General features: G+C 45.4%; 8 protein-coding genes and 1 long non-coding RNA gene across 9 annotated transcripts; 3 read left to right on the top strand and 6 right to left on the bottom strand.

Annotated features, from left to right (window-relative positions):
- Nucleotides 1–9101: 9101 nt before the first annotated feature.
- LOC111072780 (homeobox protein B-H2) lies at nt 9102–30987 on the bottom strand. The gene is made up of 4 exons (XM_041592680.1): nt 29731–30987; nt 16828–17555; nt 10376–10736; nt 9102–10303 (listed from the first exon to the last, which is right to left on the bottom strand). The coding sequence occupies exons 1-4, from the start codon at nt 30329–30331 to the stop codon at nt 9597–9599; spliced, it is 2397 nt and encodes a 798-aa protein (XP_041448614.1). The 5' UTR covers nt 30332–30987; the 3' UTR covers nt 9102–9596.
- Nucleotides 30988–57843: 26856 nt separating this feature from the next.
- LOC111072768 lies at nt 57844–58506 on the top strand. The gene is made up of 3 exons (XR_005967691.1): nt 57844–58124; nt 58179–58433; nt 58493–58506. It is a non-coding gene; the product is annotated as an uncharacterized LOC111072768 (long non-coding RNA).
- Nucleotides 58507–78493: 19987 nt separating this feature from the next.
- LOC111072777 (segmentation protein paired) lies at nt 78494–126172 on the top strand. Its single transcript, XM_041592744.1, is given in 7 exon segments — nt 78494–79599; nt 79602–79698; nt 87484–87534; nt 96379–96599; nt 123308–123482; nt 125108–125750; nt 125818–126172. Coding segments are annotated over 7 exon segments (2082 nt in total). The 5' UTR covers nt 78494–79059.
- LOC111072776 (RNA polymerase II degradation factor 1-like) lies at nt 101579–102890 on the bottom strand. The gene is made up of 3 exons (XM_022364831.2): nt 102724–102890; nt 102498–102665; nt 101579–102127 (listed from the first exon to the last, which is right to left on the bottom strand). Exons 1-3 carry the CDS (start codon nt 102795–102797, stop codon nt 101704–101706), a joined length of 666 nt encoding a protein of 221 aa, XP_022220523.2. The 5' UTR covers nt 102798–102890; the 3' UTR covers nt 101579–101703.
- A 275-nt stretch (nt 126173–126447) lies between the features above and the next one.
- LOC111072775 lies at nt 126448–127820 on the bottom strand. The gene is made up of 2 exons (XM_022364830.2): nt 126899–127820; nt 126448–126826 (listed from the first exon to the last, which is right to left on the bottom strand). The coding sequence occupies exon 1, from the start codon at nt 127731–127733 to the stop codon at nt 126918–126920; it is 816 nt and encodes a 271-aa protein (XP_022220522.2). The 5' UTR covers nt 127734–127820; the 3' UTR covers nt 126448–126826; nt 126899–126917.
- Nucleotides 127821–127952: 132 nt separating this feature from the next.
- On the bottom strand, nt 127953–129057 carry LOC111072773. The gene is made up of 2 exons (XM_041592705.1): nt 128904–129057; nt 127953–128836 (listed from the first exon to the last, which is right to left on the bottom strand). Exons 1-2 carry the CDS (start codon nt 129029–129031, stop codon nt 128305–128307), a joined length of 660 nt encoding a protein of 219 aa, XP_041448639.1. The 5' UTR covers nt 129032–129057; the 3' UTR covers nt 127953–128304.
- Nucleotides 129058–130099: 1042 nt separating this feature from the next.
- LOC111072772 (N-chimaerin) lies at nt 130100–132434 on the bottom strand. The gene is made up of 4 exons (XM_022364827.2): nt 132170–132434; nt 130942–132087; nt 130766–130871; nt 130100–130685 (listed from the first exon to the last, which is right to left on the bottom strand). Exons 1-4 carry the CDS (start codon nt 132264–132266, stop codon nt 130526–130528), a joined length of 1509 nt encoding a protein of 502 aa, XP_022220519.2. The 5' UTR covers nt 132267–132434; the 3' UTR covers nt 130100–130525.
- Nucleotides 132435–132680: 246 nt separating this feature from the next.
- LOC111072766 (myosin-2 essential light chain) lies at nt 132681–135779 on the bottom strand. Its single transcript, XM_022364823.2, has 3 exons — nt 135673–135779; nt 135529–135556; nt 132681–134026 (listed from the first exon to the last, which is right to left on the bottom strand). Exons 1-3 carry the CDS (start codon nt 135673–135675, stop codon nt 133614–133616), a joined length of 444 nt encoding a protein of 147 aa, XP_022220515.1. The 5' UTR covers nt 135676–135779; the 3' UTR covers nt 132681–133613.
- A 1071-nt stretch (nt 135780–136850) lies between these two features.
- LOC111072771 (ribonucleases P/MRP protein subunit POP1) lies at nt 136851–139604 on the top strand. Its single transcript, XM_022364825.2, has 2 exons — nt 136851–138464; nt 138528–139604. The coding sequence occupies exons 1-2, from the start codon at nt 136868–136870 to the stop codon at nt 139415–139417; spliced, it is 2487 nt and encodes an 828-aa protein (XP_022220517.2). The 5' UTR covers nt 136851–136867; the 3' UTR covers nt 139418–139604.
- The last annotated feature ends 4016 nt before the right edge of the window (nt 139605–143620 follow it).

Raw genomic sequence — 143620 nt, 5'->3', positions numbered from 1 at the left:
TGCCTGCCTGCCTGCCTGCCTGGCTGCCTCTGGGCCCTGGACTATGGGGGTACCATCACATATGCATATACCACGTACGTGTTTTATAGAAAATGAGTGTTTCTTTGCCCTCATTCCACTCTGCTCTGTCTGTTTCTCTGTTTGGGTATCTTCTTCTGTTGTCCCGTGGCACCTGTCTTCATTAGTTTGCTCTCCTTCGTGGCCCTCGATAAGCAATCAATAGAGGGAAACGCGCAGAGAGCTCAGTGTCTGTGTCTGAGTCTGAGTCTGTCTACAGGTGCAAATGTGTGGCTGGCTGTCTGGCTGGCTGACTGGCTTGCTCCAATTTGTAGCCAGTCGCTGCCTTTGGGCTGTATACATAATTGCCATTGCTTTTGCATATTGATTAGGCCTAATCCGAGGGCACTTGTCGTAGCTTCAGGTCCATCTATAGTTCCATTTTCATCTTCAGCTGCTGGCTGGCACGCAATGGCACGAGGAAGAGTAAAAGGCTTCAACTTGGACCACTTGCCAGGCAGATCCAATCGCAGTTGGTAGGGGAAAATGCTGCAGATGCAATTGAAATTTAAGAGAAATTAAAGAAAGTATTTTGGAATATTTGGAAAGCAAAAACTTTAGTGAACTTTGCCACATTAAAGTGAAAAGTGAAAAGTCTGATGAACTGTGGACTTCTATATAATTCACGATCCTTTTCCAGTGCCATTTCCATTTCTGGTTTCGTAAAACTTTCTAAAAATTTTAGAAAGAAATGCTCTCGTGCGAGTATCCCGCGATTCCGATCTGTTCCCATCGGGGCTATGGCAAAGAGGTTCCATCATTTGCTCATTAGATATCTCGCTCTCTCCCTCTGTGTGTGTGTGTGGCTCAGGCGCAGGCTCAGGACGTCTCTGGCTGTCTCTGGCTCTCTGGTAATTTTCTCTCAGTTCTGGTTCTCGATACCTGCCTGGAGTGCTAATCCTGAGGCAGGATTCCTTCGCTGTATCCGTGTGTCGAATGCGAACCAGTTTTCCGCTTCGCTGCAACTGACGCATAAATTGCGGCATATCCCGTTCCTGCCTCAGTCTAAAACAGGACATGCCGCACACACTGTCTCTCTCCCTCGCTCCCTCGCTCCCTCCATCTTTCAGAGTTTTTCTTTGCCCAATTTCCAGTTGGTTTTCCTTCCACTTCCAACATTTGCTCGGGCCAAGTGGCCAAGGGAATGGCTATTCAAATTGTTTGCCCTGGCAATATGGCACGGTGATTTTTCATTTCTTGGGCAACAGGATCTAGGAATCATAGTCGTAATCGGCATAGGGATGGGAATAGGAATAAGAATGGGAATGGGCATAGGGATAGGGATACGACATGATCATAGATCAGTTTTATGGCGGTCTTTGGCAGCCGCTCCTCCAGCACCTGTTCCCCAATGCAGGTGCTGCTGCTCCTTCGCCTTGGCCTTTTCAAGGGCATTTTCCTCCTGACATTTACATAAGTGGCGCGTGGCCCCAGAAGCAACCTGCTGCCGCTGCTGCTGCTGCTTCTGCTGTTCTTAGATCCTCGTAAAGTGGATAGCTCCGGGATCCTACCGCATGACAATGGTAAGTGGAGATCCCCCGTTCGGCATCGGCATCTTCCTATCGCTGTGTTCGTCTGTCGTCATCTCATCGACCCTCATCAAATGCGTCGATTTTAATGTTTCCTTTCGAATTTTTCACGCTGCATTTTCCGGTGCTGCTGCTGTTCGGTTCTGTTTCCTTCTGCTGACCAGCGGGCAACCGGCAACCGGCAAGGGTTGTAAATGACCGCCTGCCAGGCCATGTAGATTTTCCCCGTTTTTCTTTCGGGGCAAGTTCAATATTTTCCCAAGACGCAGACGGCACGCGCTTTTCCTGGTCAGTGGGCTGGTCAGCCATTGTTCCAACCCTTTGACAACTGTGTTGTGACAGCGGACAGCAAACAACGGACAACGGCCAGCAAACAATGAACAGCGGAGACAGCCCACAACGGGCAGCAGCTTTATGCTAATGCCTGGACCTTGATTCCGCCCAACAATTGAAGCATCAATCATGATCCAAACCGCGATATGACAGCCAGGGAAACCGAGTGAGTCTGGGCGATTACTTTCACATATTTATTGCAAGAAATAGAAAAGAAAGAAAATAATTAATCCATTGTTGGTGCGCGCATTTAAGTCGGGATAAAGTTGTGCCAAAAATAAAGACTCAATAAATAGCTTTACGTCTCCATAGTTTGCCTTACCTTTGGGTTCTTCTACTTCTGTCTTATTTAAAGCGGACTAAAGGTATTATAGGTGCATGAAAAGCTTTCACATTTAAACCAAAAATTTGTTCAGCAGAATCTGATCATTGTTTTCAATTAAAGAATCGCAAAAAGCCGGCATGGAAATATGTAATGAGTGGAGCCAGGACATGCCTCTTAAATCTTAGACTATAATAAGTATTATATACACGAATCCCACTTATACATAGGAATACGTATGTATCTCATAAGTAAGTATGAGTAAGTCCCTGTAGGTAGAGAAGACGTCGCATCAAGTTGAAGGAACCTTTTCTGGGTATTGTTGAACCACCATCGTTCTGGTCGTCCCAGGTGACGATGCCCCATGTGCCAAGGACACGGCCACCAGTCCACCATACCCATCCACAATACCAGTTCCAGTGGCGACTGATCTATCAAGAGCGTTTGACAACTGCTTCGAGGGTTGAGATTCCCGTACATGTCCTGTTCCCGAATCACTCAGTTTTGTGCCCAAAAACAAAACAAAAACAACAACAACAAATGTGTTTGCATCGTGCCAGTTTTGGTCGCATTCGTATTCGTATCCTTTCATTTGCATTTAACCCTTTTCCCTTGATGGCCGCCGCGGGGTTTCCACTCGGTCGTCACCAGCCAGAGACTCTACTACTCTACTACTTCTCGGAGAAGTCGTGATTCCCAACCTCCTTCTCCTTCTCCTTCTCCTCAACCTTATCCTTCCCCTCATCCGATCCGCTCCTCTTTGCCGGTCTCTTACTTGATTTTAATTTGATTTTTTCCTCTTCGGTTTCTAATATTTCGCTTGACATTTTTCGTAGTTTTATTAAGAAAATTGTTTTTTTTTTTTGTATTCTGTCGTTTTTGGGTCCTGCTTCTTCAATTAAATATGCAAATGTCCCGGATGATGCTGCAGAAATGCCACCAAGAAGCGTTTCTTGTGTGATATATTTCAAAGTGGGACACTTGAAGTTGCGCTTAATTAACTAATTGCCTGCACGGCGTTAAGAGGACCGGTAACTTGCTTCGGGTTTTGTTTGGTAAGCGAATGGGTCATAGCTGCTATGACTGGATCTGGGACAGGCATTGGCATTGGGCATCCTTGCAGCTGGAAGTCGCAATCAGTCGAGGCAACAGCCACATGTAATTCTTGCTCGATTAAGTTTTAGAGCTCAAGCTAAAACGTGAAATTATTCAAGGGGATTTTCTTTGACTAGGAAATACTTCAAAATGAATTAGAAAAGGTTGGAACTGTATAAGTATCAGGCCTGAAGTGGAACATATGTTGAGCAGATAATCAACAGAAGAATCAAGTACATTGATTAAGATTTGACTAAGACTGAAATTGGTAGGATCAAGGTGGAAAAATGCAGGAAACTTGGGATCGTGTAAGAAGCTTTGTCTTGGTTTATCTGGTGCCAAATAATGGTCCGACTCCGTACGTAATTCTCTGACGTTCTTATGCCTCTCTAAAAAATTAAGAAACCAACTGTCAGTGGATAGCTATGCAAAATGAGAGACTGAAGCATTCTAGCTATATTTATATTCCAGTTCTATAAAATGCGTCTCAGGAATATAGAAGTTGGCGCATCCCAGAAATATTAAACAAAGAATTGTTCTTATATTTTCATATTGGAGATCAATGGTAGATCAATTCGTTAGATACATTTTTTCATATATAATAAATAGTTTTGGATTTTGCTGTAAGATGTAAATAATTCAAAGATGATTTTAAAGATAATTTTGAATATGTGCAGACATCAAAGATATCCCCAATGATTGTTGGATTGGCTCTGTGCCATTTTATGGGGAGCTGTACAATTACCCATATATAGTAACGTATGTATAGGAATGCATTGCATACACATCCACACCACGTATTGTTTTTGTAATATAACAAAAAAAAAGAGAACAAAATCGAAGCATGAAATTGAAAGTTTCCAAGCCACTGAGCCGATTTTCCCGATTCAATCAGAGAACAAGGAAAAAAATAATAAGGAGGAAGGCAGGAAATTAAAGGAAAGGAATATAATTGGAAAAAAAAAAAAACGTAAACTAAATAATTACGAGGCCTGCCAGCCAGTCAGCCAACAACAAAAACAGAACAACACTGAAATCACTATAATAAGGAAACGGACAAATCCTTGACACCCATGGCAAAAGGACACCCCATGCTTACACCACACATACATACATGCGCCTGGCCGTGGCGTGAGTCCTTGGTCTTGGGTCCGAGAGAAAACGAAATGAAATCGAAATCCCAAAAAATGAAATGTAATTGCAGTTGCAACAACAGAAGAATAAAAAAAGAAAAAAAAAAGAAAACTAGACCAGGACCTTGGTGTTTTTTTGAGCGCTGAGGGGTGAGCATGCCCCTGCCCGCGATGTGGCAGTGGCAGGAGCATAGCCTACCCCTTGCCTTTCGGAATGCCCCTTGGGAAAGTCTTTAGCTGGCTGTAGCTGCAGTGAGCTCTGGCGCTGCTTTCTTTGCTTGATTAGATTTGATTTGTGTGTTTGTGGCATTTCACTTTCGCCATTCCCATTCCCACTCCCAATCCCATTCCTTGCCATACCGATGCCCATTTCCGTATCCCATTCCAGATCTTATTCCCTTTCTTTTCAGTTCATGCTTCTGCGAGCCACATTTAATTTCTAAATTATCGACACGACCATGGCAATGGGCGTGGATTGGATTCCGAATTGGTATCGAGATCGGTTGCAGGATCCGGGATCCGTGTGCGAATTGGGCGGGTAAAAACGAGGCCCCCCCTTTGCGTGTTGCTGTTTTTGTTTTGGTTAATCAAATTATATAGAGCTTTACAGGAAAAGCAATAGCAACGACATCGGAATCAATGTCGGGAGCAGCAGCAGGAGCAGAAGCTTCAGCAGCAGCACTCCAGTTTCTCCGATAAGAAAAGGAAAAAGAGGAAAAACAGAAAAACAGAACATTGTACTCTGGAAGCATCTGCTAATGAGGCAATTTAAATGCTAATACTTTGCCCAACAAAATATCAAATTATAATCCAAATCTCCCCGCCCCGATGGGTGTGCGCCCTGCCACTGTCACTGCCGCTGCCGCTGCCAGAGGGGTTGGCTTTATAATTATGGAATATGAATTTAAATATGAATTTGAATTGTGAATTAGCCGGGAATTGGCTTTCGGCTTTTATGATTCAAATCGAAGCACTAATACAATTCGCAAAATGAGCGACAGTAAAAAGGATGATCGGAAAACTCTAGGTATATGCCACATCATCTCCAACGATCGCATCTCCCATCTCTAACGCTTTGAAAGTCCGTTAAGTTTGGTTTATTTATGTTTTCTATGTTTTTTTTTGGTGGATTGTTTGCTGATAAACGAGAACAGAGAAGCGCACAGACCTAAGCAAACAAAAGCTGCAGAGCCACCATATACACATGCATATTTACATATGTGTATGTATATAACACCACCGTCACAGCAGCACCACCACTAAGCTGCTGGACCTGCTGGCCGCAGGATGACCGCACTGTGAGCGCGTGCTTGAGGTCAAAAAGGACACAGGCACGCATCTGCAGCTGACTTTCCCAAAAAAGGCAAACAAAGAAAAACAGAACTCTCTGTTTACCATTTAACATTTTCCGCCTGTCTGTCTGTTTTTTTAATAAATTAAACAAATAGAGGAAAACGCGCTTTCATATTTTTGTCATCTGTTTGCTTTTCAATAATTTCCAAAACGACGGCGGCGGCGCGCACGCTCCCATAGCCACCGAGTAGCCCCAGAGATGACAAACGATGTCGCTAAGCCGCGACAATATCAGGCTATTAGGGTAATAATTTGTGGGATTAGGAGTGGAAGTTGGATCTGGACTTGGACTCGGACTGGCACTCGCACTCGCACCTAGAGCTACCCCCAGGAGTACATAGCAGAATGGAGGTAGACTGCATTCATCGAAAGTTGCATTTCCGTTGGTCGCAGCGGGCGCTGCTATGGGTCCTTGGCCCCTTGGTGCGAACTACTTGCTTTTGCGGTTTTGGGAAATTATTTCGAATTATGACATATTAAGATTTATATTTCAGCGCAAGGAGGGAAGGAGAGTGAGAGCTTGCCAAAATGTGTGAGCGCGCACAGGAGGCGGCCGCAAAACCCGCGACGCAGCGCAACGCAACGCAAAGAGTCCTTGGGTTCCGTTCCCGCTCGGGTTTCATCCTTCTGCTTTCACAATGGGCGCTCTGCCGACTTACAGCTGTTCCTTGGAGGGACCTCGACCTCGACATCGACCTCGACTCGTGTATCATCCAGCGAGGCCGAAGCCATTATTATTTCATATTTTGATTTATTGTTTTGCTTATTGTTTTGCAATACATTCACAGCAGATTTTTTGGCAAATGCCGTTGCCGCTGCCGCTGCCATTGCCATTGCCATCGCCTTGTCCTCATCCTTTTGTTCCACTGTTGGCTCCGACTTTGCGGTCTGCCTCCAGCTTTGCGATTTTCGCCCAGCAATTTATGTAAATTTTTCCCAACTGAAATTTCGTTCTATGTCTGTGGCCGGTACGAGTGCTCCTCGAGCATGATGGTTGCTTTGGAGAAGGAGCGATCTCTTTGGGTATCCTGTCCTCCTAGGAAAAGAGTTTCACAGCTTGTAGTGTACGAAAACTCTCTATAATTTGTATACAAGTCAAGGATGAAAAATAAAACGTTTACCTAAAATTAACATGTTTATTTAGAGTTGAAGTTTTATAGGCTCAGAAATATTTGGATTTAGTCCTTAATCATCAGGAAACCCTTCGAAAGCTGATCGCTAAACCTACCAGTTAACTTTTACTGAGTTGTTTATTGGCTTGGCTTATTGGCTTATTGCAAGATGGGCTGACAACTAGACATATCTAGTTATGCTAGCCAAATATATACATTAAATACACATGTTTATTTATATTTAAGCGCCTTTAATGTCTGGTCAAATTGTCTTGCTAAAATTGAATAGAAAATAAAACTATTCTACTCTACGTACTCATGACTTGCTGCCTCACTTTCCTCCATTAAAAAATGCTCGAAACTAAAATAATAAATTCGTAATATGTATGTATGAGTAATATACTATAATTAATGAACAAAAAAGTGAAATGTGCCTCTAAACAATTGACACCGAGAGTCTAGAAATTAGATTCGACGACTGCTCAGCTTCCTTTGGAGGCATTTTATTCTCCCCTTTACTGTACTTTGGCACGCCTAAATGTCGTGAGAATGACAGGTGACGCGTGGCGAGTGCAGGGGTATAAATTGTATGCGGAAATGAGAGAAAGAACCTTGGTCTATATTATAAAAGTCTAATAAAGCCGGATTTGAACTCTACGCATTCATTGGATGGGTCGCCAGCACCTCAGCGAGTTATGCCACGCCGACCTCTTATTGGTGCTGCAAACAGCTCCCAGTACTTCGTAGGGAACCGGAATGGCACAAGTTCGATTGCCACTGAGGATAGACATTAAAACTGTGAATGATTTTTACCCTTTTATTTCCAGTTTTTCTGCTTTCTTTGTTTTAAAATAGTTATACGCATCAATTAAATACATTTTTAATAATTACTCAAACGAGAATAATATATGGAAAGCTGCATTTGAACGATCGGCCGAAAAGTGCCACCATCGCCATCTGGTGGTCGCTTTCGTAGGACTGTCAGCCCTCGTTTCTACTGTTATACGCGCTCCATGTAACATAGCATGTAAGTATTGAAAAACATATGTACACATATTTGTTACTGTAAAAGTCATGTAAAATTATGCAGTGGCGCCGCCTCTTGCACCCTAGGAGAAGCTGCTGTTAGTGGAACTCATCGAAATATTTACATTTGACATCGCTAGATGGCGCTTGTAGCGATTTTTATGTATACTAGAGATGGACATGGGCCGTGATTTTGTTCGTGCCATACAACTCTAGCTTGTGCGTGTTTCGTGCGAAACCAGAGGCAAAGAACATTATGAAAAGATGTTTCAATAATAATTCAATTATTATAATCTTGTAGCAGAAAGAAGGAGTCCTTAAGCTCATCGAGAATAGATGCCAATGAGGACGCCTTTTGAAGCCATATCCAAATTTCGAGTAATTCTAGATCCGATGCGGTATGGATGACAAGTAGTCCCATATGTCCGGCTAATAAATGTATTCAAATCACGCAATATATTTGCATGAAATCAATTCATTAGACCCAACCAACCAAAAACGCCATCGACTATTTTTCATATCATCCAATTTATTTCATCTAACTCTCATATATTCGTAAGTATGTATTGTATGTTGTGAATTTGTTTTGTTTTGTTTTGCTTTGTTTTTTTCGTTCAATAATTACACAATTTGCAGTTTAATTATGCGGTTTTTCTTTTCTTTTGGCTTCACAAAATGTCCAATAAAGTGTCTGGATTACGAGTATGCAAAGAAACAAGTAAGAACATAAAGAAGGGTTCTCAAGCTGGAGTAGGAGTGGCTGGAGTTCAGCGTTTAATTGTTGCATGGATTGCCTTTCAGATCGGAGACAGGACTCGTATGTACAGAATGTCCCAGAATGCTCGTGGATCTTAAATGTGCACACAACTAAAGACTATAGAACACATGTAGATCTCTCTTTGAGCTCTCATTCTAATACATAGTTTACTCATATCCGTCCAGCTACGTATTCTATAATCTTTGATACAAACGACACGAAGAATATGGAGCCAGGGCTAAAGGTAGATCTGGCCGGGGTGTTATTTGGGGATTCGCATCCGCCGATTAAAAGTGGAATCTTGCTGGATGAGGAGGACTGCGTATGTACAATTTTTACAGGAAGGATGCATTACAAAAAAAAAAATTATATTTTTAACTTAATTTTCGAAGAAAAAAAATTGATCTTAAACGATAAAAAGCCTTGTTCAGAATCGATAACTAAATTAAATCACATTTAGCGTATTTTAGAAATTTTGCAAATCGTAGCATCTGGCGTGCCTCCGCTCCGAATGGGTTCCGGGTCGGTTCGGTTCGGTTCGTTCTTCTCCAATAATTTAATACTTAAATATTTACATTCTCGAAAAAAAAGGACAAAAAAAATTCCATTGAATATGGTACTATTTAGTATCTATGCATTTACGATCGTACGATCGTACGATTTACTCGTATTTATGGGTAATGGGTGCTTAGGTCTTAGGTCTATGAAAAAAAATGTTTTTGTTCCGTTTTTATTTACGTTTAAGTTTATGAATAATGCCATTAGATTATGCTTAGAAAAGGGTTCATTGCCACGCCCGGAGGCATACCTCCGGGGCGTTCCCATTGCGCTTCGTTGTTCGTTGTTTGAGAATTAGAACAACACATCGATGTACATGTTTCATCTGGCGGAGCCGCCCGCGGCCTGCTCCTGCTTGACCTTCAGCAGGAGCTGCTCGTGCATGTGCACCTCGTCATCGTGGTCGTCACAGATGTCGATCTCGCCATCGCCATCGCAATCGGCATCCCCGTCCGCGTCGCCAGCGACCTCCATATCGCCATCGATCTCCGGGTCGCAATCCTTGTCCATCTCCTCGTCCTCGTCCGGATCCTCCTCTGACTCGGCAACGGTCACGGCCGCGGAGGCAGCGGCTGCGGCGGCCGCGTTCCTGGCATTGGCAGCGGCTGCCACAGCAGCAGCAGCGGCGGCAGCAGCCACTGCTGCCTCAGCATAGCCTGCGGGGCCGTGGTGGTGCATGTGCATGGCGTGCTGCACCGCCTGCTGTTGCTGGCGCTCCCGTTCGCGCTCCCTCTCCCTTTCCCGCTCGGCCAGTTGCTGCTGCTGTTGCTGGTGGTGCTGCTGCTGCTGCTGTTGCAGCTGCTGCAGGTGGTGCAGGTGCTGCTGCTGGTTGTAAGGGTGGTGCTGGTGCTGGCCCCCGGTGCCCGCTCCCGACGCTCCGGCCGGCTGTGCGTGATGCGGCTGGGAGTGGGCGTGCGCGTGGTGGTGCTGCTGGGCCATGCCCGCGTGCATGGCAGCGGCAGCAGCGGCGGCGGCGGCTGCCTCTCCACCATGGTGGTGGTGGTGATGGTGATGATGGGCGGCAGCGGCTGCGGCGGCCGCCGCATTGGCAGCCGCGATGTGGGCCTGGGCCTGAGCGTGGGCGTGGGCATGGTGCTTGCTCGGCTTGCCCGTGGCGGGCGGCGGGGCGTCGAAGAGGAGCCGCGAGATGGAGAAGCTGGAGATGGGTGAGTTGTGGGTGCTGCCAGCCGAGTAGCTGGTGTTGGTGTCGTCCGAAGTGGGCGTCTCCCGGTCGCTCTCGTCGCTCTTTAGCAGCTCGGCGGCCTCCAGCGACTTCTTGTGCATCCCAAGCAGCCAGGGGGCGACCGACTCGTCCTCCTTCGCCGACTTGATGATTGTCTCCGGCAGCGGAAGCGAGTGGCGCACCATCGCCCCATATAGGCCGTACTCGGCCATCTTTGTGCTGTGGCCCCAGCACTTCTCCGTCTTGCGCCACTTGGCCCGCCGGTTCTGGTACCAAACCTGCAACACAAGAGGGGAAACATGGATCAGCTGAAGGTTACTCTCTGGGTTATAGGCTGTAGGTTGTAGGGGGAATAATGGGGGATAATGCAACTCAATATGCAATTAAAAATGCACACATCCCGCCTCTGTCTGGGGGAATGGAGTGGAACTGGACCCAGAAGTGGGTCAAAGGGATTGAATACGGGGGCCAAAACCGAAAAGTGCGTGGGAATGTGTGTGTGTGTGTGTGGAAAGCAGCTATAATCCTCCCATTCTGGCTGACTCCACGTAGCTCAACAAATACGTACAACTGCCCCGAAATACGAATCCAGGGGTGCGTGGATGCATTTTAACATATTTTTTTAATTAAACCCCCAAATAATGATGGGATGGGATCTTAACATTTTTGGTGGGGTTTCGATTTCAAATGATTTCGAATGAAATGCGTTGAGAAATAAATGCAGCAAATAAATCTGGCGGACTCAGTGAGGACTGTCTTTATCTTTAGGGATCTTCGGAAAAGTCACTTAAAACTTAAAATGCAAATGTATGCAAGTATATCCTGCCCTTCAACTCGTTTCCATCTTTCGAACTAAAATCAACGTAATACCAACCGTTTAAGGCCCTTGAATTGATTCCAAACTGTTTTCGCCTTGGCCTATTATTCTCCATCAGATTATCAGACACACTGTAAGGCTATGCCTTGGGATTATCCCTTCCACTGTTGGTACAGTCTGCACAAAAAGTGGTAGCAAACAGAGAGAGCGAAAGAGAGAGAGAGAGCGCGCGCGAATCGTGACAGGGTCACGACAAGGACAAAAGGCGTACGATTAGGGCGGCGGCACACGACACGACCAGCAAAAGCGACCAAAAACTAATTAAATTAACGGTAGAACGAAAACTGGGTGGAGTTGGCATGTCTGCTGAGGATGAGGCTGTGCCCGAGCAGACAGCACTTGTCACGCATCCGTCTTGCCCCCTGCGCATCCCATTTTCGAGTACTTATTAGTGGCACAAGACAAGCCAAGCAAAAATGTTGCCAGCCGTGGCCGTGGCCGTGTGCGGCAACATTAAACGGTCAATTTTCAATTTCACAGACAACTTGCACGGAAAGTGGGCTGTCCTTGTCTCCTTGTTTCCTTGTCGTCTCCCATCCTCCCGGGGGACAACTTAATCTGCTGTTGTGAAAAGTTCAACATCATTTTGGGCTCTGCTTTTCCCAGGGTTGTCCTGTGCCACTGCCACTGCCAGTGCTCTTGCTGCTGCTCCTGCTGCTGCTGCAACATGTGCCGCAATTCTCCAGGGACCATCAAACTGTGGAAATCACTTTAAATTTGTGCGCCACGCGGCCTCGTCCTCGTCTCCGTCTCCGTCTCCACGCACCACTTGGTGTGATGTCAACATTTGCATTTACAGTTGTTTGCCTTGTTTATTGTTGCACTACGCAACAACAGCAACAGCAACAAAAAGCAAAGCAAAAACATGGCAAATTAAATCTGCTTGAGTTGACAACACTTAACACCCGCCACTTGCCCAGGGTGTGGGCACACTGCGAAAGAGAGAGACAGCGACAATCACACTGGCTGCAGTGTTATCTATTTGAGAGAGGGAGAGCGAGTCGGCGAGTCAGCGAGAGTGGGGGGCAGGCAGGGTAGCGGTAGCGGTAGACTCAATCAGTGTTGCTAATGCGTTGATAAATGACTTTTTAAAATGTGCCTAGTTCTGAGAGTTTGCTACTATTATGTATACCCTTTCAGAGGATGTCTCACTGCTGATGTAGATGATTTAGAGGCAAGGAAATTGGAGGCTTAGGCCATATATGTAAACCTTTCCTTCTATTTGTAGTTATGATTCCAGGGGGCGGGGATAGACGAAAAACCTGCTCAAAACCTGCGACACGGCGCTCTCTGTGCTCTGTGCAGCAGAGAGTGCGAGAAAGAGTGGGGAGAAAAATGCAAATAGCAATTTGTTAAATGCTTTTGTTTCCAGCCATAACCTCTTTTGTTTAAATGTTAATTACATAATTATGCATAATCATTTTTAATTCCATTTTTTTGTATCCACCTTCTTTGTGTATGCGCGTTAATATTAACAGCTCATTAAAAGCGCAGGAGAAACAGGAGAGCGGAGCGCAAAAGTGTATAATTAATGCAGCAACAGAATTATGCAAAACAAAAATACAACAACAAAAAAAACTATGATGCGAACAATTTGTTACATGGAGCGATTGCGTCGGTTCCTACCTAGATACATACAGACGAGTATAACAGGCATGTAATATCCACGAGGAAAACATTTATGAAACATTTGTGCTGAGAGGAACTTTTGAAGCGGGAATCTTAGCGGAGATAGTCAGCATTTTGGTTCATTACTACTAAACCCCATTGATCTATGTATAATTGCGCCTTATTTTTATTAACATTTGCCACACAAATTGTAGAATATTCTCATCGAGTGTAAAATGGAGTAAGATCCATTGTTCTATGCCAATGTTTCCTTTGCAATTAAGTGCTGCAAAATTATGCCATCAATGAATTCCATTCCGGCACCACTTGATGTGTTTGCTGATAATTTTTGAAGTATAATTTGCACTGGGAGAACGAAAAGCAACTCACGGAGAAGCGGAATGAATTTTTAACCGAGAGCTGGTTGCTCCTGGTGCTGCTGCTGCCTTATGGGGTACGTACGATATGCATCTTATGACCACGGCAAGAACTTAAGCTTAGGACTCGATGGCAATGGTGCTCGAGGGTCTAGCAGTATTTTGCAAACTCTCTCAAGTGCAAGTGCAGCGATTTCCTTTGGCAGTTTCTTTTGTGCTTTTGCAGAATGTGGCAGTTTTTGTGCAACTTTTTTCGGCAAATTGGAACAATCGGAACATGCGGTGGAGTGCAATTGGAATTGTGCATTTAATGCATTTGCACCAACAAAAAACCAACAAAAAAAAAATCACTTTTCATTGTCTTAATTCGATTGTTTTATGCACAAAGAGAGCCTTCGAGCACCCCAAGCTGCAAGCTGCAATCAGCAATCAGCAGGTTGTCCTCACAGCTCAGTCCTGAAATAGACAGGCGAATGCTTTTTTTGCGGTTCGGTTATGTTCCCTTTTCCACCGCCTTTTCAATGCATTGTACCTCATTCGCTTACTCTCTACGACTCTCTACTTTAATGAAAGGACATAAGCAATACCCCTGAAGAGATATTTCTCTTCAGGAAACTGTGTTCAGAATTGGTTTAGACATGTAGATATATATAAATGTGCACTATATGAAGTTATCTTTAAGATAGGGTACATTCTGTAGCTACTCAGAATTATTATACCCGCTGTAACGGGGTAATGCGGACACCATCTGCGCACAAAGCACAGCCAGGGAGTAGCAGGCAAAGCCAATTGCACAATTCGCAAAAAACAATGCAACAAAGTGGGAGCTTCTAGCTTTGTCCTTGTTGCACACGCCAAACTCTCGCACAGGCGACATATTGGTCAGCATCGATCACTCGTCCCGCATCTTTTATGCTAAATATTCGGCGGACTCTCTTTGGGCATCGTGTGTATTGTGTTAGTTCCGTTTGGAAGCCAATTTGTGTCAGTGGTTTGCCTTGGGGCCGGCCACGCCACGCCACGCCACTCGAAACGTTTCGCTAGCGACGCGTTTGTCGCCTGGCCGTGTCGTTGACTTTTGACAGTGGCAACATTTTTGGTGAACCGCTTTCCAAGCAGCCACAACGAGAGAGAGAGATGAAGAGAACAAGCTTTGGTATTTGGCCTGTGTGCGAGAGCAGGAGAGCCGAAAACATGTTTTGCCAGCCATGTTTCTTTCTCTTTTTCTTCTTTGTGGCTGGTCTGGAGCAAAAAGAAGCAGAGCAGAGCAGGGACGACTGGGCCAAAATGGGGAGAGAATGCACAACACACACAACACACACACAATGAACGACGAAACGCACACACAAAATGGAATGCAATTAAAAACGGCAGGCAAAAAAACACACGCAGAAAACAATCAGCGGGTGCACAGCGAAGAAGGGGTAAGGTGGGAGGAGAAGCAAAAGCAGCGCGAGAGAGCGAAAGAGAGCAAACTTTTAATGGTGGCTTCGATTTGCCGTTGCGTTGCCGTTGTTGTTCTTGTCTCAACGAATTTGCATGGCTGCCGACGACAGGCACAGCCACAGCCTCCTCCTCCTCCTCCCTCGAGCATCATCTTTGTCCTCGGCCTCTTATCGTGCTGCTAATGATTGCCTCGCCACGGCACCAACAGAGACCCCAGACGGACCGCCCGCCCCCCCTGCACACCCATTGCTCTCTCTCCGATTCACGAGCGGCTTTTTTCAAGCTGTGAGCCGACTGCGCTGTTGCGCCATATTTGCACTTAATTGAAGTGTGTGTGTGTGTGTGTGTGTGTGTGAGAGAGAAAGATAGTGTGTGTGTGAGAGGAGAGTGAGAGTGAGTGCTTTTGAATTATTTTGTTTTGCGTTTTACTGCTTCTACTTCTTCTTCTTGTTTTACTTTTCACTTTTCAGCCAATTGTGTTTGTTAATTTGATTTCTGCACATTAACACACACACACACACAGATACACGCCAGATGCACTCACATAAACACAGGCCATAACCAAATCCCTGTGCAAGCGCCATCTTGCGGCTTCTCAAGTGCATATTGAAATAGCGGGAGTTATGCAAAAACCTGAGAGGGAGGCAGATCAAAATGGTAGATGTACGAAGGGGAAACCCTCTATTTATTGGAATTGAAGAGTAATCGTATTGCATGAACGATTAATCGTATTGCAATCGCTCTCAAGAGAGAGAGGGGGAAGGCCGAAGATTTGCGAATCTAAGTGGCTGTTCTTGCTTCTTGCTTCTCCAATTGAAAGACTCTTTTCTGCGTACATCTCTTTGAGTGTTTCTACTTCTATTCTCACTTCGCCCTTTCAGTGTTTCTGCTTCTATTTCTATTATTACGAGTTCGTATGCTTCTGTTTCTCTTCAATTCAATTATTCACATCATTTCATCATTATGGACACGATTTTTTTGTACTTCTTTCTCCGAATAATTCACAATATAAGCTAATTTTTTTGGTCTTTCCAAGTATAGAATTGGATAGATCTTAAATAAGATCAGCCTTCAATCAATAGGATCGAGTTTAAGCACCTTGTTCGATCTTGAAGCGATTAGATCGAGGGATATGGGTACAATAGGGACCGACCACTTAGCAGATGCATTTCCCCTAAAAGATGCGAAATTCGTTTAAAAATATCTTCGAAGTGAAGTTTTTTCAACCCGAATGGGATCCTACATCTCCCAGCATGAAGGTATGTGTCATTTTGTGTTGAATTCTGATTTGACTGAAGGCCATGCTCTTCCTACTATTATTTAGTTCGGACTCGGGCTGGCTGGTTTCTCTTTGACTGTCGACTGTCGATCGCCTTTGTTTTAGCCCCGTCCCGTCCCGCCATCCAATTTGCAATTGTTATGCTCTCGTCTCGTGCTCTTCGCATTTTTTGGAGTGTCGGCGAGTGCCGCTTGCCACGTTTTCTTACTTCATTTCCCATTTGTGCTTTCGTATTTTTGTTGTTTCTGTTGCAATTGCAATTGTGTGCACTCGTAATTATGTAATCAGCGGAGGCCTCATTATGGCAGCCCCACGAGTGCGGCAACACTTGCCAAGTGGCAGGTCCCATTCTCACACCGCATCCCACACTCCCAGGTGCGGTGCCCGTGCTCTCCCTCCGTGCTGCCACAAATCGAAGCTTTCATTGAATCTTTACGATGGCGCACCCATAAAAGTTCTCCCCCCGTCAAACGGTTATAAATCCTCTCAGCCAACAGGGGCCCATTAAAGTCAGAGAATCCACAATCAGACGACGGACTGCAAGGCTACGTGACTCCAGAGGGAAGCCAGCCCCCACCCGACTGCAGAGCTTGATTTAACGTTAGGGGGGTGCTATACTATACCCATCAAAGGCCTTCTAGGGACCATGGGCGTCCACTATTGAGTGGGAGGGGAGATGTTGCAGGTTGAGCTTTAAATGGTCCCGAATAGCCACAGATCAAATGCTGGGTACTACTTATACGAGTCTATGTATTTATATCTGTTGGGTTTCCGCCTCTTACCTGTATGCGATCCTCGGCGAGGCCCGTTTTCATGGAGAGCAGCTCGCGGGCACTCACATCCGGATAGTGGGCCTCCTTGAAGGCCTTCTCCAGCTCCTCCAGCTGGCTGCTGGTGAAGATGGTCCGACCGTGTCGGCGTTTGTTCTTCTTTTTGCCACCGGGCCCGGTACCGCCGGGTCCCACCAGCACATCGCCGCCATGGCCGGCCAGGAGACTGTTGGGATTGCCGCCAGCTCCTCCGGCCGCGCCCAGGAAGGCGGCTGCCTCTGCATGATGGGCGGCATGGGCATGCAAGTGGGGGTGGCCGTGGTGGGCGGCATGGGCGTGGTGTGCATGGTGGGCGGCAGCCGCAGCGGCGGCATGATGATGGGCCGCAGCAGCAGCGGCTGCCGCATGCTGATGGGCAGCCAGGGCGGCATGATGGTGGCCGCCACTGGCGGGCGAGGAACGACTGGCGGAGGCTGCCACTGCAGCCGAGGCAGAGGCGCTGGCCAGGGTCGATCCAGAGCCACCTGATCCGGCGGAGCTACCACGGGCGGCCTCCCCACCAGGTCCATTGCTGCTGGGAGGTGAGCCCAGATGCCCGTTGCTGTTGCTACCACTGCCGTTGCCGTTGCCCGGGGCGGCGCCTGATCCTGCACTGCCTCCGGCCTTGCTGGGCGACTGCTCATCTCCGCTGGCGTTGGCCAGGCTGCTGGCGTACTCCTGACCACGTGCGGCCGCTTGTTCTGCAGAGAGAGACGACAGAGAGAGAGGGAAGAGGGAAGGGATTAGTTGAGTGGCATTCCTGGCGCTTGCTCTACATATGTCGTTGTCGTTGTCGATGTTGAGGCATGTCTGTCCCTGCCACAAATCCCATTTCCATTTCCCTTTGAGCGGAGGACAATGGCAATGCCGCCGCAGACCCAGAACTCAGGACCCAGGACACAGCACCCAGGAGACATTCGAGCCGAATCCTTCTGCACTCCCAATGATTCCCTGATTTTTCGCACACGATAACCGTGTCAGGCGGCAGCTGAAAAATTGTTCCATGCCCCGACGACCGACTCTCATTCAACATTCGTGCAGATTTTGACAAGTTGCCTGGATTTTTTATTCAAATGTCAGCCAGCGAAGGGTTAAGCGCATGTCGTCCTCCTCTCCTCTCCTCTCCTCTCCACTCCACTCCACCTTCTGCTTTGATGGCATTCCCAGAAAAATGGAATTGGAAATGGGAAAGAACAGCCACACAGCCAAATATTTTCTTTTGGCAGGCAGGAAAGGAAAATGACAAGGAGGAGACGCATACGGAGACGGTGAAAGGAGGTTTCGGCTTCGGCTCCGGCTTTGTTTTGACAATTAGGGTGTTAGGGTGTTAAGTGGTTTAGCCCTTTTTTTTCTACCCCCGTCTCAAATTAAACGGGAATCGGCTTAGGCGTGTCGCAAAGGGCGTTCTATTGTGATCCCCGGCCGCACAATGTCCCCCCCGATCCATAATGATGATGATGATGATGATGACGATTGTGCGCGTCTCACTTTTCTTTGCATGGCCAAAAACGGTTTCCGGCCACACACTTATCGGGCTGACCAAATTATCTATGATTATCCTTGCCAGTTGTTCGGTTAATGGGCTGGTAGGAAGTCCCTTAAGCAGCATCGATCTCTTATAGAGCTAGAGGAAGTCTTTTTAATAGAGCATGGATTTTGGTTTCAATTGAGGAATATTAAGGGACTGCACATATTTTATTTAATAATAAATAGCACATTCTTTTGATAGGACTCTTATGTAGGTCCACTCTTACACGTATCATTCGTGTAAGGAACTAAGGAATACTTCTTGGTTTTGGATCTAATACCCCTGTTTCACTAGTGCATCGGATTTGCTGAACAAATAATTACCCACTACAGATCCTACATTTAGAGGCAACCTTCTTCCCAATTCCCATAATTGTGAGTCCCTGCAGCTATGTGCTCTTTAAAAACTTATTGGCCAATAATGAAATCGATCTATCGTCTGGTTTGAATGCTCTCTTGAACATTTACAGTTTATACCAGTGAAACTGTTCAACTTTCCATTAAATTAGGCAACCAGCAATGAACAGAACAGACCGAACCACCTCCTAGTAAACACTCATATTTGCATGCATACAGAAATATTCCTTCTATGGTATATTTTTGTGTGTGTGTGTGTGTGTGTGCTGTTATTGCCTGGCCACTTTGGCGGCATAATTAGACACACATCAATTAACAATTAGCCGGGGAGTGGGGAGCGACAGCTGACCACTGTCCACTGTCCATCCCCATCTCCCAACGCACGAGCCCTGCCCTGGCTAAAATGCTTTAAAAGCACTGCCAAAGCATGCTTATAAATAGCAATAATGATGAACAACAAATTGTATATACATATAGCAGATACTTTCTATAGAGGCGAGCGAGTGGTTAGCCACTTTGGCCAGCTATCGATGTCGTCTCTCCCATCCATCCATCGTCTCCCGCTCAGCGTTCGACTCGGTTCATCAACTAATTTGATTTGCGGCATGGAGGAGGTCGGTTCGGTCCGGTCCGGTCCGGTCCGGTCCGCTACGGTCGCAGGGTCAGTCAATCTGGGCGGTGCGATGCGGTGCCTGGCAGTTGCTTGATTCTCTGTCATGCGATATGTTGTGGCCAGCAGCAGCCTCCGCCTTCGCCTTCGTTTTCGCCCCTCTGCATTCGGCTTTGCCTTTTGCATTTTCCCTTTTCCATATCCATTTTCAGCCAGTTTTCCCCCAGCTCGTTTTCCGCCTAAATTAATTTGATATGTATTGTACATACATAGTTCTGCTTTGGCCCGGGGTACTGTCTGGTCCTCAAGTGAAATAAATACGTGCATTGGCCTGTCCGTGTCCTGCTTTGTGTCCTGCCTTTGTCCTCTCCTGGCTGGCTGGCTGGCTGGCTGGCTGGGCTGGCGGGACTGTCTGGGGTACACGGGGCCACTTCGATGGCTCTTTTGTTCATTGCTTAATTGTTCAATTAAGCAATATTTTGATCGAATGGCTTTTGTTTTGTGCGGCATTCCATGAATTTCATTAACCGCCAATCGAAGCGGTCACGATAATAATATGCCAATTTATTGCCGGGCTAATGGGTCAGGTCTCTGTGGCTCTACCTCGAAGTTTTAAAAACTATTTCGATATAGCTATCGATTAGTATGCATAGATCGATACCTCTCGATAGTTGTATATTCTTAATTTCCAAACAAAAAAGACTTTACTTGCTCTATTCCATTTTTCCATTTCCATCGAGAGTGACTGATTTATAGAGGTTCTGTTCTGCTGCAGACTCTCCTCTGTGATAAATGGCAGAACCCCTCCCCCCGCCCACCACCCATTCTTTGCATAAATTCCCATTCCGATTCCCCACTCCATCCAGAGACGAAATGTAAAATTACCAATAAACTCAAATTGAAATTGCCAGACATATTAATAAAAGCCCACCGCCAACCACTTGGCTCTGGATCTGTGTGTGCGTGTCCTGGCAGGGGGGAGAGGTAGTGGGAGAGGGAGGTGGGTTGTTCTAGCATTGCGTAGAGATGGGCGATTTGTGGATGAGAATGGGCCACTGGGGTGCCACCAGCACTAGACCGATGAAGCGTACGCGAGGCTGGAGGCCCCTCCCCCCCGTAGGCAGCCAACAGCCCAGCCAGAGAGCCCTCCCCTTGCTATCTACGATTTCATCTCTCTTCCTTTTTTATTTTCCTCTTAATTTTATTTTCGCTGAATACCTTGAGGGGGTGGTGGTGGTTGCTGGTGGTAGTGCCACTGGCTGTGGCTGTGGCAGTGCCAGGAATGGCGCTGGCAAAAAGAAGAACATTTCTGTTGACAGGAAATACACTCGAAATTGGCAATTTTGCATTTACGTTAATAATACTCGAGCGTATTTACTACTTACGCTAACACCGTGAAGGGCGGGAGGATCTGTGCGGCTGTGGGGTTTGGTTGTCTAGGCAAAATGGGGCCACATGATGGTTGGTGTTGGGGTTGGGGTAGGGGGGTGGGGTTTCTATGGGTGGTCCTGGCAACTTTTTGCCAAATGAAAAGCGTATTTATTTGCGCCAAGGCAAGGCAACATTCTGCCCCTGAGTTGGCAGCTCTCCCAGCTACTGTGTGAGGGGAAGGGAAGGGAAGGTAAGGGGTGGGGTGGGGTGGGGCATGGGGTGGATTGTGTCTGGCGCGGGTGGGAGCTAAGTATAGCCGAGCCAATATGACGCGCAATTATTTGTAATGGAGACGTAAATAAGTTGAAGAAGCAAAGTGGCAAAAGAAAAATGGCAAGAGGCAAGCGGCAGGGCAGGCAGGCAGGCAGCGTACCTCCTGAGTGGGTGGCTCGGGTGTGGGGTGTCCTCAGATGATGGGATGGAATGGGATGGGTGGGTGGTGGCTAAGTTGTTAGTTGTTATACAATCCACAGAACCTTTTCAGTCTTGAGTTGTTCTTCTTCGTCTTTTTATTTTTCTTTCGTGTTGTTGTTGTTTTTGTTTTTGTTTGGGGGTTGCTTTTCGGGATATGTCTCCCAAATTGTGGGTGGTGGTTGTGCCTGCCCGTGCTGGGGCGGTGCTGGGTGAGAGCGGGAGAGTGAGTGAGTGAGGGAGGGGACGCCCCGCAGTTAGCTCGTTAACTCGATTTGCGCTCGCATTTCCCTTTGTTGCTGCTCTTGTTCCCTGGCTGCTGCTCCCTGGTTCCACATTGAAATAAATACGAAAAGGCGGGGAGCAGTCCCGTTGTTTTTCCAAAATGGCTGACATCCGCTGCCCCCCCTCGTGTGGGTGTGGGTGTGGGTGTGTGTGTGTGGGTGAGCGGGACAGATAGAAAGTTTTTGGGAAAAATTAAAAAAAAAAAACAAGAGGCGCATTTTCTTCTTTTTGGCAGCTTTAAAACGTTTTTTGCTGGGGATATATTTACGACTTGCAGCTAAAGAGAATAGTGGAGTTGATTTGTTGTTGCAGGTAGGACTAATACAGTGGGTTATAGCAGTGTATGAACACAATATGCAGAGATATTTGAATCTACTATGACAACTGCAGCCTGATCCTTCCTGGGTATATCTAGCAGCCGTAAATGTAGTAGCAGCAGCAGCAGCACCCAAAGCAACAATCAGACAATGACAACTGTACTCGAAGGAGAGAAAGAGAGAGAGAGAGAGAGAGGCCTTGGGCTTTCCTTTGCCCTTCCGGACGGGGACGGGGTGCTGCGGGGTTTTGTGTTACGCTTATTTTCCAATTTCACTTTTTGTTATCTGAAGATTTTCCTACCATTGATTTTCTCAGCTGTGCTTAAATTTGCTTATTCGCCAGCTCCACTCCCCTGGCCCTCCCCTCCCCTCACACTCAAGCACTTGACTCATTGTTGCTGCCACTGGCACTGCCTCATCCACTGGGACTGCCACTGGGACTGGGACTGGGACTGTAGTTGTAGTCGCTGTGTTGTAAAAAAGCTAAAAGCAAAACGACTCTGCTGTGTGTTGTATTTCCATTTTGAAGCTGAATTTCCTATGATTTTTCAGAGGGTATTACGCATTCAGCAAGATGTTTGCAACTTTCGATGTAAAAATTGATTTTTAATAAGCTCAAATCACATTCCAAAAACTCCAAAAATAGGAAAGATCGGTACAAAAATGAAATCATGTATATTTGTCCTAGAGATAATCTAAACATTGCCGTCTAATGGGATTACAGACTTTATTCGAAAGAATATATTCAATATCAGCCATAGAAACGATTAGTTTTTGTTCCATTTCATTTCATTTAATTTTGGAATTTTAAATTCAAATCGAATGTGGCTGCAATATGGAAACGATGAATATTTAAAGTGTATCAAAATCGTTGGTTCTCGGTGTAAGATTTAGCTCTCTCTTGTTTGTTGGTATCTTTGTTATTTTCGTTGTTATACGATGTTTCTTCGAGCCATTCAACCATTTTGCTGGGGATTTCTGCAATTGTGAGCAGAAGAGAAGCACAGGGGAAGAGCAGGAGTGGCAGCCAGCCAGCCAGGCAGACAGAGAGAGAAAGAGATAGCGGAGAGAGAGTGCAGTGAAGCTTAAATGAAATAATTGGGTAGTTAGTGCGATTTTGTTGTTGTCGAAAGGCCCTTTTTGCACGAAACGTTTCACTCCCTCACTCTCTCTCTCTCTCTCTATGGCGTCTTCCGCCTCTAATTTATTTATATGCCCTGCACTCAAGTGAGAGGTGCCTTGCTACCTTCTCCCGTTTCGCGTGCTGCTGCTGCTGCTGTTGCTTTTTCTCTATAATTAGACATTATTTCGCGTTCAATTGCGTTTTGTAGTTGCCCGGCGGGGCTGTGGAGCTGTGGGGCTTTGTGGCTGTGAGCAGCACCTAGGTGGCTATTAGCTAATGAAATTTAGCCAACGATGGGGGGCTCCTCGATTATGCTCACGCGATGTGGGCGATAATTGAGTGCAAGTGCTATCGATTTCTACTCAAAATCGTCGATTCATTATACATACATTTCGGCGTAGGGGCAATTACATTTACATATGCTTTGGATATTTTACAGCATAAATTGTACATGCATACATAAGTACATATATATGTATATCTTTATATGGCTTATCTGTACATGGTATATATGACATCGATTTATGTTATCGCTTTTGTATCGATTTCGGGCTTATATTTTCTTTAATCTTATTTATATTCATTTTATTTCATTTATCGAATGGCCATCAATAACTGCTGCTTCTTCTTGTCCCTGCCGCCACTGAATTATCGATAACATTCTCTGTGTGGGTCGTCTGCTGTCCAGGAATGCCACTAAAGGCTTCCTCCCTTCTCCTGGAACCCCCCAAACACACACACACACACAACGAATCAGAAACCAAGCGAAATGGTATGTTTTACTTTTGTAAAATTCATTGGGCCATAAAACGGTACTCCCCCACAGTCCCCTAAAAGCACACACCCAACCCACACCCAACTCGTATGCCATGGCGCCTCTCGAATGGACAGCCGGTCGGTCGGTCGGTCGGCGTTCCATTTAAATGGGCAACTAACTCGTAACCAGAAAACGGTTGCAACCTACAACCCTTTTGTGGTCTGTCCATTTCGGTTGGCAGCAACGTTTTACAACACTGTAAATGCTGTGCGGAAATAGCGGTAAATATAAAAAGGGGACACACAGAGACTCAGAGAGAGAGAGCGAGAGAGAGAGAGATAGAGAGAGAGATAGTCATGTGTATGTGTGTGCTCAAATATTTATTAACCCATCAACACATGCGGAAGTTTTCGTTTTTCCGGCCGTTTCGTTACACTTACATACACAGAGACACGACACTCATCGCACGTTTAACACCCGAAAAACTTCAGAGCCACCCACCCTCCGCCCAACAGCACCTCCTCTTCCTTCATCCTTGGGCTGTGTGTGTGAGTGTGTGTGTGTTTGTGTGTTTTTTTGGTGGTAACAAATTCGTGTAGCGTTGCAAATTGCTGTCAACAGGGAAATTAATAAAAAGTCAAACGCCTTTTAGAGGCAACAAACCCACACCCACACCCAGACCCACACTCACACTCACACCACTTCTTCCTGTGGAATGGTAGGGCACTGGTATGGGGGGCTTAGCGTTAAGATCGGCAAATAAAACAGGACTCTTAGCCGGGACTATACGCGTACTCGTCGCAGGATGTGGGGTGTGTGGGACAAGGTCTAAATTTTGGGTTCTTTGCGTGCCCATAAAATGGATTAACACGTTTAATATTCAATTTGGGCACGCAGCCCCCCTTTGCAGTGCAGAATGAGTGTTTGCGAGTGCAAAATGAGTGCGAGTAGTGAGTCTGTGAGTGCAGAATGAGTGTGTGTGTGTGTGTGTGTCTGTGTGTGTGTGAGTGCATGCCCTGAGTGGCGCCCGGGGGGACAGTTACGCTACCAGCGCCTAGACGAGAATTCTCTCTGCTTTGCTTCGATTCGCTCGTGATTCGATTAATGGCAAATTTTGAGTGGCAAAATTTTGTTGTCAGGGTTGTTGTCAATTGCATTGGGGGAAATGAAATGGAAATTCGCAACATTTCCGCCTCCCCCGGCACACAGCACACAAAACACACACACACAGATTGGCATTGCCGCATTGAGTAGCCGCTAAATGATGATTCACTAAGTGAATGCATTTGCAAAGGCCAACGAGGATGCAACGAGGAAATGAGATAACGAGAATTGTCATTATGGATAGCTGAGCAGCTCAGTTGAGCAACTGAGGGAAGGGATTCATTGGCCTGGCTGTTGAGCAGCTCGTTCTTTGCATTCTTTGCCATTTACTGAGTCTCTTTATTGAATATGTACTGTAGAACTACAGTACAGCCTTAGATTCTAATGAATCCATTAACCCATCCCATCCCATCCATCCATTCACAGCATCGTTATTGCCCTGCTCTTTCCGTGGCTTTTCTTTTGGGAATTTTCCTGAAAGCAAAGCTGTTGTCCATCATGTCGTCGCGCTGTCCAATGCACTTTTCCCGTTTTCTGTGTTTGCCCTGCGGCTTAACTGCAAATTCATGCAGAAAATGTTCAAGATGGGGATTGGGGCCTCTGGAGGGGAGCTTGAGGAGGAGCTTGAGTCGCATTAACTGGCGAACAAAGCCACTTAATGGTCCAAGGGCTAGGAGTGGGCTGGGGGACGGTCTATGGACTATGGCAGTGCGTCCGAAGCCCTGACTAGCCTTGTGGTCTGTGGCTCTCTGGTCCTCTGCCCACGGAATCAACAGGGAAAAAAAGGGAGAGAGAGAGCAGGCAGGCAGGCAGGAAAATCTGTGCAAGTTGTTTACACGCCGCGCACTCGAGTGCTTCCTAGAAAATGACGAAGACCACGGCGACTATTGCACTGCGAGTGCAACTGCAGTCTGCAGTCTGAGGTCTGAAGTCTGAAGTCTGAAGTGGCTGAATGCATTTTGTGGATGATCATGCAGCCAGCAGTCGGGCCAAGGCAATTGGTGGGCCAAGGCAGCTGCTGGTAAAAGTCTCACAGCTCGTAGCTCCTTTCAATGCCTGCCACTTGTTGTCATCAATTTCTGTGTGCTGGTTACCTCTTCTTCTCGCTGCTGTTTATCCAGACTCCAGACTCTAGACTTCCATCTCTCCATCTCTCCAACTCCATCTCCATCTCCCAGATGCACAGCTAGAGCCAGAGGCAGGTTGAATGCCACTTGCTGCTTCGGCTGCACTTCGTTGGAAATGTACAATATGTATATATTTTGGGAAAATTATCTACCATTTTCATTTAGCTGTTACTTCTGTATTTGTTTTCGTTTCGTTTCGGTTGTTTGCCTTTCGGAGGAGAGTTTTCGTTTTCGTTTTTATTTTCCTGAAAACTGAACTTGTAGTTTTCCAATTAAAAAATTATTATGAAAATAATGGGCCTGGGGATCTCGTTCTCATTCTCTCCCCATGACACTCTCTCTCGCTCTGTCTCCCTCTCTCTCTGTGTATCTCTGTGTGAGGATTGTGATCGTGTTTTGGGTTGTTCTTTTCCGCTCTTTTGGCCTACTCATTGTCACATAATTAACACTTGATATAGCAATTTGTCGGGCTGCAATTTGCTTTCCACTTTGGTTTCATTTCCCTCAATTTTTTTCGGCTTTTTGTGGGTTTTCGGTTTTTGGGAAAATGTGCGAAAAACTATCGAATTACCTTTTGTCTGGCAACAAAACAAGGGAGCCCCCCAGGAACACACCAGAGAGGCAGGAAATGTGCACGGGAATTATTTCGGAAGTGCGGCGGCGGCCCCCATACCACAATAATATCGCAAATATCTTGGTTCTTCTCTCTAGATCCCTATCGCTGCTGCTGCTTCTGCTGCTGCTGCTGCTGCACTTTTTAGAGGTTTCTATTTTCATTTTTTGGCTTCGAAAATTGGTGCGATTGATTTTCAGTCAGAGGACACGCGTGTGGCAGTGTCAGGGGATTGGGGATTTGGGACAGGATTAAGAATAGAAAGAATATATCTTTAAGCAGATCTTTGCATTAGTGTGTCATCTGAATATATTCATACACATTTGTGATTCCCCTACAATCATTTGAATGTTCCCAAGCAATTATCAGATTTATTTAGTTAATTTGATCAACTTTTGAGTGTATTGCAGCCAAGGCACTGCTCTCCCAATTAGAGCCAACAATTTGTGGGCAATTATTTGCCATTAAGTCAAATCCACTGGCACTTCGGTTTGCCTATGACTCAGGGCCCGGGCACGGAACAATGGCCCAGAAGTGAGGCGCTGAACAGCGAGCTAAAGACGGGAGAGGCCCACTTCGTTGGCCACTTCGAAATGCGTGGAAATGTGTGTCGAAAAAAAACATAGTTTGTGGGCATTACATAAACACCAATAAAAGAGCAGCACCGCAGCACATGACAGCGATACGAAGCGAGGGATACATGTGTATCCCAAAGGATCTGCACACTTGCATGACTTTTGAGTAAATATTTATTAGAAGGAGAAACGAAGTGCTAGAGCAGCAGGCAGCAGTCGCCACTCCTCGATGGCCACTCAAATTAAGGATAACAACGTGCAAAAGCAGCATCAGCACAGGAGCTGACACAGGCATCCCGGCAAAGTAGCAATTTTCCCCGGAGTCAACAAAAAGGAATAGAAAAGAAATTGAAAGGATGCTGAGGCTACTGCTACTGCTACTGCTGCTGCGGTTAACCACTCGAGTCGATTTATTTTGTACACAATTTGCCTCGAAAACTAACGCCCCGTGTCCTGTGTCCTGTTGCCTGGTTCTGGTCCTGGTCCTGGCCAGAAGAAACCAGAAAAGGACGTTGTCGTCCGTCTGTTGCCTTTTTTACAGCTCAACCAGGACAAAAGGGGCCCCGAGGCCCTCCAACTGTTGTTGTGCAAACAATGTGCGAGCGGACGCTGACACGGACGGACCCTCGGCAAATAGTAGACCAGGATGGGCATGGGCATGGGCATGGGCATGACTAACAAGAACTAGACGGAAGAATAAGAATAACGCCAGTGCCAGCAGAAGAATAAGAACAGGAATAAGAGCCAGCAGACAAAAAAAAAAATGCAGAAGTGGCTGGAAAAACAGCTCCCGGAAAGGTCAACAGTGGAAAGCAGGCACAGAAACCACACAACGGAACAACAAATAAACTGATGTAAAGTGTGAAAATTTAACAAATTAAGTGCGTGTAACTCTCAGATACATTTGTATCTCGTATCTCGTTCTTCGCACCTTTGGCCCCGGTAGGTGAGAAGGCCTACCTTCTCGAGGGTGTGAGAGTGGGATGGTTAGACAAACACGAACTTACACGGTACACACCGTCCCGGCCAGAAAGGGATGGCGATGAAAATTCTGGCCAGGGGCGTGGCCATCTGCCCCATGACGCGGCACAAAGAGGGCGAGGGGAAAGCAAAAACTAGATCTACACCAAGGTAGATCTTGCCACGGAACAAGATGGATAATGTGTGGTCTATTAGATTAGATGAGATCTCTCTAGCGAGATCTTAGCATCTTGTGAGAATATATTGGTCGATAAAGAGATGATAAAAAATACTAGAATATTTCTATAAAGCTATAATAGCACATCCTATACTATATGATAGCATCCCAGAACAAGCAAACAAGATTTCACCACGTTTCAGTTCTTCAAAAGATTCCAAATTCGAAAATCTGCTAAAACAAAAAAAATACAATGAAAAACGAATACAAAAAAAAAAAACCTGGTAATCAGAGTTTAATTTTTATAGCACCAATTGGAATTTGTATGGCAAATCGCAAACGGGATGATCTAATCAGAACTAAATTATACTTTAATTCAATTTCACAAAAGAAAATTAATATTAGGGGTAGAAATTGAAAAGATTCGTTTATGACGCAACGTCAGAATTATTAACTTTTTTTTGAAACAGTTTAAGGGATAACCCCGCAGGTTTTATTATACCAAATTTGAGCAAAAAAGAAGGATAATATCTACATGGAATTAAGATACATATATTGTACATATTTATGAGGATTGTGTACATGTGAGGGATAGTTTACAAGTGCCTCCTATAAACATTATTATAAGCCAAAAAGAAGAAAATACGAAGATTCGTGTGTTGAAATGTTCAAAAACGTTCATTTAAGAGAGATATTCTCAAGGAAAATTAAACACACTCAAATATTAAAAAATATATCCATAAGTTTCAAGTTTCAAAGTTTCCTTTTCAATTCATTATCAATAAAAACAAGCTGAACTGCAGTCTAAGATGTTATTCTTATTTGGAAATTGACTCCAAGAAAATTTCAGTTTTTCACTACAACCAAAAATATTCCAATATTGAGCCCATGGGAGGAACTGACATTCATGGACGTGTGCTATAATATTGCCTGCCCCATGGCTATCGCATTTCAATGGTTGCTGCACGATCCCTATCCCCTATACCGAGGCGGAGGAGTGTTCTTGTGCTCGTCGCTAATTTAAATGGAAATTATGCGCTTAATTAGCGATACACTCACACGGATACGAGGGGGGATACGAGGCATGGAATTGTGGCATGGATTGAAGTGTGTGCGAGATTTCACACTTTGCTGACATGGAGCTCCTTCTCCTCCCTCTGCCTATCCATCACCCTCTGTGTGTGTGTGTGTGTGTGTGTGTGTGTCTGTGTGTGTTATTAATAAGCTTTGTTGAGCGTTGCCACTCGTGCTTAATTTACCGTTCCATTGTTTCAATGCTCGGCCCTGCCTGCCAACCCCTTTTTACGCTTTGAGCTTATTAGTCCATGGGCCTACGCGACGACACAGGAGGGCAGTCGCTCGTCCGTCTGTCCGGATTGACACTTGGCTGCACCCGTTCAAAGTGCCCAGGGAGGACTCTGATGCAACAGCATGGTGCAGATTGTACATGTGTATGGGTTGCCCGGTAATTAGCCGTGCAACAGATCTCAGACTCACTCACCTGCGAATTGGGCTCCAAAATGCTGCTGGAAGTGGCCTCGGAACTCGTGCGGCGTACTGAAGCCGGGCGGCAGGAAGCCTCGCAGATAGGCCGCCGCCGCCAGGGTGGTCATGTGGTGGTGGTGGGCCGCAGCCGCATTGGAGGGATCCGCGGCGGCAGCATAGCCAGCGGCCGCGTAAAAGTTGGCCGGATTGAACACCGGCAGCTGGCAGTGGGCGGCGGCAGCGGCTGCTGCGGCCGCAGCGGCCGATAGTCGTGTCACGTCTGGGGAGAGGGAGCGCGAATCCCGCACGGCCGCCTCCTGGGAGATCTGTTGCTGTTGCAGTTGTTGCTGTTGCAGCTGTTGCTGCTGCTGCTGCAGTCCGGAGGCGCCTGAGGCGGCGCTGGCTGGTGTGTTGGCATTGCGGGGCGGCGGTGTGGCGGCCGGCGATAGTGGCGCCTCTGTGGAGCTGGGCGTGGCTGCAGCGGCGGCCACCTGCTGATGCTGCTGCTGCTGTTGTTGTTGTTGCTGCTGCTGCTGCTGCTGGTAGGCGGCTGCTCCAACGCCAAGGCCTAGGATCTCCTGGATGGCAAAGGGGGTACGCATTTTGGTGGCCTGCATTTTGCCGACGGCTTTTCTCTTTGTCTCTCTTTTTGGTCACACTCTTTCGGCAACTGTTCTGGAGAGGGGCAGAGAAGGGTCTTATTGCACTCGCAGAACGGTCATTGCCGGCACAGTTAAAGTTACAGTTAGGACACAATAAAAAACAATATTTGCATGTATGTATGTATGTACGATCACGCGAACGAACGTTCGAATCCAACGTTTGATGATAAAAACAACACGCACGGGAGATATCGAATCGAATCGAATGGTAAGGTAAAACTGTTTAAACGATGGACTGGACGATGGGGTTTCACTCTTTAGCTTTTGATTCGGCTCGGGCCAAAGGCAACGCTTAACTGTAAGTAAACTGTAAACGCCTCTACGCTGTTACTCTACGCTGCCTGCGTCCGTGTCGTGTCTCTTTGGTTCTTTGCTGCTTGTTGTTTTTGTGTGTGTGAGAGATGAGCCGTTCGTTGCGAACAGCGTGCGAAAACGAACTGAAACCATAGCGAGCGCTGCACGCGAGCAAAAGCGTCGTCGCTGTCGCTCTGCCGCTGTCACTGCCCGCGCCGGCTGCGACGCCAACGCATGGAGTGGGATATTTCCGTTCCGTTTGTTGCTTGCCGTTTGCCGTCGCTTGGTGGTTGCTCAGCTCAGATGCGTCGCGACGACACGACACCTTGGCGCAGCTTCAACTGTCAACTGTGGCGCTGCTGCTGCTGCTTCTGCTGCTGCGGCTGCTGCGCTGCTACCAGCGCTCTGCTCTGGCTACGCCATCTTTGCGCGCGAACGGGATGGCACTACTGCGACAGGCTAGCCATCCCTCGCACACTCACTGCACTTCCCATGGCAGGGGCAAACGCTGAACTTCCAGGGGCGGCCATCCCACTCGCACACACGGCAAACAGCTCTGGGCCTCTCGCTCGCCACTGGAAGGCCGCTCACCGACACTATACGTGTGTGTCCTCCTGTACGTGTACAGTAATTATACAGAGACTGCCCTGCGTACTTTTTCGACTGCGTTTCGGTTTCAGTTTGTTTTGCGCCCGCCGCCAATTTGGCTGGCCGCTGCGCTACCCTCTGTCTATATGTGTGTGCCTCTGTGTGTGTGTGTGTGTGTGTGTGCATGTGTGCGAATGATGGGACTTACGTGCTTGCTCTTTGGCCCAATATTTCCTTTATTTTTTGTTGGTTGTAAATTTGCTCCAAATGGATTTTCACTTGTGTTCAATAATAGCCACACAAAAACGAATCTAAACTATGGCATTTCATGGCTTGCATTTCCATGGGAAAACGTCCGAAAATACCCATCGATTACTGCCATCCAAGATATATTAATTGCCTGGATTTACATATATTATTTGGTATAATCTCTTGGGGAAACTTAAGTTATTTCCATGGCGAAATACTTCTCAAAGGGGAAGCAAAGCTTAAACTGAACTTTCAATTGGAATTTGGAATTGGAATTTAATGGAAATTGCTTGGTTCTCTTTCTCTTTTGGCACTCTCAATGTTGTTCCTTCCAGGAGGCGGCGACAGGTCTCTCGCTCCTTAACGTTTTGGGTCCGTCCGTCTCCAAATTGCAAGCATTGTTCAGGCCAAAGTTGGTCATGTTAATTAAGCTTTCCCTTTGCTTTCCCTCTTTCCCTCTCTCTCTGTCTGTCTCTCTCTCTTTCTCCATCCTGTCTGATTGCGGGGGCTTATCGATTAGCTGCCTCTCCATCTCTCCCATTTGACTGCATTTTCACACCCATTAATTAGTCGCATTGCATAACAATTGCATAATCAATATGCCATTTCAATTAGCACACTTGTCTCGAGAATTACCGCCCCCAAAAGCCCCCCCCACATCTGCACAGGCACATTCATTTAGAGTGAAGCTTCTGCTGGTCGGATATCTATTTCACAGAGCCAGCCTATTAATATGTATAATAATCGTATAACAACGTTATTGCAACAGGCACTTGCATCCATTTCCAATCAAAACCAACACTGAGAAATCGCTAGGATTTCAGGCATAGGCAGCGATTTCATTGTACATCGAAAGCATTTCCAAAAGAGTTTATATAGGGTAGACATTTGACCTTCACAAATTCCGCGGAGAGCATTTCCTATAAATATACCATTTGAATGTGTAGAGAAATTATTTTCGGAATATGAGTTCCCCTACATAATAATGGAATTTACTTAATTTACAAAGGATACTCGTATATACTTCCCCTTCCCATAACCATATTAAACACCTACTGATGGATTTGTTGTACTTTACTTTGCTTTCATCTTTACTCTCCACTCTCCAGACGCCGACAACACATTAAAACTGACAATTTTCAATGATTTCCATCACCATGACTTATTTTCCCGCTTTGTACTCTCTACAGCCAGTCTCAAGTGGCTTCGTGCCTCGCCCCACCCCACACTGGTTGCCGCAGCCACAGATGAAATAAATCTAATTGACAAAAGAACATGGGAGTAAGGGACAGGAAGTTGGCGATAGTAGAGGGAGACACAATAGTTGGGGGCACAATCAGGAGCATATGTGGCAGGACGCATTCCCACTGGGCATCCTTTGGAGTAGATGTAAGAAAGCAATTTATAAATATTCAAAAAACTTTACACAGCTGAAAAGATTTGCATAAAATGTATGAACTGAAAATGCTACAGCAGAGAAGGATCTTTCAGAAATTTCCATTAAAATAAAAAAAAACTGTCTTTGATTTGAGGATGTGCCTCCCAACTTCCACTTTAAAAGTTAATCTTAATTAAGAACTTATGAGTCCTGCAGGAACTTTTACACGGATTCCAATCTTGAATGAATTATGACAGCCGTAGAAATTTTATTTTCAATCTACCAAAATCGGAGACTATCTACGGATAAACTTTCAAGAAAATGATTAATATTCAGGGCCCAGAGAGAGGAGTGTATTTCCTTGCAGAATGGAAAGATTTTATAGGTATTCTAATACGATTCTTGCCACCTAATTGGTTCCCTCATGGACTGCCTTCGTTGGGACAATCGGTTGTCGTGCCACTGCCACTGTGGTAGTGCCACAGCGTGGCATTTCTTTGCGCTGCCATGTCCTGCCCCATTCGACTGTGGTTCGATAAAAGGAGTTTCCGTTTCGCATTGTCCTCAAGGACCGCCGCATTATTTCATATTTATAATGTAATCTGCACTTCATCCTCAAAGAGACGTCGCATAAATCACACACACAAATGGAGGCGTGCCATTGCCAGTGCCAGTGCCAGTGCCAGGGTCCGTGAGTGGGTGAGTGGGCGACTATTTGGATTCCATATGGAAGGCGTCCACTTCATAGGCTAAAAGCCTTCACTTGCCTCCCATCTCTGCGGCATTGCGCTGCCTTTTTGTTTGATGTTCGACGGCCACTTGAGATGCATTTGGCAGAACTTTGCATTGTGCAATCGTATTCGCATTTCCCATTTGGTTGGGAGTCGGAATCCCTTCCTGGGACACGACTACAGCCACATCCACATACACAGCCATGCAAATTGGAATTTCATTTCGATTTGTTATTGGTTGATTGATCCTTTGATCCAAATGGGCCCCTGCTTTATTGCGTCCTGTGCCCACCTCTCAGCCAGCGTCTTGCAGCCATAGAAAGCAACTCATTAGGCTAAAAGCCTTCCATTCCAGTCAAATCTGTGGCCAACTAATTAACCATCGCTGTTGCTGTTGCTGTTGCAGTTGGAGAAGGAACATCTGGCAGCTGTTCGATTGCTTCGTTTCGTTTTGTTTTTGCTCACTTTGGGGGTAATCCCCAGGGGGCATTGCATTTGCCACTGGCATTTGCCATTGTCTCTGGCTGCATATTAGCCAGGTTCCCGAATGGGCCACCACCTGGCCATTGTTATTGCTTAGCCACAGGAACACAGGAACACAGCAACGGAGAGAAGAGAGAGAGGGAGAGGGAGCCAGCCCCCATGGCAGTTCACCGCCATTGTCCTTCCGGCATTAGCCGGGGAGTCCTACCATTTAACTAATGACACACAACGACCGCAATTGAGCTTCACACTCCACATGACTTCTTTGCGATTGAGTGGAGTTGTTCGAGAAGCTTCTTCTGCATAGAGGCTTGGGGCGATTTCATGCCATACGGAGAGAGAGTGAGAGTGAGATCTGTAGATCTGGTGTCCCGCTGTCCTTTGGCTGAAGAAATGTAAGCGGTAAGTTTCAGGGCATTCGATTGAGAGACTTTCGAGCTATGGAATCGTAAGTGCCTTGAACAAAATATGCTCCTTGGGCGCGATGGGACAGCGCATTCCGTCTAACATCAAAACTCATTGTAAAATATATAAAAGTTCTCTCTATAAAACAGTAAAATTTACACTTTTCCATTTAACTTAATATTTCTTACGCATTTCTAAAGGAAAGCTGCTTAAACTGTACCCTGAGGGCCAGCAGCAAGGGGAATTCTCCTCCGGCTGAAGATGATAATATATTGAGGAAACTTTCGACTTAATCATCGATTTCCTGTTTGGTTAATCAGACTAGAGGAGTGTTTTAATCCGAACATTTAACTAAGTAATTGATTGAGGGCTAAGAAAAAAATTAAACCATTTTGATGGAGCTATAAGAAAAACCGAATCTGCCCATGCATGTGCATGCATGTGAATTCGCCATCAAAATAGAGACTGTACCCAATTGCAGCTCTTGCTCCTCTTGCTACACACACACACACATCCCCATTGCATTGTTGCAACGTGTTCCCGAGTTCCTTATCCTGGCAGACACACTCCCAATGGTCGGATGGGCGATGGCGACGTCGCTTTAAGCCACTTGGAAATCGTTAATTTCATAATTACATGTTTCATGCACACGCTCTGTGCCCCGGACTCCAAAATGGGGAACAGCGCGGTGGCAAGTCCGGGCTGGAGGGCTCAAGCGGCGGGTGGGTATGTGTATGTGCGTGTGTGTGTGAGTGGCACATAAGTGGCAGCCAGCCAGAAAGCCAACACCATTTTGGCCATAATTTAGTTTTGCCCGTCCATTAGCAGGCCAGGCCAGGCCGGGGCATGGCACGGCACGGCACGGCAGGAGAGGTTGCTGAAGCGGGGGGCGGCCCTTTGTTGCAATGCCACTCGGCGAGAAATCAGCACCAGGCTGGGCTGGTGTGGGGGAAGTGGCCTCGAAGGAGCGGCAGTGGCACAAACGCGAAAGAGAAGCCGAAGAAGAAGGACGAGTGGATAATTATTAATAATTATCGCATTGACGTGTTTTCGTTTTCAGTTTTTTCTTCTCTTTATTTTTATTTTTTTTTTGTTGTTTCTTCGCTTTTTGAGGGTGTGCACACATACACCCCCCCCCGCACCATCGCCCCCCCGCTCCACTCCTCTCCTCATGCGAGTGTGTGCAAGTGGTTTATATAATTGGTCAACTTCTGCCCCATTCCTTGCCCCAGCGGCGGCCACTTGGCTTCTTCTTTCAGCTCTCAGATTTCTTTGGCTCGAGGGTTGACACAAAAAATGGGACAAAAAAGGGTTGCCCGCCCGCTGCGAGGGAGGTTGGGAGAGCAAAACGGGTAACCGGTACGCAATGAAACTGATTTAAAACCATTTTCTTTCGGAGTTTGTTCTCAGAATTATTCTGTGGCTGAATCACTTGTGGCATCGACTAGGAACTATTCGCTGTAATCTGTGAATTATAAAGGACTCAGCTGCTTGTCTATTAACTTCTACAACATATCACATTTATACCTTTGCAATTAACAATTCCTCATCAAACTCATAAATCTATTTAATAGCGATTTAAAATTGTTTCAAGTACTTGCCGTGATTTCTTTCAGCTTAAGATGAAGCTTAATCCCATTCCCGATTCGCAGCTTTCTTTATGAATATTTCCCTCTTACTCCTGCCTAATCAGCTGTCTCTTTTTAGCAAATTGCTTACCCCATGCACAAAGAGATAAGGGAGAGAACCTTCACCCAACCACGAGAGACCCACTCGTAGACGTAGCCGTTGCCCATCCCAATCCCAGCGATAATAACTCCCGAACTGTTTGGCTGTGAGCTCATTAAGCTGTGGGCTCTTCTCTTTTCAATTATTGCTGCAGAAACAACATTTAAATGGAATTCAAAAACGCTCATAATTCAGAATTAATCCCAAAGAACGAATGAAAGGCCGCCCGAATGGGGGTTGTCTTTTGTGGACATTGCGCCTAAATGAGCAGCGAACTCTTCAGCAGACCCATTCGAATCCGTATCCGAATCAGACACAGAAACATCATCAACTTCAAAAGCGCGACATCGCTCCCCCTCCTGAAGGAGACTGGGGGCGGGACTGTATGGCTTTTCACTTTCTGTTGACGTGGCGTTCTATTTGACCATCATCTAAAGGCTAAGGGAAGGCTGCAAACAAATTAAAAGTAAACGTCACATTCAAGTACGAGTATTCAAAGTTCTGTATGAATCTTAGCGGTTAGTGGTTGGGGCTTAGATGTTTTTAGGGGGCTTACATGGGGTTTATTTTCTTAATTACGCAGCTCAAAATGCTGGACCCGCAATGCCCCGCAATTATGTGATTTCAGAATTTTTCAATTAAAAGCCACAGAGCGAGCACCACGCCAGCCACGGCAAAAAGAGTCAAAAGAACGACAAGCTGTCAATGGGAGGGGAGCGAGCTACGCTTTTGTTTCGAATATTCTATTCCATTTCATTGGATACGATACGGGTTTTTTCTTCCTTCTGCGTTCAGTTCAGGGATTAGCGCGAAGGCACAGATGAGGCTGATGGCTGGCAAACAAAAAAAATGAACCTCAAAACTTTTCACAACAAATTTAATCAACGGCCAAAAAGTGACAGAAAGCGAAACAAATGTGGATGATTCCCCCCAAGGGCACGCACACATCGCACAGCTTTTTCGTGTTCAGTTACTTTTATGGCAAACATCCTTTTTATGGCACCGGTAATGGTCCGGCAACGCCAGGGGGCGCCACCACATGCAGCCTCGAAGGTCCTTTAGAGCTTGCACTGAGTCTCAGGGGTGCGTGTGCTGGCTATAAAAGCAAGGCAAAGCTTCTGCATAAGCTTCGGAAAGCTTATTGCATTTGTTGAATTTAAAATTGAATATGAAATGGGGATTGGGCAATGAGGAGTTTTGAGTCCACCAAAAGATTACAGCCTTGAGGCAAGTTTGAAGCCGATGTCAGTGTTATGGATATACAACTAATATTTTTCGCTAGCCTTACACGAACAAAAAATAATGGCTGCAGTCTCTCTGAAAGTATACTTGAATATGGGCCAAAGGTTTGTTATTTCCCTGTTATGTTGCCTAATTCCCCGATGATTATGGGACACACTTTTCGTGGGAAAACTGCAAACAGTTGCCATATTTTAATAGGGAATGAAAATCTTTAGCCTTCCGATCTTGTGCTGGCAACTTAAATCGGTTAATTTCTGCTGTGGCGGGTCCGGACTACGTAGTGGGCTGGGCTTCATTTCTGACGGATGACTGGCAACATTGGATGGATGCGTGACAGATGACAGCAGCACTACAAACACTCGTGCCACCAGCACACACAGATAGAGAGAGAGAGAGAGAGACACAGGGATACCCGTATGGGTAGAGGGCGAGAGGGAGAGCATGGGTCCCCATCCATGTCGGGGCCTGATTGAATCAACTTTATTTCAAAATGATGCCACTTAAGCGCTTCCTCTGGATGTCGACTGTGTGTCAGTGCGTTTCCGTGTGGGTGTGTGCTGGATTCAGTTCGGATTTTGCATGTGGCTGTGACACACACACACACGCACACCACAGTACCATGCCATAGCATACTTTCTGGAATGTGCAACGTGCCAACCGAAATAAACTTGATAACAAGCAATTTCTCACGTCTCTCGAGCGTGGCAGTTGCCATTTTTGGTTGCTGCCCATAGGATGGGGGGTGGTAGTCGTCCATTCTCCTGCCGATGATGATGATGATGAGGAGCAGGCTCACGGCATGCCACACATGAATCAAAATCACAATTGTCATACACTGAGGGAAGACATGCCATCAGGAATTCGGAAATATTACCATATGCAAGTTAAGTAAAGATTTATTAAACATTTTAAGAGAGGGATGTAAGAAAGCGCAGCTAAGAAATGCTAAAGATATGCTTTGGCAGGTGTTTAAAAATTCAAAATTGTTGCCAAAATTATTATAAATTGGAGCTTAAATGTGCATCTTGGTACCATGGAAGAGCTGTCCAACAAGGCAAATAGTCCACGAATAGATCTATGACTGTATTGTGCAGAGGAAAGGGCGCACGTACACGTGTATTGCAGTGGTTGGTACCAATACAATGTTCCGTTTCCGCACTGCAAAACATGTGAATGTGTGCGTGCCGACCACTGCTGTAGATACACATACATACATATTTAAGCACATATTTGTATTGCTATCAAATGCCAAATTTAAGTAAGCCCAAGGAAGATATGCCACAATGAGGTGTATGCTTTAATCTGCCTAAGTACCTAAAGTTCTCAAAAAATTCCATTTTTATATACTCGTTTTATGGACTGCTCTTTTCTCCGAGTGTGAATGAACTGGAATCAAAATGCACACACACCGAACGTTTCGGCTCCCCTCGATGGCTCTTTCGGATATGTTTTGACTTTTGACGCGTTCCATTGCGTTTCGTTTCGTTTCGCTCCGCTCCTCGTTTTGCTTATCATTAGTTTAATTGGTGGCATGACGACATCATTGACATCTATTTTATCCAGCGCCCCCGACCCATCCCTTAGCCGTCTTTTGCCATTTAATTGGATGTTGGCAGTTGCAGGCCCAGCAGGTGGCTGTTGGGGGGGGGAGATATGGGATATTGGATCGGATCAGAACGGAACGGAGCGGAGCGGATGAATGGGAGGGCTGGGCTGGGCTTGCTTCGAGGGTTGCGTCTATTTTGACATTTGACACAATTCGGATGACTCGGAGCGGCATCAACAAACCTCCTCCTCACCCTGACAGGGGTGGACTTTTAATTTGTCACTAATTTTCCATGTCTCGTCAAATTTCATCGCTCCGCTTCTGGCCTCATTAACGCCTTTTAAGCCAGCGACAACGACAACAGCAACACGAACACAGAGAGAGAGAGAGAGAGAGAGAGAGAAAGAGAGTGTAGAGAGTGGGAAGAATATGATTCCAATTTCGCCAACTTAATGAAAGTGTCAACTTTAACGAGCCTCAAATTGTTTTTATTTTCACTTACTAATCATAGCACAACAATATGAAAGGCAGCAGTAGCACGACAATCAAAAAACAGAGTTTAACATTGTGGAATCTATAGATACCCTTAAAGAATCATTTTTTCCCCTATAGGTAGTTCGAGTTAAATGCATTTTGCATTAGTTTTGTTTGTCTATGAGGTTTGATTCAAATATGCAGACGAACAGAGCCATAAATCTTTAATGATTCGGTAATAATATTTGTATTATGAATGATCTGTTTAATGTTTCAAGAATATGTGTAGCACATATAATGTTTACTGGGTAGCTTGACAAATATCGGAGACAATTCATCATACTCTCTATAAGGGTATACTGAAATAATATAATAACGACGCCGACAACGACTTCCTGCCCCCAGCCCCAACATCATCAGACATCAACGCTATTGATTGCTTCATCAGCGACCACTGGCCCCCCCCTGCCTTTCCCTTCCTCCTATGGGAGCTTTGTGCTTTGATTGATTGGAAAAATTATTCAATCTGGTGTACGGATTTTATGATTATGTGGATTATTACATTTTGTTCAACATTATGTGGATCCAAGACAAGGAATTATTGAGTGTGCATGGTACAAAATAGCAAAGGCTGATGGGGGAATAGTGGCAAGAACAACTGGTGGAAGTGAAGGGGGAAGTGGTTGGAGTGTTAAAATAATCAATTTGCTATGGTTGTAAAATATTTGGATTAATAAATTGTTAATAGTAAATAGAGCAGGAAATAAAGTAAAATAAGGGATCTTTTTTACACTCAAAATCATATTTGAAATTAAGCTGGAAAATTTAATTTCCAGAATAACAAATTCATAGATCATTTTGGTAGTATATAATAATTATTTTATCAATACGTAAAAAAATATATTTTCAACTTCGAATGGAAATTTTATCAAGCCATAAGCCCAACGATAATAAATATATTTAAAATAAAAGGAAACCCAACTAATAAACTTCTTTTAATTCCCATTTAAAGCTAAGCCGATTTCGGGGAAGGATCATCGCTAATGCCAGACAATCCTCAAAGGACAGATACTCGCTCGGGGCCCGAAAGCTGGCTGCCTATTTAGACAATTGCTGTCAAAACATTTGGTAATTGATACCGGGAGGATGTCTCACCGCCACTAACTAGGACACAATGGGGGGCGCACAAGAGTGCTGGCTGGCTACAAAAAAATATTATGGAACAGAAAGAAACGCGTCAAGTTGATTAAATTGCGTGAAGAGGTAAACGACAACCGCAAGGATAATGACAAAAGGGGAAGCCGGCCAAAGGATTGCCCGTGTCATGATGATCGGGTTTCAATTACAAAAAGGAAATGCCGTCTCCAGTCTATGGTCCGCTTTAACCATACACCAATTCCAATTCCCATTCCCATTCCTATTCCCATGGAAATCCTGTTTCCATTCCATTCCGATTCCCATTACCATCCGCAGCTCCAATTCAATTGCTTGCCGCTTCCTGGCGCAAATGTCATTCGTCCAGGGGCCAAGACAAAGGACTGGGTGTGGTTCTTGCCTGCCTTGTTTGGTTGGTTTTAATTACGTCAAGTGATTCGCTGCCTGGCCTGGCCTGGCCTGCCCTGGCCTGCCAGTCGCAATAAGCAAAATGGAAATCAAATGCGCCATTTTGAAATGCAGCTCTGGCATCTCAAGTGACATTTATCGCGTGTTTTGACAGAACGTTTGATGTGCCAGCCACCGCCCCCGCTAACGACTCCTCCAGCCACCGCACCCCGACTCCTGCAGCCAGCTCTTTGACATTTCCACTTCCGGTAAAACGCTAAACCGCTGAAACGAGGAAAACGAGCCATAAAGAGAGAGAGAGAAAGAGAGAGAGAGAGAGAGAGAGGAGGAATCCTTAGCCCATTATCATCCAAATTATCGAAATTCGTTTTCTCCATCTCCGTCTTCATCTTCATCTCCATCGAACACTTAACACCCACTCCAGCGGAAAACAATGGGAAAGCCTCGTTTTCCACTCGAACAGATACGCAGATGACAACCCAACGCCTGTCCCGCATTATGCAATCATTATATTTTTATGCCTATTAACAACTAAACGAATCTACAGAAATTTGCATAAATCTGTGCCGGTGATTTGGGCAATGGAGTGTGGAGTGTGCAGCCGTGGCCCCTTCCCCTTTCCATTCCCCCACGAATGAGTGTGAATCAAATCAACTCGAATCGCTGACTACTCAGACGGAATGGGCCAAGACCACAATGCGACCTGCTTCCACAAGTGGGTTCATCTTCAAACTACGGATTCGCACTGATTGATTCGCTGGGGATCTATCTGAATCTGAATCGGAATCTGAATCTGATTAATGGATTCGTTGCAGCTGAAGTTTGGATAGCTGTGGATACCCTTGTCCATGCAATATTTACTCCCATTAACATTCTAGCTACGGCTACTGCCGCTCTTCTTGCGAGTAAGAAAGTCAAATATTAATTCCACAGAAGACACTGCTATCAGTGCACAAAGGCGCACAGTCTTTGGATACATATGTACATATGTAAATATAAGTGGAGCCAGATACATCCTGAATCCAATTTGCACATCCCGCAGCAATAGCATTTGAAGTGGTTCAACCAATTGAATAAACAAAACCAATCATAGTCCCAGGGTGTGTGAGTGAGAGTTTCTCTTTTACCGAATAATACTCGTAAATGATTTTCTATCGGTGTATCGAACTGGCACTCACTTAGCCATGAAACGTATTCACTTGGGCACCCCGTCACCATCACCATCACCATCACCCATTCCTGTCTCATTGTGCCCACAGCTGAGGCACCTTTCTGCATACGAGTATGTCCGTCGCTTCTTCCTTCCTTCCTTCTTCCTTCCTTCCTTCTTCATTCTTCCTTCTCTTTGTTGCTCAATTTGTGTCTCAATTTGCTCATTTATTCCCATACACTTGGCTTGCCGTTTCCACACTGCCATATTTTCCCCATTTTCACACTTGTCAAGACAGGACACTGGACACTGGAAACAGGACACAACACAATTGTGCTCGGGTTGGTGTGGGGCAAACTCAATTGCAGTTCACATGACAGGACAATTGAAGGGCTGGCCACAGCTGAGGATGCCTGGGATATCATTATCCCTGCCACTGTCGTCAACGTCAACGTCATCGTCCTCATTGTCATTGAGTTTCTGACTGACTAATTGCTGCCTGCTCTTTGCCGCCGCTGCCCCCGAAGAAAGTTCTCGGTGGGACTTCGGAGAGTGGAGAAAGTCAGCCGTGAAATTTTAATGATTCGTAAGTCGATACGCCTTGTAAGGAAAGACAAGAACTGGCACTGGCACTGGCACTGGCATTGGGAGCTGGGGGCTGGAAGATGCAAATGAAGGGAGCCGGAGATGGAGACAGAGACCCGACGCTTTGTCAACCTCTCACTAATCCTGTAAAGGACAATTTCTTATTGAGTATCAAAGGCGAGCCAGTAGCAATAAGGGTGGGTGTGGGTGCCAGGTGATAGAGTCACAAACAATAAGACTATACATTACCCTCTGCTCAGAAAAATAAGTATGCAAGGAAATTCTAGGAAACTCTGAATCATAGATCGTTGGGATATGACTAAATATATATATATTTTAAATGAAATCGAATCTTTACGGTCTGCCCAATGCATCGAATTTAACGTTTCAATCTTTGCTTTAGATCGTGACATGTTACCTGTTGTTTTTCAGTGTAATACAACACAATATACCCTTCTGCACCGCGAATACACGGGGTAAGTAAAGTAAAAAGAAGCGGAAAAATCCAAAACAAATGAAGAGGGATGGAGGAGTGACACCAAGGGTGAGGACCGGGGCGCGCGTCAAAAGATTATGACAATTTTCCCACCACAAATGAACATGAAAACCCGTCAGGCGACAACGACAGCGACAGCGACAACGACAACGAAAGGAGCAACAGCCCGGACGAGGACGAGGACAATGATGAGGATGAAGGACAGAGGACAACGGATCCAGACCCAGAGCCATTGTTAGCTCCTGCCTTGTGTTGACAAGGATTAAGGACATCAACGGCAAAGAAAATTCCATGGAAAATAAGAAAATGACAAAATGTATAAAAAAGAAAATGAAGACAAGACAAGGCGAAGCATTAGAAGAAGCAGAAAGGAGCGGTGCGGAGCCAAAGAAAAGCCCAAGTAGACAAACAGAATAAATGTAATCAATGTGAGAAGAAAAAATAGCGAAAATTATGATTGATGTCGATTGTTTGATTGGGTCTGCCTGCTGTCCTGCCTGCACACCCGGCCGACTGTAAATGGAGTGGGAGGACCAGTCTGGGTGCCATACGTATAGAATGGCATCCAAGTGAATGAGCTCTGAGAAAAGTTCCAGCCGAAAATGTCGGTGTCACCATTTTGTAAGCAGAAACCGATAATAATTGAGAGGAAATTGTGGAAATTGGGCAAGGGAATTTAGTTGCGAAAAGAAAACTTGCAGAAGAGGTCCACTTTCGCGGAAGTTCATTGATCCACAAAATAATATTAAAGCAAATATGCCATGAGAAGCAATGAAGATTCCAAGTGGAAGAGCGGCATTTCCTTTAAGGGTATAAAGTTCCCTAAATAATATTAAAATTTACTTTTACTTTCCCACCAGCATATAAATTGGTATTTTTGGTAACAAGATGTTGGGCTTTTGGGTACTCCAATTGCAACTAAGTCGCATTGAGGGGCATTTGGCGAATGCTGCCATGCCACCCGGGGCGTTGCCACTTCAGTGGACGGGCGACAACCCTGGCAAGCAACCCTTTCTCATTAAAAATCATTTAGGTAACACTTTTTGTGTGTTTTTTTTTGGTATTTTTCCTTTAGGATAATTTCAACAATGCTCTTGAAAGTCCACGCAGTGCCCTGTTAAGGGTTAGACGACGGGGGGCGTGCCTAGCGCCATTCAGGGCCAAGTGGGGCAAAAGGGGGATGATGATGATGACAGCACTCAAGTGCAACAAGACGCATGCAGCCATCAAGGGGAGAGGAGGATGCGGATGCGGATGCAGGCTGCGAAGCTTCTTTTGATCGAATTAAGGCGCACAGCATGGCGTTCAAATATGGCCAACTTTGTGTCGAGAGACCTTTGCACTTGTCTCAGCCACGCCACGCCACCCCCACTAGTAGCAGCAGCCTCGTACCACCACCCCGCCTCGTGCTTGAGTGCAGTTTATTGTTTGATTTTTTCCTCTTTGTGCATTTGCTGGCTGGCTGGATGGCTGCCTCTTGTGGGGGCGGCCCTTTGAAATTCAAATTCAAATTGAAATTCAAATTAAAATCAAGAGCGGAGCAAAACGTTCGCCATCATCGCAATTGCAGTCGTCAGCCATCATGGTTACCTTTTTGTTTCACAATCTTCAAGCTCGTGACTCTTCGCCATGGACTCCGCCCAATTCGCGGACATCAAAGCCCCATGGGCAGCCAGCCCCATGTGAGATGTGGAAAATTTCGTGAATGCTCGCTCGCTTGTCTTTTGTGATTGTGCAACGCTCCTTGGTGCCCGTGCCCCTCGAGTGGGCAAGTCGAGGGGAAAGACCAAACACCAAACAGCAAACAAAAATCCCAACAAATAAAGGGCCACCACACGTTGAACGTTGAAAATTAAAAGGTCTGAAAGGTTTTACGCTCCAGCGCGGTCGCCAAATGAAACTTTCTTTTCTCCAGTGGACTTTTGATTCTTGGAGAGCAGTGGAGCTGCCAAATTTGGATGGGGCTTTCCGCCATGTTCTTTTTATTTTCTTCTTCAATTTATACTTTTTGGCAACGCCTTGCTGAGCTGAGCAAACCTTTCTGCTCTCCAGGTTCTGGTATTCTTTCCTTTTCCAAATTCTCCAAATAAATCCAACTAAGGAGTTAGATGATAATGAACCCATGATCATAATTTATATGGCATAGAAGCAAAGCACACATGTAATACATATATTTTCAATGTACAGACATTCTACGAGGGCTGTTCAATAAGTCCGTGACCTTTTGGTTAATAAACAACCTTTTTGGATAAACAATCATTTTATTGTTCAACATAGTCTTTTAGCTCTATATACTTTTACCAGTATTTCTCCAATTTTTTATCCCTTCCAAAAAATAGGATTATGAGATGACTCCACCATTGAACTCAAATCTCTTTCCGCCGAGCCAAGTCTTCTGGTTTTGACACAAGAAATAGTCACTAGTGACAAAATACTGAAAATAGGGTGAGAAAGGGAGCAATTCGAAACATAATTCATGGAGTTTTGCAATGGAAACTGCACATGTCTACGCCCTTGCACTGTCCTGGTCAAAAACATTTTTTTTTGCCCAAATGCTGTCGTTTCTTTTTCAAATCCCCATTTAATCGATCCAAATAGGTGGAATAATATTCGCCAGTGTCTGTTTTAACTTTTCTGAAGGTAATCAATGTGTTTAATACCGCGAGCACTTCAAAAAACTTTCGCAATGACATTATTGTTTGTGCTTGTACAGGCACAAGGAAATGCAATAATCCACTTGTTAATGTAATTACAAATTATATAGATGTAATTCTCTCAGTCTTCAAAAGGGTTTTTAAAAACAAAACATAAAAGGTGAAGAAATATTGGTTTTTCCATCGAGTTTTTATTGCTTCAAATGGCTTGGCTAAAGTATAAAGTATATACATATATTTTTGAACAGCTATTGATGCCGAGTCGATATAGCCATGTCCGTTTGTCTGTCCTTCTTGATAATCGCCTAGTTCTCAGAGACTATAAGAGCTAGAGCAACAAAATTTAGTTTCCAGACCCATGTGAAATCACACTGCTACAAGGATAGTTCGAAATTTCACCCCGCTTACTTTCGCCCCCACAAAAGGAAAACGAGAAAAACTGTGGCAGGCACAATTTTAAAGCAACAAAAAAAAAAAATTTTATTAATTTTTTTTTTTTTTTTTATAAAAAAAAAAAAAAAAAAAAATTTAAATTTTATTTTTTCTCCCCCCCGCGGGGGGGGTTCCCGCACCCCCCCCATAAATCCCCTTAATTTTTTTTAGTACGGGTAAAAAAAAATAAAACGCAGTATCATAGAAAGTTACTATATCTTGATTTTCCAATCAGATCGGATCGTAAATATAGCCAGAATAAAAAAATTCATTTTAGTTGCTTCCGCCACCTCCTCCAGCACGAGACCACGCTACTCTTTCTCACACGCTCATCCGCTCTCTGCCCTGTGAAATGCGCGACCTTTGGGGAGAAGATGTATACTCTACATTGAAGATGTGTAATCGACATTGTAGATGTATATGTAGATAACAGATGTAGTGACAAAATGTAAAATATTTTAAAATTCTACATAAATCATAAGCTAAAAAACTTATATACTGACTGAGTATGGGTAAAAAAGTAGAGTCGCGTCCACAGAAGCGACTCACACGTTCCTTCTCGTTTACAATTGAAATCGATGGAGAAGAGATCCCATTATACTAATAAAGCTTTTCCTAGATATCAGAGGTGGTGTTTTTTTCAGCAGAAAAAAAAACTTAATCAGCGATTTCAATTTTTTTAAATTGTTTTGTAGTTAGTTTAATATCAATAGCTGTAAACCACAAACAAACTGGCGCAGCTTCTTCAAATTTTGGCAGGAATCAGCTAATAGATGACTTTTGATAGAAAAAGCAATTCCTTATTAATTAAGAGGCGGAAAATTTAAAAAAGAACAGTCCTCGTATGTTCTATTCTATTCTAGTAAATGAATATTTGAATAGGATTTCTAAATATTAACCGAATCAATAAGAGCAGGTGACAATGGATAAGGAATTTAAGACTTAAATCATTTACATTTTGATTTTACATTTTGATTTTGATGATTTAAGTATTAAATTCCATTTCCATTTTTCATTTGAAGTTCTCTCATTGATTATGTTAATTCTGACAATTATTTGGCTATTCCTTGGGGTAGTGTGGATTGTTTTGCCTGAAGTTTTCCACTTGCTAATTAGATTTTTGCATTATTTCCCAGAGCAAGACGAGTCAGAGAGTTCCATAAGCGGACATACCAGTAGGCAGATAGACCGCGCCACATACACCACACACACACACACACACACACACACATTCATCCTAGAAGCACCAAAATGGAAGATGTTTACTAAGTACACAACACACCAAGGCACCACCTTAAATTCTATATTTTTATTCATTTGTGCTTAACTGCTCCAAAGGTTTGTTTACTGTCTTGGAATTCCTTTTTTCCCATTTTATGCCTGATCCACGCAAATTTCTGCTCAATTTATCGATTGCCGTGTGGCTGAGTGTTGGAGTTTCAAATTTTGTTGCGTTGCCAAAATCCATTTGCACACTGTTGCCAAGCGCTGTAAATAAAATAATTCACAAGTATATTCATTTGTTTTAGGTGCGTCTCGTCTGCAGCTATAGCTGGAGATGGAAGTTGTAAAAGAACCAGCAATTGAACCGATAGTATTATCGGTTACCAGGGCTGCAATCGATGCGTCTATGAGGCTATTGAGTTTTTAGTTATTTCTAGTGTATTTTGATTATAATTTAATTGTCGGATGATTATGGCTATGTAATAACATATTCTTTCAGTGGGCGTTGCAGAGTTTCTTTGTTTCTTCATTCCTCCTGGCCACCAATGTGCCGTGTGCCGTGGGGCATATTAAATGAATTGGTAAAACGGCAAAGAAAAAGTGCAACAAAATGCAGCTGCAGCACCTTTCATCCTACTGATTTCTGTTCCCTTGAGCCACACACGTGTCTCTCTGTGTCCCCAAAGGGCGGAGGGACGGGCCTGACTGCGTCAAAGGGATCGCACCTCAAAGCAAAATGCAAAATAATTGTTTATGGTGTTTTAACAATTTGCAGAGAACCGAAAGAACGAACGACAGAAGGCGGCAGTGCTCATTGGGCGAAGGAACCTCGAGAAATGCAAACATATAACAATTATAAAAAGCAATGGCAAAGGCAGGATGAGGATGGTGATGAGGACCAGGATGGGGTGCAGATGTGCATGTGGAGCAAAGGAAGCGGTTGCACATTATGCAAAGCAGCCAAGGATATCCGAGGAAAAATGCGTCTCATTATAGATTCACACACACACACACGCACACGTAACACGTACACACGTACACACGCACACGCATCCCCAATCCCATTGGCATTCGCATTCCCAGAAGAGGACCGAGGACGACGTCGTTATCCTTAATTTATAAGAGTGTGCGTTGCCGTCGTCATCTTGTGAATATGCATGAAACTGGAAGGAATTAAATTTCCAGCACACCACACGGAGCCGCCAAACGGGGCCTTGCCCCAACCCCAACCCCACCGATCCCATAATGAAATGTAATGTAACCGAATAACGAACCAACCAAGCGAAACCGCCAGCGAGCGCTCTCCCCAAGCTGTATCCACCATCGAACCAATGCACCAGCCACCCACACACCTGCTGGCTGCAGTTTTCCCTTTGTGCCTGGCCCCATCCGCAGTCCCAGCACCAGCTCCAGCTCCAGTAATTTGCATATATGCATTAATATGCTTCAAGAATCCCGCATCCATCCGTATGGCTTGTCCTGTTCCCTTTGTGTGTGGGTATAGAAGTGATGAGGCTGCACAATCCATCGGGAGCACAAGCATCCTGTGGTGGGTGGAATGATGGCCTGTTAATGGTCCTTGTTGTGTGATACAGTCCGCCAACCACCGATAAAAGTATCCTGAAATGGATACGCTACTTGCTAAATAATTGGCGAAAAGTTAATGACTGTCAACTGATTGTAACCCTTGGACATTTATTGACTTCGTATATTTAATATTTAAATGATGGCAGCTTGAATTTAAATGTTGGATGCCTCTGGAATCGAATGTATCTATTGTATATGTTTCCCTGTAGACTAACGAACTGATAGCAACTTCTCCATGAAAAGCTTAAAAAATCACAAAAGAACATCTTGGGTCTATATCAAATAGAGATTATAAAATATGAGAGCCAAAATAGGAAAAAGAATAAAACATTTTAATGTGTTTAGCAGTAATTCCTTCGCACAGTCGAAGGGAATGACTTACAAATGACAGCTGGAACAATCGGTTATTATTATATTTATTATATTATATTTTATATTTATATTATACATATATATATTATTATATTTGATTCTAAAAATAAATACAGAAACAAGCCAAGTAAATGGCAATTATGTTGCGACAAGTGCTCAAGTATTGGTCTGATTCCATGCTGTGGTATGAAATTAGTTGCTGGGCCTGCCAATCCCGGGTATCCACATGGCCAAGGCACTGACTGGCATGGTCCGGGGGCAAAAAGGCAAAGAGCCACCACCAGAGGACGTCTCCTCCCCCTTGGCTTGGCTTACTGAGGGTTGTCCTGTTGTCCTCCTCTTGAGGGGTTGCCAAATCGAGTAATCAGCGTTTTAATAAACGCCTCACACCCAGCCACCCAGCCACCCAGCCCGACAGAACGAAAATTTATAATGGCTTCCGCTTTGAGTCCTCCTCTCTCGTTGCAGCCAGCGAGAGAGAGAGAGAAAGAGAGAGAGGGAAAATGAGTGAGGGAGAGCAGCGTGCGCAGGTCGAGCGAGTGCGAGTGAGAGAGGCCGAGGCCGAGGCAGAGGCAGAGACAGAGAGAGAAAGAGAGCGAGCAAATGCAATTCATAAAATGAAAATGAATGAATGAATTCACAGAGAACAGGAGAGAGAAATATATACATAAATACAAGTATAAATAGAGGGAGAGAAAGGAGAGAGAGAGAGCCAAATTAACTGGGAGGGGCATGCCACACACAAACAGAGAGCAAGAGGCACACGAAAAAGTCCTGTCAAGGATGATTGCAAAAATCAGCAAAGAACATGAACAAAGCGGAGGGAGAAAATATAAAAAGAAGAGCAGCAACAGCAGCAGCAGCAGCAACAGGAGAGGTAGAGGGAGGGCGTCGAGGGTTGCTTGCCACACAACACAACACACACCCCGAATCCACCCACAAACCTCCACAAACCCACTGCAGGTAAGCGAAGGGAAACAACCACCAGGCGGCATGCAACGTGGGTGTAAGAGTGATGGCAACAGCGACGCCAACTGCGAGGCGCCTCGTCCTGCAAATACATATGCCTCGGTCTCGGTCTCGGCTCGGCCCGGCCCGGCCCCAGCTCCTGCTCCTGCTTATGGACAGGACTCTGTTGACCGTGATTGGGTCCTGGCCGGTGGCCATCGGGGCCGGTGGCTGGGGGTTGCGATTCGGTACTCGGCCACTGGGTGGCACTCGGGTGTGGTGTGGGTCGTGGTGGGTCGAATGCGGATATTAGATTGGAAATATTGACTGCTCGCATTGATAATGCTCAGCATGATTGCGGCTGACGCTGATGAATCGCTGACTGACTCGGTTAAACAGCCCAAACTCGACTGCACCGCACCGCAACGAATCAACAATTACGCAGGCAGAGCTCGGACTCCCCAGCTCCCCCTGCCGAAGGGGTCGTCGTCGCCTCTAATGAGGCATATCGATGGCTGTCTTCTAATGAGGCATATTTGTGGCCTGCATGCAATAAGGATTGCAGCTGCTCCCCAGAGGCCCAACTCAAGCCTGGTACAGCGAGGTGGCATAAGTCACCCCCTCACCAGGTTGAGGAAGTGTGCAAGGTTTATTAATTGCTTAATCAATTCTTGAACAGAAACTATATTTTCATTTTTCTGGGGACTGAAATTTTCAGCTATAGAAAATTGTTTGTGTGGTTTAAGGCACTTACCTACAGCTCGTTTATATTTTGTTGTGGAAGACCCAATACATTATTCATGGCAGCGCCCGTGTCACGCCCACGTCAGCAGCCAATCCCCAAGGCCATAAAATGAAGAAAATTTCCACCGCTATACCCGGGCATCGCCACTCGCTCTCCAGGATGCTTCATTTGCTTTGCTGATTTCGAAGTTTTTCCATATTTTTATGCAATTTTCTCTCTTAATTTTGCGGAAGAGTCCGCAGTTCGTCTTGCGGTTGATTATGGCGCTGTGGGAATTGAGTTTGGGGAATTATGATGCGTGAAATATGAGGGTAGAGCACAGCACACAGCGCACAGTCATTCGCTTCCATATGCAAATCTCGTTAGTTGTGCCTCATCCTTCGCCCCATCGTTAGCGAATCTCAAATGCAGCTTACCAAACGGTTAGGTAAAATGGTGGAAAAATCGAGTTGGAAATTGAATTTTGCAAGTATTTTGTTCCACTCCCCCCCCCCACCGCACAATGACATATTAATTTCAAATATAGAAAAGTGCTCGACAAAGCGCGAACCCATAGATACCATAGAGTGTAACCCCCATCCTTGAGGGCTCTTCAGCAGATCCCTCTGTCTCTCTGTCTGCTGTATCTGTATCTGCGTATCCGCATCCGCATCTGTATCTGTATCTATCTATATATGTATTTGGTTACGGCCTAACGAGTTGCAGCATCTCATTCATTATACGACGATTTGCAGTATTATGGCCTCGTTTGCAGCCCTTCCTCTTCCTTCTCCTGCATCGGTTGTCTTTGGCGGTTGGGGCGTGGCAAGCACTCATCAAATATAACGGTTTCTTTTTATTCCGTTTTCCATTTTTGAAAATTTGCATTAAGTGAAGTAGTCATCAGTTATCAGCATCAGCATCAACATCATCCACATAATCATCATCCCCATCCCCATCCCCATTCCCCATCTATCGACCGACGCAGCAAATTTTGAATTCAATGGACGGGGGACAGCCTTCGGCTGCCGGCGGGTGGGAGGGGTGTGGGTCCTCAAGGGGTTCTCTCAAGCGGGCTGCGCTGGGTGCGGTGGCGGCATTGTTTGCCCAAGAGGAGCTCCGCTCCGCTCCAAAACTCAACCTCATTTGGACCAGAAATATGCCAACCGTTCTCGACGAGCACTCGGAATAATAGAGAAGGTATCGCAGGGTGCAGGGGGGGTCAGGGGGATCAGGGCATGGGCATGGAGACGCTGAGCACTGTTGCGCTTCAGTTGCCTGTTAGTTTGAACGCAAAATCAGCGACATTATAATCGTCCTCATTAACGGTGCGCCGTCGTTGTCGTTGTCGTCCTCGTCATCATCATCGTTAATATCCTGGAAAACCTACCTCGTCAACTCATCAGCGTCATTAGCGAAGAAGCTGCAGCAGAAGCAGCGACAGAAGCAGCAGCAGCAGCAGCAGCGGAAGGAAAGCAAAAAAAATCGTTCTCAGAATGGGTTCGGGGCAGGTCGAGCATTGCAATGCGCTGTAAAAAAAAGAGGTTAGAAGGGGATTAGGTGGAGCACCCCAAGGAATAGAAAAGCGCTCACCAAACAGAACTACGATGCTCTGGAGACAACGAAAGCGTCTGTTTGGCTGCAAATCTATTTACGATCCAATCCATTTGATGTTGCAAATGCGAAACACTCATCGTAGGGAGCGTAGGAGCTGCCAGAAGCTGTACGCCACGAGCAGAATCTAATTTAATGATCAGTTCGGAAGTAATACATCATAGTTCTGTGGAATACAAAGATCGAGGAAAGCTGGCAAAGTCCAAACACATCAGAGTTTGTAGGGTTCCTTAACCGACCGCGCTTACTCAATCCATCTCAATCCCAATCCCAATCCCAATCCCAATCCAATCCAATTCATTGCTACCTGGCAAGTTCGTTGAGTTTTCAATTGATAATACACTTGACTGAATCCAGCCCCCGCCCCAACCCAACCCATGCCTCGATCCCATGCAGTCGGAGTCGCAGTCGCAGTCCCCATGCCCTTTCCGGATCTATTGAATGCCCATTCAGACAATTGCACAGCCCATCAACGCATATAGACGCTAGAATCCAAGTCGCTTCCCAGTCCTCAGTCCCCCGCCAGTCCGTAAGTCAGTTGGTTTGTCAATCAGTCTGCCAGTCAGTCAGTCAGTCAGTCAGTCAATTGGGGAACGCAGTTTTCTATTGGCAGTCAGTGACAGGAAGGCAGCAGGATGTCGAAGGATGCCCCGGGCCAGAGCTGATGTGGATGTGGATGTGAATGCCGATGATGATGATGATTCTGGGAAGGATAAATCGAAAAGAAATATTATTTCAGCGCTTCGTTTTTTTCGCTATTTATTATTATATTGTAGCTCTTAAGTGCACTTTCAAGGGGTTGTGTAAATTATTCAGCTTAATTCGGATTCTGGCATTATTTGCAGACCGACCGACCCCGGGTGCCACCCACCCACCCTGGGCCTGCCCTGCCGCTGTGCTGCCGTTCCTTCATTTTGCTTTGACTCGATTCGATTCGATTCGATTCGCCTTGGGTGCCCTTGTTGTGCTTGTTGGTGCTCATATTTCGCTAATGGCTGCCTGCCAGGACCAACCTCTATAATTCTGATGCTGCTCCTGCTGCTGCAACTCCTCCTCCTTCAGCCTCTTGCTGTTGTTGTTGTTGCTGTTGTGGGTTGGTCCTTGTTGCATTGCGCACAGGAAGTCATTATGGCGCACAACTGCAATGGGGAATTATATCGACTGTTGGCCTCCCCGGCCTCCTCTCGCCTTTCTTTCTTTTATTCTTTCATTCCACCAAATTGAATTATATCGAATTTGAAAATTTGTAATTATTTCTATAGCAAAAGTTAATGGATGGCCACGAAACAGCCCATGCTGGGATGTGGTGGGGGGTGGAACCAATTACACGGTAGCACTGCAGATTTGAGAGGTTTTCGTGGGTGTTTATTGGGCATGAAACCGAATTGCGGAACTTGCTCGATATTTACAAATTGAATTTATATTATTTTGATTGTGACATATTGGATTCTACACTTAGGTCAGCTGTCAATCAGCTGTTCTTGGCGCTAGAGTGACTCATACTCGATCACTTCTTTTGATACGATATTTTGCCGATATAACGCGCACCACGAGTCACATCTCTAGCGAAAGAGGGCACAAAAATATAACGTGGCGTCGTATTGAGACCTATCCAGTTCTAGGCATTAATTAGGGCGGCAAAGAAAGACTCCAAAGGTGTGCAGACCAAGGCAGTGGCCAGCATGGACACCATGGCCGCCTGGCTGGTTCCGCAAGGCCCATGGCTGAGCGCGGTGGATTTTTCTCCGGCTCCATTAGTAGGTAATTTTCATAGCTAACTCATGAAATGACTATAAACAATCGAAACCCCGAAAATCAACAACAAAATGTTAAGAAATATATGTGAAATAATATTTGCAGCAACTGGCGCAGCAGATCTTGAATGGGTGGTTTCACCTTCGCCGCGCCAGCGACTCCATTCGCAGCGAGAAAATCCGACCATCCTTCAGACAACGAGAGCGAGCAGAAAGTGCGATACAACATTGAGAAGGAGTGCTACGAAGGGAACAGTAGTGCAAGCTGAAGCTGATCCTCTGTAGGATCATGCTTCGATTTGTCGAGCAACGCAGAGACATCGCTGTGGAGAAGCCTTGCCAATATTGCAAGGAGAAGTGCGCAAAGGAAGGTGAAGGCTGTGACTCTTCGTCTTTAGCACAAGGAGACTGCTAACCCATGGACTAGTATCATAGCTTGCAAGGAAACCGGAAGGTAGCAAGGATAGCGTATGCCTGCCATCGAGGACTGCAATTCCCTTGTATTATGCATTTCATTAAGCATCGATGGCCGGATGAGCGACAGAAGCTGTCCATGCGACGTCAGCTAAAAGAGTTTCATAACTATGCATATAGGCTAACATATCCCAAAACTCTTTGGCTTTCGGGTACACAAATAATGTCTATAATGTGTAACAAATAGATTCGAACTACAGCAACGTTCTATGAGGAGCACTGCCACATGTACTCAAAGTTCAAGACTATTTAAAGACTCACAAATAACTTTAATCTAATAAGATACTGAATCTCCCTACTAGCATATACGCTTATATTAATATATAACTTAATCATTAAGTCATAGCTGTACGCCGCATATCCATAGTCCATAGACCATATCATGGGGGAAATGTTACCGAATTGGAACCGGAAGTGTAATTCCCACTGCCAAGTGCAATACCAACAGTTTAGCAGTCAACATGGCCCAAGTGGAAATGGGAAACGTAATAGAAATTCGTTTAGCTGCAATCGCTCAAGGATCCTGTGAAGCTGGCTGATGTCAGCGGCAGGCGGTGGAGTGGAGTGTAGTGGAGTCACACTTCCTCCAGTGTGGCATCGGAATCGTAATGGCCAAACGTTGCACGCACACAATACGCATTCTTGGGATGATTGCACAATAAATATGGCACAGGAAAGCCCAAGAGCACCGGCCCCACGCCCCATGCACCTGTCAGACTTCAGCAGCGGCTGTGATTTGATTCGATTTAATAACTTCTGTCAGGCGCACACACTGCGCTGCCTCTTGTGGAATCCCTTGCTGTTGCGTGCATTTGACAGGCCACCCCCCACCCCCAAAGCCAGGCGCCACTCGAAGCTGCCAATATTTGCCCTGCAACAACTTATTTTCGCTAGTTTGGGGTTCGCTGCGTTCCCATTGTCGAGCAAATAACTTCAGACCGAGACGGAGCTGAAGCTGGAGCTGGAGCCGGAACTGTGGTGGTGTCCGTGGTGGAGCAAATGCCAAACGGTAATAGAAAATGTCAAATGCCATTTTCTAGGCAGATGACGATGATGCGGAAAACCTGTTGATTTGTCGATTTAATTTTAAGCTGAGAGAAATATTTGAATTTCAAAGTTTGCACCACCCCGTGCAGGGTGAATCTTGGACTCATCGAGTGTAAGACAATGTTGACAAAAAAGCTACCTATGTATACTTAATTTTGAATGAAGAATATGCAAACTTTGTTAAGGTATTTTCGAGCCGCATGGAATCATAGCCTGGCCCCAGGCACCCTGATCAGAGCAGCAAAGATTGTTTTAATGATGATAAACCAATAACATACCGCATTTCGTAGCCCCTGCCATTGCCATTGCCATTGCTATTACCATGGGCATTCATTCGCCTACCCCCGCCCTCCCGAGTGCCACTTCAGAGGAGGCTACGTGTCAGAATTGGTTGACATGTTTGCCCGTTGTCTGTCCTCCCCGGTGACGTGAAATGTTTGCACTTCATCCTTTTGTCCGTCGAGCGTCGACAGTCGACAGTCGATGTTTTCGCTGATAAAAAGGCCTTTTGTATCTGGCGTATCTATCAGAAGATACGCATGAGTATATTCACTGCCACCAGCCCCTATCCTATTGCTGCCCTATCCCTCTATCATCGCGCTTCTCTATTTATTTGCTCACGCCGACAGATGTTGCATTTGTTGCTATTCTCCCATTCACGCTTTTCCGCATAATTCAAGCGATGCAACCGACTTTTCTGTTCTGTTCTGTTCGGTTCGGTTCGGCTCTGTTCTGTTCTGGGAAATGTGAACGTATCTCAGGGATACAAAATTACTCAATTTCACCAGCTGGAACCAGTGGCCAGGTGCCACCAGAGCCTTCGCGGGGGGGGGAACGGGAAAGGTGCAGACTCATTCAGCATTTTGTCCAGTCTGCTCCATCAGCAGAAACACAGAGGAAGGTTCCGTCTCATTTGCATAAGGCAAGGAGAAGGAGATTGATTGCTCCATAAACAGACCAGACAAATTTCCCTCAAAGAGATTTATTTCTCTTCATTTCTGTGTAATCCGAAATTAATTCATTTACAAATGTTCCTCTGTGCGGCGAGCGGATGGCAAAAAAATGCTGTTAAGCAATTTTCATTCATATGCTAAGAGGTTGTGCCGGAGCGATTTCTTTTTCTATTCACTGAGTCTCTGAATCTTGACCAATCTTGGGTGGCTACGAGCAAGCCAAGCAACCAAGCCATAAAGCAATTATATTTATGGAACATAAAAATACATGAGAAAGGTGCAGAGCAGGGAGCCTGTATATTGACATTTTCAACACTGGAAGCTGTGTCAAAAGTGTTTGTACATACATACACAAATTCTAGAACATTCTCAAGCGTGACTTGAATTTCTTGGCACATAGATGGGCAAGCGACAGCTTTAGATCATATCTATCGATGGTCAAGTATCGATTACCTCTTTCGTCACATGAGACTTATAAAATGGGGCCTCTAAAATAGCTTCTTTGGCATCTTGATATTAGTTACTTGTAGAAAATTATCCAGAAACCAGTTTCGTAAATCATAAGTTGATAACACAAGTCAACACTAGAATTAGGCTGTGGCCCAAAACAACTTTTTCTGATAGATTTCGGGGTTTAACATTTTTTAACGAATTATGTTTTTTTTTTATGGTGTAGTTTTTTTTTAGGTATTTTTATAATCTGGTATTTTTTTATTGTTTTTTTTTCAGAGGTAGTGCTTCTATTTTTCACATAACTTAAGTATCTTATCAGAAAAAGTCATTTTGGTTCACAGCATAAATAAAAAGTTAAATTTTGTGAGTAGTGTAGTATTTTTGTAGTGTAATCACGACAGCAGCAACACGCAGCACGGTTGCATCCATTCTGGGCAATTGATATTTTTGCATCTATATAGTCTTAATCGGATCTCTGACCATCTCTTTTTCAATCAATTGCCAAAGTCATTCGTTCTGCTAAACTTGTTCGCACAAACCCAGCAAGTTCCGCAGTAATTTGCCGGAAAGTGATCTTAAATTTAAATAAATTGCCAGAAGGTGGGTATAAAGTTAAGCACCCATGTATGGCAGTTTTTAACTAATCTTTTGCAGATTTAAGTAAGAAAATATGCTTGCCTTTGAGTCACCACGGCAACACAATTGACCCACCGACACACAATTCGGTAACCAATACGGTGGAGAACTCGGTTGAGAATTCCTTGCCCCATACGGTGGAGAATTCGGTGCCCAATACTGTGGAGAATTTGGGAACCACCTCTGGTGGCGCACCGGGCACGCGTGCATTAAAGCGTTCGATGACCTCAGAAGAGAGGGGCCAGACTGGAGCCACAAACGGTCCGACAAATGGTAAGTGCCTAAATAAACCCAACTAGAGGGCACTTTAAAACAAATACTAAATTTTGCAGAATCTACTGATGCCAAGACCGGTGCACCACCGGCTAAGAAGCGCCGCCTTGAATAAAAATAAATACGGCTCTTTGCCGCGCACGGGCCCCCAACGCCCTCAAAGCCGACGGCGTTTTATTATATAAAATATATTTTCAAATCTGACCTACGCGAAAACAGTAGCTGGGACTCCGCGATTTAAATGGAAAATCACATTTTATCCCAGTGTTTCAAGAAACAAAAGCTGGAGCATGTGTATAACATGAACTAAATGAGATGTTCCATCAAATAAATAAAATCTACTCCCCAATTGCATAATGCTGCTGTTGTGTCATGTCCTGAACCAAAAAGAGAGCTAGTGCCGCAATAGCAGATAATTGTGTTGGCTTGGCAACTGGCAATCGACCTAAGCTCTTTCCGGATCCCATAAAGCCAACAGTTTGAAGAAATTTACTGCACTCGCTTCTTGTATTAATAATTTTAAATTTTACTATTTTCTTTGAGCCCTAGAACCTTTGGATGCTACTGCAGATCGTTCAACGTGGACTCTTGGATGCATGTCTGCATAGATTGAATCCCCTGAAGATGTTGATCAAGGACATAAACAGCTTTAGGATTCGCTAGTGGATTAAACGGCATCATCAATTAATTGTGACAGAGTCGGGTCAGAACTTGGCATCAGTAAGCGCACAAAGGGCGGATATTTGGACCACAACAGCCGTTCTTGCCACCACTACCCACCACCCTCTGTGGGTGTGTGGATCTGTGGGTGTGGAACATTCGTGGAGCATCCCTTGTTGACTGTGTGTTGACTGGACCGCACGAGTGTAAATAAATTCTGCAAGGGACTCGCCCGCAAAATTCTCTGCCTGGCTGGCTCTTTCTGTCTGCCTGTCTGAAGGATTACAGAGGGAAAAGGTTACGTGGACGGGGAGTGGAGTGGAGTGGAGCAGATGGAGCAGCAGTCACAATGGCAGCCAGGATAACAAGCGAAAAAACAACTTGGGCCGCTCAACTTGGCCCATTGTCAAGTGGGCTCTAAAGCTTTTAGCTTAAATACACTTTGGGCCAACTACTTGGATACAGGAAGCAGAGTGGAGAGTCGTGCGGTGCTCCCTGCTCCCTGCCCCGTGCCCCTTGCCAACTGACTTTGTCCCTGCCTTCGCCTCTGCCATTGACATTTTGTCCAGGAAAAGGGGACGGGCCAAGTGTAATTTAATTTATCGTTTCGATTGTGCCAAAAGTGTATCGAGAAAATTGCGGAAAATCGAGTCGCCGGGTCGCCGTTAAATGCAACTTAACGAAATTGCCAACAAATTGCTGGACATGCCACATGCGAGGAGGGGCCAAAGCATTTAATAAATGAAATTGAATCAAATCTGGCCACATGACGCATACGCAGAGGTATACGTGCGCCGCGAGTCGGCTAAATGCAAACACACTCGGACAGAGGTTGCTTGCGCTGCATGAGTATGAGCGTATGTGCGCTTGCAACCCTTTGGGTTGCGACCCAAAAGCTCCCCCTACTCCACTCTCTGGTTGACAGTCGAAAGCTGCGATGTTTGCAAACTTTTCAGCTCTCGAAGGCAGCGCTAGACCAGCCTGCGGCAGTACTTAGTCGGGACACGAACCCCCGGCTAGCGGCTGACCAAAAATCGCCGCTGAAAAAGGATGTGGGGAAACGGTGGAGATGGAGCAGTTGCAGGGATGGAAGAAATTAGCGGAGTAGGAGGAGGAGGAGCAGCAGGCAGAGGATGAAAAAGGGGTATGGGAATATGGAGAAGGAGAAGAAGTAATACCCTTTGGAAACTACTTACAGAAGGAAAGAAATCAGCGAACAGTTTTTTATATTTAAGTCCATTTGCTAGCTGGTCTAAAATATCAACAAATAGTGAATTAATTCAATTAATAATAATATTTAATATACATATGTATGTAAGCTATGGTTATGCAAGCTGATTTATGATTGCAAGATTTGTATAGCCCAGTTAGATCCTTGGCTGTGTCATTCTATTTACTAATTGGTCAGAAGAGAAGCTATTTTACGCTTCACAAATTAAAGTTATTAGCAGTGAAGATTCTTTTGTTTTGGATGCACGAACAGAAGTTCCTTTAAGAATATATTGATGGAAATCGTTTGGTACATGTGTATGCGGCCCCGTATGTGACTCCATATAGGGGAGCTGTTGACGCATTCAGGAAACGCATTTAAGTCAATCATCTTGAGTGGGATTACCCCGATTGGGGCTACGGCAATCACGTGGCAATCACGCCGATGTGAATGTGGCTGTGGGTGTGAGTAGGCCTCCGTCTCGGTCTCCGTATCATCTCTCTCTCTCTCTCTCTCTCTCAAGTGTTCAACCACTTCAAAGTGCAAATGTCATCCAGCCACCAAATGAATGTTAAACGCACTTCAAAGCCCCGTCCAAAAGCCGAATTGCATCCATGGAATCCACTCTGCCGAGTGAGACATCGGAGGAGGTCTGGTCTGGTCTGTGCGCGTCTGTGCTCTGTGCTCTGAGGTCTGAGGGAATCGCTTGATTACTTATTTAACATTTATTCCAATTTCCATTCCCAAAGAGCGGCGCGGCGTGGCGCGCCTTCGACAATTGTCTATTGTCAGCAGTTGGCACTTGGGCTCTAATTGCAATCTGCAAGTTATAGTACACCGTTGTCGCCCAGAAATTAACCAAAGCAGGAGCAGGAACATGAGCAGGAGCAGGAGCACAACCTGCAGCATTAGATGGAGCTGGTGACGGAGACGGAGACGGTGTGGGTGCGGCCTATTATGCAATCAGCAGGACAGACCTTCGTGTGAATGTGAATCCCAATCTGAATATGATTTTCTTCTTTGTGTTTGACTTGGCGTTTTTTATTTCTCGTTCACGCCACTTGCGCATTATTCAAATTTTGCAATATTCAAATGAAAAACAAAAGCTCTATTCAAAAAAAAAGTGAAGAAAAAACCATACATATACAGAAAAAAGAGTGTTTTATATAGGGAATGTAATGGAATGGAGATGGAGAAACGAACAGTCGTTACTGCTGCTGCTGCTGCTGCCGCAAATCCTTTTATGATAATTTCTCAAGAGTGTCGTCCTTTGATCAGGCAAGTGCCTGGCGTGCAGAAAAAACTCATTCAAGCATGAATGTGAATATGATTTTCAACCACATCAGACCCACATACACCCACATTCAGACACTACAGACATTGGGCGTGGGACAACGGGCACGGGCATGGGCACGGGCACTGCTCGCGAGGATTAAAATTGCCAACTGCAGGAACAGCAGCAGCGGCTACCCAACCTTGGTACAAATGCATTGTTTTCAGACTTATTTTCGATTAAAGAATCAACAGTACCACACAAAATCAATCATTTAACGTGCTGCAATGAGCTTTTAGAGTGCGTTTAACTAGGAAAGAGACAAAAATAACAGAACGGACTGGGCTGTGAAAGTTACATATTGGTATACCCCAAGATCAGTATGTTCTGTAGCTGCATACAATCAAAAACTTGAATTGCAACTATTTTAATCTTTAGCTTTTTGCTTTGTTTTGGGCCCACTGTTGCCGGTTTTGCGCCTCACCTGCCTCATCAGCTTCGTGGCAGCGCCGGCAGCGCTCGTCTCGTTAGTAGTAGGATTTCTCTTTCTTTCTCTTGTGGGCTTTGGTTTTTCCTCTTCTCTTTTTTTGTTTATAAATATTCAAAACTGCAACCCAACCACTCCCTCACGCCCTCACTCTCTACCCTCTAATTGTATTTTTAGCTCAATTTTCGCTCACTCCCCGCCAGAGTTGAGTCCCGGGTGCGGGTGCGGGTGCGGGTACGGGTTTGGGTTCGTGCCTGTGTTCGGGTCCGTGGCTCGTTTCCTGGGAAATCATTGCAATTAAAGCGTAATTGTTTTTACGCATTTGTCCAGTGTGCCACCTGCCTTATCCACACTTGCACCTGCCCCAACCATTTCCAACACAGCAACTACAACACTTCTGCATTCTCCCCCCACTGCTACTGCTGCTTGGCCTGGCTCGTGTCTTTTCGAGTGCTGAAAAAAATTGTGTGTATATACGAGCCAGAAATTAATTTACAACATTCATAATGCAGCGCCTGGCCGGCCCCCACCTGCATGCGCTTAATTTTCGCGCATTTGGTGGGAGTGGCGCAGGCTCAGCCACAGCCACAGACCCATTCTGAGAGTCCCAGAACCAGCCCCATCTCTGGCTACAGCGAATACGAACACACGAATTCATTTGCATAATTTTTTAATACTCCATTTCGCTTGCAGGTGCGTCGGCGTCGTCGTCGTCCTCCACATCCACATTCAGATCCTTCTGCTCATTCCCATTCTTTACCTCATCGTTAGCGAACGAGGAGTTGATGTGGTGGCTCTGGTGCGTCCTGGCGGGTCCTGGTGGGTGTCCTCATTATTATATTTCACTGCCTCGACAAGCACACACGAGCCTCCTTCACTTTATCCGTTTATACATAATTCCCGCCTACCCACTCTCTCTCTCTCTCTCTTACTCACTCTGCGGCTGTACGTCTCTCTCTCTCCTTCTCTTTTCTTTCTTATGGCGAAATTTTTAACTCGTTTCCCAAACCCTACCCCCCCACCACTCTCGGCCAGCTCATGTCATTCAAATTAATGTTAAAATATGTTGATTTCCTTTGAGAAAAGCATTTTTCACTCTTCTTTTTCGCTCGTGATTTTGCTGCATTTTTTTCCATAAAAATAATTCTAATGAATGCGAGGAGCAAAACTTGTTGGCTACCAATTAGAAAGCGGTAGCCAGTGGCAGACCCTGGCAAAACATAAAGAGAATGGGACAATCCTATTCGGAAAATGAGCAGAGTGAACAGTGCAGACTTAGCATTAAAAATATATGTAGAAATGATAGAATTATATTCATATTTGATGGATATTCTTAAAGGAGAGAAGCCCCCCCACCCCCAAAAAAAAGCACTAAACCTATTCTCGATCTGGTCTGAGAAGCAATTAGCAACCCATCAATTCGTATCAACTGCAGTTTAGACATCGACCTGCCCATTGCCCATTGAGCCTAAAACAACAGCAGCGGCAGATCAGATCAGATCGGTGAGTGCACTCACTCACTCACTCACTGCCGTACCGTGCCGTACCCACTAGTTATTCATTATTCCGGGGGCGCACAGTCCGCCAATTATCCAATCAAAGAGGCGTGTGCAAATTGCTTTCTAAAACGAGGAAAATGAATTAATTCGATTCAAATATCTCGCATGCAGAGCACTCAATAAGCAATTGAAAGCTGGAGGCGGATCATTCCTGGCATATTCAGGAAATTTAATTGGTTCCAACGAAGCGGGGAAACCGGGAACCCGACAGCCGACAGCCGACAGCCGACTGCCGACAGTCGACAGCCAACAACCGGGGGAAACCCTTGAGAGGCATTTTCGCGTCGTCGTCACCTCGTTAAAAAAGGTGAAAAACTGTTGTAATTGTTTTTACAGCCAGCAGAAGGCCCCGGCAAGTGTGAATCTGAGTAGACACTCGAGCGAGTGTGTGAGCGAGTGTACCTCATAATTGGTTCTGACTGCTAAATGAACCATTTACCAATTAAACTTGATTGCCAGCCAAAGACCTGAGAACGGAGAATGGAGAACCGAAAGCCGAGGGCCGCTAGAGCCGAGTATTTGTCTCCACCTGCCCTAGAGATGGCATTGCATAGTGATGGTTGCGATAGAACCCACAAGGAAAAACTAAACAGGAAATATACACAATATTTAATATAGACATTTACTGACAGACATTTTGTGACTATTTCTATCAGAAATATGTTCAGATCTTTAATCCATTTAAATCTAAGAATATACTCCCAAAATGAGGACAGAATATGACAACAGCAAGGTTGTTTCGCAATGGATTCTACGCTGTGTTATTTCCCTCACTCGGAGAAACCCGAACTTAAGGATTAATAGGTACATACGTGATCACGCTGCCATCTCTAGTCGGGGCTGCTGCTCGTTAGCGACCTGTTATAGAAACGCTTTAGTCACGCTTAAGAACAGTACAGAACAGTACAGAATAGAACAGAGCAGAGCAGAGCAGAGTAGAGTAGAGCGGAGTGGAGTGGCATACGAGTAGAATTGCTGCAGCAAAGTGCCGCGGAGAGAGGTGTTGCGGCTGCTGGAAAAAACAACGCCCGTCGAAGCTGGATAAACGTTGCCTGTTTGCTGGAAAAGTGTAAGGAAACACACACACACAGACACAAAAAATAAAAGTTGCTGAGCCATCGACGGGGCACCTGTGCTCCTCCTGGCTGTCTTTTTTTCGCTTAGAAAAATGGAAACTCAAGTGCCTGCACCTCCTTCGCCGTCAACTCCTACCTTTCGAACCATGTGGGAATACTGCCTCCCTCTGAGACTGAGGATCTGTGGTGGTGTTGGTGTTGGTGGAGGGGGCAGGGGGCAGGGCTATTCAAGGCAGATTGGCGTTAATCATGCATTTAATTGGGCTATGACGGCAGAGCAGGTATAATGACAGACAGTTGGCAGATGAAATGCGGACAGGGATCTGTCCAGCTGCCAGTGGGGAATGTTCTCTAAACTAAAGAATAATAATGATGAAGCTTTAAATACATACATAAAAGGAATATAAACTAGTGGTAAATAGTTCCATAGAAACTATTGGACGATGGAAGCCAAAATGTTAACAAATTTTGTGGAAAATAGCAGTAGCAGTGAGTAGATTTACTTGAGGGTATTTGATAATATTTTTAAGTACCTGGTACGTCATACAAAGAATTATTTGTGAATTATATGTCTATGTATAAATGTATTTTGTAACTTAAATCCTTGATTTTGTACCTTCGCATAGACATACTTGGCTTTTTAATATAATAGATATAAAATGCAGTTCTTATGAGAGTTCAGTATTTTTGCAATATCTGTGATATTCGTCCCGATTTCAGGCATTCGTTTTCCACCATCAGACAAATCAGTTCCAAAATTAATTTCAACAAAACAATTGTCAAAAATTAATATTTATGCACAATTTTACACATCTACGCACTGGCGCGTCTACTTGTAACACACAATGGAACAATGGAATATTTGGTAGGGCAGGGATAATAATAATGACTACTCTCGAGTTATGTTTAGTTTAGCACCTAATCAAAATTTGTCAAAATTTCAATATTTTTTTTGTTCTTTTCTAATTAAAAAAAAAAATTATGCACATATGTATAATGGTAGATGGAAGAACCAAGGCATCCAATGAAGAACTGTAGAATCAATCATAAATCAATTGAGGTATCAATTTCTGTTAACTCCATTCAATCGAAGGATTTTCAGCTCAAGATGAACAATATTTTGTGCATTTGAAATACGACTATGGTAGCGATACGCTCTGCAAAGGGATTTTGCCCCGGAGCACTCCAAGTCTGTGCAGCTGGACTCAATGGTCAATGGGCCTTGCATTGTCATGGGCTTTGTTTGGGCTGCCCAACTGTTGCTCCTTGCGATTGTTGTTTCTGCAGTTGTGCCACTTAACGGGTCAGAAAGGAATGGATAGGAGGCAGAATCCGCATCACACCTTCGGCCGGGCCGGGGAAAGGTCAGTAGTAATCGCATTCGTAAGCCGGCTCGGCCCACTCCTCTTCGCACCTCTCATGGCGATCTGCTTATTTACATTGCCACTTCTCGGTCAGGGGGGGATTAGCAGCAGTAGCAGTAGCAGCAGCAGCAGCAGCAGCAGGGAAAGCCACTCACTCGGGCATCCTGCCTTTCTGTGGCATCCTCTGGCATTCATGCATCCGCCGTGCATGTTTGTTCTCCAAATAATATAATTACAAGTAATTCAGACGGATTCTTCAGGCTGCTCAGCCGTCGATGATCCCATTTAGAGCCAAGACAATGGCGCACTGGAATGTCCTGCGTGGTACCGTCACAGACCCCAGTCGTCCTGACAGCCTGACAACTGTTGTGTCAATATTTTGACAGAAGAATGCCAAAAAAAAAAGGAAGAGGCTTCTCGCATTTGCACACAGGCTCGCAGCGAAACAGGAAGAATGGCCAACCATGCAGACATATGCTTGTATTCGTACAGGATAAGCAGCGGAGCAGCAGATCAGCAGAGCAGCGCACTGTCGATGAGTCAGGCTGGAAATATGCAGACAGGATAATGCAGGACTGCGAGCGCGCTGGACAGCGGAACTACATATAGAGAGCCTGAACAGGTTTTCATGTTTCCAGGATATGTAGGAACAGCTGAAGCATCGCTTTCGTTTGGATGAACAAGAAGTTGATTTAATTCAGTGAGCATTGGGGACCAAGCAGCAACCAAAGGAATATATAGCCCATGAATGTGAGAGGATCTTCCCATGCGAAAGAGAATTTCGATGAGTCTCGTGATGTGCATGTACAGGTGCACCAGTAGAGATCCAACTACTGCATTCTAGTTTGGAAATAGTTTGGATTCGAGGAGGAATGGATGGACTGCAGGACCCACTGTCCTGCCCAAGGGAAACCCTGTACAGTGTACACCTATCCATCTCACCATCGCCTCTTGGCGGTGCCGGAGCACTCTTTCACTTAACAACAATTGGAGCACAGACACACACACAGACATTTTGCATTTGTCAAGTGTCCAGAGAGACACAAACACACACACACAGAGAAACAGACCGACATTTGCATGAAAAGGCGATATAAGCAGCAAACTAAAATAGAAATTAAGAGAAATGCTAGCAAAGGGAGGGGGGGGGAGAGATATAGAGGCGGGTACTTTGGACTGAGAAGAGTGGCGGAGAAAAACAAGTACAAAGTGCAACTCAGATGGCGGAAATGAAAAGAAATTGCATGTACAATGCATAAGTATTGCTACGTGTGTGTGTGCGTGTGTGTGTGTGTTGTGTGTATAATGAAAAAGTACTTCATTAAAAATCAACAGCATCAACACCAACAACAACAACAGCAACGGTCCAAGTGTGTGTTGATTCCCATATAAACAAGATGGGAAAAACCCATAATCGAGCCTCGAAACCTTAGATACCCCGGCAATAGCTAGAAGCAGCTTGAAAAAAAACCCTCTTTTTTTCGATAAATAATTATTACATGAGCGCCATACACAAGTACATACATACATTTGTGTGTATGTATATGTATTAATAATATTGTGATTCAGCGTAGATTAATTTACGCTCGATACACGATAATTCTGCACAGATTGCTGTTGCAATTGATACTTACTTGTCCCATTCCCATTTTACGTACGTTGCAAACATCTCTGCTGAATCGTAATACCCTCTGAATGGGTATTAAGAAAAAACAACAGAAAGAAAAATAGAAACCAACCGAGGAAATGCAAAGCACACGTGAGTTGGGTTGGGGACAGCAGCTCTTCAGGGAGGATGGGAAAATGGGCGATGAGAGGTGCATGGAGAGGCGTGGCAGCGCCATTGTTGCAGGAAATGAGTTGAGCCATAATGCAGGGCCCCGAGTGGATGCCTAGATGGCTGTATGGCTGTATGGAGAAGGCCTAGACTCTGGTTCAGAATTTAAATTAAAAATGTGTAAATGAAGAAATGAATAAATATGCATCAGTGGGGGGAGGGTTGGTGCAAAAGCAAATGCAAGAATATAATTGCTACATTTCGTATTAAGCAGTTTATGCCCCACACCATGCCCCCCTCATACAACATCCTGCCCACCATCTCGGAGACTGCTGCTGCTGGGCAAATGGCAACAATTGAAAACTTTCTTTGATCTTTCGCATGGAAATTAATTTCTTGCGCCTTTTTGTTGTTGTTCTGCAATTATGATTCGTATTATTTGTCGGCGTTGAATGGCCGACCCCCCCCAACCCACCCCAAAAGCCCAGAAGTATGCAATGAGCCAGGCAAAGGACTGGCCCAGGTCCTGCAGCAGGGGGATACTGGAAGCTGTGCGCTGGAGCTGCGAAGGAGTGGGAGAAATGCGATTGGAACACTCAGCGATACGCCCAGCTCGCTGCCGAGCGCGGAACAATGGGAATGACAGATGGGATTAAGGATTATGGTAATCTGCGGAACAATTGGAATGGCATGCAAAATGCAACGGTACAGTCACACAGAAATAAGTGAGAGGCTTAATGGGAGCTAAGTAAAAGCAATTGACAAGAAGTAAAATGACTTTCTCTATTGACTGATACCGGGAAGAACATTTATGAAGAACAGAACCCCTCAATCATAAGTCCAACAGTGTCCAAGGATAGTCAGACAGCCAGGGCCATTGCTGCTGGAAAAGGAATATTTGAGGGATAGGTTAAGGAAGATTAATTGATTGCATACCATATTAAAATAAATACCAAAACGGGGCCACTGTCAACAGTTTAAGGCCCAATCCAAGTACAGATTCTCACAACTTGTATGGTACATATGTATGTACATACATATATCAAATCGCATTCTAATGATCCCCCACCACTCGTTTTCCCTCTCTCCTCCTGTTAGCCCCGGGCCCTCATGTTGATATTTCTCGGTTTTTTTTCAGTTGCATAATCAGACCATTGCATAATTTTAGGCCCACCACACACACACACACACACACACAGAGAGTGAAGAGAGAGAGAGAGAGAGAGCACTCACACTGTGGCATACATTAATTATAATTTGCGGCCTGTAGGAGAATCGCAGCTTATAATTATGCAAAAGTCTGCATAGACACGCCCCCCTCCCATCCGCCCAAGACCAACCATCTAGTCAGTCCCCTTTGGGCCTTGCCCCCCCCTGTTCCGTTGCTTGCAAGAAATAATTGAAAATTGCGCAATTCTCACAAGTGGGAAACAGAGCGGCTCGCCTTGCCACAGCCCCCCACACCTCTGCCACAGCTCCAACCACAATTAACCGGGCGCATAGCACACCCACACCCACACACAAACACACATACATATGATGGATATAACCACCGAATGCCACGCCCACAGCGCACCCATTAGAATGACAACATCCTTGCGTCACTGTTAGAATTTTTTCAGTTTTGGATTTTTTACTCGGAATTTTTTTTTTTTTCCGCATTTGCTGGGCTTTCTCCGTACAGGCGCCAACGCCCTGGCCCGAGGGGCAGCCCATATCCCACATCCCACTCCCCTCGCACCCCCTCCCTCTTATATGCATATGCATGTATGTATGTGTGAGTGCGATTATTATTATCATGATTATTATGCGCAAATTGCAAAATTTCGCGGCAGGCAGTCAGCGGCAGAAACAGCAGCGGGGTAAAAAAATCTCACATGAAAAAGAACACTGAAGAAAAACTTGTTCTGAGTTCCGTAGATTCCAAAATAATGACCTTAAGGTATATAAACAACTGATGGATTGAACGGGCCATAAGGCTGAAAAATAAAACCATTAAATCAGTTCTTGAACGTCTAAGCCCCAGCCAACCTTCAGCTTCCAAGGTGTACACAGGCCTGGAACTTCAGGGCAATAGTTAAAAGTCTTTGCTTCATGCATGAATTATAGCCTTTTGTACCTGAAATTTGTTCTATGTTAAGGATCATAATAAAGGCAAGCATTTGCCTAAAGTTTCATTCTCCAAGTCTGGAAGAAGCTACTGCCACTGTTCAGCACTTACAAGAAATATTTCCTTCTATAGAAAGCCTCCTGCAACGAAGGCGAAACGTTTCTTCCCGTTTTTCTCAGTGTGTGTCTCCCCCGTATCCCAGACTTCGGTTCAGGCCACAAATTGCTGCGGTTTCAGGCTGCATTTTCTATTGTTTCACAAAATGGCGTGGCTTAGGCCAGGCCGAGGGGAAACAGAGACATAGAGAGAGAGAGAGAGAGAGAGAGAAAGAGTGGGCCAGAGAATGAGGAATTGGGGCTGCTTTGTTCCCACTCACTTGTTGTATTTGCATACATAATTGTAATGAAAATTCACGCCTGACGAGCAGACACACATACCCATTCCCCATTCCCGTTCCCATTCCCGTTGCCGTACTCCCACAGATGCACGGGTATATCCATGGTAAATCAGCCTCATCATTATCATTATCAAAACGTCACCAGCCGCAGAGGTGGAGGCGGCGCGGTGCATGGGGTATGGGGCGTGACAACATCATTTGCACCGCAAATCCACCAGGCAGCAGTCTCTACTCCCCCCGCGCCCCGACACCCAGACAAGTGGATATGGAGCTGAAGCTCTCTTCCGCTTCCGCCTTCCGCCTTCCGCTTTCCCATCTCTCGTACAAGCACTCGTATAGTTTTCATCCTGCAATTATGTGTCTGCAGCTCTCATTTGCTGAGTCTACGAATAGCAGAAGCTCTGGGAGGAGTTAAGACTCGCGGGGTGAATGTTTGGAACAGAATGCCATCCAACTGGGGGGAATTGTGGAGATGTTTCACATATAGAACTTCTAATCTTCGCTTTCCAAGGGATTTCATGTGAGAAACATACGAATTCCATTCTATGCGGCTTTTGGTCAGTAATATTTTGAATATTCTTAGCAAAAGATTTATCATTCGCTTCATATTTCACTTCAGTTTAAGTTTACTTTCATTCGGTTGGGATATCCTTCTGTCCTGCATTTGCTCCTTATTTTTTACTCTCTTTCACTCATTGATAGTTTGAATCATTACCATGGCGCATAGTCGCATGCCATTCGATTGAGGAATATACCCCATACCTGCCATCTGCAACTGTTCCAGCGGTTCGGGCCCAACAAGGCTTCACTGCCATAAAACTCCTGCAAATCCAATTCGCATTTCGAAGGGGCAATCGCAATCCCACTCTACAAACGGCGGGGATTTGCTTTGATTGCGATTGCTTGAATTCAACAAACAGAAAACAAAAACGGCAAAAAATTAATCAAAATTCGTGTCGAAAATTGTGAACTGGAAATGGAGAAATGGGAATGAATCGCAGGTTGGGCGGGCAGGACGGTTGGCTGATTGAAACGCCTCCTAGTGGGTGGTTTTTAATCTCTGCCTCAGATTCATGCACTTTTCGCACAAAGAATCAAACGGCGGCAAGTGCATTCCGGGACGAGGTCGCCGGAGGGTCTCAGACCAAGTTCTCGGTCTCTGCCTCAGCCTCAGCCTCAGCATTTTGTGGCCTCCTTTTTGTCAATTGCCTTTATTTTGTTCTGGAGAAAGCGTAGGATACAGCAGGTGCTGTGCCAGATGGCAGAACAAAGGTCAAAGTCAAATCTCTATTGGGATTGCGGGAAGCCAGTGTGGAAGAATGTACTACCTTGGGAACGGAGAAGTGAACAAAACTCAACTGCAATTGCCAAAGTTTTGTTTATTAAAATTTTACTATCTTTAAGCAGCTCATAAAACCCGAATCCAACCTGTCTCGAAGGAAGTCAAAATGTGATTCATTTCTTAACATTTTTGTGTCCATTTTGGGGAACTATTTGGCACTTAAAATACCAAGACAAATAATATAATTATGATATTTGGCACCAGTGCAAATTGCGTTCAACTATTTATAGTCGGGAAACTATAAAAAAAAACATATATTTGGATACCTTCCAGCTAAAAAAGTACCAACAGATATCCCATATTTTTATGATTATCCTTTTTACTTACTGAAAGCTTAGACTCGCTGCCAACTCACGGACATTCAACTTAATCAATCCCTCACCATTCCGCCATAGAAATCGTCTCATACCTAACCATCGCGTCGAATCCTCCCGTACACAATACTCCAATTGAAGAATATTCCATTATTTTGATTCGATTTTGTTGTGCCCTTGCCGTGGACCCATATGCAAATCGGGGTGGCCAGGCAGGGCCAGGCAGGGGCCCTTGAATGGCTCATTAGCAAAAACGAACGACAATCCGAGGACGAGCTTTCAACAAAGGACCTCATTTTTTCCATGGCGAAACTTGGAAACTCTTGCCAGTTCCAGTCCCAGTGACAGTCCCTGGTCCACCCCTACCGGGGCGAGGCACAGCTTGAAAGCGAAATAATCAAATTTGCGTCATGTCGCTTTAGTCCCTCTTCCGCTCCCCCTCCCGCGCGGACTTTGATTTGAAAATTAACAAATAAAATGCCACAAAAATATATTTCGTCCAGAACAGAGAGTGAGAGAGAGAGATAGAGGGAGTGTGAGAGAGTAAGAGAGTACCCTCTCAAGCAGCGGAACAGTGGAAAAAACATGAATGAATGAGCCCGAGTAATAAGTAATGATGGCAGCCGGCTGAGCGCCGGAAACGCCTGCAATTTGCCACAATTGAAAGTGGCTGCCGCTTGGCACTCCTCCTCCTCCCCCTCCCACTGTTTGGGCTGGCAAGCTGCCATGTTTTCTTTTTTATTATAATTCTCCTGCTTCTTTTTGTGTTGCACGAGTACTCCCCTTTTTTTTGGTTGGCTGCCGGGCTGCTCGACACCCGCCACCATCCATCCATCCAAACATCAAACATCGAGCGAGCTTCGAGCGTCGAGCGTCTAATTGAAGTCATTCCCACTCCCAGTCCCATTCCCATACCCATTCCAAATTTGAATCCCACTCCCCTCACTGCTTTGCATAACTGAAATCTCGCACATACAATTTGATTAACCCATAAACGAGACGCGGGACCTTCCATAATCATTAGCGCCCCGTCCAGAGCAGTGCACTGAGCGAATTCGCATGTGATTCGATTGAACGTTGGGCGAGATTCATCAAATCAATGACGGATTTAGCTCCTTAACATATTCTGCCCAACTGTATCCATCCATCTGCACTTCCATCCATATCCATGCCAATCTAATCGCGGAGGCATACATCCAACAATCCATACCCATACCGTACCCATCTATAAAATGTACAAAATATTCATTATTCACTGACTACATCGTTTGGCATTGTGTTTTTATTCTTCTGCAAATACTCCAAATATTCAATGCTCCTTAAAGTTTCTCTCAGTGTGACGGCCATGGAGGGTACTATGTATTATGCAGATGCCTGTGTGCCACTCCATACCCAGCGGCGGGCCTCGCCTCGCCTCGGCTGGCTACTTCTTCTGTTACACTTCAATTGAAATTCAAGAGTTGACGTTGTCGTTGTTGTCGTTGTTCCCGTTGTTGTAGTTGTCGTTATTTCGGCCATTTTGGATTTCACACCCCTCGCGATCCGTTATACTCCGTTCCATTCCGTTCCCTTATTTTGTTGGTGTGTTGGCTACTAATTTATTTTGGCTTTGCATTTTTTGTTGCTTATTTTCTAATTTACCTCATGAGCAACTACAACCACCAGCAGGCAGACAATCCGGCAACCACCACTGGCAACAGCCGCCACCACCCCTAATCACACCTCCGCTCTCTCTCTCTCACTCTCGTTTCTCACCCTACTGCTTCAGCCTATCCATCACTATCCCTCTCTTGGTGTAGTGTTTGCCTTTCGGTTTATTCAAGTGCCCGTCGTCTGTCTGCCCGGCCTGTCCCATAAATTGGTTCGTCGTCATTGTCGAGCACACTCTTCGGCCACTTCGGTAGCACACACATAGGGCCAAAGACAGGCCCAAGCCCAGTCACAGTCCCAGTCGCAGTAACAGTACCAGTCTCAGTCCCAGACCAGATACGAAGCAACCCAACCCTTGTCAGAGCATCCTCACTCTCAAGTGTTCTCAAATGATAAATCACTTTTCTCTCGCACTTCACCCCATACAAATGATCAAGTATTTTCAACAGTTTCGTTTCGTTGCCCCTCCTCTCCGGATGGAAATTAGTGCAGATAATCCTATTAACATATATAGCTGTTAATATAAGGAATCACTGTGTGGAAACAGGGATTAGTGGCGGTGGGGAAAGACAACAAAATTTGTGAAAAGTGCAGGGAACTTTTGGGTACGGTTCAGCTTAAATCAACATGCACTCATAGATGACAAATCCCACTAAAATAGATTGTAGTTTCGACATTTAGTTGCAGCTATTAGCTAGTTGCTAATTAAACGGAGAAATCAAAAGTTTTCCTAATTGCGGTCGCAGTTCTGTGCAGCGTTTAGCGGAGACACGAACCAGTCGCAGTGGCGTTGATTGCCTTCGGGCGCGAAAATTAGCCATAAAAGGGGGCGCAGTGGCGCCCTCTGTGAGCAGGGAATCGAAAACTGATTCCCGATAAGGGAGCAAAAACTTTTGGATTCGTTCACCTCATCCCGAATAATGGCAGAAATTCATTTTCTCACGTTACCCCAAGAAGAGACAATGCGGTGTGGAGAGAGGCCCCAAATAGACAATTAAATAATTGAAAACTAAACTCGAAATCAGTTGAAACACAAAGGCAACAATGGTCGAGCCACCACCAACAGCATTAACAATAATAAATAATGGTAATATGATAATGACGATCATAATTCAGGGCTAATACAGAACGCAATGCCCCCATGCCATGCCATGATGTACCCTACCCTAGGGTATGTCTGGTTTCTTGCACATTGTTGGGGATGCTCGTAATAGCCCAAAGACTAGCCGTCTATGCTCACAAATATTCCCGATGGCAAATGCCAAATAGCACATAAAGAGTCTAAACAAAATACATATATATTTTAGGTATTTTAGTAGAAATATAATTATAAATAATATTTTATATAATAAATAATAATTACGCCATTAAAACAACTTATCTTTGCAGTCAAAATAGAATCAGAAAATCAAATAAACACAGCTAACATGTGTGTACGAAACACTTTTAATTGAATATAATATTTATTGAACTTCCAAATGCAATTAATTTTAGTTATAACATTTAATCTATTTAATATTAAATTACCACAACTATATCGAATAATTTCCTCAGCTTAGGGTATTCAATATTCGTTAGTTTCCAGCTGGATATTTTAGAGTGTTTTTTCTTTTGGCTTTTGTGTGTCGTTTGGCCATTGGGCCTTTGGGCCATTATCGTTATTATTATGCCATTGTGCGGCAATTAAAGTTTCAACTAATCACACGGCAACAATTGTGTGACAATAATATTGTATGAGCTTCCCTGAACATCATCATCACCCCCATACCCGTCCCCATCTCCATCTACGACTCTAAGAGTTAACAAGATTTGTTCAACGCACTTGTGGCCGACAGCGAAACAACTTAATTACACAACAATGTGCAGCAACAATTGCTGGTTGTTGGGTTTTTGTGCGATTCAATTCAATATTGTTGGTTTGTGTTTTCTTTTTTTTTTGGTTTTAATATTTTTGGCTTTTGGTCTTACAACGGCTCTCTTGAAGGCGTCCCTCGTTGTGGCCTGTCTGTCGGCCATCACTCGAATCTGAAGTTATTGCCCAAAAATAATCGGGGGGTAAAAGTGTTTGTAAATCGGAAGAGGGGTGATGAGAAGAGAGGTGTGGAGAAGAGGGGAGAGCCTACACAAAAAGTAACTGAACTTTAATTGTTCATAATTAAGTTTGTCCAATTTTGATTGTGTCTCAAGACAATAATAGTTAAGTAAATAAATCTCGACACTTAATTGACATTCGAACACTTCGGATTCGGATTCGGTCTCGGATTCGGCATCGATTTGGGGATTTTGGTCAACTTTCGCACTTGAGCGGCGGGCCTCAATCGTCATAATTGAATCATTTGGCGGGCCATGTCAACTACCAGAAATGTGAAGAGCAGCTCAAGCAGTTCGCAGCTCCGGACAGGGCACCCGGTATCGGCCATGGAGCATGGAGGCATCGGGAGCACTGCCCGAACCAGAACCAGAACCCAAACCTTAAACCCCCAAACCCCAGACCGACAGTCGCCAGGTAGTCGAGGGGTTTGTCCGTCCTTCCCAGTGTCTCTGTGTCGTTTCTCGCTCTCGTTGTGTGAGAGAATCGCACGTCAAAATATTTGCAAAACAATGAAGAAGGTGGAATCCGGGACAGAGCTTCTTGGAACTTGAAGGACAATCCAAGCCAAGGGCCAAGCAAAGCGAAAACGAAAACAAAAACAAAACAAATGTGAGTGGAAGAGGGAAAAACTGTAGCCAATGGCCGCCAGGTGGGATGCTGCAAAGGATGTGCGAGGAAAAACTAGAGAAACTATGCCAAAAAAAAAATAAGATATCCGATTACGGACAAATTGCTCACAGCAATAATATATCATCATCATCATTAATCGGCCCTTCGACCGGGGGGGAAATTCAATATTTATTTTGACAGCCAAACGATCGAAGATCCACTGATGCCCGATCCCCGAAGCCCGATCCCTGATGCCCGATCCCTTGCGTTTGTAATTGCAAGTTAATTAACAATCAAATTCCTGTAAATAAACGAATTCGCTTGAAAAACAGGCTACGCTCTCGCATGAATCATCCTGCCCGTTCGAGATCCTGCAACCTGCTCACAAAATATCGAATTACCACAGCCACATTCCGCTAGCACGCACTTCTCATCGGCAGAGCAGAGCCGAGCTCTCTGAGAGCATCACGCCTGGGCCGACGGCATCGCTGGCAGACTGCGTGGCCCGACGGATTCGTCGGATCCGATCAATACCATGGGAATGGGTAGGTAGGGGCTCGCTCTGGCATTTCAATTGTTTAATTGCGACAGAAGCTCGCGCGTGGGCCTCCCTCCCCAAGCATACATCCACATAGTAGATGTGGACCCATGGGGGCGTGAGAAAAGTCCCGCTTGAAAAACCCGTTGTATGCCAATTGGCAAGCTGCTGGATACGCTCGAACAAAGCTTTCTAATTTCCATTGTCTCGACTCTACATACATCTTGGGCAATGGCTTTAATCTGCGCCACAATATCACAGCCAACTCTTTCGCATGGGTTTGCTTAGTCACAGATCGAATATGCTGCAAAGCATCGAATTTTTTTTGCTAAATATTGCTTGGGCTATTGCAGATTACTCTATTAATTTCTACGAATATAAGTGTGAATTTGTCAGCACAGTTTTCTGAGGCGAATAGCTAAATTTCAGTTCAATCTATGGAGCGTAAGCTGAGATCCTTCAGAACAGCAGAGCTCCCTCCATTGGAATAGCTCTATAAACAGTTCTGAACTTGAACTTAATTGCTGCACGGGAGTGGGGAGTGGTGAGTGGGGAGTGGGGAGAGAGGAGAAAGCTGAAGCTCTCTGTTCTTACAGCTTTTGTCTACCATTTCCGAATTTTCCAATTCCGATTCGTGTAGCTCTCTAAAATTTGCTGACTGCGCAGCCAGGACGGGACTCTCCATCTCTTACTCCTGCTCCAAGCACACACAAACACCCACCCACACACACACACATCACTACAGACAGAACTGACAGACACACACTGCGACACAGCCCGACAGCGGGCTGTATAAATGCTAATTTACGCATTTTAATAGTAAAAGTTGTAGGGAAATTTTAATTAGACTGCTTTTTTTGGGTCCTCATTGTTAGGCATGGATCGAAGGGACAGTGGCAGGGTGCATGGGGGGCATGGGGCATGAGGCATGGGACAGAGACAGGCCAGCAAATGTCACAGCAGAGACCCGAAGAGAGCTGCCACATATATATTTTTGAATAGTGCTCACAACTTGGACCTCGACTCGACTCGTTTTTGGGACTATAAATTGGCGTCCTTCATCGAAAAAGAGTTCCGAGCTCCGAACTGCGAACTGCGAGCTTCGATCCTTCCCACACACAAAATGGGTTCCGCATACACTCGCAGTTGCGGCACCAACACACTCTCACTGCGGGGCACCCACACCACGAAGCATGGCACACAAACTGGAAGCATTCCAGTGCGCTGGAAGTCACCGCATGTGTTAGAGCGGCTCAGCTAGCTGGTCGGGGCCCACCATCGCTGCTCTCCTCTGACCCAGGCAGAGCGCGTCGCGCACATGCGCCATGTTGGCCACCCGTCGGGCAGGGGAAGTGCGCACGCTAGTCGAGCCGTTCGCACGCGCTGCGGTGTGAGCGGTGCAACCAGATGATCGCCGCGCGACTGAGCCCGCCCCTGACGCTGCCGTTGGATTTACCGTTGGGTGGCAGCGCAGCCGTCGAAGAGACGTCGCTGCCAGATTGCTGCTGCTATTGCTGCTGCTGCCGCCAACGCTGCTGCTTCTGCTGCTACTGCTACTGGTGCGGCATGTTCTGCTGCCTGCAGCCTGGCAGCGAAGATGGTTTCAGGTCCTCGCCAGCTCCGTTGCCGTGGCCGTTTACCGTTGTGTGCCGCTGAATGCCTTCTAGCCGGGGCCCAACCACCAGGAACCAGGAACGGCAACGGCAACGTTAGCTTTTCACGACGACGACGACGACAACGACAAAACTCCTGGTGCACATTAAGTCAGGCAACAGTTTAACGTGGAAATTATTGCGAATTTGTTGTGTGTTTTTGCGACAGCGACAGCGACAACGACGCGTGCCACAAATCTCGCAAAATCTTGCAAATCTCGCAGCAATCAATTTTTTTAGTGTTCGGCCCCGCATCGTAGGTTCAAGTGCAGTTTAGCGGGACTTTGGGCCGGCAAACTAGGCCTATGGTGCCCAACAGCCACTGAGTGTCACACGGAGACAGAGATAGAGAGAGGGAGAAAGAGAGAGAGAGGGAGAGAGAGAGAGAGAGAGAGAAGAGCCAGAGTTCTGAGTTAGGGGAAACCCCCGAAAATGTTCCACTAAAACAGCAGCACAACAATTGAGGCAGAGCCAATCGATTCATCGAGGGAAACATTAGCAGCATAAGCAGCAGCGATGCCGCAGCGTTCGCCCTTTGCCATACAGGAGCTGCTCGGACTGGCCGTGGCGGCAGCGGCAACAACCACAACGGAAACGGTGGCAACCTGCGAGACGCCAACGGATCTGACAACAGCCGCCAGCAGCCAGGCATCGCCAAAATGTATTTCAACAACAAGCACAACAGCTGCAGGAGAAGCAACAGGAGCAACAGCAACAGCAGCAGCAGTGGCAACAACAGCAGCAACAGCGGCAACATACAATACCGTTGCAGCAGTGGCAACAACAACCACGGGAACAGCGGGAACAGCAAGCGGAACCGGAAGTGGAGCAGTGGGTGACAGCATGTCATCGGTGATAGATCAGCAGCAGCAACAGCAGCAGCACCACCACTACAGGGAGCACCACCAAATGACCATGGCAGCCGCCTCCCGTATGGCCTACTTCAATGCCCATGCAGCGGTGGCGGCCGCCTTTATGCCTCATCAGCTGGCCGCTGCCGTGCATCAGCACCACCATCAGCATCAGCCGCACCACCCGCACGGAGGGCATCCGCATCCAATCCCCATGCGACTGCTGCTGCTGTGCCGCCGCCTCCAATGCCGCACCACCATCCACACCACCACCACCATCACCACCCGCTGCTACATGCGCAGGGTAAGCCACTGATCCCGATACCCCCCACCAACCAACCACCCCCCCCACCTCTGTCAGCTACTGCACCACCCAAGCTCTGCCCCGAAAGGCGGCAGTTACAATAACAATCAAAGCTTAAGCGCAATTAGCAATCGCAACTGGCTGTGTCACCTGCCATATAAAACGAGCACAGCACAAGCACACGCACACACAGCTACACGTAAATACACACACACTTGCACACATACAGATGTGTGTGTACATATATCTGGTCTGTGTACGGTGGGGCAGATGTGATGCGTTGAGCTGCGGAGTGGAGAGGCGGCTGAGTGCCGCTTAGTTAGCATAAAAAAGAAATTAATCAGCGGGCCATCGAGAAGCAAATCAGCTTTAGCCTCAATACGTCTTCCCCCCTCCCCGCCCAGCACCACCAGACAGCCTCCAACGGCTGGCCAGCAGCAACAGCAACAGCAGCACCAGCACCACTTCACTCCTCCTCATCCTCTCCAGGCACCTCCCTCTCCACCTCCACCACCGCCACTCAAGTTGAGCTGCTAATTGCAATGGCAATTGCTCTGCCCCAGCTACATGTGTGTGTGTGTGTGTGTGTGTTTGCGTGTGTGAGAGCGTGGAATGGAGTGGTACAGTGGGTCGAGAATCGATTTTTAAATCTATTATAATTATAATTATAAATATTATAATTTATTATATTTTGTATGACATTGTTGAATATATTTGTCATATTGTGGATATCACTCCAAGAAACCAGGAAAGCTAACGAATTTGTAAGTATTCCATGACGAATCACCTGCAGATAGGATCTAAAGCATCTCCAAATGGATGGCTGGGCTTTCTAGGGATTTCCTTAATGCTCTCATTGAACTAGACTTAGATTTCAGTGCAGAAAACTTACCCTGGTAGCACTGTAGAGGTGTCTTTGTTCGACGATCAGCACAAGGCAATGACACCCATACACGTAAGGGCCAAAGTCGGAGCTTGAGCTGGCTCCGTTGCTGTCGACCTGCTGCTGTCTCTGGGTCTCAAGCTCATTTGCAAGTGGCGGGGCCGACCGCGGAGGCAGCAGCAAGTGGCAATATCATCCAAAGCCGAGTCGATGACAGCAAACCCAAAGACACAAAGCCAGAAAGAGAGAGAGAGAGAGAGAGAAAGAGAGAAAGAGAGTGGACGGAAAAAGATATAGCCGGAGAGTCGGTGATGGACGAAGAGGCAGTGGCAGAGACAGAGACAGGGGAAGATAATCTTGCAGATTCAAGTGGCAGCTGTTGTTATTGTTATTTTTATTATAATTAGCGTTGAAATGTCATCGTCATCGTCATCTCGTCATCTCACCATCTCCAATCCCATCTCCATCTGGTCTGCTCTGGCTCTGATTCACTGTGCCAATTTCCATTCGAAATATTTGACGGATATCGAATTGGGTTTTCGATTTGAATTTGAATTTGATTTTTTTCTGAAGCCACAGCCACCACTTCCGGGAACTTTTTTCGCATATGGCGGGGGACTTTCTTTTCCGCTGCGACGCCTTACACTGTGCCGCTTTGTGGCTGTTGCTGTTTCTGCTTTACTTTAATTATTGTATTTGTATTTTTATTTCGTTTATCGCACATTTCCACCATTTCGTCGTCGTCGTCGCAATTTTTGTGTTAATAAATGTGAGAAAGAACTTTGTCGTTGTTGCGGCATTCGTGAAGCATATTGGCTTATTGGAAGACCATGCCACATGCCACAGAGGGAATATCATTATTTAACAGTGAATTATATTAATAAATATAATTTGAATCATGGAGAATACATTTTTGTGAATCTTTATAATAATAGCAATAACTGAGTGTGATGAAGTTTAGAATTTCAAGCTTAAGACAGGACATACAACCTCAACTTCAGTTGTAAATATTTGCCTTTAATTATACATATATATATGGATAGATTTGTATAATGATTTGTTATGGTTTGATCTTTATTTTAAGTTTGGAAATAAAATGCACACACCGTCAAAAACTAGCTGAACCTCACTTGTACCCATGCAACCTTCTACTTCTTCCTATACATAAGTATATATGTACATAAGTAAATCTATTAGAATGCCTATTGCGGTGAGTTGATTTATCGCTTTTCGTTGAGAGTATCCCCAAATCGAGGCAATCTGCACTGTCGCCCCCGTTTTTGTGGCTAGTTTTGTTATTGCTGTAGCTTTTTGCTTTTCATTCGCGTCATCGTATTTAATTTTGCATATTGTTGACTCGTTCTGCTCTTTATATAGCAAACAAATTTGGTTCCCTGTTGATTTTTTTTACCCATTTGCGTGCCTGCCCCGTTCGTCAATTAAAAAATCGCATCAAGTTCTCGCATGGCTTTCGGGGGCGGATTTCCTGCCCCCAGCCACTGCTAAGGCTAAGCTGTGCGAGTGGCCAGGAGGAGAGGGGGGAGGAGAGTGCCCCAAGCAAAAGCTTTTGAAGCTACCAATTGGCGCCTCACGACGTGGCCATTAAGTGCCTTTGATCTTTTACCAGCGACGACAGACGGAAGGAGAAAACCAAATCGGAAAATTGGTTGCCCCACAACAACAACTGCAACAACTACAACAACTACAACAGCAACAACGAACAAAGAAAACAAAAACAGCAAAAAAAAAAAAGAAAACGATTTTCTCTGCTTTTTCCCCAGCATTTAATTGACAATTTTCACTTTGGTTCTCCTTCTCCTTGTTGCTCGTCCTCGCTTTGTTGTGACAGTCGTTTTGATGTGTTTGCAGACACACCAAAGCACTCACTCACCCATATACATATGTACACACCCACAAATGTGTACATATGTATTTTGGCAAATTTGTTATTGCAAATTGATAGCCAAAGATATTCCCTTCCCTTCCCCACTCAAATGCATATTTTAGCAAATTACTTGTGGCTCGAAATTAACCATTTAGCGGATTGTGTGGGCTGCCAAGGCGCCGCCAGATTGCTAGAGATGGTGAAACCATTGCTCTACAATAATCGTTGAATAATTGATACTCACGCGTGAAAATTCTCAATCTCTAGTAAAAGCAGTTCCATGGAGATAAATTTAAATAAATCTATTGATAGATATGGCCTACGCAAACGTAGGCCGCACCGTTGATAATTTCTGTATTTAATGCAAATTCTAAAGCACATACTCGTACTTTCAAATGTTCATAATCCAATCTAATAATCGCCACTTAATAATCAATTATTGCAATACTTGTACATTCGATAGTGCAGGAAGTACACACACACCCCACTGTGGTTTTCGAATCGTTAGCTCATATCCGCCGCTCCAGAGCTGCTAATTGCTGCTTGTCAGTGGTGCCCCAAAGCGGTTCCAACAATGACATCGACTGCCCTTTGATATTTGAGCCACTTTGCTAATAGCCCCAGTTGCCATCCGCCTGGCCTGGCCTAGCCTGCCATATCCCATCCCACCCATCTCTGTGTGATGATAAAAATATTCTTAATTGTAGTTTTGCCTCGGTCTGGTATTCGGACAATGTGTGCGGTCTATGTGCCTATGTATGTGCCGCCTTCTACTCTCGCAGACCAGGCCCTGAGCAGACATAGTCTTTTGACTTTGCTTTGATTTTACGTTGACGTAAATTAGAAAAAAATAAAATAAAATGAAACCACCCAAAAACAACGACAGGAGCGGAAAATCAACATGAGAAATGAATGGGAAAAAAGAGAGAAATTGTCGACAAACGCCCTTCATTGAGTGGGGCGGACGACCGCCCGGCGAGTCGAGTGTGCCCCCCCACCCGCTAGCCTACTCCCACTCCGGGGCAGGCACTCGTGGGCATTGTCTGAGGTGTGAAAATGTTCAATGCCGCCACCGACAACGAGGCACGAGTGCAGTTATTGTTTCAGTTGCACTCTAACCTCCGCCATCTCCCCATCTCCACAGTATCCCGGTCCTGAGATGCCCCTATCCCTCCCATTGCCATTCCCATTACCATTCGCACGCATTCTTTTTTTTTTGGGCACTTTGTCACACTTTTTCGCTTTGATTTTTTGCAAATTTAAAAGTCAATTAAAGCAACTTGACGAACGAAGTGCCGAGTGCCACTTAAGGGGTTAATTTGCTGTGTGAGTGAGTCAGTGTGAGAGTATCAATGAGTATCAATGCGATTGCGAGTGCGAGTGTGAATGTGAATGTGCATGTGTGTGTGCGAGTGAGTGCAATCCCAGCCAGCGGTTGATTCACAATCAGCGATACACATTCAACGGAATTAGCCGCAATTATTTCTAATTTGTTCGACTGGAACACAATCACAACAAAAATATTAGAAAATTCATTCACTCACATATTATAATAATAATAGAAGTCAGCGATAAATAAATAGGCAGAGTCGTGGTTACATACATACATATGTATCTATGCATATGTAGTACACTCGTACAATCGTATTCATGTATTCATAAGCTGGATTTTGTGCCGCGTCACATGGCAATCAGAGACGGGTAATTCGTGCCCCGAAAAGCTCAGCGCTCCACAAACTGCACTCCAAACATTTGGCCAGAGGCGTAGAGTGGGTGTTTGGGAGGAGGTTTTGAAGGGGGGTAATCAGCAGGGATTTTCCTTGGATTGAGATCTCTGCTGCTTCACATTCAAATGCATATCTGAATGCTACTCTTAAGCTACATTATATGCTAAAAAAGAAACTTCCAAGCGCCAAGACTACGCGTATCCTGCAATTCAGTTCTATCCTGCTCTGCTGTTTCCTTCTCATATCTCTCGTGACTGACCCCTAGCCCCCTCCAACGCCACTGGACAACAGTGACACACTCACGCGCAGAGATACAGTCGCAGGGGCTACACTTGAGCGCCGCTGCGCTAATTTTATAACGCAAATAAACACGATTTGGCACTTGAGTTTGCTCGGCTGCTTTGTGGGGCTCTTTCGCCTTCTGCTTCTTCAGCGGCGGCGGCGTCGGCGTCGGCGTCGGCTCCAAATGGCCTTTCGTATTGGCACTTGGAGCTGGAGCTGGAGTTGGAATTCGACTATTCTCGTAGCATTTCGGCCATCAGCTGCTTTCACTGTCGGGAGCGAGCAATGACTAGAGCGACGCCGCGACTGCTAATTATGCAGTACTGGCCATCTATATGGCTATTTGGAGTGGCTACTCAGCAGTTTTCTATTTCTTTTTTTTTTTTGGCTGTAAGCTATTTTATTTATGGGCAGAGCAACGAATCAGGCGCCTGGTCCACCTGATCAAATGAGTGCATTCACACTGAAAATTTAATTATAGGCTAATGGAATACATTTGTATGTACATATATTTATGTACTATGCTGTAGCTAGGCTTGCAGAGGGAGAATTTTCTATGCTTAAGTAATCTCTACAATTATTTTATTTAACTTTTAATGGAAGATCTCATTGCTTAATGCTCACAGCAATTAAAACACAGAACAAATTAATGCTAAAAAGTCAGCATCAGTAAGTTTGTTTCAGCTACTGAATATTTTGCTGAAAGAAAGTTTTGGACAAAGCGGTAATTTTGATTTTGGAGCGTAAAATAAATCAATTAATAAATATTTTACACCCATCACTACTATTTTTATTTGGGTTAGGCCACGTAAAACCAGAAGATGGAATTGGATTTCTTCAAGGTTCCAATGCTTACATTTTAAGCTTTCCCAAAAGGGATCACCTGGTCAGTTTTGAATACTGGAAGTGTCTCAAAAACAGTCCTGAAAGTGGTGACGTGCAAGATCCTCCAATACCCAGCCACAAAATCCATGGAAAAACCAATATTTCTTCTTCTTTTTGTTTTGTTTTTAAATACCATTTGAAGACTGAATAATGTGTAGTTACATTTACATTTTGTATATAGTAATAATTCTTTAAAAATTACTGAATTAAAAAGATTAAGTCAAATGAAGACGCCGTCGCCGTCGCCGCTTCCATCCCGCAGAACACAATCACATAAAGACCCCTATGTACTCATAGGCATGATATGTCGATGGTATTTTCTCACAAACAGGTTGCTTCATTGATCACATTTGTGCTGTGCTGAAAGAGACACTTCACTCACTCGGCGCTGTGCTGCATTGAGACTCTCGAGTCCGCATTTGAATACGATTCGAACAACTTGTTGGAGGCTTTTCCCGCTGCCTCTTCAGCCGCTGCCGAGCAGCGCTTTGAGACACTGAAGCGGCTACTTTGCATGGGACTGGACTGGCCGGCCGGCGGCAATTGGGAGCTGTCCGGAGCGGTTGTCCGGATACGGCGTGAGCTCACGACCCATTCGCTCTGTGTGGTCTGGGGCACGTCTATGGTTCATGGTCCCGTCCCCACTTTGCACTCTCCACTCTCCAGTCGATGGTTAGAAATTTGCTCTAGATTCAATTTATATGCTCTCTCGCTCTCTCGCTCTCCCTCAGCGATCCCCAACAGCAGCAGCAGCAGCAGCAATCCCATCCCCATACCCCTTCGAACCGCAGGCCGTTCGACCCATATCAGCTATTGTTTGGCGTTAATCAGTTTATAAATACTTCGTCACTTGCATTTTTTCCCCTTTTGCGACTGTACTCCCTCCCTGAGCTCCCTCGCCCGCGCCCTTACCCTCCCTACCTACATATGGGTTTTGGTTTTTGTTCTTTGCAATTCTTTAGTGGAATTTTTGCGCAATATCGGATTTCACGAACGGAACGCAAACGCAAACGCAAAAACCAAAAGCAATGAAATCGTAATTGGAATTCCTGGTAGAGCTGCTGCGATTGTGCCGACCCGATCGCAGAACCATAAGCTAATAAATGTAGTTTGATTGTAGACGTTCATCATCATTATGAGCACAACCAATACATATGTCCGACTCCAGCGACTAGAGCTAAAGCGGTTGCCCTGCTTTTGCTTTTGCTTCTGGTGCTGCTGCTGTTGCTGGAGCTGGAGCTGGTCCCATTGTACTTGGCATCGTTTCTCGAAATGCGTCAGCGTTAAACAATTGAGGGAAATGCCAGGGCAGGGACAACCCCTTTCGCGGCTCAGGGGCAGTGGCACACACAAAGCCCAGACCCAGACACAGACCTCGACACAGGCCACGACACGGCACAGAACTGAACCGAAACCGAACCGAAACCGAACAGAACAGAACAGAACTGAAACGAGACGGAGCGAACGCCTTGAAACAATGAAACATCGACCAGAAATTAGCGCGGTTGTCTGTCAAATTTGATTTTGCTTTGATATGTCACTCCCCTGATGATGGCAGGGGCGGGGGCAGGGGGCAGCAGCAGGGTGGCATACGGCGAGCAGGGTAGGGTTGGCCAGGCAAAGGAGGGGCACAGGCAGAGGCAGAGGCAGAGATGTTAGTGGTGCAAGAGGAGCTTGTCCCGACATCGATTTGCATTTCTGAATGTCTGCCCAGATGTATATCGGATATATAAACGAATCATATATTCCATGCTCCAGGGAGGGGGCTTTCGATCTGTGTGCGTGTGTGTGTCAGCCTTTGTATGGCTAATAAATGTTGAGGAAATCCCAATCACCAGTCACCAGCCCTTGTGGTGTGCACAGTGCACCCAGATCAAGCAATTGGGGCATAAATCATGGCAATGTGAGACACCTTTAGTGGAAGCTCCCTTGAAAGAAACTCCATCCATGAATGCAACCATTCATGATGAATGCAAACGTAATTTTGGATTTGTAATGCAAATAAAGAAATGTGATGTTGATATTTTAATAATAATAATAAAATTTTCGAGCTTTAAAAGTCATCAATTTTAATTAGAAATTATTTACTCAATGGATACTCAATGTTTCGTTCTCTCCTTTAGGATTTCCGCAGCTGAAGAACTTTGCGGCAGGCGCCGGAACATGTTTGCCAGGTAAGCTCTCTCCCTGAAATGCAGACAAGAGTCAGAGGTAGGCACTGTGTGGTAGGGATAGGGACTGTAGGCAGGACTCTGAGCAGAAATTAAGTGGGACGCCTAAAGGTAGGCAATGCGCAGACCATAATGCAGTCGTCCTGGCAGAGGGGCAAAAAGCTTATTCGCTGACCGAGTCCAAGGACCGAATTCTCCGTATCCCCTGGCCAACAGAGGGCAGCACCACTCTTTCTCTCTGCATCCGCATCTGTATACATATGTACATATATGTATCTATATCTGACTCTTTTTTTTCTGTCTCGTTCTCTGTCTCTACCCTAATTAATGGGCATTCCTGCGCTTCATTTCGAATCGGTTGCCCCAGTGGCGGGGGCGTGGCCAGGCAGGGGGAAAGGGTTTCGCATGGCAGGCCCATAAATTTACCAAATTGCTAATAAAATAAACAATTTAGCTAACAAAAAAAAAACACACACAGAGCAAAAAAAAATCCACACACATGTGAAGAAAGAGCGAGAAAGAGAGACAGAGAGAGAGAGAGAGAGAGAGAGAGAAAGACAAAAGTCAAATAATGAAATTTTCATTTTCATTTTGTTGCATTCGCAACGGGCAATAAATATTTTCAACATACGCTTTTATACGCAATTTGCACGCGCATACATCTCCCCATACATGCTGCTGCTGCTGCTGCTGCTGGTGCTGGTGTCCGTAGGACACCACATGTCCTGTCCTCCGTTTGCTTTAACCCTTTCGACACACACACGAACCCACACACAGATACGAGCACGAGTACAAGCCAAAAACAAAGCGAAAGAAATGCGAAGCGCTCACATAAACTTGTCTAATAAGAAACGCTCTGGCAAATCGTGGCATAGGGGGATGGATGGATGGATGGATTGTGGATTGTGGAGTGCGAAGTGGCTTTTGAAAAGGTGTGTAGTGGTGAACGGGCTAGAGGAGTACGGAGCATTGTGGCAAAGGGGCACCAATGAGTGCGCCAATAAATTGAAATGTCTGTCGACCAAGTGGGAAGAACGTCTGTTGATTGAACACCCAAAATTTGGGGCGAGAAACTATTTTATTCTGACGCCATAAAATCAACTGGGAAACCAGAAAAATACCCACAGAGTTTCACTGCAATCGTATGAATTTTCTTGTCGTGTAATATGGTCTACATGTCATTGAATACAATTCTGAAAAAGAAATGAGGTTCACATATTTCTGAGCGGACAGTCTGCTATTGCTGAGGAAGAATCCCGAAAGGTTTCGAAATACTTGCAACTTGCTTGAGAATAATTAAACATAAAAAATGAATCAATGAAGAAATGAAGAAATGTTAGCCAGAAATTAAAGTATCTGAAGGGAATATTTTTCAATTGATGATATATTCTTACAGGTGTATTATTTATTTATTTAATTAATTTGTATATAGAACAGAGCTCGGCACGGCCTCTATCTATTGTGCTCACGTACACGTGTACCACAGTGTTTGGCACCATACAATGTTCCGTTTTGCCTGCTGTAAACGCACACAAACGCACCGAAAGACATGTGAATATGTGCGTGCCGACCACTTATATAGCAATATATGTAGGTTAATAGGTTTATGTTTTTAAGTGTATTATTCACGAACTTGCAGTCACTTTTAGCCGTTTAAATCTATTCCCAAAGCATTTTCTTTCAGTTGCAAAACTTGTAGAAGATTATGAACCTTCTGTCCTGAACCACTTTCGACATCCCATCAGGATTTCGCGCTACGTTCGTCTTGTTGCCGTGGTGGCATTGTCTTGCCTACTTAATTGCCATTTTGTTGCTGTTGTTGCCGTTGTTGCCGTTGTGTCTGTTGTTGTTATTGTGTGTTGTAGTGGGTAGGCCCTTCTAAGGCTCTAATCTCTGACTGGGGGCCAGCCAGTGCAGCCGGGGGAACACGAACTTGGCCACTTGGCCGCGCATTCTTTTTATTCTGTTTTTATGGGGCGAAGTGCCCTGCTTAAGTCTTCCTTTAGTAGCAGAGCCACTCGACGCCTGCATTCTTCCAGAGTCGGGAACTTGAGGCAACTCAACGGCAGAGCGAGAGCCTGAGCCAGAGCCAGAGCCAGAGCTCACCAGCAACAACATTAGATGAAGACGAAGATGGAGATGAAGATGATGATGAAGGGGCTGGCTGACTGGCTGGCTGACTCGCTGGCTGGTAGCAGGCACGTTGGGAGAGCCACTTTTGAGCCATTTGCTGCGAGCAGATTGCAAGACAAGATTACACAAAGGCCAAGAAGACGGCGAACAGAATGAGCCGAGACTGACAAGTAGGGCAATTTGCCTTGAATGGTGGCTCCGAGTGGGTTCTCGGGCCAGTGGGAGAGTCCCAGAGTCGGGGGCTAAAGTGGAGCAGAGAGCCACCCACATGACATTCTCCCGGGGTCTGATGCTGCTGCCGTTGCTGCCTGCTGCCTGCTGCACTTGTGTCGACCCATCGTGATGCACTTGTCATGGCTAAGATTTTAATTGGCATTTTTTCCCCTTTTTTTCCATTGTGCCACGAATCCTTCCAGAGCGTGTCTAAGTTTTATTTGCTGGCCATGGCGAATGCGATGGCAGCTTTCCCGCTCCCCCCATCCTGATCCTAATTGAAACACGTAAGACACGAAACACAAAAAACAACAAAAAAACACACCAACACCCAATGAGAGCCAGCTCTGAGGATGAAGTTTGTGATACCCTTTTGCGATTGCTCGCTCGGGGGCAAAGTTTGGCATGTGAAAAATACGTAAGAGCGTTGCAAGCATCTTGTGATAGTCACAATACCCTCCCTCGGCAAGGGTATAACGGCATTCGAATCATCCACTCACTCGCATGAAGATGACATGTGTGAAGCGAAACCAATCGCGATTCACATCGCACCCGTTGACTGCATGTGAATATGTCAACGCCAGTGGTGGAGGGGTGGCCAGAGGATGGCAATGGATGGGCGGATGGGTGGATGGGTGGATGTAGATGTGCATATGGATGGACAACCTGTCCGCCAAAAAGGCGAATGAATTCGGGGAAAGAATCAGCAGCAGAAATATGATCCGTTGATGGAGATGTCACTGTTCGCAGCCAGAAAACTGAAGGAATACCCAATACTAATGGGTGAATGATGAACGAATGCAACGGAATCGAATGGAGAATGTGGCAGAAATAGCAAATTGCATTATAAAGAATTGTCTGGAGAAACTATATTTACTTTAATGTGCTACCAGCCGGATACCCAATGCAATCGGTGGGCTTATGTTTGAGAATCTGCCTGTTGCCGCCAGTTTGAATGGACTCAATGCAGGAATGCCCTTCGAAGGACAAACGACAGAGCCTGGTGAACAGTTCCACGATGTCTGTCCGCTGAAGGGAGTTGATCGTGTTGCAGGAGAGCATTCAGGGATCAATCACCTCCTGCCGCTAGCTTAGCATGGCTCTCTTCCTTTCTCCTGTGCTCTCTCTCTCTCTCTCTGCCCTCTGTTTGTCTCTCTCTCTCTCCCTCTTTGCCTTTGTGTTCATCTCTTTCTCTGAGGCCATGCATCCGCGGTATTTCCTGCACTTCGTTACCACGTCCAAATTTCACCGAAGGCCCAGAAAAAGTGAAAGAGCAAAAAGTTTAGTGCAAAAATTGCGACCCTCTTGTTGTTGTTGTTGTTGTTGTCATCGTAGTAGTTGTTGTTGTTATCTTAAATGTGGTTGTTGCTGCAGCTTTCGTTTTGTTTGCTGTTGGCGCAAAGCGCTTTGCACTTAAAGTTCGTTGAGTTCGCTTGGGTCGGTGAAGCGGAAAGGTGGCCTGCAGTGGGGGCGAGGGCTGCGAAGTTGGCTTAAAAAAAAAAAGAGGTGGGCTGGGGGAGTGTGGAGAGAAGGGGTTGTGCGGTGGGGATCGGGATCGGGGCCGGAGCAGGGGCCGGGCAATATGGCAACAGCAATCACGTTAACCAACTTTGACACAAAGCTGACTAAAATGCTGCAGCCCAGAGGGGCATTATGCCACCTGGCGGTGGTGGTGGAGCATGGTGCTGGGTGCTGGGAGGGGGGGGGTCGAGGTAGTTTGCCAGCATAACAATGGACACGATGGAGAGGCGAGCAGTTGCCAGTGGCAGTGGCAGAAGACGAAGTCACACGACAAGCAAGGAATCTAATTAACAATTTTCCATTGAGTGCGCAAATTACGACCAACAGGAGCGGAACGAGCGAACGGAGGGAACGTGGGGCCAAGGGTACAGAAGGCTGTCCTGCCAAAGAGCGGGATACAGACACAGACACAGAGACAGAGAAAGCGAAAGCTAGAGAGCGAGACAGACAAGAGCAATTAGACAGGAACAAACGCTGGACAATGTCGGAGACCCGTTGTCAAAGCGAATTTCGTGAATAAATTCCAGACGAAGTCGCTTGAAGGACATCCATCCACAGAGGACCCGACCACCCGACCGACCGACCAAATGAAGCATCAGGGAAAGTGGAACCACAGAAATGAATTGTTAAGCGAGGAATAAAACTGCCATGGAATATTAAAACAGTGGGAATATGGAATACTTTAATTTATGGGGATGGCCACGAATGGCTTACGAGTATTCCAAACAGGATCCGCAAACAGGCTGTGCAATAAAAGAATGACACAAATATAAGCAATATATGCATAAATAATCATTGCCTGCACTATTCGAAGCACTAACAGAAAGCTGAAAGTGAATTAAAACTAGGAGGAAGAGCTAATAATTCGTTAAAGACTTTTGCCGCAGAATCAGATATAATTGTTGGGTCCCAACTCTTGGAATAGTTTGAAGAAACCTCCAAGTTTTTGTGTACTATTTTCTACCTTATGGCCTTGGGGAAGATTCGATGAATAAAATACCGTAATAATGCCTTGGGTTTTCTATTCGCTCTCCCCTTGCTATACCCCAAGCCAAACCAACCCTTGCGGGGGGGGGCATATCGCGTACTGCCCCCCCACCATGCTATGCCCCATTCCGTTGCTCCACATTCACTCTCTCTATCTCTCTCTCTCGCTGTACGAGTGATTTTCTGCGTTTTCTGGTTTCTGTTTGATTCCTCAAGCAAATAATTCAATTTAATTTCTAATTAGTACGAAAAAAGCACACACAAAAATAAGCAAAAATAGATGGCAGATGGCAGATGGGCAGGGGCATGCCACACACCCACACACACATGTACAAAAACGCAGCCACTTTGGTTGCTAATGCAAATTGCAAATGCCCCTCAACGATGCCACCGACGATGACGACGACGATGACGTTGCCGCAACGCAAGCGCCAACGTCAATGCTGACGCAGACGCTGACTGCGACTGCGACGCTGCCGAGACGATGCGTCGTCGCGTTGCCAACAACTCAGCCACTTTATTAGCGTATTTTGCCATGCAACTGTTTATGCGGTACACACACACACACACATCCCACACGGCCACAGTGCTGCACTGCCATCTCATGCACACTGATGCAGACACACTAGCACAGCACATGGGCGAGGAATTAGTCATTTTGTTGGTTACTTGATGCATAGCGAGGGGAGCATGGGCAAGGGGTGAGCGAAAGGGAGAGGGGAGCTTAGCTTAGGAATGGGGGCAACTAGAGGATGACGATGGATATGGAGATGGAGATGAGGATGAGGATGAGGAGCCATGTGGAGACCGCGGCTAGCTAACAAAAATGGCGCGCAGCTTACAAAATGAACAAGTCAAGGAGGTGGCAGCGGGTTGAGAGCAAGAGAGCGAGGGAGAGAGCGAGAGAGTGACAGAGAGAAACGTGGGGCAACGGAACCCAGAGCGACAACATTTTTTATGCGCTTTTGAGCAAATTAGATTTCCTAATTAAATTTTCTAGTGAAATGCGCATAAATTTCATAAAATTCACTCGGAAGGCGGTGGGCGGTTGGGCGGTGTGGGGGAAAAGCTTTTCTTTTATACAGTCTGTCAGGCAAAGGGGCAGGGCAAGCGGCAAGCGGCAAGAAAAGGATAGAAAGAGAGTGAGGAGCCGCTCCGTTGTCGCCTTTCATTTTGCTGCCACAATTTTGTATGCCCTTTGGCAGAGGGTGCTATAAATTCTTCATTTCCTTTCCATACAGAGTATTCCAAAATGTCTTAAGACTCTATGGCTTGGCATATACATATGTATCCCAGATCCTTGTTTTTGCTTCAAGAAATATGGGATCAAGGGTATTCCCTGCCCAATGATCATTGCTACATGTCACAGAGTCACTCCACATTTTCATTATCATTACACATAAATCATAAATCATGGCATCAAAACGATGAGCAAAACCTTCCACAGCATGGATCTGCCATTAGTCGAATGTGTGACATTAGATGGGTATTTTTAATCGTATTTAATTAGATGGTAGAAAGTAACTTATTTGCCGAATGATCAGCCTGCTAGAGTATCCAAAGCTTCGTCACCCAACGGGCTGCACATTTTCTTTCTTGTTTGCTTTTTTAATTTTTCGTGCTGACGCAGTTGTCGTCGTCCTCCGTCGTCCACCGTCGTCCTCCGTCGTCCTTGTCGGCGTCGACTGCGTCGTCGTCTGCTTAAAGTAATTAACTAAGAAAATTTTAATTGCTAATATGTTGTGATGCATGTGTGTGTGTGTGTGTGTGTGTCGCTGTATGTGTGGGTGTTGGCAGGCATGTTGGCATGCTGCGATGTCCCCTCCTACCCCCCGCCCATTCCATTCCTTTCCGGGGCGAAACTTTCAAATAAAGCTCTACTTCCATTTTGTCTGTGTGTGTGTGTGTGCGTGTGTGTGTCTATGTGAGCTCATTAAAAGTGCGATGGCAGAGCCACAAATTTGCCGTTGCCTACTTTTGTGAGCCCGAAATGAACTAATTTCTGCATTTGTTTATGGTAATCATAATTGTTGTTAATTAGATTTGAGCAGCTCTTCTCTTCCGGATGTTTGTCAATCAGCATAGAATGGTAATGGTAATGGATTGGATCTGATTGGCAGAAGCTGAACAAAATAACAAATCCAACTAACGATTTGACAGAAAGATACGAGCCAAAGGAATGCTACGCTGCAGATACATACATCAAATATAAACCTGATCCAAAGCAGCTTCACATAATTTAAATACCAATAAAATGCACCCAAGTTATACTGATGAAATGCACACTTGCATATGCACTGTATGTACATACATACATATGTATTGCATACATAGAGTACACTCTCCCTCTTCTCTCTCTCTCTCTCTCTGTCTGCGTTAATTGAGGGAATTACTCCACCATCACTCCATTTTTGACGTTTTTCCACCGAAAATGAAAATAATTACATGGGGATTTGTGTGTGTGTGTGTGTGTGTGTGTGTGTATTTTTGTGGTGTAATGCAGTTGGGCCGTAATTTAAGATGCGATTGTTAGCCTTCACTAAAAATTTCGCTATGCACTTCAGTGCTGGAGATATTTTTGGCGCATACGAGTATTTAGTGGAAATCAAGTCGGCATCGATATGCCTATACAACATTCAACCATAATCCCCATACCCATACCCATGCCCATGCCCAGTGCTTTCCCCATCCACCAGCCGCATCCACATCGACAACCACAAAAACAACGATCTGTTTTGAGGATGGAGATGATTCGGTGGATGAGGACTGAAAACTGAGGACTGAGCACTGAGGACTACCCGTCAGCGCTTCACTTGAACAACTCGACGGCAACAACATGCCTCTACTTCATTTTTCATATCGAATTTCAATGCGAATTGGATTTGGTCGAGGTCTGCCCGCCCTACCTCTGTCCCCTCTCTATCTCTCTCTCTCTATTCCCCGCTCTCTCTCTCTCTCTCTCTCTCTCTCTCTCTCTCTCACTATGTTTGTGTGTTTTGTTTTCTATACTTTCCAAAAAATTAAAAAGAAAAAATAAACCTGTCTTCTGCCTCCTGCCTGACTCCTGAAGAGTGGGCCCGGACCAAAGCCAAAGCCAAAGCCAGAGCCAAAGCCAAAGCCAGAGCCAGACATGGCACTCCATCTGCACCGTTTACACCGTTTTGCACCGTGTGATTTGTGTGTTTCCGGGATGCTTCAGCATTTGATTTGGCCAAAAGGCATACGCATCTTGGCAGCATGCAACATTCAACAGCCTGGGGCATCTTCAAACCTCGATCGCCGCTAAGTGGCGATTTGCAATTTGGCGCTGCTCTGGGGGCACAAGTGGCCGGCTCGTTGGGGCCCCATTCGAAAGGATCGCAATACCATTCTCATCTTCATACACACATATGTACATACGTACATGTGTATACTCGTAGTCCTCTGACAGTCAAACAGAAAACCCCTGTCAGCGCAGCTACCGCGCCTGTCATCTCCCAATCGCATCTTCCTTTGGCCGCTTTCACTTTTACATTTGGATGTCAAGTGGGGTTTTCCTTGGAACCAAAGATGATGTGTCACAATCCCCAACAGCAGCAACAACAGCAACAACAGCAACAAAATAAAGCAAAAGAAAACAGTTCCCGACAAGTGGGAAACTAGATACAATTATTAAATATTTAAAACAACAGAGAGAGAAAAAAAAAACCACTTAGAGCCGCGCTTCAGCGCCGACTGCCACATGTGGCCGAGGGGCCGTTCCGGCCTCCGTGGTTCAGTCTGTGGGTCATGGGAGCCTCGTCAACTAATTTGACAAGAACATTGGATTGGGTAGACGCCTGAGATAGCTGGGGCATGGTGCGGAAATGCTGCGTCTAGCGGCATGAGTTTATTCAACTGCAAATGGAAGTGCGTGGAACTCGTTCAGAAGAAGTTACATCAGGCCGAATGACTGAACATCTGTACGGCTGTATGTAGAACTCATGAGATGACCGAATCTGTATTTAATTTCAGGCTCTCTGGCACCCAAGGACTTTGGAATGGAGGGTCTCAACGGCTTTGGTGTCGGGCCGAATAGCAAGAAGAAAAAGAAGAAGCGCAGGCACAGCCGCACGATCTTCACCAGCTACCAGCTGGAGAAGCTGGAGGAGGCCTTCAAGGAGGCCCACTACCCGGACGTGTATGCCCGCGAGATGCTCTCGCTGAAGACGGAGCTGCCCGAGGATCGCATACAGGTGAGTCAGACAGGTAACCCGATACGCGGACATTGTTCCCGTGTACTCTGTGGGCATTGTCTTCGCACCAGAACTGCTATTAATGGGCTCCCTAATGAATTAACGAACTAATTACATCCGTTGAGATAATGTAGAGATGTCGAGACGATGATGATGGTGTTGGCTGTTGGCAAAACAAAAACGCGGCCAAGGAATTTGCATTTCCTCTGCCTTTCCGTCGCAACGCTTTAGAGCTGAAGCTCTTTTGTCATCGTCTCATGGTCTCATGGTCTCATCATCATCTTGTTTGGATTTCTCTGCTCTGATTTTTCACACCTCCGACTGGCTTTTGTGTGTGTGTGTGTGTGTGCAGCGTCATCATGGCATGGCATGGCTAACCATTTTTAATAAGCAATCAGCGGCACTGGAGCAGGAGTGTCTCAAGTGCAGCCTCCTCGAAGAGCGCTCGCTCCCCTTTTCTCTCCTACTCTTCCCATATTCATTCCTCTTCTACTTCCTTTGCTCTGCGGAGCACTCGCATAGTTGGCATGCTTTAAGGAACATGTCCACAGCATTGCGAACAACGCAAAATCCGGAAATCATTTAACGCAGTCCGCTTCGTCAATGTCAGCTCTGCCCGGCCTCTCTCCCGCTGGGCAGCCCAGCCAGGCGACAACGACGGAAAACGAGAGCGTGAGAGAGAGAGAGATAAAGAGAGAGACAGAGCAGCTATGGAAAAAAGGAAGAATATTTTCAGCTACGTTTGCGAATTTATAATTAAGCATTTTAATGGCCGTTATTGTTCTAAGTCCCGATACCCGAAACGGGAGTGAGGGAGCGCGATGATGGTCCCCAGAGCGAGATGGAGCATCTGGTATCTGTGTGTGTGTGTGTGTGTGTGTGTGTGCGTTTTATCGAGTGAACTTCAACGTTGGCAAATTGCCACCCTTAAAAAGGCACACCGAAAACTGCTCTACCCCTGTCCATGTTTGATTAGCAGCCGCAAAAAAAAAATAAAGAAAAAAAAAAAATATTGAAGAAAAAAGCGACAAAACTCGCGTAATTATGGCGCAATTTCATTGCCCTGCCCTGTTCTGCCCTGTTCTGCCCTGCGCGAATTGCCCTTTTACCCGCGCCTCGAGTGCCCCACTCAGAGCCACAGAGCCACGGAGTCTGGGTCGAACGTCGAACGGGTTCGCCATCGGATAGGCATCGGCAAGAGCTCTGGACTAGACTTGCTGGAGAGGTGGGAGAGGGGTATGTTATGGAATGGGATGGGTCTCTATGCTAATGGCAGGCTCTGGCTCAAGTGCCCAGGCACTTATACTCACACAAACCAACCAATATTCATATATTTGGTTATACTATAGTATATATACGTGTGTGTGCACCGACAGTGCAGTGTCTGCGGCTGGTTATCCATCTGAAACTGATTTGAAACGACCCAAGTGACCTATGACCCGTTCTTTCGTTGAAGAAACAATCGATATATGGAAATACTTGAACAATCGATCGATTAGGTATCGGAGCTCTATCGAAAGTAGAGTTGAAAATTGGATTTCCTGGAACTTTGTAGATTTCCTTTGCCGAAGAACCAGATAGCCGGATAAATTGATCGATTAAATTACTAATTAATACACAAATGTTACGATTAAATGAAATCCCCCTTCCCACCCATTCACAAGTCAAGATATGTAGGTAATATGCACAAGGAATCCATTTGCTTGGCTTTGGGCTCTCATAGTAATCGGATTTCCTTTCAGCATCTGTCTGTCTTCTCCGCTAATTAAAACATCTCGTAAGCGCACACAACTGTACATCTGTGTACGAGTATGTATGCATGTGGATATGTGCATGTGTATGCAATTAACCCACTAAGCCCCAGCTAAGCACACCGCACCACCCAGGCAGCCAGGCAGCCAGGCAGCCAGGCATCCAGGCACTCGCACCCACGCCATGCCACACTTTCAACGATGCCAACAACTGGCATTCGGCAAATGGTTTTGTAGCTGTCGCAGTTCCAGTTGCAGTCGTAGTGGAAATTGAATTTCGAGTGTGTAAAATTTTCCAATTATAGACTTTGGAGAGTAGTACACCACCACATACATACATACATATATACATACATATATACTGTGTGTGTGTGTGTGTGTGTGTGTTGTGTAGAGCATTCTGAGTGGGCACTTTGAAGGAGCTTTTTGCCTTTGGCTTGCTTGGGGGCACATGAAGCGTTGCTAAAAGCGAGTCCAATTAGTAGCATTACTACTAACACTTCAATTTTGGCCAGAGTGTGTGTGTGTGTGTGTGTGTGTGGAGTGAGTGTGAGAGAGAGAAGGAGGGAGAGGGAGAGGAAGAGCTGGCACTTCCACTTCCACTGGTTGTGGCCATCTCTCTGTCTCTGTCTCTGTCTGGTTGGCTGGGGCAATAACGGCAATAGTCATCAAGAGCAGCAAGGAGTAGCAGCAGCAGCAGTAGCAGCAGTAGCAGTAGCAACAAGGAGCAGGAGAAGGACAACTGGCTGAAGCAATGGCGCCAAAGTACGGCCATTTTGTGTGTACAGCTGATGAGGGTCATAGAGTGGGTGGGTGGTGCGGCGGGGAGTTTGGGCATGGGGCATGTGGCATGTGGCATGGGTTAGTTGTAGACCAGACCAGAGATACTAGCTAAAAGGGGGTGGGGGAGCAAAGATAGAAGGGCGTAAATTTGCATTTAACGTTGTTTGCGGTGCCCACAAATGGAGTCGGTCCCTCTCTCACTCTCTCTCTTTGTCTACACACACACAGACACACTGACAGCTGCACAGTGGGACAGGACAGCAGGGCTCAACAGTTAGACAACCACAAAATACTCGAAAAAGACCCAAACAACCACAAAACGATGCAAAACAAGAACGAACAGGAAGAAGCAGAAAGAAGCAGAGGACTGACGGCAAGCACCGACACACAGCCACACATACATATGTATGCATATGCAAATGTACATGTGCGTGGCCTGCAAGTGTCATTGAAACTAACGGCACTATTTGTCAGAGTGTGTGTGTGTTAGAGTTAAGTTTGAGTAAAAAAAGGCCTGTGGAAATTTTGCTTTTGGCTGGCAACGATGGCGCCCAAAAACTAACAACAGAACAACACATACAAACACAATGACACGCATACACAGAGATACCCCCCACACACACACACAAACACACACGCACACGCACACACACTCACTAAGAGTAAGCCAAAGTTCGCTTGTCGTCCTCGTTGTACCAGCATCGAATGCGTTGCATATTTTCAGGCACTTAAGCTATTTTCATGAAATGTGCACAACACACACGCACACACACACACACCATGCAGATTACCCTTGACACCTCCCAAAACCTCAACCCATACACACACACATACACACTCAGAGTTTTCGCACCCGTTTGCTTGCTTGCTTGCTTTTTGGGCTCAAACCAAAAGCAAAACCAAAACCAAAACCGAACCGAACCGAACCGAAAGAGGGAACGCAAAAGCACTACCGACTACACTCGGTATTGATTTTAATTGAAAAATTGTTAATTTTCCATGCCACTAGCAGTGGCTGCCACGCCCACTCGCACACCCGGCCACCCACTGAACTCCCCCCCCTCTAGGAACTTCCGGCAGAACCCAGCCTGAGCCACGTTGCCACGTCGGTAGGTGTGGGTTCTCCTCCCTCCTCCTTCTCGAGAACATTGCCAAGAGAACTTTTTGTGCTGCCAATTTCGCCTTCGTGTGAGTGATTGTGTGTGAGTGTGAGTGTGAGTGTGTGTGTGTGTGTGCAAGTGAGTGTGTGAGTGGCTTATGCTATGCTGCTGGTGTTTGGGTATGCCTCTGCTGCCCCCTCTACTGTGTTTTGTGTCTGGGCAATTACACGTTTCTGTGTGAATAAATTTCCAACCCCGAAGCAAAAACGAACGAATTTCAGAGCGGAATGAATACTTTTCCATTCACTCGAAGGGAATAGTAATTTGGATATACACTTACCACAATAACTATGCGCACAAACATTTTGTTCAACTTTGCCGTTAAAAAAACACGCGCCAAAGGGAAGATAGAATTTTTAATTTTTTATAACCAGTCAACAAGAATTAGGGGACCCTTTAGGAGTTAAATTTTTACGAATTTTTTTTTTTTATAAGTTTTTTTTTAAAGAATTTTTAAAATCTGGTTTTTTTTTGTTTTTTTTCAGAGGAGTGCTTCTATTTTCCTTACTTGTTTTTATTCGTTGTTGCGTGCCCCCCTACCTTTTGTTCGCTAATATGCTTCTTTTTTTCATTTTTGGTTTTTTTTCTTTAAACTGGGGCGAAGGTTTTCACGCTTATTGGGGGGTTGGTATTGCTCACATGGCCACGTCCAAAGAAATTTTGTGCTTTTCCATACTGTCTGTGCTGAAGGTGCACTCGTCCTTCAGCTGCCCGGAGTTCTTTCATTTTTTGGTTTCCATTGTTTTTTCTGGGAATATTTTTTGAGTTAATATCTTCCAGGCGTTTCGTACAGGGGGGTGGTTTGCCCGGCGGTAGCCGTGTTGTGTGAAAAAAACCATAATCCAGTTTGTTTTTTTACACCTTATTACTACTATTATTTTTAATCCCAAAGGTCATTTTGGTTCACAGCCTAGTTCATTTGAGTAGTGTTTCCCTTACATCTAACTTATCAACTTTACTTAAAATAAAACAAAATGTACAAAATAGTCAGAATTTCGGTCACAAAAATTATGCGTACAAATGAATGGACACACATAAAAAACGTCTTTTGTGCTTTTGAATGACTGTCTTGAAATTGATAACGGTAAAAAAAAGTTCCCATGGCCAATGGTTTCCACGGGCACTCGGGACACTGGTGGAGTTCGTTGTGGATAATCAAATATTCTTCACCTTAAATTTCGCACGTCCGTCAAAAATTGATTTGCGCAACGGGCCGTGGCTCACTCGCCCCACACATTCTTAGGGCTCTCAAAATCTGATATATTGTTTACATTTCCCCCTTTTATTTCCCCCATTCGAATTACATTTTTAGCGAGATGTGTATGCACAGCAGTTTTTGAGAGGACAATTCTGTGGGTGCTGTTGCTTGTGGGCAAGCTTGCCGATGTTTATCAACTCCTCCAGCTCGTCTTAATCACGTCGTAACCTCTTTATTACAGCCCTATCCACCTTGGCACCCATGATGGGAGCAAACCTCCGAAAATGCTCTTCAATTCGACGTTGATCCTCGACGCTCAATGGCTCTGAAGCAACAGCGGCCAGTCTTCGCTTCTCTTCTTCAATCTTCTCTTCTCTCTTTGCCTCTTCGCGAAGAAGGACCTCCACAGCCTCTGCGTCTTCCTCGGGGGTCGGCACCAGTCTGGACTTCTTGCGGGGTGCTGGCGTTGTGGGTGGTGGTGGCGTGGGCGGCCTGTCGTATCTAAATGTGGGAAAAGGCGAGGTCGGTCGGGGCATGCGGCAATTGAATGGCCACGTTTCAGGATCCAGCCGACCCGCCTCAATCTCCCTTGCCATCTCGACCAGATCCTCCGATGTTAACATTTTTTTGGGAACTCTGTAAGGAAATGGGCTTTTAGACCTGTGCATGTAATGCCCCAAGGTCCCCCCGATGGACCGCGATTGATAAAGAATTTACACGCAGAGACAATTTTCCATGTGGACAAGGTTCGTTTTCAATTGAATTTCAGCACTTTGATATTTCCAATTTCGAACGAAATGTCCTAAAATGTATACACACTCGTACATACATATGTATGTATGTATATGTATACATGTATGTATTGGCCAGAAAATGGCATTCGTAGTGCGACATTTTCTGCAAATAGTTTTTGCATTTAAATTCTTGATATGAACCGCTCCATAAAAGATTCTTTTACCGTTCGAGGCATGCAAGATATGTTGGAGGTACAATAGATTACACTTACATTGCCGGCATGTCCTCTGCATTTTCGTTTTCCTTGTTTTCTTTGGTGACGTACTTGCTGCGCTTTAATGCGTTTTCCGACTCCCATTTCGATCCTGACTTAGTCCCCAACTTGGACTTTCTCGACTCCGGCTTTGAGCCAGCCTTCGGCTTCGACTCCTTTGATTCTCTAAAATGTTACACTTTTGTACGTTCGCCGAATCTAGCCTTGCATTATGTATTCTTACCTTCCCTTTGCCCACTCCTTGGCAATCTTGTTGTTGAGCTTCGCGCACGCGTTCTTCTTCTGGTTATTATTCATTTTGCTCGATAATTTTGATAAAATTTCAGAAATTCACTTTTTTCCGCTATTTTCTGCTTTTTGGTTGTGACAAAATGATTTGACAAATTATTGTTCTCGTTTGACACAATGAAAGTATCGATACCCCGGCCACTGAGTACAGCAGTGCTGTACACGTTTTGAATCAAGTTTGGCACGTGGCGCATATTAAATTAACAGTGTTGGAGAACGCGCTATCGTCAGCTGGAGTTTTATTATGACTTTTGGATGAAACTTTTGCACATATATATATTCATCCTGCGAACATTATTTGCTGCCCTTTAGATGTACAAAACCCACAGTCGAGTGCGACGACAGTGAGCTGTTCATTTCTGGAGGTCATTGGGGAGAAACTCGTAAGGTGCTATAATGAGCAGACGTGTCTCAAAAGAGTGCTGGCCAGCTGCAATGAACAGTGTTGAGAAAAATTTCAGCTGAATAGTTGGAACATGATGCAATTATATAAGGTGGTCTCGTCGGCTGCCGAATCGTTCGGGTTGTAGTCCCTTTACGTTCAGGGCGTGCTCGCTTGTTGAAGAGAAAGCTTTTTTGTAGGCATTTTTAAGGGTCTGCCTTTGCCGACAAGACCACCTTATAATTGCATCATGGTTGGAATTCGGTCGGTTTGACAGTTTATGGCACCCCTGATTAACCTTCAAGTGCCCACATTTTTTTTCGCAAAATAATTATTTTTTTTTTTTTTACTTTTACACGAATCTGGTTTTATAGGACCAAAACCCTGGACCGCCTAGAGGCGGCTTTGGGAAGGTTGGCCAACAAAAATTTCAGTATACAAATTTTGTTGTTTACATTTTTTATTAAAAAAGAAATAAAGAAAGTATAAAAAAACGGATACTAAAAAATAAACTCGCGTATCCATAAAAAAAGTTACTTATGTTTACCAAAATATAAACAAATTTGTGTAAAAACAGTGTATTGTATAAAGGAATCCTTGGGAGGCGACTCATTGAAATGCAAATTGCTTCTTAATTGTTGCGTTTTTCTGCTGGCGAACGATACCACCCGAATAGGGGGTGACTGCTTTCCCATTTCCAATTGGTTGGTGCATCACCAAGGTAGGCAGTAGGAACGCAGATCCAAGACTGTCTTTGGGCCACACTTTTTAATATCGGTTATGGCTTCACAGCCAGTACCTGCGTTTCGTTCTGTGCTTGAATTCGATGCAATCGAAGTTGCAATTAGGCTAACATAGAATCTCTCTTTACCGCTCTTTCGTCTCTTCATCATTGACAGTAAACGCTGCCTCGCCAAAACACTAGTTAAATCGTCCCCTCACACCGCAAAATCCGTTGAATTCAAATATCCACATCTGAAAGAGCTGATAGCTTATGTATTTGTCGTCGCTGCATTTGGACTTAAATATGCCTTGAGTTATAACTTTTTTTCCCCGAATTGTCCCAAGTCCGCCTCTAGACGGGCTTCCTTGTAGAAGCAATAAAAAGCTAACGAAAACTTACTTTTTTATAACTAGCTATCAGCAACACGCCAATAATTTTTTTCCAGCTACGGCTTAATTCAATTTTTTTTTTTTTTTAATTTTCACTTTTTGCAAATTAATTACTGCGCCTGAATTTCACAAACTTTCAACTTCATATGAGTGCAGCAGCTGACGCAAGCGCTGGCATGTATTGCAAACGTAGGAAATTAATTTTTGGACTTCCCTGAATTAGGGAAACGCAAAACGAAGACAAAAAGGAATGCGGATAGCGAATAAGGATATTTTGAATTTTGCCCGTCTAGGGGGCCGGCGGGCTGTTTATAAGTTAGAAGTTAGGGAGCCTAATACACATACTAATATTCATAAAAAAATAAAAATTTCATATTCTCTTTGACACGTGCTTTTTTAACGGCAAAGTTGCACAAAATGTTCGTGCGCATAGTTATTGTAGTAAGTGTACACTTAATGAGCAGGATAAATATGGAAGAGCCAGGCTATTGTGTCCCTTCTGTGATCAAATCACTTGACTTAGAAATCTGTATAGATGGGTAGGATACGACAGGAGCTCGCAGTTTTAGGTGATTTATTTTGGAAATTAGTTTAGCATTTATTTACTCAATATTGGAATCGTTTTCTTGATATGGTTGCCTGCCCCCCTCCTGCCAGTGTGGCCATTTCCACTCCCATAAGAATGGTCAGTGCGGCCAGCCTGCCCACAAGTTCTACGAAACTAATTTACTCAAGTGTCGACGCGTCCAAGTGAACAATGTCTCGATAGAGAGTCAGAGTCGGCTCTAAATGAAGCGCGGGCTCGGACCTGAAACTGGGACTCGGACTCGGACTCGGAGTCGGTCAAAATGTGCAAGCGTCATTGGAGCTGTGTCGTTGGAGTAGCTGCGGCCCGATTGGCAGTTCCCCCCAACCCATGTGCTGGTTGCCTGGGAACCAAAAGCGAACCAAGACCCAGGGCAAGTTGCTGAGCAAGTTCCAGGGCCCGATCGCGCGTCAGAGCAGTCGATGGCAGTGGAGCAGACTTGTGGCAGACAAGTCGACTCGCCGATGCTGCCACTTGACGCAATGCCGTCTGCCTCCACATCGCTGGCGATCGTGTTACCTACCTCATATCGGCCTCTCCCCCCCTGATCGCTACTCTCCACTATCCACTATCCACTACATGCTCTGCTCTGTTCTGCTCTGCTGTGTTCTGGGGTCCCCAGACATTTTCTCAGGCCGCGGATGATCGTGGAACTTCTTCATTTTGTTGACTCTGCGCCGAGTACCAATTCGCTTAAAATGGTATCAGTTCTAAGAAAAATATTATTTTTTTATAATTTCTGGAGTGCGTTAATCTGTTGGAGCAGACGCGGTGCAGTTCGATCGTTTCGGGTTGTGCATAATCACGACGACTCTTCGACATTGACTTGGAGGTTGTGGTTGTGGTTGTGGCTGAGGTTGGACTCCTACTCCGAGCGACCTCGGCTACCCCTTTTGTTGAGTTGAGTGAAAACAGACGGAGAATCCACCGAGTTGCAGTCTGGAGTGCGATCTCTCTCTCTCTCTTTCTCGCCCTTCCCCCTGTCGCACCGCTTGCCACACACTCTTTTGGTGTTGACGTGCCCCGCCGCCACAAAATGAAACGTCAATTTCAAGAGTTTTTCCTGGTAATAATTAGTAGCTGAGGTGGGCATTTAAATACTCGTCGTCTTCCATTTTTTACTGGTTACTGGTTCGCCGTGTTCTCCGGGTAGTTCTCCTTCTCCTGGCGGTGCGAGTGTTCCTCGTATTTGTGTGTAAAAATAAAGCAGCAGCCAAATAATAATGCATATAATTGCGTTTTAAGTAGTTGCTGACGATGCGGCCCCGCAGTATTGTGTTACCTTCGCCCCGGCGTTGTCAAACCCCTGCATCATATGGGGGGGGGGATTTTAATTTTCCACACTTGAGGTTTCCAGGAAAATGAAACGGAAACGCGTACAGCAAGTGGGTGGCTTCCATCCAACAAAGAAAATCTTCTGTAAAGAAAAGGGAGAAGAGTTCTTTGGTTGATTGACAAAAAATGTATAGAAATTAAAGATTAATGTGGATTTTAAATGTATTTAAATTGATGAAAGAACGGGCAACAATCGTGGAAAGATTCGTGGTAGAACAGAACACAAAAGTGAATAAATAGGAAACTGCTACTGCTGCTAAAATTTTAATGCTTAATTTCGGACCAAAAGCTTGCACACATTACTCAGGTTTTGAATCAATATAACGCTGATTCACTACCAAAGCTCAAATTGTGGATCAAAGTAGGAGCAATTCAGAGTCTCCATAATTATGGCATCCCCAGCTAACAATTACGGTTGCTTTGGGTGTTTTGTTGACTGTTTCATTTAATATTGTAATCTATTACAGCAGCTATCATCATTTATTTTTTCAACTGTCGTGGGATGTAATCCCCCAAAGTTCGCTTTGACAGGCAGCTAGTTCGATGGGAGTGCTGGGGAGTGTACACCCGCCCGAAGAACACATGTAAAAGTCAATGGGAACAATGTGCCACTGTGGTTTGTGCCAAGTCCCGGGCAGACACTCGTATCCCGGGGGAGGGTTTGAGCAACCGTTTCTGTGTCCGGGGGTGGATGCTGCAAGTGCGCTGTGGCACGTTACTTTTGGGCAGGATGAGGCCGATGATGTTGCGATGACACGTGTAAGTGCAGCCACATTGTCGCAATTACACTTATTGCTGGCCAGAGATGGGGTGGAGGAAGGGAGGCCGCTTGGGCGGACGGGTAGATGGACCTTGCCCTGGTGCTGTTATTAATTTGCTGCGTTTTGTTTGTTGTTTATTTCGAGTGGGATTTGCCTTGGCCCCTGCCCACCCACAGTGCGGAAACGTGACCTCGGCAGGTTTTTCCTCTGACTGGTAATGATTTCCCACCCACCCAGCAACCAGCACGCATCCATCCCATCCCATCATCATCATCCTTTTGCCTTATCTTTGTCATATCGTTGTGGACTTATTAGCGCAAAATGAGCACCAGATCTCATCGTAGGCCGTCATCTCGAAATATTTCCGACACTTTGGTTGGATTTTTTTTTGTTGTTTCCTCCACCCCAACCCCCAACCCCGGACGCGTACATGGACACCCATTGCTACTACTAGTCCGTTCGTTTTTTGCCGTGCCGTGCCGTGCCGTGCCGTGCCGTCCGTGTGTACGTGTTTTGAAGTGGGAAAGTAGCTTGTTAAACACTTAACGCTTCCATTGGCAGGGGTCTTCGCTCTGCCTGTCTGCCTGCCTGTCTTCGGGCCGGGCCGGGCCTCTGTCATTGGCCACTGGAGTGGAAGAGTAATGGAGCGAAGAGGCGCTCAATTAGAAATCGATTGCGGCAGCAATTAGCCGATAGCCAAGCCAGGTTGAGACATCGGTGGGAACGTATCGATCGGAAATGAACGCCCCCGCCACTTGCTCCACATTCCATTCTTTATATTTGATGGAAGATAACAAAGTTAATGAAATTATGGTTGCTATTATGAGAGCTTATTGGAAATGCATTTGCAATTTAATTTGTATTATTATGATTAGAGAAAATAAGTAAAAATAATAATTAATGCCCATTGCATAGAGTACAGACTCTTCCCTTCTATTATTTCAGCTCTTGCATTTCCCTAGCTCTACTTAGCTCTGCTATAGCGAATCGAGTTGATGTCGAGACTAAATTAAACTAATTTCAAATGATGAAAAACGGTGACGATAATTGAAACACTTTTCCCCGTTAACTTCACATTGAAGCCAAGTCATAACTCATCAAACAATTAGGCAGCACCGTCTAACGATTTCTTGGCCAAAGTGCTGTCATCATCCAATCCAATCCAATCCAATCCAGTACAATCCCCATTCAGTCAGTCTCAATCCCCAATCGCCAATCCCCCACTTCGAATCCAAATCCAAGGAAGAGGGCAATCTGCTGGATCCGCACTGAATGAAGCCTATTATCGCGTTTTGAAAGGCGTAATTATCGCATGACAATCCAAACAGAATGTGTATATTTACTCAATAAACATTATCGTCGATCGTACAGATTGGGCAACCCAACACCGACCACAATCTCAGACCAACCCAACCCAGTCCAACCCAGTCCAATTCAATTCAATCCAATTTTCAGCTCCCACACAACGAACTCGTTAATAATAACACGATTCCATTGGACTCATCGTGGGAGAGACAGAGAGAGATAGAGAAGGAAAGCTGCCAGAGTGTTTGTACATTGGAAAATTAGTCATTAGGAAACTTTTTGTTGTTGCTGTGTTGTCTATGGATTTCCTGTAAACTCTGCGGTTGAGAATTACAGTTTAGGCCTCAATTTCATCTGGGAATTTCCTACCATAAGTTGGATCAGCAAAAGACTCGATTTCCCATTTGATTTTTAGTAACTGGAACTGGAACAGTTTCCCTGCACAAGATAATGTATTGCATAGATCATCAAAATGTTGGGTTCAATTTTTTTGCTTTTTAGGCGTTGCAACTTCTCTCAGCATCAGCACTTAGTTGCAGCACAAATGTAGTATCTATCAAAAATCATTGAATAAATTACGAAATTCTATTTCATTCCTAGAGATTCCTGCCAATAATTCATAAAGATTCATTGCATAAAGCTTCCCCTGTAGAATCTCTCCGATTGTAATTACATCTAACCAATTGCCGGGGCTATAAATACACGATGGCACTTCCATAAACGATAAACTGTTGGCCATATACGGTCGCTCGGTCGGTCGGTTGGTCTGTCGACACTGCCACTCGGCAGTGCATTCAACTCGGGAATGATTTGAGGAACCGAGTGGAGCAGTAGAAGTAAATGGGTTAGGCTAGTGCGATGGGATGGTGGATGGAATCGGAATGGAGCGGATGACTCACAAGCTCTAATAACGAGCATGAATCGCCGCCACGATCAGCCTAATTTGGCGACTGTGGCAAATTCTGGTTAATTTGCGACCAAAGCCTTTCAGTTTTTCCCTCTCTGTGTGTGTGCAGTGTGCACTGTCGAACAATTTGAATAGTAGAGGAATACACTCGCACGTACATACATACATATGTACATACATATGCTGGCGGCAGGGGGAAATATAATTAAAAAGGTGTTATTATATTTTCACGCCTCGACTGCGCGGAAAAGTCAACAGACAGTCAGTGCTGGATGGCGACTACTACGAGTACGAGTACGAGTACGAGTACGAGTGGGCCCATACAAAAAACAAAAAACGTCAACGACTCCGACAAATTATTTGCAGAATCATCAAATTAAAGGTTTGATGTTGATTTCAACAAGCAGCTCCCCGCAGCACGGGCGGGCCGGGCCAGCCAGGCGCAGGGGGCACGGCAGGGCAGACCCTTGCTGGAGAAGCGACTGCATATACACATACACATACACATACATATGTATATATTTATATTTATATGTAGTATATTGAAAAACTGAATAGTCATGCCATGCACCGGTCCCAGCAGCCCTCGAGTGTCTGTATAATTTTCGTTCGTTCTCTCGAATTGGCTGTCATAAGTTTTGAGTAGAAAATTGGTGTGCAACCAGCAACCAGCAACAAATCCGATTTCAACCGTCTGACAAAGCAAACACAGTATTCTCCTTCTTGCTGCTGCTGCTGCTGCTGTTGTTGTTGTTGTTGTTATTCTCCTTGCCGTTGCCCTCAAGTGTGGCAGCGGAGCAAAAGGATTTCTTGATTGCGATAATGAGTTATACTTAATTTTCTTGCACCAAAACCGAGCCTGAGAGCCCGAAAAATACCCGAAAACCCAATTGAAACAGAACGGCCACTTGAGCTGCCAAGGCCAAGGGATTCGAACGGGTTCATAAATGGAGAAGCAGAAAGATGTTCCACTTATAGGGCGCAATCAGATGAACAACGACAGGACTGTGGAGCTACTAGAGGAGTTAGTAGGAAGGTTAAAGATTTGTTGGCTATAGTGAATCCCACAGATTCTGGATAAACATTTTGAGCATATGAAATGGGATAATTTGTAGTCTACTAGTTGACCCGATCGCTTCCCGCGCTTCGCTTACTAAATGCATTTAATGTTTAGGAATTCATCGAAATTAAACAATGTTAATCAGCCTATACTCACACACAATACGTTACTAGACGAATTTTTAAATGTTATTAACTATACAATTGTTGTGACTAGCGCCCTTCTAAACATTAATCTTTTGGACCAAATTATAAATTTTTTTAATTAATTGGTTTAAATCTTGAGAGAAAACTAATAAATATAAAAAAATGAAATAAACTTTTTTATCAGAATACGATATACTATGCATATAGCTATAAAAACAAAATCTATCACAAAATGTTCTGCTCACGATGCACAAATGAAATGAAAAAGGCCTTCAAACACACAGATTTCCATTTCTAAAAATTATTAACTTTAATCATCTATTTATATTACAAATAATCAAATCTGTTTGGAAAGCAATGCCATCATTGGCACATTAGAAAGAAAACAGCTCCAATTGCCACGCATATGCGGACACACCGATTTATTCCTGCAAGTGCAGGCAGGATATAAGGCTCTATTGTGCATAATCAATCTCTGAGAAGCGTATCACGGGACAAGTCTTTCCTGTGTTCCAAGCCAGCTATTGATGTATTCCTTGCAGGCAGGATACGGCCTAGAAAGTCAGCGATGTCCACGAATCGTTTGCAGACACAGTCAAAAGTTTTGAAATTCAGTGTCGATGCAGCCATTAAACCAAAAGGGCAAGCGTTGGATAGCAAAACTCACAAAGCTTAGAACAAATCAAATTCTATTATGAAATTACTTTAAGAACAATATAAAGAAGAAATTAAAAATTAATTTAAAAAGTCGCGTGTTTGGTTGGGGCATTCAGGTAATATTTGTTAGGGATTTGGTGTTCGATACCGTAATAATCCAATATGATGCTCCTTTTAAAGACAAACAATTTAATGAGCCGGAGACCTACGAGCTCTATACAGAGTATTTATGATATACGTATTTTAAAGAGTACTTAAAAGTTCAAACTGTTAATCTATGTATATTCAAAGCAATCATCACCATTATGCCGTTTCATTTGAGAGTGAGAGTGGGAGTGGAAGTGTGGCGGAGGCCAACTAATTTCCTGTCTGCCGTTGAGTCCATTTGTTAAAAAAGCAAAGCGAAATTTTGACAGTTTCATTGTTTGTACTAGAAGACATCGGGAGGCGGCGGCCTCTAAAAGGGTTGGCTGGACAGGATTACACACCGTAGGTACGAGTGGATGGGGGCAAAAATTAGGCGCGGCCGTTGTTCAATTAGAGCAAAATACATAGTTGCCGCGACCAAAAAAAGCGGACATGGAACTCGTTCCCTGATTGATGGTCATTCATGGCTGGCTGCCATTGATTGATGGCAAGCGTAGCTTCCTCTCCTTGGGGAACCTGTTTCATCTACCCCCCATTGCTCTCGTTTGGCAACCAACTAATCCACACTTTCATCTCGCTGTCTGTGAGCATATTTTTCAATTATGTCTAAGCCCCGCACAAACGAAAACGAAAACGCAAACTGAAACTGAAACTGAAACAGCAACTGAATCCAACAGATACTCGTACAATTGACATTATAAATCGCATTTCACGCTAATTTGCAACAACAAGTGGCGAGATGGCAAGAGGGCATGGTGGCATGAGGGTGGTGGGGTGGAGGGGATTGCTGTATAGGGCTCGTATTTATTGGTGGCTTAAAGGAAACTGCGGTTTCACGTTTTGGCTTTTCCAACTGCTGATTACAGAGAGAGAGAGAGAGCAACAAAATATATGTGAAAGGGAGAGGGGCAGGGGCAGGGGCAGGGGCATTCTCATTGAATGAAGTGGAAGTACCGACTGTTCAAAAATTTACAGGAAAATGCGAGCATTTTACAATCTGAGCTTGCTGCCAGGTCCCAGTGGGACCTCGGGACCGGGGGTTAAGCAGACAAACAAAACACTTACCCGGAAATAAAAAACGAAACGGGGAAACATTTTGAGAAGAAAATTAATTTTATAGATTAGAAACATTCATTGTTGAATGGATGGATGGGTGGCTGGGTGGGTGGCTTGGTGGCTGTTCCTATGTCTGCGGCAGGGGCGTGAACGCTTTCGAACCGGGGCAATGAGCCTTGTCATCTGCCCCCAGATCGGTACTGAAGTCCACCCGCCCTCCTCTCAGGTGGGCGCTACCCACCTGCAGGCGTAATTGAAGAATTGTCAGCGAATTATGGTCGAATAATGGGGCACACGGATTGGAGCTGAAGCTGCTGTTCGATGTTCGATGGTCGGGGGGGCAGGGAGGGAGGGGCGGGCTGGTCACAGCATGATCCAGACTATTTATATGGCACAGTCGGAGCTGCCAACTTAACCCGCAAAAGTTGTGCACTTTATCAACTGTTGCAATTCGAAGGCGTGGCGCCACGCGGCGTCGCCTGCATGCGTTTGACACTTCAATTGGTTGGTCGCGCCTCACACAAGCGAAACAGGCAACAGCAACGCGGCAACAGAAACGCGACAACAGCAACGCGACAACAGCAACGCGACAACAAAAAACGCACCAGAAGAAGCCATGTATGGCCGCCAATCCGAAACTGGAATACCCTATAGAAGAATCCGAAGGAGATCCCCTGGGTTCCTCCATCCTTGAGTGAATAACTCTTTTTTGCATTTACGATGGATGCCTGGCTCTACGTATTCCTCTTGTTTTTCTTTGAGTTCCAATCACTCGCCCAATCAATCCACCAAAACCATCGATGGGCAGGGCATACACGTCAGATACATAACGGCGACGACGAGAAACTGGCGGTTGGTGGCGAATTTGTGGGGGGGTGTACTGTTAGTTTGTGGGGGGTGTGGTTGGTGGCAGGGTGGTGTCACGGGGTAGGCGTGACACGGCGCCCAAGTCCCGGTCCCGGTCGCAGTCCCCGTCCTGGAGTCGGTTTTGGTCTGGCTTCGACTGGCTTGTGGCACACGCAAATCAGACAATTTGTATCCAGCGGTGAATATAATTGAAAAATGATTGGTTTACCATTAATGAAAATGATGATGACAACGACAACGACAACGGCAACGGCAACGGCAACGACATTGATGTTGACTGTCAGCGACAGGCACCTGCAGTTGTGTCTTCGATTGTTGGGTCAATCGGCCATCGAATGCCCTCTCGATAATGATGACGATAAGAGCTGTGCTATGCCGATGATGAGGTTATTAAAGCCTTTTGTCACTTGCTGACTGGACTCCTGCCCCTCTGTGACCGCACTGCGAGTCTACACATCGGTGATTGCATATATGATTTGTTTATGCTAAAGGAGCTTTATGCTAGGAGCTCGTGCAGCGAGCAATTTAAATGTAAATAAAAGTATGAATCAAATACTTCAACCCAAGTCTTTTGATTCGAGTTTGGCCAATTTTGATTCATTTAAAAATCGGCTTGCTTGCGATTCTTGTCAAGGTCTCTGACCGCTTTAAGTTGAGCCCCTGGCGATGGGGATAGTACGTAGCTTTCGCCTTTTGTTGGCTCTTAAAGCACGCCCCCCACTCTACTCCTCTCCACCCACTCGTTTCATAATCTGTGTCACAGCTCGATTCACTTTCCGCATAGAGGCACGTCCATCGAGGAATTTCTATTTGGCCTAGCTCGGGGAGCACCAGGAACGCACTCGACATTGTTGGCGTTTAGGACTTATTAACATTAAATCGCTTTAGTTCAGCAGATGGGCAGATGGGCAGGCGGGCGGGCAGGCGGCGGCTGTCGCTTCAAATTGGAAATTCCTTCATTAATTCTAATAAGATTATTAGTTGCCCGCCTGCTCTGCGCAAAGCCCGAGAGAGGAAGGAGGGATGCCTGCCGGCGCGCCGTGGCCCAATGATAATGATGATCAAATAATTTTTGTGTCTCGACGTCGGTGCGGGATTTGTATTTTGACACCTCGAAGTCAACTCCAATCAGCGGCAAATCGTCCGCGATCCTATGTCGGCCGCAGGATAATGGTTATCCGGGGGTACTTGCGGTCGGCTGCCCGACCAAACGAACGACCGACCAAACGAACGACCGACCGACCAACCGGTCGTGTGAAATTCACAAAGAGATAGTTGCCCCGGAAACCTCCCCCGCTTTCACATATCCAGAGCAGAGCAGAGCGGAGCGGAGCGGACGCTCGAGTAAATCCAATAAGCATAAGTGTGCTCCGTGCAAGTCCCGCGAGACCCGATACCCGGCCTGGCCTGGCCTGGCCTGGCTTGGTCCTTCCCTGAGACCATTGAGTGCGAAATGAATGAAATTAGCGCGCGTTAATCATAAACAAACTGATGATTCCGAGAAGCAATGCTCGTGGGTGTGGGTGTGGGTAAGCGACTTGGCTCCGAGGGTGGGATGATGATGAGGATGATGACGATGATGGTTTCCCGGAGCAACCCTTTGCAGAGCTGATCGGAACCCTCCACAAATGGTGTGTTTGCGGGAAAACAAAGCGACGACATAACAAGGCAAAACAAACAAACAAACAAATTGCAACAGTTCTCACAGTCACAGTGAGTGTGGGATGCACCCCGCCCTCTGCCATCTGCCCCTGCCCCATCCTGTCTGATGTTGATGAGCAAAATGCGAACGGGGCAACCTGCTGGGCCGGCACGCGTTCGCAGACTGTGGCTGTGAGGCCGTGCACTTGCCAATTTGATGATAACTACTCAACTGGGAAACCCGAATCAGTGCCACATCCTGCGACGTCCTGCAACGCTGCTTCGCGGCTTGTCTCAAGCTGGGTGCCACTTGCCCGTTGTGGGTGCGCACTGCGCACTGGATGTGCTTGGGTGGGATTTATATGTTTTATTTTGCAGATGGAATGTCTTTGGCACTGCCATGAATTATGGAAAAAACGAAGCGTAAAATGTGGAACTACCTTACATTCGATCCCTGTAAATGGAGTGCCCTTAAAGGATCTACTAAATGGACGCATTATGGACTGAGAAATCAATTTAACCAAGCTAGCAACTAGCAGGGGCTCTGTATGCCTGTTTGGGGGACTTTAAGCTGATTCTTCATGCTGACTGCCATCGGAAGAGCCGAGTTCTAATTCCAATTTTCAACTTCCAGGCCTAAGATCTGCTAGCTAGCAGCCATTGATGATTTATAAATTAATACAAAATTTAAAGGAAACAATTAAGCAGCTTGAAATCGTTTCAGTATTGGAATGAATCTTTTTTATTTCTCTTTAAAGACCAAACACCGCAAAGCCATTCCTCACAATTCTGCCAAATGTAATAATCATCGTATAATCATATATAGTAAAAAGATTAAAGTCCCCCTTCGTTTCCACCCATATTTAATGGTCTGCCCTTCTGCAATGGCAGTTCCAATTCCAGTTCAATTTTATTTATTGACTTGACAATTACCCAGAAGTACTTGCTGCCCCATTCGATTAGTTAATGCGCAAACCACTCGCAATGTAAATACGAGTATTGCATGCGACTTTTGGCATTGTCTAGCCACAACAACAGCCAACCCCCTCCCACCGCGGCATTGCCAATGTCCGCGTCCAACCCCCCTTGAGTGTACGCTCTTTCAGCGCGTAATTAGAAAATCGGCCCATTAATCATGATGCATTTAAAACATCATTTGAGTGTAATTAATAGTTCAGCATTTAGCAGTGGCTGTGGCAGTGACTGTGGCAGCAGCAATGGCAGCAGCAGCGTCCAATGTCAAGTAAAGGTCATTAATATGACGCGACTGTACGCGGGGAGTCAGTCCGGACTGACTCCAAAGTCAAGCCTTTAGTTCCGTTCGTGTAAATTACTCGCGAGAATGAAAAAAAATTAAAAAAAAAAAGAACCAAGGAAGAAAAAAGCGCCAACATTTTGCATTTACATTTCTTAATCCGCAAAGCTCCATGCAAAAAGCCCTACTATTCCCTCACACTCTCTTCTCTCACACCTTGGGGGGACTTTGAATGAATGAATGAAACAAAAGCTCAAATGAAAGCTGGAAATTGAAGAAAGAAAATGGACAAAAAGACAGAGAAAGGGTGAAGAAAAAAGCAAAAAAATTCCGCGAATGTCAATTGAATATTGCATATAAAGTGCGGGATGCCGTTATGAAATTTCCACACGCTTCGAATGGCTGACTGACTCTGACTCTCTCTCTTGCACTCCCTCCCCACTCACTCACTCACCTTGTTCGAGTTGATGAAGTAAACCAATAAAGGCCGCATCGCATGCCGCCGCAAACAACCTCAAAGCCAGGCCAAATCCCCTCTATACAGACAGACAGACAGACAGACAGACAGAGCACACAGATGGGGTGAGTACCCACACACATGGATGCAATTCGAATGCAATTCTCATGCACATGTCACCTGAAAAGGACGAGCACGAGTCCTGCGAGCTGCATATGCAATTTGCGCAATTTTGCAGCACCAGTGAGCAAATATTTGAGCCTTTCCCCTCCTTGCTTGGGTCCCGCCACCACAGCCGGGTATCGAAATGCTTGCCATCCATCCCTACCCAGACCCACCGCTGGCCATTGAGAATCTTTGATTGGTTACCAATATTTTAATTATGGCCAAGAGTTTGGGCGGAATGGGGGGGAGCTGAGCCCTACCTTTGTTCAAGTGCAGCCGCCTGGGTGGAAATTCGGGAAATTGGTTTGACAATTGCGGCTGGAAAGGGTTAAGCAGCTCGAAGATCGCTGCTGGCAGAAGGGTGCGGGAATAACTCCAGATAACTCCATTTACGCTGAAGAGTACGCAGCTAGGAGGTGTGGCTGTTCATTGATCAGTGGATATATGTGAGTATATATATGAGAGACATGTGCACAGGTATCACAGTGGAATATCAAGTGTTAAGTATCATTCATTCATTGGGCAATCCGTTGAAACGTAAGCGAACTCCTGCCCTGCCCTTCCCTGCCCTGTCCTGTCCATCCTCCCAAGCGAACTGTGACCTCATCATCGCTCAATTTGGCTGGCCAGAAATTTTATAGTTCGATAAATCAAAAGCGTTTCCACCCACCAGTCATGTCAGCCACTAGCCAGCTAGCCACCCAGCCGGAGAGGACAGGACAGGACAGGACAAGTGGGCGTGACAGTCGCTAGGCGGCATGGCATCTTCAGTCTCGGTCCATAAAAATGTCCAAGAGGTCCACTGTCCATTGTGCACCCCTTCAGGCATTCATTCATGCACCCGTCCTCGGACTCGTCCTCGTCCTCGGACTCGCACTCGCACTCTCGTATAATAATAAATTTTCAATCAGCAAATTGATGTCGTGATTCCCAGCGTATTGGCAACCAGAATAGGAATTGTAATCGAACTTGATATGGGAATGGTCTAGCAATCATTTAGCAGCAGATTGTCCAGGCTGTTATCTATATTAAAATGGTTGTCATTATGTGGCGCTTCCCCCTCCCCTGGTGATTAATCTGTTGGCCATCCACTTAATACGATGACAGCTCTATGATAATTAAATTCTGTTTAAGATTAACCCCATATTTTGCGGCACTAGAAATGGAAATTGCTGCCCCCGCAATTGGTTTGATTTCCCAGCGCAAACCTCGCCATATATATATAGGGATGCCAGCGAAAGGAGGGATCCCACCTGCACCTAGCTATCCGCCAGACGTACTTGTAGCTACGGCAGAGTTTCGGTTATCGGCAAATTTCCGTTTTGGAAATTTATGGCATTTCCCTCTTTGATTTCCGCACTCAAAATGGACGCCAGTCCAGGCCAGACCAGGCCAGACCATAACAGCCTAGCCCTACCATGGTATCATAATGACGATTGAATCTGGATGATGGCCTGTGATGGGATGTTGTTTCTGTTGCCGGTACAGAGCGGGCAACATACAAGGGGCTGTGACAGCCAAGGGTCGTGGGTTGATGGCGGCGGCGGGGGGGGAGTGGCGGTGCTGGGGCTCCAAATTGCAAAATGATATAATTCAATGAGAGTTGATTAAATTATCAGAGCTGCCGTTGCTGGCTACCGGATGGTTGGATGGTTGGATGGTAGCTGCTGGATGGCTGCCTCCTGGTGGCTAGGAGCATCGTTGACACTCGCTCGCTCTCTCCCTCTCCCTCTCTCTGTCTCTCTCTCTTTCTCTCCCTGTGTTCCAGACCCTGGCTATGGCCCTACAAGGCGGACGTTGCCTGTGTGCCTTGTTAATGAAATTTTCCGCTCCTTTGGCAGTTGCAGCATCTCTTCCTCTGAGTATCTGTGTATCTGGATCTACGCTGCGTGTGTGTGTGTGTGTGTGTGTGTGTACCTGCATTGTTTCCATGCGTGTGTATGTGTGTGCCTGCTATTTATTATTGCAAAATGTTGCTATTGCCTCTGCAGCTTCTGCCTCCAGTGCTGCTGCTGCTGCTGCTGCTGCACTGCTGCTGCTGAGTCTTTTGTCTGTTGTTGCAACTGATGATGATGACGTTGACGTTGCATGATGAAATAACAAACCGGATTAATTTGATTTCGTAGGCAGCCCAGGCCCAAGCCCAGGGCTCAAGTCCACAGTCGAAGCCAAAGCCAAAGCCAAAGCTGTAGCCGGAGTAGATTAGAGGAGCAGCGTGGCCCTGCCCCAAGTGAAGCTGCCTCTTTGTGTGTCCCTGTGTCTCAGTGTGTGCTCAAATTAATTTGACATCAGTTGGCAGCCCTCTCGAGAACAGTGGCAGGCAATTTCAGGACTCAGACTGTTTGCACTGTTTGCAGAATCTCATCTTTAATCGGAGTTGTTCAGCCGGAAAGCGCTCCACGAGTCCTTGCAAATGCCCGACACATCCCTACGGTGAGTCACACTCACGACAGTGCGTTTCAAAGCAGTAAGCTTGTGCATCAATGCTGCAAGGAATATTTCTTTCCTTCGCTGCATGCCTTAGCGTTGCGAAACGCACTGTACAACTGAAAGTTGGCTTTGTTCGCCAGCTCCGACTGGCAGCGGCACTTTGCCAAATTCCGTCAAAAGTTGTAAATTTCCTGGGCTGCAACGGAACGCACTGAGTGGCTCCCTCTTCCCCTGCCCCTGCCACTGTCCCTGCTCCTGCCAGCCCACTCTGGCATTTGGATTTTTGGGGCTGCCAATTGCTCATGCAACCCGATTTATGAGTATCCCGAGAGCCAAGGCGCTGCTCCTGCTCCTGCTCCTGCTCCTGCTCCTGCTCCTCCCCTGGTAGGCATCCAAAACTGGCGACAGAACCAAAAGCCAAACCACTTTATCTTCGTTTTGTAAGGGAAAGAGAGCCCCGTGCCACGCCCTGGTGTCCACTTAACCCGCGCACGATTTGTTGCGATTTGTTCAATCCGTGTGAAAAGGAATTGGGACTGTGACTGTGACTGGGACTTGGACTCGACTCTTGGCTCTTGGCTCGTGCCATGGCAGTGGAATTTCCAGCAAAAATGTCGCCACAATGGCACCCGCAAGGCAGGGCAGGGCAGGGCAAGGCAAGGCATCTCAGGATTCCCTCTGCCCTCGCTGCCACTCTGACGCCCCCTGCTTTGCATATTTTGCTTTTTTTTTATTATAAATTTTCATTCTGGACGAGCAGGCAGCCACTTCAGTGAGTTCTCGTCCTTCGTCGAATCCATTTTGCCGGGCAATCTTTACGCCCTGTCTCTGTGTCTGCTGCCTGGTCTCTGGTCTCTGGTCCGTCTCCCCCCTTTTCGTACATGACTAATAGCAGAACTAAACGATTTGATGGACCAGAAAAATGATGACTTCTTTTTCGGTGCAGAAGCAGGAGCAGAAGGAGCAGAAGGATGAGCCAGGATGGGTTTTTCGAGGGTTGCAAGTCCCTTCTCGAGTTAAATCCTTTGCCCGACTCTCCCCTCCCCCACTCTCGCTCTCTCTGCATATAGAGTGGGTTCCGTTCCTGTGTCCGTGTCTGTGTTTGTGTGCGTGTGTGCAAATCCTTTTATTGTGACAGTTGTTGTTGCTGGGCTGCTGCCTCCTGCTTTTGTGATCAACATTTAATGTTTTCTTATTATTCGTATTACCAGTCGAGAGACTCGAATCGAGAATCGGTTTAATGTTTTGGAAGATAATCTAATTTGGTCACTTATATGCGAATATGTATATCATTTGCTATTATGTGTGCAGGAGCACCACCGCTCAAGTGTGTCTGCTGTGTGTGCTGTGTGTGCTGTGTGCTGTTTGGGTCTGCTTGCTGGCGATTGTGTCATGTTGTCATCGCCAACAATGGCCACATTCTGCTGGCAGTGGCTTAGCCAAATGGGGGCCAAGCCATATACATACCCTTGGAGATTGGGCAGCCAAAGAGGTTTGTTGAGAGAGTGCACTGGGAATAGGCGACAGGAAATCGAGGCCAAGTGCCCTAGATTAGTTGGGGAAATTAACCCTGAAGAAAAGTAGCAACAGTTTTAGTTTGATTTGAAGTCGAAGCATCAACTACTAAGTTCTGTAGTCAGATCCCTGCACAACTTTGCATATACTTCTACACTGATAGAAAAAAGGCATAGTAAAAATAACTACAATAGGGATGGGTACGTCAAGCAAATATCGATATTGACCTAAATCAAAATATCACATAGAATATCATATCAAGATATGATATCGTAATGAATATCGCCATATCGCCTTGAATACGATAAACGATATTATCGAGCTATATATTTTTATAGTTTTAATAGTATTTATTTACAATGTTTTATAGTATATATATATACTTATATATAAAATATAAGTATTAGACTGAGGCGAAAGTTAAATCCAAAAACAAATTTATTACAACAAAATCAAAAATATAATATTCTTCAAGAAAAAATAACTAGAATATAAGATGAGATCCTTTTTTGCTTTTTTTACCTATGTATATGCTAACACGTAAAAAGTTAACCAAATGTTAATTTGTCCAACCTCCGTTCCAAACTTTAATTGTGACAATTTTTCTGGCATTAGACGATTCAAAGTGTCCACCAGCAAGAAAATAGCGTTCGCATGGAACTGACGTAGCTACAATGGGTAATACATCAAGTGCAATTTTGTAGAGAGCAGGATATGTATCCTTGTTTGAAGCCCATACTTGTAGGGTTCGATTTTGATCTGCCAATGACGACGTTAACTAGTGAGACATTTCATCCCTTTCGTGCATACTGGAGTTTGCTGCTTATGGAGCCAGTCACCATTTGCCAAAACGAAGTTTGATTGTCGTCAACGTCCTTGTTTTCTTTTGTTTGAGACGAGAAAATATGTCGATATATCGTAAGAATACGAGTTTTCGGCTAATATCGCTTTGAATATCATATCGTTTTGAACTTAAATATCGCATTTAGTATCGATATAATATCGATATTGCCATATCGATACCCATCCCTAAACTACAATCATATTTGTATTTAAAATGCCATTTTTAAATACAAACATAGTAAAATTAATAGAATTCACTTTGATTCAAATATAAATGTATTAAAAATGCTTCTTTAATACGGTCATATTTAATCTCAATACAAAACACTTCAAAATAAATATAATATATTAAATTTGTAGTTTAATATGTTTCATATTTAAATTGAATATTATTATGACTTGATTTCAAAATTTTTCTTTAAAAATCCTAAGGAAAAACTTTTTATTTTAAATATTCCATAGTAAATGATATCAAATATTTTTTGTATTTATTTTAACTATGTTTATATTATTTTTTTATGTCCCTCGAATTCCCAACTGGTTCCAGCTGCTGCCGCCTTGAATGCACGTAAATTATCTTAGCGCAGGGACATAATCACAACCAATGCAGCCTACTCATGTTGCGACTATTTCTAGTTGAAAACTTTAACCAATTCACACCATGAGGACTTGAAATGTAATTTGCGTACGCAAAATAATAACCAATTAGTTAAAAATGAATATAAATATAAATATGAAACATATTAGATTTAAATATTAAACATATTAAATTTAAATATGAAACATAATAAATTTAAATATGAAATATATTAAATTTGAATATGAAACATATTAGATTTAAATATTAAACATATTAGATTTAAATATGAAACATATTAAATTTAAATATGAAATATATTAATATCAAAATTTAAGTGAAAAATATTCAATTTTAATACAAACACTCTTGGATGAAAATCAATGGCATAAATATTAAAATCTAAGTGAAAGTATTAAAATTTCAGGGCTTTTTTCTATCGGTGTAACAATCGAGACTCAAAGCCAGACATATCCATAGATCCTTCGAATAATTTTGGGTTCACCTTTGACAGAAATATTTGTGGTTTTAATCGGCATAAAGTTGATTGATTACACTGTGCGACAAATGTGAATCTTTTGAATTTACTTTGCACGAGACAAAATTTAGGTTGTGGGCCGTGATGAGTAGATCACTTCTCGTACTTAGAATTTGCAAAGTACCCCCAAAATCTTTTTTAAAAATTCAAAAACCGCAACTCGATGACTGTTTGCATTTTCATAATTTTTACTCAGAACCTGCAGCGCGGATATCCACAGAAAGTAATAGGTTGACAAGAAAATGGTGGCACCTTTCACAGGATTTTTGATTCGTGGTAATAGAATGGATATATCTGAAGATATAGCGACTCAAAGTTGAAGTTTTCTATCATTGAATCACAATTCAATGAAAAACTAAATCCAATCCAAGATGAATCCTTAAGTCTACCCCCTAAACATAAACAATACTACGCCCTTGGGTTGCATGCATCAATATGTGTAAGGAATCTGTCTCTCTCTCTCTTGTCTCTCTGTCTCTCTCCTTTTGTGTGTCCACAGCAGCTCAGCGGTTTATGGTCCAAGTATTAGCATTTAAAAAACATTCCATTTACATTTTTTCAATTTGGATGAGTTTTTTATTTAATAATTTGCAATTTGCATGCCATTTGGCTGCGACCGGAGAGCATTAGCCAGCATAGCAGAGGTCAGCGCGTCCATATGGCAGCAGCACAGCGCAGGACATGAACCCTAAATTTTCTTTTTCCTTTTACTGTTTATCTGTTGTTGTTTAAAGGTAAAATAAAATGTATTAATGGCGTTTGGTTGATTGTTTCAGGTCTGGTTCCAGAATCGCAGGGCCAAATGGCGAAAGACCGAGAAGGTCTGGGGCGGCAGCACCATCATGGCCGAGTACGGGCTGTATGGGGCCATGGTGAGGCATTCGCTGCCGCTGCCGGACACCATCTTGAAGTCGGCCAAGGAGAACGATGCGGTGGCGCCCTGGCTACTAGGTATGGAACAGAAATGTAAATGCAACAATCATATCGAAACTATCAAAACTATAGTCCACATTTCCCCCTGCCCGTCCCCATCCCCACCCCTGCCACAGCCATTCGGCTTTTGGCATCCATTCATTCGGGCAATAAGGAGACAAACGACACCCAAAAGGAGGGTTTAATTAAATTTTGAGCCGCACAAAGGACAGCAGCTTGGGGATTATAAAGTGCGCGGATCCCGGGGGCCGGGCTGGGCCGGGGCGAAAATTGTGAGCATATTTGGCGAGCATGTCCAACAACTAGAATCGAATCTTTTCGTCATATGTTGCGCACATTTCCCGAAATGACTTTGCGGATTAGCGGGCAGCCCTCTCGCTCGCTTTCTCGCTCTCTCTTTCTCTCTCTCTCTCTGACTGTCTGACAAGTGCCACCAGTTTGCTGCGCGGAAGGTCGCGGTGGCACTCGACCAGAGGGGGTTGGCTCCGCGCTTCGTCTCCGTCTCCGTCACCGTCACCATCTCTGCATCCGGATACGACTTCCTTTATTTGTTAATAATCGCTTAATAAATGCAAAATGCACACGCGACGCCACAAAGCAGGCAGAGGGGTTGAATTCCCCATCCCATTCCAACCCAACCCAACCCAACCCATCCCCCGATTTCGCATCCCAATGAATTTCTGCTTTATTCGGTATTTATCGTTTATCTATTTCCATTGTGTGGCCTTTGGAAGGGGGGGTACAAAACGAGCAGGAGCAGGAGGAGGGGCAAAGCAAGGGAAATGGGTTGCTGGAAGTGTGGGTTATACGCCGCATAGTTCATCGGCTTTCATCCTCCTCAACCTCCTGTCCCCGTGCCTGTGCCTGTCCTCCGCTGCATGACTCGCAAATTAATTCCCAAGTAGCCGTGGCCAAAGTTGGTTCGAGCCTTAAGTGGCTTATCGACGACTTAGCGAGTGGCCGCCCATAGTTCATCTGGGACTGGATTGTGTGCTGTTGCTGGGAGTTTTTAATTAAGTCAATATGTCAAATTAGTTGGCAATTGATGGAGCCACATGAAATATGTATTTCAGTTTATATAAATTAATTAGAAGAACAATTATGGGGGGGTGGGCAGATGCATAACAGGTACAGCTGCTGCTGCTGCTGCTGGTTCTATTGTGGTTTTTATTTATTCAAGCCATTTTCAATGATTTTCCATTGTAACTGCATCATTGGTTTTTCCAAAAAGCGCAGCACCCTCTTTTGAGAAGAGGTTTTACATAATATTTACCTATATTATTGGATTAACGATATACGCTCGAATCCATTGATCTATAAATTGTTTTTTAGCCATTAAAACTGTAATAAAACTTATGTCAGATATTGTTTATGCGGTAATCTAATAATCCATTAGCTGGATTTATTATTTATTTACTTAGTTCTTTGCCAAAATAAAACCTTCGTAAATATCCTACTTATCCACTTTAGTTTTAACATAGTTAAACCTTGCCCCATATACGCTCCTGGCCATTCCAAACGCTCTCTTCAACCCGTCCCACCTGCCCGTAACTCTACACCAGATCCACACAGAGCCATTAAACATCAAAAGCCACTTCCCTCTAACTATCTACATGTGTGTGTACCTCTCTAATCTCCATCAGGCATGCACCGCAAATCGATTGAGGCTCAGTCCGCCCTCAAGGACGATTCGGGAGTGAGCGATCATGAGGACTCGGCCGGCTCAAAGTCGGCCCACTCCGAGGAGCTGCGCTCCCGTTCGCGGGCACTCAGCTCCTCCACGGAATCGCTGAACGTGGTCAGCCCGGCGCCAAGCAGTTGCAACACCATCACCTCGACTGCACCGCCGACCTCGACAACGCCCCACGGCAGCAGCGGCTATGCGGCTGCCTCCTCGGCAGCCACCACGCCCACGGGTGCCACCACGAACAGCTCGGGATCGCCCCACATCGAGCTGGGCTCCCCATCCCCGCAGCAGTCCCAGACCCAGACCCAGGCCCAGGCCCAGCTGATGCAGCAGCACCAGAGTCAACATTACTTGTCTGGCGGTGGAGCCGCCTCGGCCACGCCGAGCTATCATCCGCTTCTGGATGCGGCCAATGCGGCCGGTGCTGGTGCCGCGGCCACCAGCAAGGACTTTCACTTGATCATGAATACGGCGGTGGCGGCAGCGGCTGCGGCTGCCCAACAGCAGCAGCAACAGCCCCAGATGCCGGCGGCGCCACCGGGCCTGCATGCCCATCATCTGGCAGCCGCACTCATGGAACACGATCCGGATGCGTTTAGGTGAGAAAGCCAAAGCTTTTTACCCTCGGATCGCGAGATCTTTTAATTAAATCTTTTCGCTTTACAGGAACAACTCCATCGCCTGTCTCCGGGCCAAGGCGCAGGAGCACCAGGCGCGGCTGCTCAACAACGGTGGCCTCTTTCTGCAGGTACGGAGCTTTGCGGCCCATGCCCAGGCTCAAGCTCAGGCCCAGGCTCAGGCCCAGTGTGATATGCTGAAGCACAACGAGGAGCACAACAACAACAACCACCCACAAGCAGGACCAGCACATCCACATGCCAATCCACATCCACATCCACATCCACATGCACACACCCACTCCCATTTGCAGGTCAACTCCAATCAGCAGCAGCAGCAGCATATCAAAATGGAGCTTACTGGCAGCGGCGGGCGGTCAATGGCCGCCTGCGAGGATGTCTGACGTCAGCAGGACATCTTCAAAATGCAGTAATATAACCACATTTCCCGCCTTCCCGCTACCCATCTTCCCTCTCACCCACACCCACACACACACACACACAAACCAAACCCGAACCAAATGAAAGGATACCATTTTTTTTGATTAGACTTAAGCAACTCAATGTCTTGGATAAGATCTGTAATCGAATATTTTAAAATGTACGCATACGTTTATTTTTAGCTGTAAAGACACAAAAACGTAATATTTTTAATAAATATTTAATCGAAATACGTTTTATTTACTATGCGGAACATCCGAATAGAATGCGGGCGGAATTAAAAATCAACTAAGAAAAAGATTTACTCGTAATTCTTAATGGATTCTTACGTGCATGGGAATACCAGCTTCAGTCCATCTCTATGTCTTACTTATCGTGGACTCTACACAGATTTCAATTTAATGACATACGATCTACACTTGGAGGCACTAAAGCGCCATCTGGCGACATGATAAGCTAAAGCGGAGCCTGGAATATATTCCACATTTTAGTTTACAGTACATTCCTATATCTACATACTACATTTCACATGTATTCTACGCAAAGTGCTGCCCATTGAGCGTATAACAGTTTCTCTGCCATTTGGCAGCACTGTTATGCCGAGTAAGTGTCACCCTCTAGAAGTAAAAGCCAAAAATTAATTCTGAATAAATTATTATTATTAATATTTTGCAGCATCGGCAGCTTACTCTCGGTGCACTGCCCCCACTATGTGTCCATGATGTAGCGCAAAAATCGATGATAGTCGATGCCCTTATCGGTTCTCGCATTGGACTTCGTGGTGTCGGTAATGATGTCCAGCTCCCGCGCCGTGAAGGAGTTCTCATTGCGATTGAGCAGCTCTAGCAACTTGCTGTGCGCGATGTAGCCGCTGCGGTCCGGATCAGCCTCGCGCAGATCATCGATGAACTCGTCATGCAGCACCATGTCCACGTCGACGGCGTTGCGGCCCAGGGCCTGTAGATAGCAGTGCGCCTGGCGCAGCGTCTCCTTGGCATTCTCATCGTGGGCATACATGTTCGCCACGAGGTCCTCGTAGTGGACATTGCCCTCGATATCAGTGACGCACTCGAGCACGCCAAAGACATGGCTCGCGTCGATGGGCTCGGCAATTGTCGTGAGCATTTTGCGCAGCTCCGAGTACGGAATGATGCCGCGTTGCTCCACATCCCAAGCCCGCAGGGCCCGCAGCACTTCTGGGGCCTTGGGTCCACCATCCACATTGGCCATTTTGCAGTACATCGTCAGCACATTCTCGAAGCTAAGCCGATTCTGGCAGCTCTGGGGCATGTTGGCATGCAGCGAAAATTGGATTGGAGCTAGTCCCATGGCGTGCAGGCAGTGGCCCACATCGCCGACTCGAATGCCAGTTGAATCGGCGGGGTCGAACATGTTGAACATCTCCCACAGACTGTGCACCAGCGGCAGCATCTCCAACAGCTCCGCTTTCTTGTGAAAGCATCCGATATCGGGCGTGGGCCTTTGTTTGACGGCTGCCTGAGCCAGCTGACTCTTGCGTTGCATGACGCTGAACAATAATTTGGAAACCAAAAAAAAATCTAAAATCTAAAACAAGACGAATTTTGTGAATGGATAAAGTACTAGGGTATGAGATGAGTATAGATTCCCAGGCCTGCCTGGATCGGTGGTCACAATCACAATTGGGACTCTTCAACATGGCCATACAAAATCAGTTGGAATATAGATGCTCAGAGCCCAATATATATATATATATATATATATAATATTTATATATTTTAAATTCATTCTCCTTTACATTGCATGGCAATAATCGATCACAAGTGTATAAATGTAAGTGTAAATTTTAAATTCGATGTTTGTTCGTTCCAAGAACTATCCAGCCATTTGCATGTGTTTTGGTGTTTACAGATCATTGAAGTTCAGTTCTTTGTTTGCTGTGGGAAACTTGTCCCATCGCGAAACTCAATATCGAGTCGCTCATTTGTGTGTGTGTTTGTGTCTCTGATAGCTTTGATGTTTGTTTGTTTGTTTGTTTGTTTTAAGTGTTTTCTTCTCAGTGGGAAACTCAATATCGAGACGTCCATTTATATGTGTGTGTTGTGTTATTGATAGCTTAAATGATTGTTTGCTTTAGATATTTTTTGTCAGTGGGAAGCTCAATATCGAGTTGTTCAAAGGCGATGCGAGACTTCTTCTGGTCACCAGAAGAATTCGAATTCGAATTCGAATACGAATTCTCGACATCAGCATGTTCATCAGTTTGACTGCCCTGCGACTCCTGTCCAATGGGCGTATTTACGATCAGCTCGTTCAAATCCAATGGAACTTTCTCGTTCACCAGCAAGACGGCTTCCTCGGTGGGGTCGAGCACGTGCAGCGTGGAATTCCCGATGTCCATTTGCACCCTGTCCTTGTGATTGTAGTGCACTTGGCCTTCCTCGTCCCCGACTAAAAGTATCAGGGGGCCATCCGTGACGCTGACCTCGCGCGCAACCAACGGCACATGCCCGTCGCGTAAGGGGTCGTAGATAGTCGATGTCTTGAAAGTTCCATCGGGCAAGATATCGAACTTCCATGCCGGCGAGTAGCCAATAATATCGTTGCCGTCGAAATCCATGGGACACTCGACGAAGTTAGAGTCATTGCTGAGCGGAGAAGCAGCCATAGATTAAATGACATTTGATGGGGAACGAAAATGCTTATGCCACTTACTTTGAAACGTTGGATGGTCCCGGTCCCGATGCGGTTGTTACCATTGCTGCCTCATTGGAGACGCACTCGGTCATTGGCTTAGCGAATATATTTTCTGGCATCGTCTGGACACACATATCCTTGACCATATTCTTGGGATGGTCAATTCTTAACGGGGAAGCAGATATAAATTAAACTGAATGCTTTAGGGAACGAAAAATTTTGCTATACTTTGGAATTTTGAATGGACTGGGCTCTTCTGGTTCCATTCGAGGCTTCTTCGAGACACTTCCGGCATCATGATCGGCCCAGAGATTCATGAACATCTCCTGGGTACAGTCAAACAGTGTATACTCCCTCTTAGATGCAATGCTGATCGAGGAAGCAGTTAAAAATTAAATTGAATCTTTTTGGGTACTCAAACTAATGCCTACTTACCGTGGAGGGTTGAAAGGAACGTCTTTAAATGGCAAATACGGTACATATTCAATGTTAGCAGTATTTTGCTTCATCTGGATGTTTCCTTCATTTTTTTGCTTGTAGCCGTCATCTTGAAATATAATATTGACCTTTGCGGGCATGCACACCAAATTTTTTTGCTGTGGCACTTCATTTTTTTTTCAGATTTAGTTCTTTTTGCTTTTTGCATTCATTCATTATTTCCTGGTACATTCGCTCTTTTTCTTTGCGAAATTTACGAACTTCTGCTTTGTAAGCGGGATCTTTGAATAGTTTTTCCTGCTCGGATTCAAATTTGTATGTTTCCATTTTTGGTTTCTCTTTCTTTTCCATTTTGCAGTTTTTTCCGCTAGAGAAAATAAAACTCCACACACACACAAATACTTTGCCAGACTGAATGACAGCTTCAGTTTAGCTTTGACATCTATTCGATTTAAGTATTGGAAAGGTGTGGTTTACCCTTACCCGATTGCTCAGTTCTATTCGATAGGCAACCCTGCTCAAATTAATGTAATGTCATTAAAAGTGATTAAAAATGCATAGGCATAGGTATGGATATGTGCTGAAAAGATGGGAAATATGTTTGTAAAAATGTTTCATCGAATGCTGTTTGATTTCTTCAATTACTTACGAGCTTCTACCCAAAACATGAAGGTAAATAAAACTGAAAGATTGCATTTTGATTATACGCTAAAGAAATCAACTACACCTTCAGGGGCAACCCTCCGGATTGAGAAAATCATAGTACTAGTTCTTTATATAAATAAAATAAATATATTTCTTGTGACGAAAAGATCGTAAAAGTATGCTAAAAGTATTTCGAAAATTCGGTAAATTCGTACGTTAGATTCCTACAACATTAAATGCGTTCTACTTGTGTGTTTTCGATGTAATCCTTACAAAACTGGGAATTCATGTAAAGCGCTATTCATAGATACTTAAGGCTACATTTTTGGTGGACATATCAAGGATGCATCGAAAGTTCATTAATAAATTAAGGTAAATGCTAGGCAAAACGCCAATTGAGGTGTGCACCTCATGCGATACACCCGGTGGCGGGGTGGGGGGATGATGGGGTTCAGTGAACTGAGAGAGCTGGATATAGCTGCTGCTCCCTCTAGTGGGCTCTCCCTCTGATCTGTGCTTAAGGTTTTCGCGTGGCGTGGCGTGGCGTGGCGTGGCGCCTAGGCAAATATAGTCTTGCAGTGGGTGATCAGCGAGGAGAGCATGAATATCTCCTCGGTCAGGTTCGTCATGTGCTGGGGCGTTGCTATCAACGTGGGCGCGAACACAGTGGCCAGGTTGTGCTCGTTCATCTTATTGACGGCATAGTGGGAGGCCACACTGCATGGGATAAGGACGAGGGGATTTTGAGGGTTTCAATTGGAATGTCAGGAACATTGAGTGGCATTCACACTACTCACCGCTTAAGGTGCTCCAGCATGTACTGCAGGCAGCTGTAGTGGGCCGGCGGCAGACGACGCACTGCCTCTGACATCAGCTGCAGTTGCTCCGCCTGTTTGGTGTTCCCTAAAACGAGTTTACAGTTAAAATGGGCTCTTTTTTCGCATCACGGATCACAGCACAGCACAACACTTACGGCCGGCAGTCATGAAGCTGGGGTACGCCTGGAACGTGATGAGAGGCACGGGCAGCAGCCGCAGATAGAGCTTTAGGGTGCCGGCAATGACATTGACATTGCCGTAGGCCACCTCCGACATGTCCGTTTTCTCGCCCTCCCGGTCGAGGGCCAGCTTGAGGGCCTCGATTTCGTCCGCAAATCCCGAGACGCGGTAGATGCCCTCCTGGAGCATGCCCCGGGCCTCGACCTCCTCCACGCAGCGACGCACAACGAAGGGGATCTGGTGGCGGGGATCCAGCTGAACCATGGTAGCCAGATCGGTGCCAAAGACGCCCCGAATCCGCTTCAGGTCGGGCACACACTTTGGCGGCACCAGCTCCGAGCATTTGGTGTGGGCCACGAAGCCGCAGGCCTCGCACTTGACGCCCTGAGCGGTGAAGCCCCACAGGAAGTTGGCGCAGAACTCGCACCAGTTGAGGCCCTTGAAGGTGTGCACCTTGAAGTGGTGCAGCTTCTCGTAGATCAGCGGCATGGGATCCACTGCAACAGCGGGCAGCTGACTGGCCAAGGGCTGCGCCGGCATCGCTGGCACATCCACATCCTTTGGAGACGCCTCATCCTTTGCTGCCGCGGCGGCGGCGGCGGCGGCTGCATTAGTCTTGCCCAGCTCATTGGAAAGAGCCCGCAGCTTGCGACCGTTGAGGGTCATGTAGGGACTTTGCTGGTAGCAGTTTTTGGTTTGCTGATTAATCTGCTGTATGATGGGGCTGGCGTGGAGCTGCATGTGGAAGTTGATAAGGCCGTCGGCCACCATGTCGTAGACCGAGTCGAAGCGCTTGTCCTGCTCGCGCAGGTAGTGGCCCACGCCGGACTTGTGGAACAGTTTGTAGTGCTTGGTGCGCTTGTTGAAGCGCAGGCTCAGCGTGTAGAAGCCGTCGGACATGGGGCTGCGACGCACCAGATAGCTGCCTTCTCCTCCAGTCAGACCGAGCAGATGCTCCGCCTCCAGGTGGCCCATCAGGCCATGGTACTCGGAGCCATACAGCCGCGCGGCCTGGTTGTCCTGCTCCACTTCCTCGGCGGTGCTCTTTTGCGGCGGCAGAGGCAGGGTGCGCTGGCACCGCATCGGACACGGGGCCGGTGCCTCCAGCTGAATCTTGTACACTAGTCAAGATAATCAGAGAGAGAGAGAGAGAGAGAGAGTGGTCACCCACTGGTTGGTACTCCTGATGGCTGAATCACTTACGCTCGGGCTTCCACACCTTTTGCACTGGAGAGCTGGGCTCGCCGCCGCCTCCGCCAGGCAGAGTGGCGACAACGCCCGCGGCAGCGTTTCGGGCCATGGTCTGCGCGGACTGGACTGCAGCGAAGCGAACGTAATGATCAGTTAAATCACTACCAAGACGGAAACTAAAGGAATGCAGCGGTTGCACTTGCAAAAATGTTTAAAACATTTTCGCTTTTGTTTTGGAACGCGCAGAGCGTAGGGTTGTCAGGCCATCGCACGATAAATGCACATAGTGCGCGGAAACGCATTAATCATCGTATTCGTGCAAACACAACGATAAATGTGCATTAGTATTGGTGGTGCAAACAGCCGCATATGTATATTGCGCCCGCTCACACTGCATTGTAGTGCTGTGGAATGCGACCATTCGGCTGCCCTGGCAACACTGCTGGGCGCCAATTTCAAAATGCTATTCAAAATGCCGTGTTCTCAGGGGCAAAACTGGCAGTTTAATAAATAAAACAGCATGTACACTTTCAATTGGTTTTATTTATTTTTAAGTACTTTTTTTTCTCTTGTAAAAAGAACCTACGCTCACTTGCTCTTTTTTTTGTTTTTCTTGTTTATTAAATACAAATATTAAATTATTAAAAAAAAAAACATGTAAAAATTTGAAATGCGCATCTAAATTCAAACAAAACATCATACGCGAACCTTCCGATTTTAGTTTAGTTTATAAATACTTTTCATCATACTCTTGCTGCGGTGTGGAAATTGAGATCCCCTTGCGGGATCCCAGTCCTACATATATGTATGTATGTATGTAATGTGTGTATATTGTATAACATGTTTCATTTTTGTTTTGTTTTTTTTTTTTAAGATTAGAGTATGCGGTACGTACAAAAGAAACGCCGGAATATCGGGTTTAATTACTGTTCAAATATCTCTTATTACTTTAGAATAATACGCACAAGTTATTCACGCGGCCACGATGATGTGTACTGGATTAATTCGTTATTCAAGAGTGTACTGTACTGTGTCGATGGTTAGTTATTTTTGGGGCTAGTGCGGGGCGGGGCGGGGCGGCAGAGCTGCCCTGGTCTCCTGCCTGTTGCTCCAACTCCAACTCTCGCTGTCGCTCTCTCTCTGTCTGTCTACTTCCATCGTTCCATGGTCGTTGTGTTCTGTTGTCTTGTTGTCTTTCGTTGGAATATTAATTAATTATTATCGTCCCTTGATGGACAATGGACATGGGGCATAGGAATATGATAATTGGAATCTCGGAGTTGGAAATTCTGGCGGAATGAACTACATTTGGATCGGCCATCGGCTTTGATAACTGATAGATTGGCAGGTGTTTAGTGTTGTTGTTGTTGCTACTTTTGTTTGTTTTGTGTGGATTTTGTTGCTGCTACTCGTCATCGGTCTCGTCGTGCTTTTTGGGGGGTGCTGGATGCTTGTCCTAGCCGCTCATGACCATGCGGACAAACTCCTCGTAGTTGATGTTGCCCTGCTGGTCCTCCATATTGGCCAGCAGCTGCTCCACCTCCTCGTCGGTGAGCTTCTCGCCCAGCGTGGTCAGGAGATGGCGCAGCTCGGCAGACGATATGTAGCCACTGGCGTCCTTGTCAAAGTGACGCAGTCCCTCGATGAAGTCATCGGCCGTGTCCCCGGAGCGGGCCTTCGATATGGCCTGATAGATGGGCAGAAACACCTCGAACGAGATACGCTCGTCCGGCTTCAGCTGGTGCGTGCACTTCTTCACGTCCGACTCGGTGGGATTCTGGCCGAGGGCACGCAGGCATTCGCCCACTTGGGCCAGCTGAATTTTGCCATCGCCGCGATTGTCAAACAGATTGAAGGCCTCCTGGAACTCTGCAATAGACGCAAAACACACAAAGATTGTTAGAATGTGGAGATCCAATCAGAATAAAAGAATCTCTCCCTGCATTAACCTTCCACCGTGGTGAACGTCGGCTTCACATGTGCTGTGTAGTAATACATGATGAACCGCTTCGATGACCGCCTCGCCTGCTACTGACACTCCAGCTTCGGCTTACAGATTTGGCCTGCCTCGCAGCCTGCCCCACAAGCAGCAGCAAAAGCAGCTGCAGCTGCAGTAGCAGGCAGCACCAGCAGCAGCAAGAGAACGGATCATATTGAGCCTGCGTTCAGAGATATACCCTCCACAAGGGGGGTTGCCACTTGCCACATGGATTCCCACATTACACCTAGCAATTCCTGGCCAAAGGATAATACCTCGAGGTTTAATTGTGCATTTTACAAAGTGGAACTGTCGATCCTGACCATGATTTGAATCTACTCCGTGAATATCAGATATTTGGCTGCAATCTCCATTCCTTTCGATGAGTAAAGGGTATCTTATGCTTCTATAGCCCAGGCACGAGCGGAATATGTTGCTGTTTTGGCCACAGCATGCGCATATGGCAGCCAAAAATGGCCATAAAAGCAAACGATTTCAGCGCATTTTTGCCCATTTTTGGCAATAAATGGCGGAGCGGAGCCACAGGCAAGCGACTGCAGTACGCGGATTCGCGGTCGAATGCGGTCAGGGGCTGACGTCAGAGACTTATCGGGCGGACGGTCGCTCGGTCGGGCGGGTGGAGCGCACTGGAGTGGCTAATCGAGCAGCAATCGATGCTGATTAAGTTATCAGCAGAGCATGGATGGAGCAAGAGGGGGGTGGCTGAGTAGAGGTTCGATCGTTGCGTAAAGATCCGCCATAATGGCCGGCTGGCCGGGGCCTGGTCGTGGCATCGAGATGCATTTGACCCAGAAGGTGATGGTGGCCCGGTCTGGTCCGCCTTAAATGGCGGCAGCCGGCCGAGCGACCGCTTTGGACATGGCCGAGATGCGAGAGATGTGGCGATCATATCGGATCGCAACTGCAGTCGCCGCCGGGCAGTGGACGCGAGCTAATCCCTGCAGTTCCTTTCCTTCGTATCGAATCTTCTCCTCCTGTAGCTGCTGCTGTTCGCCGGGTGAGTCATTCCAACGCGATCGTATGGCTGCCTTCCAGTGCTTTCCCCTCCTAACACCACCCACCCGGCCAAGAGTATTTGTTTTATCAATGATTCATACACCGCATATGAATATGTGTAGCACTCGCACACATACACAACATTTCTGTGTCATCGCCTTCACACGAACACACATTCCAATGCAGAGTGAGAGAGAAAGAGTTGAAATGTGCCAGCGCATGCAAATAACTGTTTTTATGTTGTCTTTTTGTTTTTGCAGTCGTCGAGGCTGCCGAGGGGGAGGGGAGGCTTTGAGCTGGCACTTTGAACTTCCACACACACGCACACACGCCTACTCAGAGTGAGGAAGAGATAGATAGAGAGAGAGACACTTACCAGCCAACTGATCCTCGGTGTAAGCTGCCTGGAAAAACCAAACAAAAGAACACATTAATTTCCAGCAAAAGTCAATGGAAAAACTACGTGTAGCTATATGGCTATATATTGGCCACGATATCAATTACTTGTCGGCCTACTTACCATATCGATTTGTTGGTAGGCTGGCTGGGGAAAAACAACACAAAACACGGGATAAATTGAGTGCGAAGTAGGCGAAATTTTGATGCGACAAGTGTGACCGCAGACTTACCGATAAAATATACCGCCTGACCCTCGAAAATGTATCGAAATACACCCTGTCATTATCAAAATATACCATAAATATACTGACGGACATGACAAGATGCGTTGATATTCCTCAATTTTGATATTCGGTTCAATATTACTAGCTAATTAGCCCTCTCAGTACTAAACAAATAATTTAATCCGATAAAAACATTAATTTTCTACAAGATTGGTTAGCTTTCAGAAGTTCTTTTTATTGGATTGCTTACATAAAAAGGTTCAAACAAAAACGGTCAAAGCATAAAACGTAAATGTTGACTAAATGTGACGTCATAGTTGCTGGGCAACCAAGTTTCTTCTATGCGTATGTACTTTTTTATACCATATTTCCTTTAATTGATGTTAAATTTGTTGTTTCAAGCTCCATTGAAACATTAATATTGATTTGATCCTAGGTTGACATGCTTTTTTACATATTAATGCACATGTTTGTGTTTTATAAATACATTTATCCCGGTTCTGATACCCATTATTGGTAGTCGTGAGCTGCAAAACTTTGTTAAAATCTTTAGAACAGAGACTGAGTAGTTTTTGCATTAATTGGAGCCTGAAAATTCAAACAATATCTCAAGCCCATAATATCCATTTTCCCAAGGTATGCAGATTGTTGCTCATTCCGTGCCAAAGTTGCACAGCAATGCTGCTACTTCATTTCCCCATGTTGCTGAAATTTTTCCCATACAAATCAAAAGTATCATACGGGAACGCGTAGGAACGTCGCAACGGTGAATCTACATTCCATACGGTTCCCGTTAGGAACATGTGGCTCACAACACGAAAAGGAGGATAAAGTCACCACGAAAACGCTCTCTTCACCTCGAAAAAGGGAGCAAATTTTTAAAAACCACCACGATTTGAGAGCGAAAAATGTCAGTATTTTTGGTGCGCTAAATTGAGTTTGGCGGTAATTTTGAAAAGTATATAATATACCGTAAATATACCGATGAGAATCATCGATGGCTGTGCAGCCCTAGTGTGACCATATTGCCACGTGCCGCGGATTCAGTTTGTTTTGATTTTTAAAATTCGCTTAAGATTTAGTGGCCCCGTCATGAGCGCACAGAAACTGGAATACGATGCCCGCATGGGCGGGCGGATCACATTGCCCACGCACGTGTCCACCTACCGCTACGCGGCGGGGGCGCTGAACGAGATCAAGGGCCTCATCGCAGAGGCCCTGAATCCCGTCAGCAGCAAACTGATCTTCCAAACGCTGCCCAAGCACATGCGGCGCCGCGCCATGTCCCACCACCCCAAGCGGTTGCCGCGCAAGTACCGCCACGCCCACAAGAACCAGATGTGCAAAGGCGGCAATGACCCGGTCATCCGAAAGCGTCCCTCGCGCAAATACCGCCGCCGGCCCGGGAACCTGCTTAAGGAGTATGTGCGCCGCCAGCAGCGGCACCACTGGCTGGAGACGCACATCTGGCACGCCAAACGCTTCCACATGGTGGACCGCTGGGGCTACCGCCTGGCCAACGCCAGCTGTGACAAGACCTACCGCGCCTGCTACCGGGCCAGCGTGCAGCACTGCCTGCTCCAGGACATCTCCTACTACACCTGCGTCGAGCTGCAGGGAAAGCTGGAGTCGCTGCGGCAGGGATTCGCCCGCCTGACTAGCCCCCAGTGCGGTTTGAGCGTGACGGCCAGAACCTTCCTCACGGGCCGTCGCGAGGGCACCGTGGAGCTCTTTGCCGATGGCCATTATCCCCGCAGGGCTCTTCAGCGTGCCAGCTTCATGTGGCGGCCTCTGGAGGAAGGAGCGTCAGCCGCCGAGGCCGTTCGCACCCTCTGGCTTTGGCTGCATCCCAGTGCCGCCCAGGCGACCGTCGAGCAGCTGCTGCGTGTGTTCTCGCTGCAGTCCAGGCGGCAACAGACGCTGCCCCTACAGGAAGAGCCAGGGGAGGAGCAGAAAGAGAAGCCGCTGCGTTTCTGGACACATACGAAGGCTTTCGAGCGTCACGAACACTACTCGCATGGCAGCCTCCAGCTGCTGGTGCTGCGGCAGAAGTTCAACCGCTTTCGCCTGACGGGAGTCCAGGCCCAGCGGGTGCTGGCCTCCAGCCTGCGGGCGCATCGGAAGGATCAGCTTGAGGTGCATTCGGCCCAGGCCGATTACTGCGAGGCCGCCTTCCAGCTGCATTCCCCTAGCGAGCTGCTCTCGAACCTCATCATGGGTCTCCACATCGTGGATCCCCGCCTGCAGCGTCCCAGCAAGCGCACCAAGGCGGAATCTCGTGCTGGAGCGGCGCCAGCTGGTAGTCTCCTGCTCAGTCAGCCCGAGTGCCTGCCCCAGAGTCCGCTCTGGCAACGGGAGGAGAGGGAGCGCCTGGCCAGGGACATAATGTCCACCCATGCCTATCAGGAGCTGCGCCAGCAGCACGCTGTGGTTCCCGGAGTGCCCTGCGCCTTCGAGGAGAAAATGCAGCCGGTTCCACTGCTGCTGATCCAGCGTCCCGGCTCCCAGGATCCCGAGTACAAGCGCCTGGGCTACGGCTGCGGCTGGGACGTGATCGCGCCGGCCAAGTACGGCATGGCCCTCTGGCTAACACTCACCATGTGGGGCGCCAGGCCAGGTGGCCTGCGTGAGCTCGATTCGGTGGCCAGGGAGTCTGGCGGCGAGCAGCATCTGCCCGACACATTGGCGGGTAAGTGGGCAAGCGCACTGAGAGAAGGCACACCATATTCCTAATTTGGGTATTCATTTCCAGGATTGAAGCTGGCGTCTGTTGCTGCCGAGGAGCGGCGCGCCCGCTACTTCCGCCTGCCGCCCAACAAACGCACCAACTATAGAAAGCTGGCGGTGGCCAGTCCCTTCAGTGCGCCCTGGAAGCATCTGGTGCGGGACTGGCGGACCACTGCTGCTGCTGCCACCATCCGAGACGTTGGATCTTACCACGTGCTGCGACACCGAGAGCTGCTGGAGTCGATCGGCGATTGTCTGCGGCAGCGCCAGCCGCTGCCCGATCAGGTGCCCGACGACTGCCTCATCCAGATCCAGCTACGTCTGAAGTCGCGTGGACATGTGAAGGACAATGCGCTGATATGTCTGCCCACGGCTGTCGATTACAAGCGACGCTGGCGTCAGATCAGTCGGAACGAGCAGGCACCCGTCCACATGGAGCCTCCGCAGCCCGATCTCAACGAGCGGACGCGCAAGGAGCTTCGCAGTGACCACAAAATCAAGCTAAAGCGCCTGCGGGCTCGCCGGGTGCGCGAGAAGCGGCGCCTCCAGGAGACAGCCACTAGGCGCGTCCACATCCGTCCAGCCAACACGGCGGCTCTGGTCCGGGCCCACCTACTGGAAATGTGCCGCCTCTGGCTGCCCACAGACCCCGCCGAGACGCGCGATAGCGTGCGCCGTCAGTGCAGTCGCGAGGTCTTCGGCTACGTGACCACAGCCGGCTTTAGCTTCACGGAGGCGACCGTCTGTGCCGTCGGCTATGTGACTCCCGGCGGCCTGCAGCAGTTGCTGAGCAGCCTGAAGGACTCGAAGGGACGCCAAATGCAGCCGATGTGCCTGGTGCGCAACCCCGACAGCCGCGACTATCGCTGGGCCGCCCTCCAAGTGAATCTGAATGTATCCGTCCAGACCTTTTGAATCCGAGAATCAGCTCACAGCCAATGTAAATATTTATAGTTCCTAGCATACGTATATGTATATCCGAGAAATACCAAATAGATGATGAGTCTAGCAGATGATTGACCCGATTCCTGGCTGCCTTATTAGACACGATGTGAAAGACTCTGTTAAAATTGAATCGATGGTACAATTGTTAAGAATTCGGTGAAAATCCGTGCTTAAAACCTTCAGAAAAATCTATTGCATGGATACGATACGGTTTAATAAGAATATTTAGGTTTATTTGAGGCATACAAAAATTATTTATGCCGAAGCTTTTCACCCCAATCGATACATCAACGTCTTTTAATAGTTGAATGCATGCTACGATGATGGAATCAGATTGCAGTTCTTCAACGTCTTAAAGAGTTTCGTCATAGGATCCGGCGTAAATGGTTATTTGTTTCGTTTGAAATAATTAGTGTAGCATCCACAATTATATTTTCGTTTCAATAATTTAATAACTAATGTAATCCCCACATTTAAGTAAATGATTGCAGTTAAGAAGGTAGTTATGGTTCGACATAGTAATTAAGAAATTACACAGAATTATATAACGAATGAGAGTGAGCAAGCAATTAATACCAGGAGGATCAGAAGAAGAGCCATGCTCTTGTCTTGCGACAAAGGGCTAAAATCTATCCCATTTCCAGTGATTAAGGGGAGTACGAATTATGATGACCAAAGGGGCTTGTGACCCTCTCATGCCGTGTTCCATTGAGCCAAGTAACGGAGTTCGGAGTAACGGACAGGGAGTGTGCCCTCTAATGCCTCACCTTTAATTATTATATATGTACGTACTCAAACTGTGTGCTCGTATTGGAATTGCCCATTCCCATTGATTGTGAAATCCTCAGAACTTTTTAATGGGATCTTAATCGTAATTTGTATCTGTAACTTTCCTTTCAAAGGATCAATCGAATCGGGGTTGCTCTACAGAATCAGAAATCGGTGAAAATAAAACGCAATTTGGAAATTTGTTGTACATATTTAATACTAATTTTTATTCAATTTAAAATTACTTGTATGTCATTCTTGCTTCGTTTACCATCATCCACCACATCCACATCCAACTTGTTTTTTAATTCAATTTGTTTGTATTCGTTATGCAATGTATTCAATCGAGTGAGTGACTGTCTATGACTGAATGTTTCTGTGTTTTGTGTGGGGTGTGTGTGTAGGTGTGAGTGTTGTGAATATGCGTTGGATTTGGTGTGTGTGTGTGTGTGTTGTGTGTGGGCTTGGAATAAATTAAAATTTATTCGCGCTTGGAAATGGTTTAATTTATTTGTTTTTATTTTGTTCGTTATCGATTTTATGTTCATCTTCATTTTCCTTTCTAAAATGCGACAATGATTAAAAAATTGCTTACAATTCTTTTTGGGAGAGGGGACGTGGCTGTATCATATATTATACGAGTGTGTGTATTCATCGTTTGATTCACTTTTAATTGTTGAATTATTCGAATTCGATTTCGGTTTCGATTTTGTTTGGTTTTGGTTATGGGAAAATGTATTTGAATTTTCCCTTAATTTTGGGCTTTCTCTTTATATATAAGTGTATATATATATATATATTGTATATTTATCAGTTATTGAAATTGTCTATATACTGCTTATGTATACACATGTACTCTATATATACTTATATGCTTGTTTATGGTGTTTTTTTTTTTGTGTTTCGTTACTCTGGGAAGTTTTATAGCTGTTTTGCTGTTGGTGTTTTCTCTTCTTGTTGGTTGTTGTTTGTTGTGCGTTAAGTTGCGTTTTCTTTTCGAATTTGTGTGTTAATTTCTGCCCCATCGATTACAATCGATCTCGTTCTATCCTTCTATCCAGAGCTCTGGAGATCATCAATCATCAATCATCATCCAATCAATCCAATCTCGCAATCTGGCCCGAAATGCTGTCCGAGAATGCTGTCTGGTCTGTCATTTCACTTAGATACAGATACATAATTCCATTATGTAAACTTTTTCACTTATAATTATACAACTTAGTTGAAACAGTTAATAAATATTTCGGTCTTTCGGTTGTGATCCGTTTTTGTTTTGTTTTGTTTTATTCACTTTACTTTGTTGTTTGTTGTATGACAATAAAATATGATTCGATCTTATGTATAACTAAATTTTAAAGAAAAAACAATTAGATTTATATATAATATATAATATATATATGTATATATAGTATGTGTGATGCATGTATGTATGTATATTCTTCATTCAATTACAATTACTAAGAGCCTACACAAGTACAAGTTTCAAACTGAATTTGATTCGCAAACTTTGAATATATTCATGTTATTTATATGTCTGTCTGTCTGTCTGTTATTTTGTGTGTCTATCTGTCTGTGTGTGTGTGTGTGTGCTGAACTACTTATGATTTGTTCGATTTTTGGCTTTATCTATTATGAGAATATTGTATATTGTATATGTATGATTTTTGCTTTTTTGCTTTCCATCCACATTTTGCTCATTTCTCATTTTCCTTTGAGCTTTGAATCCTTTTTTTTGGATTTGGTTTTTTGTTTTTCTTGGATTGTATATAGAATCGTATATATGTATTGTATATGGCCCTAATACACACACATACATATACATATAGAATACATTTATATCGTAAGAGCGTGTTTAACATGTATTTTTGTATGTACTGTATAGACTTGTTGTAGATTCCATGTACTCTCGTGGATCACATGACGGGCAGTGTGTTCCGTTTTTCCACCGACAAGTTCGTTCAAAATTCAACTCTCAAATTCTGCCTTCTCTTTTCTATTTTGCTCTTGATTTTGTCCCTCATTTGATGTCCTTTTTCTTTGGTCTTTAGCAAACTGATGATGCTTACTCTTTCGGTTACGCTTTTCCTTACTTTTCTTTCAAGTTTCAGCTGTTTTGTTTTTTGTTTTTGGGGGGGTGATAGTGATAGAGGTGGCGGGATAGGGCTTTTATGGGGCTTATATTGTGGGATGGGGAGGGGGCGGTATATGGTGTCTTGTCCTGCGCATCGTCTTCGTGTGTATAAAACGTTGAAATACTTTGAAATTTGGTGGGTTAGTATACATATATTTATAGATATACGTGGCAATATATCTTTCTAAATGTCCTCTTAACATTGTAGATTGTGTTTCAAATTGTGTTTCTCTTTGTTGATTTTCTCTCTTTGGGTTTTCATCGATCTTTTCTTTGTTTCATAAATGCGGGGATAGTATTCGTATTCGTATTCGTAAATCGTAAATCGTATTCGTTCTTTCGGTACTTCCTTTCCTTTACTTTTACTTCTACTTTCTTTTCCTGTGTGTTCTGTATCCACTGTAGATTCTCGGCGAAAAGGTTCGCTTCGATCCTATGCTTTAACATACATACAATATTTTTGTTTTTTCTTTCAATTATTATTAGTATTATGTTTATCGTTAATTATGCTTTCTTTTGTTGCTTTTTGGTTTTCGTTTAACATCACTACTAATAATCAAAAAATGGACATTTATAAACTTTTATATAATGTATATTAAAAATGTGTGTTTTTTTTTTTTTTTTTTCATTTTTGGCCTCAGAATGCCACAATTCATTTGGTTTTTTTTTTCATTTTGGTTTTTTCTTTTTTGGTTTTATTTAGTTTTTTGTTTTTTGGTGCCATGAAGTTGTTGCAACGCCATTCGTGTTTCGCTTAAATTCTTACAAAAGTTTTTGCAGCTGAAAATGCACGAAAATATAATTAATATACAAAAACTCATAAATATTGCAGATAAAAATGAGAGCAGAAAATGTGAGAAATTCATGAGAGAGCAAAATTATAGTATTCATCACAGTTTTGTTGTTGTTCGTTCGGCTGGTTTGTCTTTTTTATGTTTTGTTTGTTTGGTAAAGATTGAAATTGAAATATGTTCCATTTCCGGTTCCGGTTTGCTGCTTTCTTCATGGCAAAGTATGTATGTGTGTTTGTGTGAGTGTGTGTGTGTGTGTGTGTAGGAGTTCGTTCTACTCCCAGGAGGGGTATTCCTTACCTACTCATTGAGCAAACTCGAAAAGTAAACAACCATTTTGTAGAATAATTTCACTTCTTATTAGTTATATGAATTTTAATTGGTTTTTTTTATGTTTTGTTTTTGTTTTTTCTTTTTTTATGTTTGGATAATGATAAAACAATTATAAAATTAATATTATCGTGGTATCGTACTGCAGCGTGT

The sequence above is a fragment of the Drosophila obscura genome, unplaced genomic scaffold (assembly GCF_018151105.1).
Source record: "Drosophila obscura isolate BZ-5 IFL unplaced genomic scaffold, ASM1815110v1 contig_185, whole genome shotgun sequence".
In the NCBI taxonomy this organism is placed as follows: Eukaryota; Metazoa; Arthropoda; class Insecta; order Diptera; family Drosophilidae; genus Drosophila; species Drosophila obscura.
The sequence above is the reverse complement of the archived record's forward strand: the minus strand, read 5'-3'. Positions and strand labels throughout refer to the sequence as shown.

Coding starts and splice junctions, on each gene's coding strand:
- LOC111072780 (XM_041592680.1), bottom strand. CDS start 30,331: ATGCAGGCCACCAAAATGCGTACCCCCTTTGCCATCCAGGAGATCCTA. Junction 17,556..29,730: donor TTTTGGAGCCCAATTCGCAG/GTGAGTGAGTCT, acceptor CTCTCTCTGCAG/AACAAGCGGCCGCACGTGGT. Junction 10,304..10,375: donor GCCCGCCACGGGCAAGCCGA/GCAAGCACCATG, acceptor CGGCCGCCGCAG/CCGCTGCCGCCCATCATCAC.
- LOC111072776 (XM_022364831.2), bottom strand. CDS start 102,797: ATGAATAATAACCAGAAGAAGAACGCGTGCGCGAAGCTCAACAACAAG. Junction 102,666..102,723: donor AAGGAGTGGGCAAAGGGAAG/GTAAGAATACAT, acceptor GTAACATTTTAG/AGAATCAAAGGAGTCGAAGC. Junction 102,128..102,497: donor GCAGAGGACATGCCGGCAAT/GTAAGTGTAATC, acceptor ATTTCCTTACAG/AGTTCCCAAAAAAATGTTAA.
- LOC111072775 (XM_022364830.2), bottom strand. CDS start 127,733: ATGCAACGCAAGAGTCAGCTGGCTCAGGCAGCCGTCAAACAAAGGCCC.
- LOC111072773 (XM_041592705.1), bottom strand. CDS start 129,031: ATGGTCAAGGATATGTGTGTCCAGACGATGCCAGAAAATATATTCGCT. Junction 128,837..128,903: donor GGACCATCCAACGTTTCAAA/GTAAGTGGCATA, acceptor TTCTCCGCTCAG/CAATGACTCTAACTTCGTCG.
- LOC111072772 (XM_022364827.2), bottom strand. CDS start 132,266: ATGGCCCGAAACGCTGCCGCGGGCGTTGTCGCCACTCTGCCTGGCGGA. Junction 132,088..132,169: donor AAAGGTGTGGAAGCCCGAGC/GTAAGTGATTCA, acceptor TATCTTGACTAG/TGTACAAGATTCAGCTGGAG. Junction 130,686..130,765: donor ATGCTGGAGCACCTTAAGCG/GTGAGTAGTGTG, acceptor TATCCCATGCAG/TGTGGCCTCCCACTATGCCG.
- LOC111072766 (XM_022364823.2), bottom strand. Junction 134,027..135,528: donor CACCGAGGATCAGTTGGCTG/GTAAGTGTCTCT, acceptor CGTCTATTGCAG/AGTTCCAGGAGGCCTTCAAT.
- LOC111072771 (XM_022364825.2), top strand. CDS start 136,868: ATGAGCGCACAGAAACTGGAATACGATGCCCGCATGGGCGGGCGGATC. Junction 138,465..138,527: donor TCTGCCCGACACATTGGCGG/GTAAGTGGGCAA, acceptor ATTCATTTCCAG/GATTGAAGCTGGCGTCTGTT.